At 36.5% G+C, this 144,179-nt stretch overlaps 1 long non-coding RNA gene across 1 annotated transcript; it reads left to right on the plus strand.

Moving 5' to 3' along the window:
* Nucleotides 1-1,085: 1,085 nt before the first annotated feature.
* LOC134136483 (uncharacterized) lies at nt 1,086-90,367 on the plus strand. Its single transcript, XR_009957509.1, has 3 exons — nt 1,086-1,236; nt 86,790-86,970; nt 87,890-90,367. It is a non-coding gene; the product is annotated as an uncharacterized LOC134136483 (long non-coding RNA).
* Nucleotides 90,368-144,179: the final 53,812 nt, after the last annotated feature.

Below are 144,179 nucleotides of genomic sequence, written 5' to 3' on the forward strand. Positions count from 1 at the left end.
ATATATACATATAAAAATAAACATATACATATAAAATATATACTTTAATATAATATATATACTTTTATATACTATATACACTTTTGTGTGTGTGTGTGTATATTTCCAAGTGTAATGACAACCCTGGACTAGGTGAATCCATCTTGAGGACCATGAAAGTGTGGATAGTCATGGGAACTCAGTTGTGCATTCACTCACAGATCGTCTTTCTAGAATGGGCTGAAGCTGATGACTAAACTTGTATGTAGAAAATGGCAGCAGCTGGCTACCAAATGGAGGGCATCATGGCTGAGATTTTTCAAAAGTGGCTAGGAAGCTGGAGCTGCTAATTGGGAAACATGAACACATGATTTTCAGAGTCTAACTGTTCTATACTTTATGCAAATGATACTTGAAAAAGTGTGATATTGAGCTCTAAATAAAAAAAAACAAGGATAATAAGTCTTTTTTGAAAATACTGACTTGATAATTTAAAACCTTAGTATTATCAGCTGGTTCAGGCCTTTGGATTAAATTACTTCTTTTTGCCTTTTCATACGGGTGTATAGCTGATAATCCTCTGCTCTAAACACATGCTGCCTTCAATATAATGAATGCACAGAAAAACAATAACAAAAGAAAAGAAAAAGTTGGTGAAGATTGCTTCAAATAAAGATCTGGAGGGCACACATACAACAACAGCATGTGGGTATCTGGTGGTGCAATAATATGCTCTGGCAGGACTGACTTAATGGCTCGCTATTGCCAAAATGGGAAATCCTATTCCCTCCACTCCCCTTCTTCCTCTCTCCCTTGTGGCTTTGGTTGTGTGATCTTGCCCTGGTCTTCCTTTAGGTGCATAATGAGCCAATTCAATTAACAAATCTGTTAGAAATTTGTTTTATTTTATTTTGTTTTGTTTTGTTTTGTTTTTTTACTGAGTTCCTGACATGAATTGGTTCATGTAGGTCAGACGATTGCCAGATCTAGCACAAGGACAGGATGTGAGTCACTTGAGTGAAGTGAAGCTATAGGAATGTGGACTGAGGGAGAGAGGACAGAGAAGAAAAAAAGGAGAGCTAGTCTCTTCTGAAATTAGAGAGCGGTAGGGTAGTCATACAATATCCACTCTTTCTATAAAGAAGAAGCATCTTAATTTTATATTTAATTTACAAAGCTGGTTGGAAAACAATCTGTTGAATGAATGCATATGGAGAAGTTTATAGAGTATCTGAAACAAGGAACAGAAGATACAAGGTAAAGGAACAACTACTATGTAAAATGTTTGAGGGAAATGATTCTTGTTTTTATTTCCTGTCTATATCTAAAAAATGATTTTTTAAAAGAAGAATAAATAAATATTTAGAAAAATTCAGAAGTATTTCTAAAGATTTTTTGTGTGACCTGAGACAAAGTTCCTTGGCCTTGATTCCAGAATGTACCTGTTGACTGAAAAGAACATAGTAGATATTTTCTGAATTAAAATCCATATACCATAATATAGATCAATGAAAAATAATAACTCTTTTCTCTCACTCTTTTTCTGTTTTATCTACTTATATGATACATTGTCTGGCAGGGACTGAATATAGATTTTGCTATGTGTGACTATGTGGTGTTACCTTTTATCCATAGATGTATACTGTATTATTTCCAGTATATTTATTTCTGACTCTATATATAAAGAGCATTTTAGATAATTTTGGGCCAGCTATCAAGGCCTGAATAATTTTTGAGAGCCCATTCAGAATCTCATCATTCAATTATATCTTTCTACTGAAAACTATTTAATATAGGCATCCATCTACTTATGTTGTTGATGTTGTATTAGAATGAGAAGCAATAGTAAGAAAGGTAATGCAAAATCCAAATGTATTATATCTAGATAATTGTGTTTACGAATGAAACATACAGACTCGTAAAAGAATGAAATCAGTGTTTTGTTTTTGATAAGTTTTTCTTTCTCTAAACCAGCTGGTTAGAAGTAGTGATAATTATGATACTTAATTAAATCACTCTTCTCTTATATCAGTTTTCTTTTACTTTTCCAAAAGTTTTTTCCAAATGAGTGTTTGGATATTAATCCAATAGGATTATGGTTGTCATAGTTGTTTTCTTTGCCCATTGTATTACTTCCACATCATAGACACTTCTAGTTTTTTAAAATTCTCCTAGTGTCCCATGGTTCGTGAAAATTGAAAGCATCAGTGGGCTGGATTCTACCAGCTCTTCTAGTACTTGTAGTTCATGTTATTCAGACAATAATATGAAATTTTTCTGGGGTTAATCATAGAGTATTTCATTGTCTTCATCTGATACATATACAGTATTCTACTTCTCATCAATTACAGAGGATTAATATTTCTTGAACACTTACACCTTTTCTCTACTATCATTAGCATTTTACCATCTGTGACTGGTTATGAGCTTATATCATTGACAGAATTATGTTTTCATCCCTAATATACTTTACTGCCTTTGCTCTATAGCTATGTACTTTTCCCTAAATGGATTTGTACTGTGTCAAATAATATATACAGACATTACAGACCCTCCTTCAGCCACCAAGTCCTAACTGTATGACTGCTACTGCTTTTACAGCTACAAAGAAATATATTACTAGTTTCATACTATTTAATTTAATAATAATAATAATTTAATTTGGCTTTGTTTGTAGTGACTAGAGTAGTTTTAGAAACCGATATGAGTGTCTAGAAATATTTTATATTCTATATTTATATCGTAAATCTGACATTCATACTATACATATTCCAGACTGAATCTGTAAGGATTCTGTCAGTACAATTACAAAGATCTGCTTCCAAGTTTACTAACAGTTTGTCTGTGAATTCACAAGCTCATAGGCAGTTCAGACCTCCTTTCCAAATTAAAATACTCTTATGAGTTGAAATAGTTAAAGTGTAATTTTAGAGATACTTGTCTTTCTTTTTTTTAAGTTTGCTCAGTTGAACACATGGCTTATTTATCATCTCTTGAAATCTTAAGTAAAACTGCAATATGTCTAGCCTAGGAAATGTACAACGTCTTGCTCCTGTAAACCAATTCCTAACTTTTCCACTTGAGACTGAGATTTCCCTATCTCTTGAACTCTCCTGAACATTATCAAGTTTTTATTGGCCTAACTTCAAACTTTGGGCCACATCTCTTGTAGTTTCTCACACGATAGCCTTCATTATTATTCAGAATAGACCATAAGCAGAGCTGCGGTAAATGGGAAGGACACCAGGTGTTCCTCTGGGGACCCAGAAGACGAGGAGGGTGACCAGCACGGGCTGTGCCTTTGCTGATGGGCGCAATCCCCCAGGGCCTGAACACGGCAGGTGGTGCAGCAGGGCCGGGGTCCATCCAAGGAGCCTCATCAGGAGCAGGAGGGCCACAGGCATGGCTGGAGACAAGCCACAGCTTCCATGTGACGAGGCCAGGAGACCATCAACCTACAGCTGGGTCCAGGTCTGCCCAGGAGCCAGGGCTGCAGCTGGGCAGAGCTACAGCCAGGTCTGCAGGGTGAGCAGCAGCATGGAGGGGGCCTGGCCCTGGCTGGAGGATGGGAGAAGAGGAAGAATGTGTGCAGAGGGGAGTGTGACACAGATGACATGCTCTTTTTTTTCCAACTAAATCAGATGTTCAAGTAAAAGATATTAAAATCTTTCTATAAACAGCCTCCATTCTATCCTTTGGCCATCTAAGCTACAGCAATGCTAATAGTGCACACACGCTTGTGAGTAATATTACTAGTATTTTTAATTTTTTTTAATAAGTGCAGCAGATACTCATAAGAGAGTTTCCAGAGAGAGAGAATGCACTGATTCTGCTTTGAGCAAGTTACAATCTATGGTTTGTGATAGACTTTGTCTTTCAGTTTAATATCCTGCTCATACAATGTAATCAGATCACTGGCAAGATTAATATGGGAAAAGATAAATTTCTCAAGCCAGTCCTCATAGACAAAGTGTGATTGCATTCCATATGACACATACCAAGTTCAGGACAGCTAGGAAAGCCAATGTTTGTGTTCCAGCTGTATGAGAAAGTTGGTTTTGGACATGGTAGCTAAGTGTGTGAAATCCCTTATTATTTAACTAGATTAAGTACCAAACAAAACAACATTTACTGTATGAGTGAAATAGCAACTTCCAGAGAACTTGTGAAGGATTTCAACTTCAGTAGGCTCAAGGGCTTTGGCACGTATAAAGACGCACTATATAAATTTGATTTATATGGGCTTTTTGGTAAGTGATCTCAAATGAAAAAAAAAAAGAAAAAACAATCAGAGCCTTTTTCACAGATGCGTTCCTGTTCCTTAGAGGAAAGGGCTCTTGACAATTTTTGTCACTGTTCTTTTTCCTGGTATGCAAAAGCAATGCTTCTGTAAAAAGTTATTGTTTTCAGGCTATGAAAATAAGAACTTGAAGTAAAGTAGTAACTTTTTTTTTTATCATATAAATCTGTGAGTTTTTTGAAAGTCTACCAGGTTAATGAAAACTGACTGCATCATCTGTTGCTTCAATATATAATAGAGCAGCTCTAATCAAATCAGGCTGAAAGAAAAAAATACAAGCAGTTTATTTATAAATTCTTTTCAGCCTGCATATTTTAAATTTTATCTATTTTTTTTTTCAATACATGCTTTAGTCTGTGTGAGGGGGTATATCTCAATTATATGTATGTAAGTACTTGTAGATGTGTTTATATGCATACAAATATATATATATATGTATAGGTACATGTGTTGGTATAAGTGCATGTTGTTACATGTATAACACTCCCAGAAACACATGTAGGAAAAGCCAGACGTATTTTTGTCTTTATTAAATACTATAGATTATAAGAAATGAGATAGACTCTATATGGGCTGATTTCTGATATTTTTATTCATTTTAAACAACTGCTCAACTTCAGTGGGAGTATTTGAAGAACAGATCTGAGAATTAACTGGACTCCTTGTGTGCTGGTGCAGGGACTGTAACATTTGGTAGGATGTAACTTCAAGTTACTCTTCATAATGCTGATATCAACTGCTCATTTCAAAGCAACTATTCAGTTAATATATCACCAGCCACGGTTGTAGTGAACACTAATTATGTTTCTGTTTAGGAAATGGAAAGTGTGTCTACAGTTCAACTGATAAATACACTTATAAGAGGCATTTTTTTTTCCAAAAAACGGAACTCTAAAAGCTAGGAAAAGTAAATATCTAAGTGAAATATCCTTGTCACCCTCTTCTTCAAATTAAACCTTTCTAATTGTGCCTTCTGTCCAGTTAGAACTGACCATAGATAAAGGCCTACAGTGAATCACTGTAAAATATAAATATGTTAAAGATGAATATATTACTCTCTTGTGTGCATGTAAAGTCTTTAATCATACAATCAGTTGGAGTTTTGTATTTTTTTTCCCCCAAGGACAATGTCATATAATTTTTGCAATCTATAAAGAAAGTTCTGTCTTCTTTATAGCATGTAATTAATAAAATAATGTCTTCTAGTCCGTATCCCAGTTAAGGCAATTGTTCAATTAAGACAAAAAAAAAAAAAAAAAAAAAAAAAAAAAAAAAAAAATCGAGCAGACAGAAATACTAGAAGTCTGCTGTATTAGCTAATAACTAATCACATAATCACAGAATAGCTGGGGTTGGAAGGGATTTCTGGAGATAATCTAGTCCAAACCCCCGTTCAGGTAGGAGCATGTACAATTGAGTTTTGAATATCTACAAGGATAGAAACTCCACAATATCTCTGGGCCTGTTTCCATGTTCAACCACCCTCACACTAAAGAAGTATTTTCTTATGTTGAAATGGAATTTCCTTTGTTTCAGTTTGTGCCCATTGCCTCTCATCCTGTCACTGGGCATCACTGAGAAGAGTCTGGCTCCATCTTCTTTACACCCTCCTGGCATGCATTTACTCATTGATCAGATCCCCCATGAGCATTCTCTTTTCCAAGCTGAACAGGCCCAGCTCTCGCAGTCTCTCCTCATAAGACAGATGCTCTGGTCCCTTAATTATCTTTGTGATTATTTGCTGGACTCACTCCAGTAAATCCATATCTTTCTTGTACTGAGGTCCCAGCATTGGAGCCAGTAGTCCAGATGTAATGAGTAGAGGGGAAGGATCACCTTCCTTAATCCTGCCTAATACAGCCTCAGTTAGTGTTGGTCTTCTTTGCCATGAGGGTGCATTGATAGCTCATGGCCAACTTGTCCACCAGCATCCCCAGGTGATGTCTGCAAAGTTGTTCTCCAGTTGATTAGCCACCAGCCTGTACTGGGGCATGGCTTATTCCTCTCCAGGTGCAGGACTCTGCATTTCCATGAGGTTCCTCTCTGCCTATTTCTCCAGTCAAGGTCTGTCCGAATGGCAGCACTGTCCTCTGGCTTATCAGCTGTAGGATGAGAGTTCTTGTTAAACAAACTGGATTAACTAAAATTTAGAAAGACAAATTGACATATAGACTCCTGTAGTAGTAGGATAATCAAAGAATCAGCAACAGCGTAGTGGCAAGGTTAAATAATTTTTTTAGGCAAGTATCTTTCAACAGTTAGTACAAGAGTGAAAGTATAGAGCCTGATGTATTTACTCAATATGCACCTAAATGAGTTAAAGGAATGTAAAACTACCATTACTATTATTTCCATGTCTGCAAGTGACACTAAAAAATTTGGGCCAGAATATAATATAGATTGAAAGGCTCAAACCAGGAGAAATTAAAATAAACCAATATGTAATGGGTGAGCTAGCATTTATGCAAATTATAAAATAAACAGAATATATGTAATAGTGTACATTATAGAAGACAGAAGAGAAAAATGAGCCATAACATGTCCAGTACAAATTATGCATCTTATGGAAAAGTAAAATATTGAGATATGCCAAGATGACAAAAAAGTCATTTGCACTTTCAGTAAAGGAGTTGGAAAATTGGCATAAATTTTTCACCAAGCCTGAAGGTGAGAATAAATATTTCTTAAACACCTTCAATGGAACTTAAGAAACTCAGATCAGAAAAATTATCAAAACATTCTCCCCATATCTAACCTACATAAAAGCCTTAGCTGCTTATGTTTTCTGGCATAAACTCCTTCAAACGTGTGCAGTTGCATTACTGTACATGACCGGGAGTGCTGCAGCTGGCACTCCTGCTTCTGTTTTGAACCTGGGGTTGCATTTGATATGAATGTCTGTTCTACATCTCCATTCACTGAACACCGCCTTTAGACAGTATCTAAAATTACATTGGGTCCAATTGAAAGCACAGAGGCCTCAGTAATACGATATTTGCCTAGAAAATGGGAAACTTCTCCTCTACATATATCTCAGAAGAAAGAGCTTCAAACAAGTAACTTTCACATTCAAGGAGAACGCCTGTAAGACCCAGGCAGACAACTTTTTAGCTAAGTGCTGAAAAGCAAATGCCACCATTTCCCACTTCTGAAGGAGCTAGAACTTTGCACCACATAGAATGAAAAAAGGCATCCCTGTAGGTGCCTAAATTCAATGAATATCTTGTTGCTTAAGTTGTAGCTTCCAAAAGAAACTAATTATAATTAATAAGAGGCGCAGATTTCTCCCTACAGCTTCTCCACTCCAGGTTTAGGCAGACAACCATTTGAATCATAAATACACTAAGTTTTTAGACCTACTGAGGACTACAGTTGATACAGAAGAGACAATATCTATATGAGGGTAGTTCACGTAATTAGCTAGGATATGGAACACCTGCACTTTAGATTCCCTCTGCATTACCTGGTGCAGATTTGAACTTGCATATTCTAAAGCCCAGGAGAGGCTATGCTCCACTCTGAAGCCGAAGCTGATTTTGTGTTCAGGTGGGAGTTCAAGAGTCTCATTAGGACAGAAAGAGACCAAGCAAATATGGATTGGAAAGGAACAGAACCATTTCTTAGTCTCCTAGACTTGGTTCTCTGGGGCTTCCTGTGACTGCTCTTCTTCCTCCATAACTCTGGCATTCTTGGTATGCAGCAGTTTTATTCAGAGGATTAAAGCATTTCCCCATTCCCTCCTTTCACTGAATTTCCCAGTTAGGCTACATGAATAGGTAACATCACTGAGAAGAACAAGGAAAAGTTAAGTTTTCAGGTAGAAAGAGTAGTCCTTGGGGCTTGGGCCCAACTCCCTTATTTTTTTTTTTTCCCAGTAACTGTCTAATGTTCAGTGCTTAAATATTGTCCAAGGAAAAGCACTGAAGAACTCTCACCACTTAATCAAATGCCACGACACCTAAGATATGCAGACATGTGCAGACAGACTGGCGCTTGTTCTGCTCATACTCTGAGCTGATCAGAACTAAAAACTATTTAGCCATGCTGAGTTGATACTGTGCCAAAACTAATAAGCCATGGGCTTACTGGGTCAGGCATGGTGCCACAGTAAATCAGGTATGTGGCTTCTGGGTCAGAATTCCTTCATGTATAGCCAATCTCAGTGCTAACACAGAGGACCTTGAGTGTGTTTCTTTATGTGCATGGAGATAGGTCCAGGAATATCGCCCCTTTTTGGACCCTTTATTTTTGTCTGGGCTCAATAATCTTCATACACAATGGCCCAATGCCAAAAGCAGAAATGCAAGGTACTTCTCTCCAAGATACTATAGGGACATGTTGTACTGCAGTCTCCCAGTGGTAGAAAAGGCCTGGACCCCAGTCCTTTCACTCCCTGGTGGGTCTCCATTTCTGCTTCTTATGCATCTTGTGCTGGCATCATTAGCCTCTGAAGACAAAACAGCAAGAAAGCTGTCTGTTCTCAGACACAGACTTAAGCATCTAAGTGCAGGAATGAGTTTCTAGCCTAAAAGCCAGATTTGTAAATGTATCTATCAAGATAAGCATTTAAGTCCACAAAGGATAGGAACTTTAGACATTTGTTATTGTTTAATTCTGGTTGGTTTAGGCGTCTATGCTGTGGTTGCTACTTGCTTTAAATCCCATTAACAAACCAGCTGCCTAAGTCAGCAACATGAATCTATTCAGGAAACCAGGTGCATAACAGATTTATGCTTCGTCTTTTGTTTCAAAACAATATAAGCCTATCTAAATCCTTGCTGATTTAGGTTGGATTCCGACACTCCTTCTCAGTCTCAGATTTTCACTCCTACACCAACAACTTATCCACAGCTGAAGTGAGCCAGTCTATGGAGCCAGAACAACAGATATCTTTTACACAGAGCTGATTTTTCATAATGCTATAGCACCCTGAAAATGGTTTGACTGTGTTAGGTACGCTCCAGTGTCAGGAAAGATCAGAAAAGAGACTAGGTGTGGCTATATTCAAGAGGCAAAGTGGTATCACAACAGCCACTTAGACTGGCTTTAGCTATTTTGGTGTGATAAAGGTATATTCCTATACCTAATTTCAGGCACATAAATTAAAGGCCTAAATCATGAAATCAGTCCCTTCAGACTATCATCAATGTAGGGGACAGACACTTTCACATAAATATTCAGAAGAGGAGCTGGATATATAAGGTCTGAGCTGCCTTTTGGGGGAAAAAAAAATCTCTTCATTAAGACAAGGAACCCATAACTCCTGATGTAACTACCTAGGTTGGATGCTTAGCATTGGAGATAGCAAGCATTTGTGTAGTCTCACTGAATGTCAGTGTCTAAAAGAGGGTCATATTTAAGGCCACAGTCCACAGTGAGAATATGGAGGACAACTGAGAAGAGCTCAACCAAGAAGGAAGAGGAAATGAAGCAGCTTAGAAAGAGACCATTCAGATTGATTTCTCATACCAGTAGATAGAATCTCCATGTGGTTCATCCATCTTATTTTCTTTCTTGGTCTTGAAGGACAAAAATGAGTCTGAAAACAAAATTCTTCCCCTGGTGAGAAGGGAATCTGAACAATGATCCACTCTACCAAGCATACCTATCAGCTGGTTGGAGTTTGCAATGATGAGTGTCTCTGCAGCCAAAGTGCATTTACGCACCTGCATTTTGAATTTGACACTGATGGGCCATGCAAAGGGGGAATGTATATGTACAAGATTGCTGCTTGGCCAATCTTCACTATTTTCTTGATTGACTGATTGGCTGACTCACTACTGTGATTTGCCTCTTATTACTTAAAATATTCTCTGCAGCATGATTGTCAGTGAGAGGGGGATTATTTTTTAGCAAAAGCAGTCATTTGCAGCAATCAGGGAAAGAAAAGCAGCCATAGTAAACAGAGCTAGGAGATATGACCTTAAATATCTTATTAGTACTCACAAAGTCCTGGAACAGAATACCCACAGCACAAGGTAGAGAGTAGGGCCAGGTCTTCCAGATTTTGAAAGGACAACTGAAAGGAAATGTTTTTCCTCTATATTTTCAGCTCAGATTTAACTGAAAAAATAAATGCTGCTTACAAGACTCTTTCTACTGGTGCATAGTTACAAGTAGATGATCTAGCCTCAAAAATGTATTTTAATTAGGCCCTTTATCTAATATGAGAATATGAGAAGTTTATGTAACCCTATAACCACCATGACTGCTATGGTTACAGGTTACATAATATAGCAGGGATTCATCCCTGGTTCAGCAGACCTTGTGCCCCCACAGTTAAAGTTTCCTACTGCCCAAAACAGAGATATTTCATTCACACTGTCTATCAAGAGTGGCTTCTGGCCTCTTACAACCTACAAACTGTACTTAGGTACTGACTGCGAAAGTACTCATTGACATGAGTCAAAACTATGCCATGTATCATATTTTGTTAACTAGTGTAGCATAACCTTTCAGATAAGGAACTTACATCCACTTTGTTGGATATTGCTCTGCAGCAGTGTCTCTTTTTGTTTAGTCAAGGGATGAAATCTGCTGGCAGACAGAGATGGAGCAGACTCAGCCTTGCCAATGCCCTGTAAACTATGGCAGTTTGGATTTACACTGAGACATGTATCAGCTTAACCACCACCCCACCCCACTTCAAGAGAATATGTGGGAATCAACTTAGAGATGATGAAGAAGTTTTATAGTTTGAGAAAGCAGGAAGCCAGTGTGGGCACTTATTTCTACTCTTCTTTTGTTAACTGCTTACTTTGAGGAGAAAAAAGTAAGGCAGGAGGTTTTATAGTAATGAAGGGAAGGTATCCTCCATTTTCTTCTCTTTGTCACACCTTATAAATGTGAAGACTAGTCAGGATTTGTGATCATCCACCTTAAGGATAATACCGTTATGAACCAACAGCTTTGATTACTTGCATGAAGCTGCTGGGATGCCAGTATCTTTTGTCGCTCAGGGAATTTTCTGAGCAAAATTTCAGTAAACGCTTAGAGAAACTATTCTGAATTGTAGAATGCCAAATATCAAATACCCCTCAGTCTTTGTAAAGAGATTGCAGGTTTGAGTGCTAGTGAGACCATTAGAGATAGAGGACATTCTCCCTTTCTCAGTAATAAACCACCTTTCCAGTTAGATAACCCAAACAACATACCAAAATAATCTGAGAAAGCTTGTAAGGTAAAGCTCCTCCAAGCCACACCGTGTGGCTGCGTAGACCCTTGTTAAGCACCAGTTTCAACACTGATGATTTTACATCCAGTTACTGCCATTTCTTTGCCCTTTATGTGCCTTCTTCTGGTCTTATCTTTTCAAGCCCTGTTGTTACTTTCAGGTATCCTTTAATTTTGGTTTAATTCCCATCTGACAATGGATTTTTCTGTTTGCCTTTTCCTTTCTTCCACTTGAGCAATGGTTTCACACACTTCAGTACCTTTCAGTTTCCTTCCCAGAATATTCTCTTTAATAAAGTCTATGTAATTTCTTTTTGTTCTTTTCTTTCCTCTTCTGTTGTTAGATACTTTCTGCTTCATTTGTGTTTATTACTTTGTCTACCCTTTCTCCTTCCCCAGATGAACTCACAGAAAGTATGTCAAAGACAGGACGCTGTCACCATATTCCTCTACTAGTTCGAGATATTTATCTGGATTGGAAAAACTTCTCTAAGGAGTGTTGAAAACTGGGGTCTATAAAAGTATAAGAAAACAAGTTTTGTTATTCTGATGTTTTAGCTTTAACTATTTCTAGCACTGAATGCAGCTTTTCATGCAATAATGGTTGACAACATTTTACCTCAAAATATTCTTTTTCTTCCCTCATTTTGAGTAAAGACTTCTCTTATTTTGCAAGGAGACAGGGTCTATAGAAAATTTTCATGGAAATTTTCACATTTTCACAAATGAAAAAGAAAAGATTTGTTTGGAAGTTGGCAAACAGGAATTTATATAAACTTGTGCAATTAAGTTATTTTGTTATATTTTATTTATCTGAATGAAACAAGTAGTTTTAAAAGTCTATATGATGTAGACACTTAAATCAACGGTAATTGCAAAAGGGCAAAAGGCAAAACTTTGACAATATTTCTTTTCAGGAAACTTTTAATCTTTTTTTTGTCCACTTGTTTTTGCTCCCTTAGAATAAAGAAAGCCCATAAGAGATGATGCCAAGGTGGATATATATATAATTTTCAAAGGCCTGGGACAGAATCTCAAAGAATGGTTAAATAGAATCCTGCAGGAAAGGGTTAGTTCAGCCAATTTATTTCTTTCTGAAAAGGATTCAGATCTGTCTTGTGTTGTTACAAATTGGTTACTGAGCAGAGTGGTGAAAATTGCAAAGGGAGCAGCTTTAAATGTTTTTATAATGCAAGTTTAACACGACATCTTTGTGCAGTTTGAGATTACACCTAGAACATTTGAATCTCAAAATTAGGAGCTGCTATTGCTGCTGCTTCAGCAAAAACACAGTTCAAGAATTATATGCCTCTCCAAATCTCCAAGTCCTGTGTGTGGTAAATTACTGGTAACCATGAGTTTGTATCCAGAAAACATGTCACTGGATTAAGTAGACACCAAGACTGGTGGCCTTCAGAAGGGCTCATCAGCTCTGAGTCAGTTTCTTGCTATGAGGTAAGATATGGAGAGGATGAGTTTGTACCAACTCAGAGTTCAGGCAAAAAAAACTAGTATCTCCTCTGTGTATGTGTTGTGCAGGCTTGCATCTGGCTACAGACCTGTGCTCAGGGCTTAGGCTGTCAAAAGCGAATAGAGTCCCTAAACAAAAATGGAGATTACAAAAGAAAAAATATAGGAATGAAACACACATGCATGAGAAACCTAGAGCAAGGGGCACCTGGCTCCATTATTTGGTTTTCAAGGAAAATGGAGACAGATGACATCATTGCTCTTGGTCGTAAATTGTACTTGTATATTCAGAAAAAAAATTCTTGAGCCTTCTTTCAGACAGTATATTTCTCACATTGAACCGAGAAAGCTTGAACTAAGAATCTGATTCTGTTCTGTTGATATTTTGCCATAGATATTTATTGATTCAAAACTTGGATGTAAACTAACAGAGTTTAGCTCACTAGCACTGCAGTCCTGCCCAAAGGAGGCTTGTAAGACTAGGGAAACTGTGGAACAGTTTCATTCAAGTAATGGCAATGATTCCTAATACGATTCAAGTGTATTGTTTCCTAAGTCTGCTTAGATAGGTCTAACAAGAGGGACTGCTTAAAAACACTTTTTTAAAATATTTCATAGATAAAACCATATAAAGAATGCTATGACAGTGATAATGTAAGGGGGAAAAAAGATGAAAAAATGCACTCAGATTAAGGGAACTCCTTGAAACTAAATATTTTACTACGAAGCAGAATATTGTTGTAGTAACAGACTTGGGGCAAGAGGCAATTTAGGGTCAAGTGATCTGATTTCAGTTTGAACACTAATAATTACCATGTGATTTGCCCAGCTTTTACCTGAAAACACATGCATAAATAATGAGTTATGGAAGCCAAATCCTGCAATCCTACTGACTTAAGATACTTAGAGCTATACTGCCATTGATTTCAGTGAAAGTTTGTCTGAGGGAAGAGGGGCAGGGAAAGGCAAAAACAATATTAAAGAGCAAAGGTTTAATCTTTTCTGCTTTGGCACAGTAAGGACTAAATAGAGATACCTCTGCTCTCTAGCCCCTCTGCTTTCTTTCCTTCTTATGCTCATAATTTCAATATCGTGACAAGCCCTGTGTAAACAGACTATTTTAACCCATGTGGCAACAACAGGCTGTTATTCCAGCTTGTCTTAAAATCCACCGGTTTCCTTTTCAGTTAAGCTTTCTTTAATTTAGGAAATGAGTCACATCCAGATCTTCATTAAATCTTCCTTAGAAGAGCTAGGATTAACCCACTGAAGCTTTTTAAAGAACACCAGGCTGAGGTAAGGTAGCAGCTTTGGGACTTCTTGGAGAACAGGTCTGTCCATTGAGTCCAAGCAGCAAGTGGATATTGCTTAACCAGGGCTGGTCTTCAAACTGTGATGAACCACAGCCTTTCGCTGCAGTTTTCCTTCCTCAGTGACACAGCTGTGTCCCAGCTTGTCCTTCTCTGCAATTTACAGGAGCCAGGAGCTGTTCAAAGCTGTGGTGCCAGCTTCTTTTGAGCTGCAATCTATTTTAACTCAAAAATTTCTCGTAGGTACAAAGGTTTTCTTCCCAGGCCTAAAGTTTCTGCTGCCGTGGCAAACCACTTCAGCCAGCGCCTGTTGGGGGACCTACTCAGGAGGGCCAAGAGCCATCCCACGCAGCACCTCGCAGGGGTGTTGTCTCTGATCCTTGTGCAGACTGAGCTGCTCCTGCAGACCGAGCAGAAGGCTCACGCCGTTGGATCCTGCCCCCCGTGCCTCCGTCGGCAGCACTGAGGCGTGCTCTCCTGCCTGCTCCAGCTACAGCAGGCGCTGTCCATGGCGAGAGACAGGATCCCTCCCTAGGCTTTTAACCATAGTCGTAGCGAATGTCTCCATACTTAACTGAAATTTCCTGTCCTACGATTCTTAGATCACCTCTAACTCCTTCTTTTAAAAAATGTGATCATATCACTATCCTCCTTCCAGTCCTCAGTAAATATTGCTTTATTTATTGTTTTCACTGGCTGCTTTGATTTTTAATTTCTTTGTTGCTCTGGGTGGATGACTGCCTTTGAGGTCTAGTGATTTACTGCTATTTTGCTTCCTGTGCTAGGCTAACAATTCTTACATACATACTTCTATCTTTGCTAGTACTTCTCCTTAATTACTCAGGAAAAATAAGTTCTGAACAGGAATTTCCTTATCATTAATAGTAAGGGCTGATACAAAGAATTCGTTTAGTCTCTTCAGAGTTTATCTTATTTAATTTCCCTTTTAGCTACCTGGTGATGAAATAGATTGTCGTACTTACATCTGACTTCAGGCTGCAGTACTTAATGAGTGTCAGGGTATTATAACATCTTTAGCTGTTTCTTTTTCACATTTCCTCTTTGTCCCCACTTCCATCACTGGGTGAGGATTGTTCTTTTGTACTGCTTAATATGTGCAATGTCAAAAGAGGATTTCTGAAGATGAAAATTAAACCTCTATTCCACTGTAATCAATAAAAATGATTTCACCTTTAACAAAAACTATTTTTTTCAGGCAACAAAAGCTTATGTTTACAAGTCTAGCTACCAAGGACAATTTAGAGAGGGAAAGGAAGGAAGGAATGACAGCTAGAAGGTCCATGGATTAAAAAGTCCTAATTTCTAGAAATGAACCAGAGAGCTAGCTTTCCTAAAATCAGTAGATGTTGAATGCATAACACCCAAAAATATTGTTCCAGAAATATTTTGTAGTTAATTTGCTTTAAGAACTATCCCTTTCCTACAGATTCAGCAGGTGAAATTTACCCAGTAGATCTCTGGTGCAAACACACCACTCAAGACTTTCCACCACTTTATGCACAGATCTGTTTTTCAGGACAGCTTTAGTATGGCTGTGATCTGGACGGGGAGATTTTATGGACAGACAACAGCTGCAAAAAACACATGACAGAGTAGGTGCCAAACCCAAATATTGGTGGGGTTACACGCCACTATCCTCCCTTCCCATCCTATTTCCTTCTCCTGCATTTCTCCAGGAAAGATGGGCAGGATGCAGTCAGTTTATCAAATGTAAGTTTTGATGTGTTTGGTAAATCCAAGTTTGAGTTGCCATGGAAAAAGTTCTGACAATTTTTATTTACCTTAGCTGGCAAAGCTTATTTAATTTAAGAATCACTGTTTTCTTTGTGAAGAAATAGTTCATTAAAACATAGTTTTTTATTTATAAAAATTGAACTTCAATTGCCTCTCAGTGTAAAATACAAAAGTAAGACTACTGCTTCAATAGGCACAGATCAAAATCAGACTGAATCATCACTGTATGAAAAGTGTAGAATTTTTCATTGCCTTCTGAATGTGATTTCTGCTGTTGTGGTAAAATTTCAGAATTAGGGTGAAATTCTGGAATTATTTTCTCTTGGGATTTTTCCTAAAGAAATCAAATGTTAAGCAAGTTAATAGTACAAGAAGACCTTTTAGAAGCAACTGTGATTTACAGTTTGAAAAGGGCTACTTAGCTGAACTTTATTGTTACTTAATTCTCTGCATGCAAAGAGAATATCATAGCTGCTTTGTGTACTGCTGTAAGAAGATGCCATTGAATGCTAATGAAGAAAGAAAATGGGTTCAGTCATGACTACAAGAAAACTCTTGATATGCTTGTACAGTTTTTATCTACTTTTTTTCATTAAAAATGTATATTCTTTTCCATTAAATACACTCTAGTACATATAAATTACATACTGCTTTCATCAGTGTTGGCTGATATTTTTGCAAATGTGAAATTTGTTCAATATAAAACTGCTGCCTACAGATTCCTTTAATCCAGTAGATATTAACACTTGAAAGAATCTATCTGATCAAATTAATTTTTCAATTGTAGAGATTAATCGTGGAAAATATTAGTCCAATATACTCTCTTGATTATGTGGATCATTAATATCTTCTTTCAGAGAAGACACAGAAGATGCTTGAGTGAACAAATCTGTTTAGTTAGCCTACTAACAGCTAGCAAAATTACTCGGTAATGAAGAAATTAGTCAAGCCTGTAGTGTGAAGAACCACTTTTCAGATCATATGTTTTCAGGACAGTTTCCCAATTTTGTAGAAAGGACTGACAAATCTATCTGAAAAACTTCCTTGCAAGAAGGATCATTCCTGATGAATTCTTCTTCACTGCTTTAGCAGCTTTAGTTTCTGTTAAACTCTGTATGGGTCTAGACACCAATCCTGGCAACTTGACTGATACTGCTTGTAGAAGGGACTGCCACCAAACCTTGACTGGAATTTTGAATAGCTCACAAGTTGTCATATTGCTTGAAGCTTGAATTTTTCTTTCCTGCCGTGTTGAATAATTAATGATGATGTTTGAAAGGGCAAGACTGACACTGCAAAGCACATTATCACAAGCACATTTAGAAAAGACTTTCTCTGCTTTCATCTCAGAAAAAGCAGATGTCTTCTGTGGTTCTGAAGCTTTTGTTTTGCTTGTCTTTTTCAGCAATTTTTAAATCAACAGCATTTTGTGGGTTTTTTAAGAAAAAATCTAATAAAAACATTGATATTTAGTAGAAGTATATTGATTTTGCTGCCGAGGCGAACAATGTTGTTTGGTAATTAGAGCAGTAGGGTTTAAAGCTACAGTTGGCTTTCTAGTTTTTTGCTTTTTTTTTCTCTCCAACTTGCAGAAAATGATCTTGCAGTTGAGACTGGAAAAGGAAGCAGCACCACAAGCTCGACTCAAGTTAATACAAAATGTATTAAACAGAGAAATTTATTATCCTATGAGATAACAATATACAAGCTGGTAACAGTGGATCTTTTTCTATTAATTTATCTCTTTCTTTTACCGCTAAGAGTCCCTGTAAAGAAATTATCCTGACATTGAGTAGCTGATCCGCCACAGTGAGTAAGACAATTTGTTCTTTGAAGGGAGGATATTTTTCATCTGTGCCACCAGGGGAAGCAGGTGTAAGTATGCTTCATTATAACCAGAAATTCGTAAGCAATCTGAAAACAGAAAGATCAGACATAACCTGTCATTATGTATTATGAAATTAGAGCCATTTCAGCATTGCAGCCGTTGCAGGTGATCCAGGAGGTATGTGGGTTTGGCCACTAGAGTCCACGAAGTCTGAGGCAGGAAGCCAATTTCTCAGCAGAGCAGGCTTGAGGCGCCGGGGCCCGGCTCTCCCCAGCCCCTGGGACGGAAGGGAGCCCGTGGGAGGCTCCCGTCCCGGCTCCTGTACGAGCTGCGCTCAGCCCTGGCCTCCTGCAGCACAAGGGTGTCCCAAGTGCCTTCAAAGACTAAATTTAATGTAAATATTACAGCTAAAAGGTTGCACTGATTAGATATTTTGATCAATGCTGGTCAACTAATAAGATGTTTTATTGCATGTGGTCTGGTTAGATAGCTGATATTTGGCATTTTCCTGGACATTTTCCAGCAGCAGATGAGACTGATGCCAGACAGAGGTGTGCTTTGGGGTTTACTCTATATTGATAATGAACACAGAGCAGTTCTATTTTCCTAAATATAATCAAGAAAAAAACCTAGCAAGTATTATCTTTACTCAGAACATCCTAAGTACGGTCCGGCCAGTTTTCCAAAAAGAGCAACATTTCAGACAATCATTTCCCTGACTTTCAGAACATCTTTTACTGCTTGGTTGCCTCAGTTCAGCATTTAGTTTCTGACACACATTCGTACACATCGTGCACTAATCAGTGCAGCGATCCTGGGCGCGCAGCTTAGATGCTAGCTATCTCTATATGCAATACAGGCTGCAATTATAATGCCTCACAACCCAACCTAACTGTTGGTTGCTATACAGCCGTTTCACCTTGCTGTCCATGGCTGTGCGTCCTGACCTCTCCCCTGGGCTGGCTCCAGCGCCTGCCAGGCCCAGCTTTCAGCACTGTAAGTCAGCAGAAAACAAACCCGACAGTAAAGACGAGGTTTTTGTGCTGATGCAGCGTTCTGACCAGCTCAGCTGGCGCCGGCCCAGGGAGGGCTCAGGCGAGGAGGAGGATGACACCCCAGCAGGCAGCACCTAGATCAGCGTAGGCTGCCGCAGAGCCGTGCTCTCGGTGTCTGGAACAGCTGCTTCTCCATGGTGTCTCCAGCTATCTCATAAAATAGCTTTTTCCATTTAATGCAAATAACAAGTGGCTAGTGTGCCAGTCAGCTTTTGCAGCATCTATTATCACTTACCCAGAAACTGAAAACACATCCAAAAGGAGTCATTAGTTAGTAGAATTGTAACAGAATTCTGCTACTTCAACAATATTATCCACAACTGGAAATATAATGTGTTGCTTTTGCTAGAAGCCATGTTTTAAGAGCATCCGAGTGGAACAGCAGGAAAATAGAGCTCTAGACACAATGTAATACCAGAACATACGTAGTGGCCTAACATAAGGGAAATGGGTAGCATGGTGACTTCACTAGCTACTTTGTAGTGTTACCAGCTTTTGGAAAATGGATATGGGCTTTCTAACATCGCCAGCAGTGCCTTCAATATTTAGCAGAATCAGTGGGAATTTCTGAAGGACATCTTTGTCAGGTGAGAGGTGAGATACCTTTGCCATTCATGGGAGGAGCAGAGACCCCTAAAAGTGGTGTAGCAAAGGTCCCAGGTTAATAGTGAGGCAGGATCTTCCCTGTGGCAGGATATAGTCTAGAGCGGGATGCAGCTAGGGAGGTCTAGGGCTACTCACCGGGTGGTGAAGAACAGTAGGCAGAGGTCTGGAAACTGTGGGGAAGAGATCTGTGAGGGTGATGGTGTATCCTGTGAAAGGTTCTTAAGGGGAGGGTGAGAAACTGTGCATGCAGTGGAAGACTGGGGACATCTCCCATCTGTAGATCCGTAGGGGGGATTCTGTATCTTCCCTCTGTCCCTTTCCTGGAGATAAATAGATTATGCATCATTTCAACTACAGAAACCTGACCCCCTCCTGCTTGTTTTTTTTTTTTTTTTGTTGTTTTTTTTTGTTGTTTTTTTTGTTTTTTTTTAAAGGGTAATTTGGGAATCCTTTAAAGTAAGCAATTAGAGCTATCATATGTTTTCCTCTCTTTTTCAACTCTCTACCATAGAGAAATTCATACTTGTTCCTTGTAGATTTACTTCACTTAAAATAAAAGTCACAAAGACTGAAAATGTATATTTTGCTCTTACTGCATGGAAAACGTATCAGCTGGAAATTAATAGCTTATCTACAAAATCACCTTTACATTTGCTCTGAAGGAAAGACTAAATGAAGCTTTATGAATATTTTTACTAAATCCAGGCAGATCCTAAGCCTTTCACCATTTAGTGTTTTTAATGCCTGGCTCAGACTCTTATGGCTACATTGGGGTTTAAACATCTCAGGTTTTGGAAGGATCAACAGCTGTAAAATGTTTGGCCCAGCCCTCATGAACTTCTCTGGATTGTATTTAATTGCATCAACTCTCTCCCAGAAATTGCAGCATTCTTTCATTATTTCCTGAAATTTAGTAATTGTGGTTGCACTGCTTGTATTCTAAGGTACATAGCAATAACTAGGCTGAAGATGTCGGATGAGTCAAATGTTTTTCCAAACTATTCTTCATCATTCATTGAAAAACAGTATGGTTGAAAAACAGTATATATTTTGTTTTAGGTATAAAAGTGTAAGCGTTTTTTTTTTTTCCTTTGCTGTGTGTTGAACAGTCATTGTGATTTAGAGCCTTTTCTCCTGTTTTTTTCTGGAAGAGTTTGTAAAGTACCTCTGGGTTTCTGGTTTTAGTTTCTTTTCTAATTTACTTTGTTTTGTCATTTTCTTTCCTCTTGTGATTTGAATACAATATTATATAGCTTTTCAGTATGGGTTTCATAGTTCCTCCTAACAACAAGAGAGACATTTCCTCCATTGTGTTTTCTTCCAAATACATTTGAGCTGTTTCTTTTGTATAATGTTCTTGCAGAAGCAGGTTATTAAGCCTCCATTGGGAGGAATGTAGAGGATGAGTCTCTCATCCTTTGTTCATGAATTTAAACATGTGATCTTTCATCACATTATTACCTACTCTTCAGTAAAGTGTAATATTTAATGATATTTGGGGCCAAAAACCAGTCCCTTTACTTTTTTTTTTCTTTTTTTCCCTAACAGTTATATGGGCATGATAATAAAAAATATTTCTACTTGTTTTTTTCTCCTTTATACTTGTTTTCACCTATATTATTCCCAGTTTACATCAAAGAAAGTGTGGAATGCATTTAATAGTTGTTGATGGCTGCCAGGCTCACATTTTAGCTCCAAGAAAAATTATGTAAAGACTTCAGTTCATCACAGTGTGTGACATGAGAATTCCTTTAGTTGCTCAGGACAGTATTATAATGTAGGGCCTTAACTGCACTCTATAGGTTATTGGTAAATCTTATACTTTAGAGAGTTCTAGTATATGGCGTGGCACTATTTCCAGTAATACAGTTAAGCCATATTGTCCAAGGATAGACGGAAGATGAGCCAAAAAAAGATATTGTCAGACCACAATAAAAACCTATGATACATATAGTTATAACCACTGTTAATGATTCTATAGATTAACTTATAGGACAAAGAGGACAGGCCAGCTGAGCCAAGTAAAGATGAAATGTTCCTCTTTTCCTTAGCATGTGAATACATAACCATAATGAGCTACTATTATTAATGCGTGCAGTCAGTCTGGACTAGTCAGATGCAGTTAAACCAGATTTTAAGGGATATATTTGATGTCATCCATTTGGTGGCATTTGTTTAACTAGATCCCTCAGAAAGGCTAGAAAACCTGCTATCTTTTCCATAATGAAAGTAGAAAATCAGAGAGGAAGAAGAAATGAAAACACTAAGTAACAGCAGAAAATGCCTATGATTAAAAGAAAACTAAAAATACAGAAAATAGTGCTTTCTCCACCCCTAACACATGGTAGGATGATGAAAGCAACAGACGAAAGGGATTGGTACTAATGAAGTCCCAGCACTGCAGAAATAGATAAGGAAGCAGTACTGCTAAACAGCTGAGCTGTGAGTTTGGATGTTTCCCTAAGGAACTTCAGATGTTGTGCTAAGAATACTCCTAAAATAATTCTGAAAGCCCAGAAGATACTTCAGGTTTCCAGTAAATCTTGACCATGCCAGCAAAGTTAATAGCCAAGCAAGCACTTTTTTTTCCAGAAAAGTTGGTTAGTTCTGCAGCTGTTGTGGAGAAAATGGACATACTACTGAAACTTCATGAGTGCCTGGAGATGAAGAAAGAACTAATAAAAACTTTAAAAAATGGAGAAGCATCTAAGAAGTCTAAGAAGTTAGATCATCTAGTAGGCATATAATAAATAAATTAACATTCCACCCTCACCCTAGCAAATATCATCCCTATCTATAACTCTTGTGGGTTGTAAAAGAGTAGTGGAAAAGCTAATTCATTATCTGTTTTCAGGATTAAAGACTGTTTGTGGTTAAAAAGGGCTATGGTGGAACACCACAAAGGTTAAGAAGGGGGAAAAAATCTCTTCTTCTGTTCTTTTAGTAGTAAAGAATGAGCCTCTCCTGTTTCCATATTTGAATCTCATTCATAAGGATGCGTAGCAATGGTGTCACTATGAATGCTCTAGAAGAAGAAATAGAGATTGTTGAAAATCAGAGGTGACATTACTATCCATCATCATCCTGACAATATTTGTATAAGGAGAAATAATTAGGGCCAGACTCTGCCTTCCTTTGTCACTACTGAGCAGCCATCCTCATCATGAATGTGAATCATAAGTTTTATGTCATCAATATTTAAAAGATTTTTGAAACAATAAAGTGCTACTCATAATGTCAGTTCTCTTGCAGCTAGCTTGCAGAGGGCTTGATTGAGACTTGATCCTACACCAGCTAAGTCAATGCCTTTCATTAAAAGCATGGACCTATATCCTGATTTGTAACATTCAAAACACTATGATTTATTCTTAGAGATGTATTAAGTAAATTTGATGAGAATTGCATGTAAACTTACCCCAAATTTGGCCAATGAGCTGGAAAGTACAAGCCAACAAGAGATGAGGAAAAATGTTCTTTGTTTTTTCCTCCCCTAGGAATTTGAGAAAAAAATCTACTGCAAATTGAAAAGTTTTTATCAGTGGACTTTTCTTAGTTATTTGTATATATTTATTTTATATGGGCTAGAACAGTCTCTTCTGTATTTTATATTAAAAAAAGATTTTATATGCCTGTCTATTCTAAAGCCAAAAAATGAAAAGTCCCTTATCCTTCTACTCTGTTGCCTCCTCCTTGTATTTTTAACAAGAAATATACTGAAGGAAGAAAAAGTAAAGCATATAGAGAGACAGATGGAAGAGTAAAATAATGCTTGGATTGCTGTCCATAAAAGTGTTGTGGTTGGCTCCTGTCCTGTCCCTGAGGAAATCCTAATGCTGGGATAGGCTCCTGTTGCCCAACAGATTACATCAGTGCGATATGTTCTGTGATGAACTGTGGCTTCTCAGTGTCTCGCAGAGTCTGTCAGCCGTGCTTCTGAGGACACTCTTGAACTTTGGACTTGAAAAGCTGCTTCAGCCAAAATCAGTTATAATACTCTAGGACAGTAATACACTTAATTGAGGAAGGATCCTTTTCTAATAATTACTTTGAAAATACTACATAAAAATCATTGGTCTTATTTCTTTTAATGCTGATCGTAACGTGCCTTGAGTTTTTGCAGTTTTCAGTCTCCGTTTTCAGCAAGCATGAGCTGTAAGGAGTTTGGCTTTTCTCTGGACTGCTCTTTCTGGGATAACTGTGACGAATCCTGTTTGAATCTTTCCTAAACTTCTGTTAAATTGGCAATTAAAAGAAAACATTAAACTTCATTTACTTCCACGGAGTTTCAGATGGCATATATTTATTATGTGATATATATATCATATATCATATCATATATTATCATTGTGATTGAATCATATATTGCAAGAATTACCAGGCTGTAAAGAAAATACCCCAAATTTCAAATTTTGCTGGATGAGCTGGAGAGCTAAAATTCCCTACGTATGTATCTTAGATTACTCACGACTGAAAGCAAACAAAACAATTCCATGCCCTGCTAGTATATTTCTATGACATAGATAATTTCTCTACAGTTTACAAATTTTGAAATTCCAAAGCCTGAAATTATGTAGGAATCTTAGTTTCTCAATTCTGAATTATGCATAGCTTACATGTTCAGAAATTGGAAGGCAAATTAAACATTTATGTTTACATTTTAAATTATATGACTTGTAAGCCACTTGATGAGTTTTAGAAAAGTTTGAAAATTTGTTCATTTTTCAGTTGTTCTTTTTCCAGTCCAGCAAAGAATCCAGTAAAGAATGCAGTTGGTAAGAAAAATCAAAGAGTACCTAAAATCCAGTCTGCCATATTTTGAGAATTATAACTATCATACCTGTAAAGCATTCCATAAACTGGCTAATTCTTGGCAAGCTATGAAAAACTTGTAAACTTTAGAATGTAACTGTTGTCAAAGCTTCTTTTCTTTAGATGCCACAGTAACACTCATGGCCCAGTATTTCAAAAATTATAATTTTATAAATCAATAAATGAATATACTTCCTGAATGAGATTTGGAAAAAAACAAAACCAAAAATTAAAAAAAAAAAAAAAACCCAAAACAAAAAGGAAACCAAAAAACTTCCATGTTTCCCTATTTTAAGTTCACAAATTAAAGAAGGATCCAGAGAGCTTTTGGTCTGGGTTCAGTGAATTCTCAAAAAATGAACCCACTGCTAGACATTCCTCCCATTAATGAACAAAAAAAACTTATCCAGTAACAAAAGTCAAAAAAAATCCCCTTAAACCTGACTAGGTCCACTACTGATTAACACAATGAACAAGATTTGAGTTCTACCTGCCTTTTCATTAATGAGGCTATGGTCTTGTGAAAGGAGGAAGTCTTTGAGATTCTCCTCATAACCCGATAATAAAAACTATTTGTCTAGACAGACCATAATTACATCATTAAAGTCAATAGCTTCTCCTATGCAGCCTCCTTACCATAAAGTTTTGCCCAATATTTAAATCTGAATTTAATCATTTAATTTGAATCTTCTTTGTCATAGATCTCTACTCATCATGTTCCTTTTTGTCGTATACTGTAGACAGGGAGAGCAGATTTCCTTTTCTTTACAACAGCCTTTTAGATCTTTGAAAACTGGAATCTTTTTCCTTGCCCACATTTCTCTAAGCTAAATTGTTGCACAGTTTTTAAGTTTTCCTCATGTTTTCTAGATTGAGAATATTCTTGTTGTTTCTCTTACTTGTGTGGCTCTCAAAACTGAAGGAATACCCTGGGGACTTACAAATGCAGAGAAAAAAACATAATACTCAATGTATTTGGTAATCTGAACTCCTGCTTATGTGTCCCAGGGACACATAATACATATTACATAATGCCATGTATTTTATTGTATTTGCATTTTTCACAACATCAAGACATTGCTGACTCACATTACAAATGCAATAAGATATAAAAGCACAGGCAGAATGGCTTTGTCCCTTATGTGTTCCTGATATTGTATTATTTTGGTAACTCTTGCCTAAGTGCTGCTACATTCATTGAAGTGTATCCTTTTTTTCAGACCATACTTCTACTTGTCAAGATCATTTTGATCTCATTCTTATCTTCCAATGTGCTCGCTGCTCTTCCTGTCATCTGCAAATTCAATAAGAATACACTCTCCTCCATCAACTAGATTAGTAATGAATATTTTGGACAGCACCAGACCTTGGCTAGATCCTTACAGAACCCCAGGCAGGATATTCCTTTATTTTCTAACTAAATTCTTAGTAGCTACTCTAAGTATGGCTTTTCAGCCAGTTATAGTAGGGTTAATCTATACTGTGTTTCTTTTGTTTCTGAAAATGTCATATCTGTAGCTTTCGTTCAGTCAAGCAGCATGACATCTACCACTTCTTTTCAGTCCATGAGATCAGAGAAGGATATTAAATTGGTTTGAAGCAATTTATTTGTGACAAATCCATCTTGTTTGATTGCTTGGATACAAGTGAGTAGCTCCTGCTAATCTAGTCAACCTTAAATTTTACCCTGAGAACAAGAAGATAATGAAATACTCATCCCTGCTGGAGACAAAGATGGGTCATCAAGACAAAAACTGAATTTGTTATATTTCAAACTATACATACATATATATTTATTTTACCTCCTAAATACCCTATTGAACTTTTCACTTCTATTTCAAGTACTGCAGATGGAGTTAATTTCCATTGCAAATGGAATTAATTCAAACACATCCTTCTTATCCTAGTTCTTTTGAAAAACACAAAACTTTCTCCTTAGCAAACTGGCAAAAAAAAGATATGGGAAAATTTAGTGTCCTGTAATGAATTAAGAAGTTTGAACTCATGCAATGTATTTACATTAATGCAGGCCAAATGGGAAGATGATGTACAGTATGTTCATTTTCATACAATGTTAATGTTGGAGGTGTCAGTTCAGCTCAGCTGCTTTTGCAGATATGATTCACAGCCACTGTGATGATGTTGTGTACTTTTACCTTAGTTAGTTCCATATTCTTCTACTAGGAGTATTAATATAAATTTAAAAGTATAATAATAACAGAGAGAGATTTTAAAGTCAAGATTATTGCTATTGCAAGTCATCTTAGCCATGTAAAAATAATAAAACACTGGGAACTATTGCTGTTAATTCAGATAAGATTATGCAATTCTAGATCATTTTTTCACTTCAGAAAAGAGCCAAGTAAAACAGATTACACATTTTAATGAGGTGGATATGATCTGACACAGCTGAGATTGACAAAATATATGTGTACTAGAGAGAGAGAGAGAGAGAAAGAAGAAAAAAGTCACTTTATCTGCTATAGCTGAATAAACCTAATATTAATTCCAAAGCAAATTAAGAGGCTAAAAAAGAGAAATAATTTAACCAAATAAGAGATTTATCATAAACACATTGGATTATCAATCATCATCCACTTTTATTAGTTTCTTTCCACTAGTTTTGAAAACCAGCATGTATTTTAAAATACAGCATATAGCCTACTAAAAATTTGTCAAATGGCTACAACAGAAACTAACATGCTATTGTCCAATTAAAACAATCCTATTTTGTTGGGATGAAGATATTGTTTTGGTTGAATTTTTAGAAATAAAATTCAGGTAACTTTCTCAATTGTCTATATTTCAAAGGACAACTCCAACTCTTTTTCATTAACAGCAGGCAATGAAAGGAAGTAGTTAAGTGAAAGGGTCAGAATGTGGAAGGATGGTGCAGATCAAGAAGAATAATAAGTAAACACTGGTTATCTTGGGATTAGGAGAATATAACTAATAGTGAGAAAAAATTACATTATCCTCTGCTAATGTAAAGTCTATTCTCTTCTGTTGCTGTTTATTTAGTAAGCACTTTGAAAGAGTGACTTGTCCTGTTCTCTGTCTGATGTGTTTTATACTACACTCATCTCAGTATTTTGCATAATACTCATCAGCACAACCACCAAAAGCTTATCTCAAGTAAATTAGGTCTGCAAAGTCACATATAAAAATCATATTGTAATAGAAAATCACTGCTACTATAACAACCACAATTATCAGAGTTCATTGTGTGTTTACTTTTTCACTTGTACAGTCTTCCTTGCCAATTCGTTTTGGTCCTAACAGTGTTTAAGGACAGAGATACTCCACTGAAATTCTTCACTCATGTTTAAGTAACCTTAAGTGAGAAAATGCTTACATGGAGTAAAGGAGAAAAGAGGGAGAAAGACATTGAGGAAATGGAGAGGGAAAAGATTAACAGCTGAATAGAACATGTAAGATTTGTGATAATGTTAACTTACAAAATATTAACTGTATGAATAGCCTTTTTGCATAAAATACCCCCAGAAAAGGTTGTAGAAGAATCCCTGAGAGGGCAGGGGTAGGAAAAGAGAAAGCATATTACAGTAGTAAATCACAATTAGCATGTAAGGAGTGTATCTGATTATGATATAGAGGATTATGGTATATCAAGAAATATCTCACAGCCTCCATATAAATTAGAGAATTCAGAGTTGCGTAGGGAAGAAATGGGTAAGTGATTGTACCTTGTGCTTGTACGGCTGAAACTACTCCTGCGCGTCAGCAGTGCCGCAGGAGAAAGCTACTCGCTGCAGGGCAGAGGGACCTTCTTGTCCAGTTGAACCCATTTGTCACAAAGACACGTCTCCACTGTCACCTCCCGGTTGCTGTTTGCTGATAAATACCAGCTCTTGCTTTCAAATACCCCTAGCACAAGACGATGCCAAAAACAGTTTGGGGGCATTACATATCAACAGTCTGCGAAGGGAAAAAGAGATAATTTCAGAAAAAAATCATGGTGACTTATTCAGCATTAGAAAATGACCTTTTGATGAAGCTTTTCCTAGAATTAGGTTATTTAGAGGGCTCATCTAGCAAATGCCAAGTAAACATCCTAAAAAGGCATATTCAGAACAAAATGATGTTATATTTACTCTGAACTTTATTTAAGCAGTTTAGCCATTAATGAAACAGAGAAAAAAAGGTCTAGCATCATAACTAATTCCAAATACAATGCATTTAAAACTGGATAAATGCAGTTCATTGTAAAGACTTATTTAAAATTCATAAATTACATCAGAAACAGTTTAATAACATAGACAGATATTTTAGTTGTTTAATGGGGTGAAAAGGAGAGACTAGAGCTTTCCCTAACCTTTTGTAGGAAGTCTGTCACACACCAAAGGACAGTGACTCAGCAGACTCAACCACTCTGCATGAGAAACTCTCTACCTCCAGGCATTCCCCTTCCATGCAAACAGGAAAACAAATATCATACCTCTCAGAAAACACTTTTATCCAGAATGTAAGGATGCTCCCACCATCAGGAAGGTATAACATGCAGGAAAGAGATAGAACATTTGCAGCTGACACCCAGGAACAGAACACTTTATCCATTCAAGGCCCCGTAGCCCAAATGGACATGCCAAGCCTCCACTGTGGATGTGCAGGGCAAAGGACTTGGGATAGCTGCAGGACAATACACGTTTTCCCACCTTGATATACAAATGGTTACGTTTACCATTCAAGCAGCCCAAGTAGTTCCAGATTTTATGGGCTCCTTTTCTCCATTTTTAATTCCTGTCTCATTTTACTATCTCTCTTGTTTATTTTTCTTACCTCTTTTCCTCCTTTACACTTGCTTTCAGTGCTTGGTCATTTATTTCTTCCTCACTTTTCTGCCCACACTTATCAAAGAAGTTAATGTCAAAGAAGAAAAGTTAGATGAATTCTTTGAAATAGTAGTCTCTGCAGAGAAGCTGAGAAAATGTCCTTGTTTAATGCTAAAGAAAGTAGGAGATCTGTCTCAAAACAAAATGAAAGATGAAATTCACTGTTTATAAATGTAAATAGTACACAATGGAAAAATAAACCTCGTGATACTGAAAAAATGATGTTCAGATGAGCTATTATCACTCCAGCTATAGTCTAAGATATCTTGAATTTGGGGAGAAATAAATTTGTCTGTTGCTCATGCTCAAAACCAATGCTCAGCAGCCATCAAAAGTGCAAAAAAGAATGCTAGAAATTGAGAAACAAACAAATAATAAAATAGGAAACATGTCTATAGCAGCAGCTAAATGCACAGTGCCACAGTGTCTTGAATTGTATGTGCAGCTGCAAATTCCATGTGAAGAAGAACTGGGCAAGGTGGAGGTGATAAGAAGCACAGATTAGCTTCTGCAAGGAGAAATTAAAAGCTTGTGAGTCTTCAGCCTGGAAAAATGACAAGTAGTTTGATAGGCATGGTAGGTGGGTGCTCAGTATGAGTCACATGGAAAAGGTGAATAGGGAAAGACACTTCACTGTTTCTTACAATAGATGAGGAAACATAAATGAAGGGATCAAGTTCAGAAAGTACTGTCACAAACAACAGGTAGCACAATGCCTAATTACCGTGAAATTTAATGCTGCATGACATAGTCAATGGTAGATGGCTGGGTAGGTGCAAAAACTGTTAAATTCACAAAAGTAATGTCTGTCAGCTTCTGACACAGGAACACAGCGAACCACCATAGGAAAGGAGTGAACCACTTATTATGTCAATTATGAAGCCAGGGATGGAGAGGGCACAGGAAAGGAGACATACATGTCAAATATGATTGAATCCTTTCCTCTCTCTGGCTACTGTCAGCAGCAAATGTTAGTAGAGATGTCCCTTTGGCCTTGCTCACACCTCTTCTTATGCAGTAGGATATATTCCTTTTTTCCTTTCTATCTTTTTTCCCTCTCCTTTTTTTTTCTGTCAGTGAGCCTGCTTCACAACTTGTTGGAGGTAAGCACAGCTAGTCTTGTTATGCAGCAAGGTTTTGATATATTAAAAAGTATTTTATGCCTATAAAAAGTAGATAACATTTTACTCCTAAAGGTTAAATTTTGCCAGACAAACTTAGTTGCTTTTTAAAATAGAATTACAAAATCAGTAGATGATATAAAAGTACTTTATGTGAAATACTTTAGTAAAGCACTTGATGTAGTGAATAAGGAAATCTTACCTGGAAAATTAAGTCAAATCACTTTTGATACATAGAAACATTGTTATATTGATTGAAAATTGTGTAGAAGATCATAAACAAAGCTCACTGATAAAGAGGAAAGTATTGAGTTAGGAGGCAATGCCTCATCTTAGATTCTGTCTTCCTTAGTGTCTCTGTTAATGATCTGGAAAAAGAGAATAAACAGCGTTCTGGTGACATCCAAGCAGTGGAAGAAAATTAGAAGTACCAGTAAGGACATAGAGAGAAACCAGAAAGTACAGCCAGAAAACAATGAGCAAAGATATTTTAGAAGCAGGCTACCTGGGGTATGTGGGATGATCACAGAAATTAGATTGCAAAGGGGTTGCAGAGAGATAAATATTAACCACTAAAAATTGTCTACTAATTACCCAAGGAGAGACTAGGGAATTGCGCTTTATCAGCTCCTCCGGAGTTTCAACAGAAGATGGTGTTTGGCTCTGCTTAGATTTTCCAGCAGCCTGAAAGAGCACCCATGTTTGTGCGGGGCTGGGGGGAGCCAAGGAAGACAGTGAGGAATGCTAGATAGAAATGTTATGATCAGGTTCCTCTTCACTGAGGATATGGGTGCTTGTGACAAACGAAATACCATGCTGGTGAGGATTTTTTGTACAAAACAGTGAGACACAATCATGAACGTATGCAGTACTACAAGGTATCATAGCTATTAGTAATAGTCGTAGAAACGGCCAGAACTAGAGAGCTGTCTGACAAATGCCCCTTGAGTCGAAGGCTTCTAGCTACTCATAGAGACTTGTCATGCGTGAGATTGGACAAGATTTGTACCTTTTGATCTTCATATGAACGGAAAGAGCACTATTCTGATATGCATGGACTATCCTAGTGGGAGCTGTACTTTATGCACACGTGAAGAACTCTATAGGCAGGGGAGAGGTTAAGACAAACCTTGAGAAAGAAGAAGACAATCTCTTACAAGCCTAGAACTATTACAGACTCAACATGTCAGTGATCCTGGATTTATTACACTCTGGAGAAGTTTTCTTAAGTGTATAACATATTATTACCTTTACAAGACTTTTTTATTATTTTATTTTATTATTTTTTTTTTCTTCAGAGAGACTTATAATAAAGCGAGAAAGGACATTCACTTTGGTAGGATAATGTGTTGTGTAAGTATTTAAATAGTTCTAATATAAGTTAGAAGTTGCCTCATCTTCAGCTTTGCTTCCTGTCCTTCCCTCCAATGCCGTTTTCCTTCTCTCTCTTTTTTCTTTCCCTCTCTCTTTCTTTATTCTACTCTTTTTGTGCTTGTAAATATGTAATATTTGTTCATTTCCTACCTTATTCTCAAATTTATCAAAGAAAATAATTCCCTCCCCCCACCCAAAAAAAAAAAAAAAAAAAAAAAAGGAGAGGATATCTGATAGCCAATGGATTGTTCTTTTGTTCTTTTAACCTGACAAAGTTGGGAACTACTGCCTGTGGCCATTTGGCATTTGCCTTTGACTCCTTGCCTTCCAGGAGACACCTACTAATCTCGTCAGCTGGAAATCACTAATGGTTACAGATACTCTCCCTTCGTGATATCTCTCTAGACATTAAATGTTATTTCATCTCTTTGGAATAGTCTATGTAATATACCCTGAGCAGCCCGGTGATTCAAGTGGTATGATTAAAACCAGAATTTATTAATAGAGAGATTAAATAAGATTCAAATAAGGGACAATTTGAATAATATATCATGTACAGTACTTAGACAAATTTAATCCAGAGAAAAAACTAGACATGTTACATCAGCATGCAATTTTATACTCCCTTTCATCTCTTTGACCCTTTTCTTTAGCCGGTCATTCAGAGAAATGTTCTTCTTGCTTTCAAGTAGCTTGCATACCATTTGCCTCTGCTCTGTCTCAAGTCTTGTAAAACCTTTGAGATAGCAAGCTCATCTTTAAACACCAGCTACTGTCCTATTCAAACAGGGCCTGAGTGTTATCCAGAGTATATTATGCCTCTTCCATTGTTTATTCTTAGCCTGACAGTCTCTGCTCCAAATAGACAGTTTTATTCCCTTTTGTCTTGTCTCACCTTCACATTTTAACACCATGAGCAACAATTCCTCTCTCTAACACCATCTGCCCTTAGTGCTGGCCCTAATGACCATGATTTTGCATGTTAATTGTCTTGGCAGGAGGTTACCACATTTTGCATGTTAATTGTCTTGGCTTAGTATGCTTTTAAGGATACAGAGTTTTTATAATTACTATAATTTATTCTTAGCTTTAATTCTAGTCTGTCACATATGACTCATGGACTGATTAACTCTTCTGTCACATTTCTTCCTTTCCTGTCAGAGAGAGACACAGATAAGGAAAGATATTAAAAGGCGTAAGTTGGGAAGCAGAGGAGATTTCATACACTCTGACCTCCTGGAAGGAGGAGAGATCCATGAAATTAAACTGGCCAGCTCATCACCTGTGCTGCTGTTGCTATTAGACCAGCTGATAAATGTTATGTATTGTAAATCCTCATGGTGTTTGGTAGCACTGATGACATTTGAGTATGGAATGACATTTTCCCTTAGAATTCTTAAGCTACATAGATAACTTTACTGGAATATTAGTTCACTCAAAACATTGTTTCCAATACAGAAACTAATATCAAAATGTAGTATTTCTTTTCAGTGATCTTGCTGATTAAGTAATATGATCATTTTTTTCTGTATTTTTTTTTCCAAATAGTAAAAATAATCCACTGTAAAAGCAAGGTCTTATAAATTAGAAGCTTAGGGATAGAAAAATGTCAGGTAAATTTCCACAGTTAACGAAAACTGAAATTTTATAAGAATTTGAGGCTTTTGTGATTTTAACAACACAGAAGGTTAAAAGGAATATACTGATGAGATTCACAGTAGCTAAGTACGTACTTTAGAAAAGTAATATAGGAAAGAAAGGCAAGAGGAAGAGCATTAGCATACATTTTTTTCTAGAAAGTTGACTGTAGAGAAATCGACATTTAGAGGGCATTTCTCTCTCTCGTTGTTTGAAAGATGAAAGAGTCAAGATCTAATGACTACTTCCTCATCAAAGAACACCACGCTTCAGCTTCCACCAAGTCTTCAAGAACTCCTATATTCTTATTAGATGCAGGAACATCTAGGCTTACTTAAATCTTATAAGTTAACACATTAAAGATTTTATAATTTACAAAATACATTTGCAGTGATTTTCATTGAGAATATCAGGAAAATACATGAATCAGTTTTAAAAATCAATAGCCTTAAGTGAATAAACTTTGTAAATTCTACATATATTATACCATTTACACAATTTTCACCCTGTTGAAATATTTCTCACAGGTATAATACCAATAAATAAATAAATAAAGCAATTATGTTAAATATATGATAGAGAGTCAAATAGGTATATTTATGTGCATGCATGTGGCAAAACATAACTGTTTTACTATACTTCACATTTAATGTTTTTTTTTAAATTCTTTACAAATATATATACATGGCAAATACTTATACAGCACCTTCTAGACTTACTGTCACAGCAGTCAAATGGAACAGATGTTTCTTGGTGTTTCAGGTGCCTTTGAAAAATAGCCAAAATGAAGGGAATGCAGAGGGAAGAGCATCTGCAGATTCTGTCATGGCTGAAAAAAAGAATTATAACAGATAGTTTTAAAAAGAAGAACAATCTATACTCACTGGCATAAAATATATAAGATTTAATAAACATCAGGACAGTCACGGTTGTATATCAAAAGAAGGAGACAAAGAAAAAGCAGATTAACCACTTTTTCTGAGAATGGCATTTACTACAAAACAGGTTGTGAAAAGCATTGTTCATTCATCTACTGAATTTATACTGCTCCTAGGTGCTGGAACAGTAATTTTTAAATCATCTGATAAAGATCCCAAAGGAGATTTGATTTCAAACTTGTTCCTCACAGATAATTGCTACTATAGAGTTGAACTCCCTCAGTCCTACATCAGAAAAAAGAAATAGAAATGGACTCAGTGGAAACTCGGGACAGGAAACACACAAATACTTTTGGTCTGATTCTACTCCCACTGACGCTGTGAACAAAACTTTCATTGATTTTTAAAGGAAGTGGGGTTTGGCCCTTAGTGTATAGTTCTCTTACAAAAAAATGATTCACTTAAAATTCCTCAGGAGGAGTGTTTCTTGCCTGAAAATCACCCCTTTGAGCTAATTCAGCACAGGGCGTAAGCACCATTTAAGCCAAGCCATCAAAGCTGATTAAGCTTGGCTTTGTATAGAAACACATTTCATTTCTTTGTGTATTATGAAACATCTCTTCTGATTTCAGTGATGTGAATCTAGATTCTGATTTATTTATGCACACAGTAACTTCAGTTACTTCATTTGTTTTCTCTAGAGCTGAATTTGTGTGAATACGATCACAGACTGGGCACGTATGTAGTCACCTGACAGTCTGCTGGAGTTTGGAGACCCAGAGAGAAGTTCCTTTTACCTTGTGCATGATGAATTGGATAGAAAGGTTCTAAGAATTAGAATCTAGATGCAAAAATAATAATGAGCACGATGAGATTTGACTAGATATTACTAAACATGTAACTTTAAGAAGATGCCATGTGTTTTAACATAAATGAGAGTGGTATCTGGCCCGTAGACTGCCTGAACTACTGACTACGTAAGATGCTTGACATAACTCAGAGTACCGCATGAAATGGATGACAAAAAATATGCTTTTATTTACAACGGACTACTCATATTGGATACGTTGTCCTATATTATGACGTGTAATACTAATATGGAATAATTCCCTGTCAAGAAAATAGGTCAAATATTTATGTGGATAGAATTTGTCCTTGTCTGAATCCCAGAGCTGCCTCCCCTTACAAAATGGCATCTGTTCTAAAGAAATAACTGAATTTATCAATGACTGGTTTTGTTTTTGTCACTCTATTTAAAGATAAACATCTCTCTTTCTCTTTGCCTCTCTATTCAGTCCTTTTACAAACCTTTTCCATTCTGTTGCTCTATCTTTTTTCCGTCTTCCACTTTCTATTTTCTATTCTTTTTCCTCTATTACATATTTTCCTCTACTGCTTTATCGCTTCTTTGTTTTCATTCTGTCTCATTTGTCCTGTTTTATTGTTTTGAAAATGCCCATTAATAAATATTAACAAGCACAGCGGAGCAGAACAGATACATCAATTATTAAAGTAATTTCTTGATGAGGCCCTCAGTTCTACAGAATTTTCCATAGCGTAGTTAATTAAGAACCCATAACCGCCAGAAATTTTCTTCCATTCTTTTGATTACCTTCTGAAAGCAATCCAAAATGCTCAGAGGGTAATGGTACCTATAGGAGCAATAGAGACAGCAGGATTTTAGATGGCAATTTCATTGTTTTTGCTTGCTGGATTGTTAGTTTGGCATGGAATTTGTTGCTGTTATTCTTGTTTTATTCTTTCCAGTGACTGTTGTTTCACTTTGTGTTCTTCTCTGAGTAGTTAAAACTAGAGCAAATGCTTCAACCAAGAGACCAGTTCAAAAGTAGCTAAGAGGGACAGTTACTGAAGTTTATGTAACAAAAGATAGCAGCCTGGAGGAGGAGATTTGGAATGGACAACAACTCAGTTTTAAATTGAAGATAGATAGCTACAAAACACAAATTAAAAGAGCAAGATGGAGAGAAATGGAAAAGACAAAGATTTCCCTGAAGCGCTAGTGTGTCTGTTCATGTAATGGATTACATTTGCCTAATGGCTTGGCTTGAGATTTTTTTGTTCAGTTTTAGACACTACACCATTAATCAGTCTCTTAATATCACTCGATCCAAGCTCCAGATGGTCTTTCACCTTTCATTGCACACATTTCTTTATTTGAGAGGACTATGCCTCAAGTTCTCTATTAGTAATTAATTTAAATCTAAAATGATGGAGGAAGGGAGGAAGAAAGCTCAAGGATGAAGCATGCTAGTATGCCTTTTAGAGTGACATAAGCTTTCATCTTTCAAACTGCAGCCTTTAATTCTATTTTTTTGGGGGGGAGCACCACCTTTGCAAATATATTTTAGTCTAGATTGTGACAATGAAAGTTTAGTCTGCAGTGCACATCCTAGGGCTGTGTAAAACTTCTTAAGTTAGATCCAAGTGAGCTGGTATATCCACACGGCTGATTGGAAGCAAGATAGCAGTCCTTATTCAGCTACATCGCTTCCTGATCAATACATCTGATGCTTCTATTACAATATGCGGTGCTGCACTGCACAGTTCTGACAGATCCTGAGATCCTGGAAATCTGAGTTCAGATTGGTTAAAAATCTAAGCCTCTGCTGCAACGACAAATTTGCAAGGATGGTGTTACCTAGTGAGCATTGGATAATCATTGCAATGCATGAAGTGAAAGGGGTAGAAAACAGAAGTGACAAAGGGAGGAGTAAACACAGAGGTATGGGCACATCTGAGTTTCTGCACATTGCATGTGGCTACTGGTCCTTTGCAACTTGGAAACCACCTAACCACATTAGAGTGTTTCTGCGCTGAGGCCTTATGTCCTGCCCCTCAGAGGAGGATAAATGAGAAGATGGCAATCAGACTGAGGACCAAAGGTAAAACATGCAGTTCTGACTATATAGCATCCCACTGGGGCTGACAGTGTTACTCCTAAACTTTAGCAGGCTGATGGGCTGTTAAGGCTCAGAATGGACCTGGAATTAATAGAAGGTATTTGTTTCCAGGACAGTTAGTCTGCCAGATTTAATCAGCCCTAGATTTGCTATTAAGAAAACAGTGTATTTTCTCAATACTGAGAAAATTAAGCTTTCTTTTTCATTTTTTGGCTCTATCTCCAGACGGACAAGTGACTATCTTTTTAATCAAGCACCTTGTAAGCCTTGTCTCTGGGCTTTGTTTTTCAGTGGGAGAGAGGAAAAAAATTGTTTCTTTCTGTAGCTACTTTCCTTAGGCCTGAACCTTAGAAAGATTTCCTAGGGATCCTCTGATGTCTCATTTGAGCTACAAAACACATATCCATTGTCCAGGGTACCAGATAATGTCTGAAGTGCTTACTTACACACGAGTAATAGATATAAAGATGGGGAAATAACACAGAGCCTCAGAATACAAAGAAAAGCAGAAAATATGGATAAATCTACTTGAAGACTGTTAACTATTAACTTTCTGGGAGGAGTGGCTGATATGCCAGAGGGCTGGTTGTTCAGAAAGACCTGGACAGGCTGGAGAGCTGGGCGGACAGGAACCTCCTGAGGTTCAACAAGGGCAAGTGTAGGGTCCTGCACCTAGGGAGAAATAACCCTAGGCACCAGTACAAGCTGGGGGCTGACCTGCTGGAGAGCAGCTCTGCAGAGAAGGACCTGGGAGTGCTGGTGGATGACAAATTGACCACGAGCCAGCAATGTGCCCTTGTGGCTAAGAAAGCCAATGGTCTCCTGGGGTGCACTGGGAAGACTACTGCAACAGGTGGAGGGAGGTGATCCTGCCCCTCTACTCAGCCCTGGGGAGTACCTCCAGTACTGTGTCCAGTTCTGGGCTCCCCAGTCCAAGAGAGACATGGAACTACTGGAGAGAGTGCAGTGTATGGCTACAAAGATGATCAGAGGGCTGGAGCACCTGCCCTATGAGGAACGGCTGCGACAGCTGGGCCTCTTCAGCCTGGGGAAGAGAAGACTGAGGGGGGAATCTGATCAATGTGTACAAGTACCTGAAGGGAGGGTGTCAAGAGGGTGGGGCTGGACTCTTTTCAGTGGTGCCATGTGACAGGACAAGATGCAACAGGCACAAAATGAAACACAGAAAATTCTGCCTGAATATGAGGAAGAACTTCCCTGTGAGAGTGACAGAGCACTGGAACAGGTTGCCCAGAGAGGTTGTGGAGTCTCCTTCTCTGGAGATCTTCAAGGCCTGCCTGGATGCCACTCTGTCTACTATGTTCTAGGTGACCCTGCTTGAGCAGGGAGGTTGTACTAGATGATCTCCAGAGGTCCCTTCCAACCTCAACCATTCCGTGATTCTGTGATTCTGTGAATTATTGTTATGGTAATCTGAAGCAAGAAACACAAACCATTCTGGTGCATTTTAATGGAGCTTAACTACACATGAAGCCTCAACTTCCAGGTAGTCAGGTTTGAATGAATTACTTCATTTGCTGTATTTAAAAATATTAGAAGGAGATCACAATAAGTGTGAGGTGTGCACTTCAAAATTTAACTTCTTCTGCCTAGTTGATATTTATACTGTGATATCTAATTCATGAGAATTGAAAAGGTTAGAGAAGCTGAAGCTTTTAAAAGTGGGGTGATAGAAGCACCATAAAGGACAGTTTGATTACTACATTGGTTTTCAACATAAGGGAGAGCTAAGTTCCCAGGCATTTTTTTCATATTCCATAAGAGACCTAAAAATACCTCTGGCTGCTCAAATATATTTAACAGCTTGGCCGTTAATTATTTTCTGCTCCTGAACTGGATGATTGAACTACTAAGAAAATAGGAATAAATGCCAAAGTGATCACAATTCTAGTATCAGTCTTTATGCAGAATTAATGAGTTTTCTGTATTTATTTGTATTTTCACAAACATCTCTTCCCCTCCAACCATTTCTCCAGTGCCCCATTACAACATTGGTAATGAGGTCCACAACTGAATGCAGTCCTTCTGGTAATAAAGTGTTAGAAAAGCATTTGTATCATTATTCAGCTAGGTCTATTATTTACTGAGATTTGATATTTACATTAGTATTGAGAATAATATAAAGAACAGCCAGCATGGGCTGAGAAATTGAAAAGAACAATTGAAAGAGGATGACCATTAATAAAGTATGTTTTAACTGCTAAGCAGAAAGAAACATAAGAAAAGAAAGATTCCAAGTCATTTTTATCTTTGAGGAGCAAATTGAACCTTGCAGTCAGTTCCACTAAGACCTAAAAGCTTTTAAATTCAAAAGAAAGATCTATATAAAATTTAAATAAGCATATGTAAATTTAAAATTAAAAATAATCTCAAAATGACTAGGTAAAATAGAATAGAAGCACTAAGTGCTTTATGAACAACTCTTTCTCTTCCTACTGAACACTGTTTTGGTGAACGATCCTTTCATCCTCATCATGCACACGTTTGCCCACATGTGCACTTCTGTGAGCTCCCTGATCCCTAGGAAGGGACCCCTCACCCCTGAGCCCAGGCTGTATCTGCTTCCTGACCACCTAGAGCAGTCTAGCAGCATCCAGCTGTTTTCTTGCAGAAATTTCAATCTTTATTTCACAGTCTGTCATATAGTATTCTGGAATTCTGTGATTCTGTGGTAGCTTCTGTCCTCAGAGTCAATTCGGTTGTCCCCAGGAGCAATCTCCTTGCCTTGCGTACGGATCAACCTGGAACCTTTTTACAAGAAGAAGGCAACATAATGACTTTTAAAAGGCAAGACCTCTGAATGATCGGATGCCAGACACTATTGCCATCACCTCCAAAGCACACTATGTTCTTTTTCTTCCTTTTTTTTTTTTTTTTTTTTTTGCTTCCTCTTTTCATATCTACACATGAATATCTACCAATGCTGTTCCATCTCATAGGCTGGATGCTACCTAGCACAGTTGTTTCAGATTTTTGTTTGTTCATATTTTAAATTCATGCACTTATTTTGTTTCCCATTTTCAACATTCTTTAGCACTGAGAAATATGGAGTCTTTTTAATCTATACTCTGACCACTGCCAGTCCTGGAGTAACAAATTGTGGAACGGCAGCTATAATCTAAAATTAATGTATAGAGTGGATTTAAGTCTTTCAATCATCTTCATTATTTCCATGTTTTCATCACGCAAAGATATTTAAATAATATTCAAATATGAATATTCTGAAATCCACCATTTCATGTGGACATTTATTATCATTTTTTTCTCCTGTTCTAATATTAAGTTGTATTGCATTTGTTGAGTTCATACTCAAAATATGTTACAGAGCTTCCCAGAAATGCTTTTTTAATAAGTATGAATTCTGGCCTCAGTCCTGCAAGCCTTATTATAACCTTTATTCCCTGCTAGAATAAGCAGAATTAGTCAACTTTCTTAAAATCTCTTACCTTGAAAGTTCATCTAACAAATATACCAATTTCTTTGATTTACATGAGACATTTGTCTCATATCATTAGTTCTTGAACATTACTTTGTTACACTAGTATTTTTATGATCTAATCTTATTTTTTCCTTTCCATTTTTGAATAAGACTTGTGAAAAGATCCCTGTGTCTGAAATGCACTTGAACAACTCACCAAATTCATGGAGCTCATCAAACTTTCAAAAAATCAATGAAAACACTTTTGTTTTAAAGACCATTAAAGCACTTAAGTTCAGAAAGGTAATTTTCACTAATTTCAATCTTTATAAAACATATTAACTGATGATATTTCGGAATTGTTTGAACAGTAGTTCTGCCTATACCTTCTACTATTGATTGTACTTGCTATTGGGCTGTGTCACTCCTGGACCTAGACAGCAATGGTGAGCTTTAACACCAACTGTGAGTACACTGATTGCCAGACAGGCTATGAGCAGCATTATTTGCATTCTGTGAAGGCCACTGCCATTATAAAATGTCCTTGTGTAAATAAATATATGTTCAAAAAGATAGGAAATTGTGTAACTTCAACAATTCTTGAAAAGGAAAAAGTAATTACATGCTTTAAAATAAAAAGACCAAGGGGAATGTCTGTTCTTAGACTTCACTAAAAGATGGCTGGAGGAAAGGCAGGGAATGATTTTGATAAAATCAGCAAAGCTTCGCTAATTGTCTAATTCCAGCCATGAAAATCATAGAAATTTGTGGAAACTGACAAGTCTCCACAAACACCAGATGGCAGGTGAAACAGCAGATCATGCTCAAAAGAGGGTGAATTTGAAGATGTTTGGAAGAGCCTAACTTGCCTTTTGTTACAAAGCATGATGAGTTTGTAATTAAGAGCTCACTGATTAAATTTCGCTTGCATTTTCTATCGATGTATGTTACCAAGTATACACTAGAAAATAACATGCACATATTTAAACTCCATTTTCTTCAGTTATGTCACTCGTATCAACAAGTGTGACCATCCACCTCATTCCCATTTTTCCAGCATGTCCAAAATACTTTCCTGCAGCCTCACCAGCCCGCATATTTTTTCTTAGTTCCTGCCTCCCATACTTCTCCAACAGCACACTTTGGCTTGATTTTTGCAATCAATTACATTACTATGGTAAGTTTGCTATATTAATGTTCATAAAGCTACTAGTAAGGCTCAAATTTGTGTATTTTTTCAGATTTTGTGTATTGTAAATAATATAGAAGTTGCCTTGTATAAATATTCTGATATGTAACACAAAATATTAACAAAGCAAGATATAATAAATAATATTACTTTAGGATACAGTAAAGATCTAACAAAATAAAATAAAACAAATCCTGAAGTTAAAATTAAAAATATGCAGCTGAACTGAAACCTTAGATTCTTTCTGAATACTCTCCCTTTCCTATAGTGCTGGTTTATGGTAATGAGATTTATTTCACAGCTGACATTAGGAGCCTGGAGTTACTAGAGTTACTGCTAGACAGTAGTAACTCCATATAGCAGAAAGTTGATTGCTGTTACTCATGTGTCTGTGTTTGCTCCATCTCCATCTTCCCAGATGCTTTGATCTGGGGCATCTGCTCCAGCTTTGTTACAACAATACATTTAAAAATTAGAGCTGGGCACTCTGCTATAAAGATGACTTATTTCAGTGTGAAGGTTTCCTCCATTTGGCTGACTTTAGCTGAGGTTTAGATTTAAAGAACCTAAACTATGGGGCTTTTTCCCCTCTAGGTGGTCAAATATCCCAGTGACAGTCTTATAACGCTTACAGATCTAATCCTCAAAGAGTAAAAGTAACAAGCAAAGATAAAATGCCAGTATTTACTGGCACAGTGCCTCAGCTTTGGGAAGAAGAATCACCTTATCCTTTTCTTCTCCTCCAAAGCTGTTAAAGATACACATTGATCCTCTAAGATGCATGCCAGGTCACTAACAACTTCACAGCACCAACCTCTTTTGCAAAGCTCTTGGGGACAGTCACCTCAGGGGAGGAAAGGGCCGCGGAGGAAGAGGTCTTAACACAGGCTGACTCCTGCATCAATGAGCGCCCTCGGCGATCTTCGTAGCAAGAAACACAGCCATTGTGTTATCAAATGATAACTAATCGCAGTTCACCTGACTTTTGTGTAGAAAGTTAATTAACACAATAAATTAATTAACGATGTGTCTGGCAGGTACCTTTCAGTGTCTCCACGCAATCTACAGCGATGCTAGTTCACTGTTAAATTGTTTAAGGAACTGAAACACCTAGTCTGATCCTCAGACAACTGAATCTGAAGCCTTGGCTGCAAAAGAAAATTATTTCTTCTTATCGTATAAAACTTTCAAAAAATTTCAAGGCAACCTTGAAAAAAGTTAGACTTTGTTAAAGATAACTCTGAAATAAAAGAGTCTACTTGTTAATAATTAGTTTTACCTGCATGTTAATAATTAGTTTTACCTGCACTACTAGGAGGGTATGCTAGAAGCAGGGGATTTTTTTTTTCCTGCATTATCCTGCTATACAAGTGTGAGTATAATTTCAATTTCACAGGTGTGTTTAGAGGATAATTCTTCTGATTTCATTTTAATTGCAGCAAAGAAATCAGTAATAAATGAAACTCAGGTTCATATACAGCTACAGGTTTTTTGAACTGACAGCTAATTTTTAAAATCTTCTGCTTGGCAGTAAATTTAGTAACAACTGGCAAACCTGAATGAGCTATTCAGGTGGTGTTAGTGTTTCAACTGGCCTTTAGTTTCCAGTCTTAGAGGGTCCTGGATCTCCTGTGGGTCCTAAAGCATAAATATAATCCCTGTGCAGGCATCTCAGGTACCACTTTCAATCACTCTGAGGAAGAGTTTAGGTAGGTGATTTTGTTTACATAACTGTATTGAAATAGCTGTGTTAAAGAATACTTCAGTCACCTGAAGGTAAATGTCAAATGACATAAGATAGATTTTTAGTAGGTGTAAATGGATGTACTTGTATATTCCCTCTAAAAAACATTTCTCTCCTGCAGCTAATCTTCCTTTAATTTCAATCTGTCCTATGAGATGCTATTTGTATCTAATAGCAAAACACCCAGTTCAACTAGAAAGCAACCCTGTGAAGTATGCTGAACAGCTGATCTTACAAGATCATCCTCAAAAAAAAAAAAAAAAAGTTAATCAAATATTAAAGTCAAATATCTCTTACTTCAGTGATCTGTTCAGTGTGTGCAACTTCACAAAATTATACTGGTAAAGAAATGGTAGAAGATCACAAACTTCAATGGCTAGAGTCAGCTAAGAACTTAAACTTTTCCATACTACTTTTCAGCTATTCTGAGCTGGAATCTACTGGAAAAATCTCAAGGAAAAACAAGAAAAGTCCCTTGAGATTTCTGTCACTTTCTTATTTTTTGCCTGGCTAGTTACAGCTAGACATTTTTTTGCAGAATGAAATGGCTCACTTCAGTTTTTTCTATACTCCTGCATAAATTATAGCCAGGAAGTGAAAAGACCAAATAAAACAAAACTCATTAAAAGCAAATAAAACATATACTAACGGAAAGAGAAAATTTCATGTCAATAATATAAATGAATACTTTGAATGCTGCTCAGTATATTTAATCTCTTCACAGGAGTCCCAGCCACCAACTTAAGACTTACCAACATCTTTACATGCACCGGGTTTTGTTATGTTTATTTGTTAGAGTTGATTCTTTTCTCATTTTATCTCAACACAATTTCACTGATTTTCATAAAAATAGCCAGATAGACACAAGTGAAGTGAGAACATAAGAAGCAAGTATTATGCTTTCTTCAGAAGAATTTTAGAGAAAGAATGCTATTGAACGTAGTCTGAATATTGAGGATTTCCCTTGTAAATGGTCTCATTCCAGATTAAACTAAGGCAGTAAATTATAGTAATCGGGGTCAATTTGTGATTATGTTAGTGTTGCAGTTGCTAAGCTTTGAAAAATCATAGATGAGATCATTCCAAATTTGTAAGATTTCTTAAAGAATAGAGATTAAGGAAAACGACTATGATGAGTTATTTTTTAAGTTCTGAGGTCCCTTAAAACCTTACCATTCTATGATTCTATGATTCTTGATTTCAAAGTTTTCTGGTCATGTTTTCAGGTTTCTGTCTTAAGCCTGAGGGATATAGATATATTTCTTAAAACAGAGGTGAAAAAGGACAATATTGGGATATCTGTGAGAAAATCATGAAAACTTGTGTCACAGTTGGGTTCTTCAACTAGAAAATACTTTCTTAAATTTATAACATTTTCATGGGTAGCTCATTAACTCTGCTCCAGCTTCTGGGTTGGTAGATGGTCCCTGTACAGTGGATCTAGCACAAAACCCCTGGTCAGGGGGTCTAAAGGGTTTCACGGGAGATGAAGGAGAGGGAGGATCAGAGGCTCCCCTGCTAGGCACATCGTTCATCGTTGTTGCCTCTCTGCTCTCTCTTTCTCTTGCACAACGGCGGGGATCTGCATTAGCAAGAGAAGACCAGACTACCGCAGCTCTGGGGAGCAGCTGTGGAGCCTTGAGGCTTGTTCACGTGTCCTCCTCTAAACGCAGCTGCGCAGGCAGAAAATACTGCTTTGTTCCAGGCTGCCTCCAGCTGCTTGCGCTGCCTTTTTGCCAGCTGAGCTGCTTGTGCAAACGCTCACTGGTTGCTTGCAGTACCCAAAAAAGAGGCCAACGAAGACCAACAATTCATATATCCCTGCTTCACTTGAACTGAAGCTTGGCAGGGAATGTCCAGAGGAGCTGCTGACTTGCAGTGGTGGTAACCTTCGCGTACAGGGACAGTGACAAGGAGCTGGCAGGAGAGTGAGAACAGAAACTTCTGCAGGCAGAGTAAAAGAGTCTGTCAATGGGCCTCACTCAGCAGGGATTTCTCCACCTCTTTGAAGTTTGCTTCACCACCCAGTCTCAGAGCTTGTCTGAGTTACCCCATCTATGTCTTGTGATTCACCACTGGTAAATTCATGCTGAAATAAATGATATTTTCAAATGATTTCAATTAAAGGTTAGCCAAACAAGTATCTAAGTCTGTGCTTGCGTATGCTATTACAGCAATAGCACGATCTGATGATATCTTTCATCCTATGGAATTTTTCTCCTGCTTCCACAGAAATATTGAGAAGAAGCTTTAATTTGTTCTTTCCAAAAGAAATAGTGTAAGTATTGAATGTTTAAATACTTCACCAACATGAGCTTCTTAACTTCCATGAGACTGCATATAGAAAGTGAAATCTGTTCTTTCAATTTTATATCAGAATATAATAGGAAGAATTCATTTTATTAAACGAAATACTTGGAATAAAAGAACTACATTCATTCAAAATCTGAAATAATCCACTTAGCACTAACAATTTATTAAAAGTGGGATGGGTTTGAAAACAGTTAATATTCTTCAGACTCCTCTGTGAATTCAGTTTCATAATGCTTGTTCCCTTTAATTTGAATCGAGTTCACCAGTAGAGAAGCCTTGCCATTCACCAATAGCAATTAATAGTATACATTGCCCTTTCCCCTCAAAAAACAATAATCTATCACATTTCTGTTTAGGAAGGTATAACGGATTTTTTCTGATTATTGTATGAGACAGTTGCCTCCAACTAATTTGTATAGACGTTGGATTCTCTCAGAGGACCAATGCACAGACAATCAATAATTGACTTTGTCAGGTGGCTAGCAGCCAGAACCAATTATGCTGCAATGCAGACATAGTCAGCCTCATATAAATAAAAAGAAAAAGTTGCTGTAATAATCGAAAGCTGAAAAAGTAAATACAAGAATTCCTTATTAACATGATAAATAACCGATTCCCAGTTCAATTGGCTTTCACCTTCAGCAGTTTTTTTTTTGTTGATTGCAAAGAGTCAATATTTTGAAGTAAGATCAACAAGACTGAAATGCCTACATTCTGTCTGATCTGGTTTTCTGTAACACTGTTTTTGTCATTAATTCCTTCCCTCCCCCCAGCTTTTCCTTACCCTTCATTACCATTGCATGCATCATCAGTGACACAGGCATTGTCTCAGATGTTGAGGTTAAAATTCCCTACAACTGGCAAAACAAAATTAATTACCTTTGGCTACACGGTCTAACCCGAGTAGTGTCACTAATTGCTACAGACCAAACAACAGAGATCAACAGGGCTCATTGCAGATTCTCTGTTGCAGTTAAAATCATTCAGGTACCAGAGGCATAATCTTCCGTGCCCAACTCATATGGCATGACTGTCATCTGAGTTGTCATGGGGGTTGCACTAAAGACACAAGACATTAAAAGTATGAGTATCAACAGGTCAAGTGGAAAAAAAAAAAAGAAAAAAAAAGAGAGAAAATGCTATCCTAGTTAGTTTAGTAATTTTGGTACTGGCTGCTGAGATCTTGCTCACATTCGCAACAGCAGCTGTATTCCTGAGGATCAGGTACAATGTTAGGTATGTGATTCTTATGCAGTTGATGCGTGGCCTCATTAATCAGATATATAACACGACTAATACAGCTGGACCCTGGAGGATCATATCAGCAGAGAGCTCTCCTCCACTGCAGCAGCACACCTCTGTGTGTGTGTGTGTGTGTGTGTGTGCACGTGTGTGTGTGTCAGGGGGGTACTTTCTAGCACAAATCCCAGGAGCCACAACCATGCCGTAGCTGCTATCCATGCACAAGTTTTCTCTTGCTGGAGAATGCAGAGCTGCTGTGATCCCGCTCCTTACCGACACCCACTGCTGGATTGAGTTCCTCTGCTTATATCTTCTGTCCATTGACCTGTCATTTGATATTCAAGCCTTATAATTTATTATCACTGTGCTTACAAGTTATAAACGTTCAAATCCTTTCTTCCCACAGCTTGTCATCCTTAGAAGTGAAATGTATCACTCAGAGGCTAAACACAAAAGCATAATTTGAGCCTTAGCCAGGCTGTATAAGCCAAGTTTCTTCTTTGGCTGACACAGCTGGACAATAAGAGGTTACTTTGCTCCCTGGGCTTCATGGGCACTCTTCCTTTTTAAACACAGCAGGCTTTTCATAGCATCCACTTCAAACTTGCAAGCTTTTCAACTCCAGTGTATTCCACAGGGAAGAAAAAGCAGCATTATTTCACAGCGCTCCTTGAACAGAAGGTGTAAGTACCTGAAGTTTAGGGAACTCATCCACACATGAAGCATAAAAGATCACAATGCGCGATCAGTGAAGTCCAGAGGAAAAAAAAAATCGCAATCACTTTCATCCACTCAGCCCTATCATATCTGCCCCCTCCACTTTCCTCTCTGCTTTGTCATTTCCATTCCTAAAGAGAACTAGGACTTAACTTTGTCATATAACATTTCCCATGGTACACAGTTAATCATATTTTCAAATCCCTTACTATTTCTTAAAGGCAGCAGGCCAGATTCTCGGTGGTGTAAACTGACCTTGTAAAATCAAAGTATGTTTACTACTGCACTCAAGAGATTGGCTAATTTGTTCTCAGTTTTGGAATCATCATTTCTGACAGAAAGAATTATAAATTCTTTGACAATGATAGCTTTGCGGGAGCCACGAGTGGTGACTTGAAGATCCAGTGGTGACCAGGATTTTAAAAATTAGTTTCTGAAACTTATTTTTTGGATGATTTTCCAGTGTCATGGATGATAACTAGATAACTATCCTGTATTTTATCTCTATTTTTTTTCCTCCACTGCTCCACTCTTAATTTCCTGCTATTAACTTCTAACAATCCTCCAGCCATTCCAGTTTCCTGATGAGCATAAATTCATCATAATCTATGCATTTATTTCACTTCGTTTCTCTTTAGAAGTGATTTATTAATGAGTGTAGTCTTTTCTAGATGTAGGCTGATTAATATTAACCTTGTCATCTGCTACATTATTATGTAGTCAAATGACAGCAAGAGTCATTCTGACTTTTTATTTTGAATGTGTGTATTACTTCATATATTTTTCTCCCTTTACACTTTTCCCATATGTTAAAAATCAAACAAACCCATAATAACTAACAAAAATATGAAACAAAGGATCTCTGTTGATGATGCAAATATCAAAAAAAATTAGTAGGGAAACCTGGCGATTTTTTTACTGTACAAAAAAGAACAAAATTATAGAAGTACAGATTTAGGTATGCTAGGGAGGTTATGTCTTTAAGATAACCAATAACAGAATGTCTCAATGGGTCATGATGAAAAATTAAACAGAAAAGGTCACATTCTGAGAAATTTTGAGCATTTAAATTCACAATGTTGAACTCGTCACTCAATGCAATGTTAATCATGGCTGTACTTGTTTGGCATTGGTATATTCTTCCACAAAATATGAGATATGTGTGCAAACAGAGAAAGTATTAATATCCAGCACTTTGGTGTAGATAATACTTCATCCTTGGTGTATCTTTCTCCAAAGCCTTTCACTAGACCTCAGAAATCACAGGGTGACAAAGCTGAACATTGGCAAGAGTATTACCTTTTTCAGGACTGAGCAAAGCTGATATACCATTTCAGCTCTCATGAGCAGACACAGCTCTGCTCTAATGGGATGGCAATTCTGGCTATATTGCTGTGTGCAAATACAGTGGTATCCCATTTCATGGTGATCTTGTCTACGTGCTCGAAGGAGTGGAAACGTTTCTCTGATCCCTGAGGAGCAGTGGGCAGCAGCCCTTTGCAGTGTTTCATGCATTATATTGCTCCTTCTCTGTAAATCTTACAGCATTAATACAGCCAAAAATAGGGACAAAAGTAAAAAAAAAACAAATGAAAAATGGACAAATTTATCATATCCTGTACACAAATGAGTGACTCATTTGACGTAAGTTTGTTTTCATCCTCCTTTGTGAATTAAAGTCGTGAAAGACTAAGGAAGACACAATGTTTTGTGTAGACTTCAGGAAGCACATTCTCAAGCCAGAGAGTCAAATATCAACTTAACAATGGCTCTGTGTGCATCCTCATGAACAAAAGGAATTACTCCAAAATCAAGCAGAATAAATTCTTAAATGACTGTGAAAATACCACTGCATATTCCAGGCTAAGAGTACAGCATACAACAACATGTTCTAATAACCATACAAATTCGCAAACTATTTACATATTCTTGAGAGCTATTTACTGTACACTGGTGCACACTCATAACGCACTCTTGTAATAGATCCATTCTAAAATGATCTTCTAATAGACATAGACCTATTTCGTATTATGCAGAATGTATTATGGTTATGTGTTGAAAACTAAGAGATCATCCCGAAAGAAGGTGAAATGATGTTCTGCAGTTTGTTCTTTTGGGAAAATTCAAAAAAAAAAAAAAAAAAAAAAAAAAACCCTTAAGGAATCCATGAAACTATTTCACTATTTCTACATAGAAGTAGACTACAGACAAGGTATGTTCACAATACCTCTGTGAAATTTTTCTGTTATTTACTTTCTTAGCTACTTCATTATCACATTAAAAATTTAAGTCCTTTCACATACAAATTGTAATGAAATAAAAAATATTTTCTAGTAACCTGGCACACTGACATTAAACCTTTGCAATTCTACTACAAGAAATGACTCAAAATCTTTTCTGGTGTAGTAACATGGCTATATTTTAGAACAGAAAAATGGCTGGATTAGACAATTCAATTCCAGTACTGCTAATAATCTGACCGATACGAAAGTTAAAGGAGAGCGTGCTCTCGCTGTGTAGGTTATGGCCAAAGTGACTTCAGCAGGACAGGTTCAAGATCCTGGTTTCAATTTTCCCTGTATAGTTAAGATATGTAATTCATAGATAGTAGATTAATCAGAAGTTCTTCTATGCTTACTACAGAAGTTAACCACATAGCCAAGAAGAAGAGATAAATAGTACATGGCACTCATTGAGTTAAGCGCAATGGAAGAGAGGCGCTAGTCTCTGCTTTTATGGCTTGCAGTCACAAAAGTATATTTCTAATTCGTAGGTATATTAGTTGTAAGAAAATTAGATTTCTTATTTCAAGATAATGGTTTAGCTATATAATGTACTCCACTTTTAAGTAGCTCTGGTTCCAGTCCATCAATTCCTCCCATCCTATTAATATTTAAATCCAATAACTGTTTTAATACTATTGATTCTTGAACTTTCCATATTTTAAATTGACTCCCTTGTGTAGATTTAAATTACACATTTTCTCCTCCCTATTTTCATTCCAGCCTATTACTTCTATGGGATCATATGAGAAAGGAAGTAGAAGCATCTGATAAAGCACAGAGATGTCTGTCAGTGGGATTCCTTTTGAGTGCATGAATGAAATATGAAATAATTTCCCACATTATTTTTATGCATTACTATCACTATAAAATATCAATTTCATGTAACTTCCCTAATAGATGAAATTTGATTCCAGTGTTTTAAGTATTTGAAAAAGAAGCTGAGAAAGAACAAAGAAAGAGCCCTGTGAGAAGACTGATAGAATACAGAGCCTAGTGTGTCAAATATTTATCTTTAAAGCCCACCAGCATGCTTAAAAAATATATAATTCAGGAGCAATGTTATTGCCCATACAGATTTCATGTTTCTTAGGTTTATTCTGAGTTCTTAAATCACTGAGATCTACTTACTTTTCTCCAACTATATAAAATTAGATTTAAGAACATGGAAAACAGATCGTATTAAATAAATACTGGTAAAGTTTTTATCTCACACTTAAACTAAACCCTTCTGAAGATGCAAAAGAAAGCTTTTAATTTTTTTTTCTTCTCTATATATTTTTCATTTCACACATTTAGTAACCCAAGTGGGCCACCTCACATGATTTTTTGTTGTGAAAGAGCTGTAATTTTAAAATAAAATATTTTTCTTTGATTTTCATATACCAGTGGCCCAAGTAACCATTAATCAGCTAGATTAACAGATATAAACAGATACTAACAAATGACAAATTTGTTTACATAGCTTGCACAAAATAATATGTCAAAGGTTCTTTTTTTTGCCTTCCAATCAAAAGGACAAACTTTTTGCATACTATACACAAAATATAACTGCTATTAAAATTGCAAGGTCAAACACATAGAAGCTGGTGACTGCAACCTTACTTTTCCTCACTTATGCAATTACTTTATGCTATAGGCTTTAATTCTATGCTTGCACATTCTATTTTGTCGATAGACTCAGTGCACAATTATGGACTGTGCTATAACTACATAGGCAATCACCATCCCTCTGCTTCATGGCTGTTTATTAATATCACATCCGAAGGAATTCTTATCTTTCATCTTAAATTAAAATTCTGCATGCACAGATTTTCATTAAAAGTGTGAAAAAGGAATCACATATGCCAGCAAACCCCTTAGTGCTAACTCCAATCAAGAGTCCCCTTGCAAAACTCCTGCTAAGGCAAACGAGGATCTGTATGATGCCCAGCACTTTGTGGCCGTATGTAGAAAGCTTTCCTGCCTGTGCTTACAAAGTTGTTGCCACTGTCCAGTTGTGGCCAGTTGTTCTGCCTCAGGGACAGAAAGAAAATAGCCCAAATACAGTTCACGAGAGCTCAGACATCATCTGGCTCGCTCAGGGAAAAGGCCCCGAAAGGACTGTGGAAGTCAGTCCACTGAAATGATCTGACCTAACGACTATGATGTATAGTAAAAACTAGGTCTCCACAAGGGCAAAAGCAGTGTATGTCCCTCTACAAACAGGGAAGAGTTAATGTCCCTACTAATGTGCTGTTAGGCCTTCAAGAAGGTCAAAGGCAGCAAGCTGACCTGAATCTGAAAGCCGCATACGTGTAAGTTTTCAAACTCTCTCAACTGCCGCATGAAGGAGTCAAGTTGCTTTTTTCTGCAGTGGCCCAGTCACTTTCATCCTAATTGGAGGCAGTATGAGCGTTTGGTAAATTAAGAAGGCCTGCGCTGTTTAGACAGACTGCTCCAAGCACTTCAGCCAGACTGTGCTGAATTAGTTTTGGCTGGCTGTGGTTCTAAAAGAACATTCAGAGACAGAATCATTTTTATTTAGCTCCAAGCTACAATGTGTAATTTATGCTTTTAATCTCAAATTTTAAAATGTGGCAGAAGAGGTGGGGGAAAGCTGAAGCAAAGAGTAGAGAAGGGGGGGCAATTACTTATGAAAAAAATCTAAATCAAGGATACCAATCTGGCATATATCACAACATATTATTTACATTCTGAAGAAATGGATGTAAAATGTCAATTTTTCCTCCAGTTTAAGTGCAAGAGATAGCTCAGCTCAGATTCTGTTTCAGCTTCTCATTTTGCTGCTGAAAGATGAGCAAAAGGAGTATTTTTGCAAAACAACACACATCCAGCTATTAAAAGCACATAAGTGACTTTCCATCAGACTTTTATTTTCAGAAGTGACAGGCACTGGTTTGAAATTCTGCCCTCTTTGAAGTCAAATACAAAACTGGAAGTTCCACACAAAGTGGAAGAGCCTCAGAAGGGACCAAGCCTCACCTTGGGGTGCTGCAGAGCCCTAGGGGAAGAGATGCAAAGCTGCTTTCCACACAAGCGGGGCATATCGTCTGATCTCTCATGTTTGAGAGGAAGTCACTGTAGCATCAATAGGGATTAAAGAGGAATCCTACGCTGTATAATTACTTTGTATCCAGTGGGCAGCTGCTCAAGCAAAGACACGGTCTCTGCAGGGTTTATTTCATTTTTCTGAACGGTGAATGAGAAGTGAGTGAAATCATCTACTGTAATAATCCCCTAAATATGCATTATTACAGGTCCGTTGGGAGGCCTGCATGTACTCAGCACACTCCATGGATATTCGACGTTACTTCTCTGGCGTTCTGAATCCCAATTGATTGTAGGACTACAGAAGAAGACTATCCCTTAGCTCATAATTTTACACTTTTTAAATATTGAAATTATTTAATTAGTCCTCCCCATAAAACCGTCAGAGTGCATAGGATTTACGGCTGAGAAGACTGAAGAACAGAAATGAGAAAAATAATGCTTCAAAACCTTATAACAGTGCTGGGATGAGCATAGGAATTCCCATATTTCAGCGTTAACTTGATCCATTAGACCTTACCATATCCTGCCTTCTGTTCATGAATATTTCTTTACTCTCCTTTATGAGGAATTACAAGTATAAATCTTCTATGCACTGATGAGAGAAAAGGCTTTCTTTCATCTTAGTGAACACACATCTGGTACCTCCTATTCAAACAGATTGATTCTTACTTTAAAGACTCATTATTTTGCATTATATGAGAAAGTGTTTTGTGCCCTGAGGTACATTTTTGTGTCCTAGAGCATACAACAATTAGTATAAAAGTATACAATATTAATAATGGTAAATTTCAAAATTTTCTCATTTATTGGTTATCTCTTAAAAAATCAGAATTAGTTATTTTTATAGTAGAGATATATTTTTATATATATATATATATAAATAATAGTTCATATCCTTTTTGGCTAACAATATCTGACGGTCCCATTGCCAAATCAACATCAGTTGCGGTTAGTCTACATCCTGACTATTTTTAATACAGTAGTAAATAGTTATAAACTCCACAGAGTCAGATATGTGGAACAATATTTCATCCTGAAAGTCGTTTTCCAAACGCTTAGATCTTTTTCTCTCAGTAGTTCTCATTCATATATTTTTATTTTCTTTATAATGTTTCTGAAAGCTATCCTGCATTCCTTGGCCATTTTATTGGCTCTTAGCTGGGCAAGAAATATAAGGGCTGCTCCATAAGAAGCCTACTTCAAAGTATAAACTTCCCATCAACTTCTGTTGGCCTGAGATCAGACATTATGACCATGTTTTCAAGCTGAACACAGACAAGCTGAAGCCTGTGTTTCTGCTGCATTCCCTGATGTCAGTTGGGTGCCCAGACAAAATAGCTTGCAAGATTCTTAGTGCTCAAGTTTGGTTCACTGGCCACAATCTAACAAGATGCTCAGACACGGTTTAATGCATTTAAAATGCTTTGGTGGCTGCGCATGCGCTTACAATTGGCCATGTGGTTATGTGCCCTCCTCGAACAAAGCCTAACTTTAGTCAGGTGATGACTGTCTTATACCTCTACAGTCCAGTTTTCTTTGAGTCTTCAATGAAAAAAAAAAAAAAAAAAAAAAAGCTCCCTCAAAGAGAGATTTAGAGCCCCTAGAGCCCCTCAAAGAGAGATTTAGAGCATTTAGAGCGTATGGGCTAGGGTCCTAATTTATGTAACCCAGCTTCTGAAGAAGTATACCCCTGTTCCTCTGTGGAGTGTACATAGGAAGCCCTTGTGGACTAGCACACCAAAACTGATATCCAAGTACTTATCTTTTGCCAGTGTTCAGCATCCTGCAATATCCCTGTTTCAGCAATCTATCTGCAAAGCTGTGTGGGAGGGCAGAGCAAGAAACAGCTTCATAAGCATTCTGAATGTTATAGTTATATGTGACTGTCTCCATTTGTAGCTCTATTAGATAATTTTTAGAGATCATGTGGCACATGCCTAGTGTGTGTGTGGCCTTCATAATTCTTGCAAACTTCTGTTCCTTTTTTGCCCACAGACAGAAAAATAGTTAATTCTTTTCCAAAGTGATGTGTTCTTAATATAGCTGTCATTACTTTAAATGATTTCATAGTAATATTGCATTGTGTGGCAGGAAGCAAAAAACAGGCCAGAAAAGAACACGGGATCAAAAGCAGATGAATGAAAGCTTCAGTGCTGCTTCTCTAAAGATGGAACAAAGGTTTATTTTCTGAACAAGTTAAACCAGTATCTCTATTAAGTTTACTATGAATTCTGATAAAACAATGTAAAGCACTAAAAACAAAACAAACAAACAAAAAAAACATAAACACTGAAAAAAAAAATCTGCTCTACCTCTTTGTGCACCTATACTTAAATCACTGCCTAGGGGAAGGAAATAGAATATAGGAGAGGTTCCAGACTGCCTCACTGAGAACCTGGGGTTTGTGTCCTCTGTGCAGGTATAGCACTTGTCTGCATAGCTGGGCTGCTTAGGTCCTGAAATCCTGTTTTGGTGGGGGCTGGGAAGCAGTTCCATGATGTATTTTCTTAGGGAATAGAAGCTGTTGTAAGCAAGTTCCTTCTGCACTCCCTGCTGCTCGTTTCCAAGCCTTTTACCGCAACTCACTGCTCTCTTGCTTGCACCAATGCAACTGTTTATGTTGTGTTGTGCCGTGAGCCAAATGAGCGAAATGACCTGACTTAGAAAATAACCTCCAAAAATACTCAGTTTAACTCAAGATATTTCACTGATCTGACTTACAGTATATCATGCAGATAGCAATCTGAAATGCAGAGGTGGAAGGCACAGCCTCCTCAGTGACAAGAAAGACATGGACAGGAACCACTCAAACCAGATTCACTGCTGAGGGGAGCATATTACAGAGCTACAATCTCGGTGCAAAGGACATTCAGTAACGCTCAAGTCTCTACGAAAGCTAACATCAAGTTCCCTAATTATTCCCTCTTATGGCAGTACTGTAAATTTGGGGCTAAAGAAATAGTGCCCTAACTGGGGCTATCAACAGTAGACATATAATCATTAGATTATTCACATATGATTAACACTGTGCATTTATTTCCTTTCAGAAATTCCCTTCTCTTTCTCTGAACCTTAAAACACTAAGAATAAAAAAAGCATATCTGAAGACATCCATCAATATAAAATGAGTTTTTTTGTGTTTTGGGCAGTATAGTCAAATTTTTGAGGGGGCTTGCTGAAAGCGACAACAGTAAGAAAAATGCTGTGAGGCCATATAAGTTCATCGTTCCCATTTTTAATCTTTCCTAATGTAATGTCATATTTAGCCTTGAAAATACAGACATAGTTGGGAGACTAATAGCTAAAGTGTTATTGGTACAGTAACTGTTTCTTATAATACGTAATTTATGAAGTTTGCAACAAAATTAAGTGCTGGTTCCAATAAGCAAGAACATTTCTACCCTAAATGAATGTTAGATGAACTGTATAGTAGAAATAGGAATGCTACAACACAAGGCTGAAGGAACTTTGCAGATACATTTGCATTATGAGATGTGTCAAACAGATAAGCTTGTGAAGGAAAGTGATAACAGAGATAAATCTGCAAAAAAACATATTCATCAGATTTTTTTTCACAAAAGCCTAACATGTTTTATTTGTATTTTCCCGACATAAAAAAAAAATGAAAAATATGGTAGCAATGCTTAGAGATGATGGTAAAGGACAGACAGTGGGTTCAGGAGTGAATCTGGACAAGGCAGTTATTGAATGAAATTGGGGTGTAATTAGAGAGAGCAGTAATTTAATAAAGTAAAAGTTGCTTCTGAGAAGAAGTGTCAGAGAGCACAGTTATGCTGGAGACCAGCCCTCAGATGACCAAAGTATACTCTGTATACAGAGTAAACTCTGTATAATGGCTGGGAACAGACTTGTTCCATAGGTCTATCCTGGTAGTGAACTCTCTCTCTCTCTCTTTTTTTTTCCTCCCATTTTGGTAATTTTTTCCCAGTTTGATATGTAATAACTGTCATAAGATAACCTATATACACACACATATAAAATATTTTTTCATCCACTCTCTCACCCGGTGAGAGGAGATATTCTAAGATGAGCTGGCCGGTATTGGGGGCCTCTGTTCCCTAAGGAAGGGAAGTTTCACGTGTATCAGCGAGCAGGCGTCCTTGCCAGGCTCTGCCGCTCAAAGTCTGCTGGGGACTCACAAACGTTGGCCTTGGATATCTTCCTCGAGGGCAAGGGTTCGCTGCAGGGCTGCCCGTATCAGCTCCAGTCAATGGAGAGGGTGTTTCCCTGGCGGCTGTGAGCGAGTCCGTCTTTGAGAAGTACGAAGTGCTGAGGAGACAGCTGCCAGCACACGCGGTGGTTTCAGATCCTGCCCCTCTCCTCCTCCTCCAGAACAGCAGATCTGGCTAAATATTAGAAGAGAGATGTGTAAGTGTCATAACCAAAGTTTAACTTACTCTTTCACAGAATTTTTTAATGTCTTGGGAGAGAGTGTTTGTTTTCTTGTTTTAAAATTATCCTCTATATAACTACTAACAGTATAATTGATTTAGTCATGCAGTCATCTCTTCTTTGGAGCACACAAGCATTTCCTAAATACATTAGCTTTTCTCTTTCATTCTTTCTTCCTTTCTTTTTTTATTTCCAGTTCTATGCAGTATGCATGTGCATTATAGGCTGCATCTTGCTCTCTTTTGAGCTTAAAGAATAGTATACCCATCCTTAAATCTGTTTACTGCTTGCTGGTAGTTTTCATCTTTACTATCCACCAAAATGATGACTGTGAAAAACTTCCAATCTACTAAGTGTTTTTCATCAGTCATTGTTATAAAGTTAATAGATTGCGCACATATCCCAGCCAATAAGTTGTGTACATCTGGAAGTTTCATAGACTGGATTTTGTTTTCTTCAAACTTAAAAAAAATATTTATTTCTCTAGCAGTTAGGAGAGAGGCTTAGGGAAGAACATTTTTTTCCTAATTACTGTGGAACAAGCATGCAGTAGAATGGTGCTACAGTGTGTATGTCTCATAAGGGCATAGGGATAACAAATTTATTATGGTGTTGGTGTTGTGTTTAAAAAGATGCAGTGTCCAGGGTAAACTTCACTTCACACTTTGAGATTGGCTGGAATCTGCTCATAAATATAGAATATTATTGCCATATGCACATGAAATATGAGATGTAGGTATTATATCTGCCGATCCTGTGGATTTGCATAAGATTGCAAATCTCTCCTCTGGATGCATAAGTGTTGAGAAAAGAAGAACAGATGGCCTACCCTAATTTGGATCCCCTACTTGGACTTCATCCTAACTCAAACCTCTGCTCAAATTAACCACAGTTCTTCTCTGGGAATTTTCTATGATTCAGTTCAGGAACACTTCTTCTCTGTTTGCTTTTCAAAATGTGTCTGTTGTGTGGCTGATAGGACACCTGAACATACTCTCAGGGAAAAGGTGTGTTTATACTTCTTACTGAATAGCTTTTTTAGCTGATTTCACCTTTTCTATTTAAAAGCTCTCTGCAAACAGATTATGAAAGTCTCTATTGCACTTTTTACATTATTGTAGCAGTTCTTTTTAAGACCATTTCCATGGCTACTGATTATGCTACACCAGTTTCTGCCTTGTCAGAATCTGTCACTATCCATATACCCAGCACTCTGAACATCAAAATGATTTGCAACCAATTTACTGAAAAGCTCAAAATGTCTTCAGAAGTAATATTTGCCACTGGAAAAATGCCATTTTTGTGAGAGGCAGCTTCATATTTATCAGGCTTTGTATATAATAGATTGTACATATGACTACAATAGCTCACCATCTTAAAATTGGGTGTGAGCATCCTAGAAAGGAGTACAGCATCCTAGGAAGGAATACAGGACTAAAGCCTTGCTGAAATCTGCATTAATTGAAACATATAGGTGCTATATTTTTTTCTCAGTTCAATGGGGCCGCAGACAGATAACTGGAGTAGTACACTCCTATTGAAACACAGGTGTGTAGACTGTGTGATGTTACACAGTTGCTTTCCATAGTTGTTCTGTAGTGTTCTGGCATCAGTATATAATTATAGATTCAGCTACTAAAATAACTCTACTATTTCCTTAGTAACTGGCGCTATTTTTCCTACTTAAGCCTACAAAAGTCAATAGTTATGTGTAATGGCATACATTTAATCTGTATTGGCAGCCATAAGAATTCAAGATGGAAGGAGCCACTACGAATAAAGAAAGAATAAAAGCAAGAAGAGGCAAAGTTATAAGATGTTTTTTAATCATATTTTTTTTTTTATTCAAGCCACCTATGGAGAATTCCTGAGCGGGAGGTTACGGTCTATCTTTTCTCCCATGCCTTTTCCTGCTTTTGACACCCTGCAGAAGATGAGCTGTTTGATGTAGTGATAAAATTGCAGAAGTTATTACAGACAAAACATTCCAGTGCTATTTTAAAGTCTCCAGATGTGAGAAGGTTACCACTGACTTGGTGAGGTGCCGAATGTTTGCTAAACTTGCTTTTGTAGAAGCCATATTTCTCAACTGAATTAGTGTAGCTTCAACTTCCAATCACTAAACTTTTCTGTTATGGGCTATAGCACCATATTATCAAATTTCAGACCCTACTGCAGATACATTTGGACTATGACTAAATTGTCACATCATTTTTTACTTAGTAATTACATAAGTGGAGCTCCTGGATTTTCCTGTTTTAAGGCCTTTATTTCACTGCTTTAAAAATTCCCATGTTTGGACTCTCTCTACTGTAAAACATTCTTCTTGAAATGCAGACACCAGAACAGGACACAGCAGTCCCCAAGCCATCACATCAATGCCAAACACAGTGTCCATACAAGCTGATTCCCACTACCTCATATTCAGGTCTACACATGTCCAAAGAATTCACTATCCTTATAAAAAAAGACTGTTACACTGATAACTCCTATTAATCCAAATCCCACTTCTAATCCCTGCATTTATTTAAAAATCAATGTCTTAGTTTTCTGCTATGTCACAGCTTCAGTTACTGTGACAAGATATTTCTTAAAATATTTAGTATTACAGCCCCAGTCCCTTTTGATGATTTTGGTACCATCCATTTAACACAGATATGCCCCTTATATTTGTTTCTAAACAGACTGTATATCTCAGAGTAGGAATGGATTTATTATCTGACTCTAGGGCATGAAGCAGGATTGGATTCTCTTGTATCCTCCTCCCTTTTCTACCTTTCCCTGCAGGACATGTCCCACACATCCTACAGCCCAAAACATTTCTGAGGAATACTAACAGGATTCCACATATTCCATTAAAAATACTAATGACTATTTCATGTAGCTTAAAAAAAAATTAAAATAAACTCTATACTGTATGTCATATTGATTTTATGTAATTAATTACTTTAATCAAAATATTGACCTGTACTAAATTAGAATAAATTGGATCTGCCCCATCAACGCTATCACTTAACAAATGCAATTACAGTCACCTCCAGAAATGGCATTAGGTTAATCTGGCAAGACCTTGATTTCTCTACTATAGGTTTTTATTATACTGCACTGAAAAGTCACTCACAGCCATCTTCAAAGACTGACCACTACTCAAGTCATTCTTTCCACTTGTTTTGCATGCTTTACCTTTGTTTGGTACGCAGCAGCTTCCCAACCCTCTTGAGCTTCACCAGCAATTTGAGACAATGTCTGTTCTCTCAAAACCCAGAACCAGAATATCAGCAACTAATAATGTATAGGTATTCAAGCATTGTAGGTCTTTTTAACACCTTACTTACTGGAATGGAAAGTGCATCATCATCGTTTGCCAAAAAACACACTTTATCTGTCCTTTTTCCTAATGTTATATTTATTACACATTCACTCAGCTTTGCTGATTCCTCTACATCAATAGTTTCTATTCTACCCTTTCTACTAAGTAATACACAAACAACAGTTTATAGGTCCTTTTTGTATTGTACTTAAAAAGTCATTCATGTTGCCTTTAGTGGACATATATCTTCTTTTGTATTTTGGCTTCCCTTCTCAGTTTACTATAGTTTGTGGTCAGTTTTGCTTCCTCTCTTTTCCACATTCCCCTTTGGAAATTAAAACCCCCTGACAACTTTTTTTTTTTTTTTTTTTTTTTTTAATTCATCATTGTAGTCTCTTTTCTTAAATGTATGATTATGGTTTTGGTGCAGCTGGTAAAATGTTCCCTCAGTGTTCAAAAATATCGTTCACATTCACATTTTTTAAATTTTTATTTTTCCCAGCTGTTTTATCATATAACTATTTAAAGCTTTTAAAGATTAAAAAAAAAAAAAAAAAAGAAGGTGGGTACCCAGGAGAATGTATATGTAACTTGATGTAACAGTGCTCTATTCATACAAAATCATGTAATCATAAATAACAATAAGTTCTGTGATCATTTTTTTCCTTGTGTTTTATAATGAGTCTAATGCAGAGTTATTCTCAGACTTAAAGTATGAAACAGTCATTTGTAATTTTTCGTATTTTAACAGTGAGAGAATGAGAGCTTTAACATATACTACTCAAATTAACAAACAAACAAACAAACTCTGTTGTGCTTTTTCCCCATTGCTGGGGGTATGGAACAGCCCATACATACACCCATTCTCACCCTTTAAGCGAGGGCTACACACAAGTCGCCTGTTTGGAGTACTTCTCTGGCCAATGTTAACGTCTTTACTGTGCCAGGGAATTGTCTGGGAAAATGCTAGCTGATGCAGCCAAAAAACATGTAAGGGATTGTTCAAACGGCTTAGCAGTATAAAAAATGAAGTGCCAATGTTCAGAAATATTCCCCAGCATTGCTTAATTTACTAGTACAGACATAGCTGGACAGTACCATCTTTAATGTAATTGCACCACCATCCTCCTCAAATATTTTGGAACAAGTATTTTCATGGTTTTAGTCTTCAGAAAATTTCAGGGATATCAGTTTGTAAAAATTGCTTATTGGTTAATTTATAACTTTGGGTCTTTCTTGTTATTACTCAGGCTCTTTACATTAGCATAGAGATAGTACAGGATTTCTTCTTTTCACTTCCTGTGCTGCTCTGATTCATTTTCAACTTAATATCTTGATTTCATGTTAAAAAAATAAAATCTCCTTTCCAGTCTCTCCGCTTGTGGATGAGGAGAGTATTAAACTGTCAGTCTGGCTCGGAAGACTAGTTTTCCTCTGACTGAGATGGAGACCTTCCAGACTGTACAGCTGTTTCTTGAAAGTGGTCCGTTGCTCCAAAATCCCAAACTTTGTATTTACTCAGCAATTCACTTCCAGCATTTTCTTTGTCCTATTTTCTGTTATTCTGAAGACAGGAAGAATGTTTGCAATTGACTGCACACCCCTTCTCCTTCATAATCCTTCAGAATTATTCGATACCCAGAAAGTCAATGGACCCTTTCTGCTGTCTATCTTATCTTTGAATATATCTTTTTTCCATTTATCTTGCACAGAACTGTATCTTCTTTAGGCAATTTAGACAATCATGTGTAAAAGTCTTGTGGATGAGAATACATCTTCATTTAGCCATCTGGCTTTTGACAAATAGCTTTTGAGGTTTTCCTTTAGAAACTTTATGACTATTTAAGTATTTATATCTCATTTTTATTCCAGAATTAATGATCCTTTAGGATGACAAAAGCTTTAAAAAAGAAATTATGTCTCTACAATCAGAGTATGTTATCTGGTATCTTTTTACAACACACGTTTTTGAGACTTCTGTGTACATCACCATCAAATATATGGATTTCTGAATTTTAGGCGACTATAAGGAATTATACATTATTGAACAAAAAGTTCTTCCTCTCTCCATACCTACTATCAACAGTGTGTCACCTTTTCAATAATATTTTAAACTGCCTAGCATTTATACATTCTAGCATTCTCCATAGATCTTCATTAGCATATTAGGTCATTTGGGGGACTCTATCCCATACCAAAGCTGCTGTCTGATCCTTTCTAGAGCAAGGAGACTGGTAAATAAAGGAAAACAAGAGAAAATCTTTAAAGAAAAATCATTCTCAGTCTTCTGACATTAAGCAAATCCACCTCAAGTCTCTTAGGGAATGTCTGAGTTGAGTTTCAGAGTAACTGTGCAGCCATGGCATTGAACTCAACATGGGCTGCAAAAATACTTTTAAGAAGCTGGGTAAATACTCATGTTGTTAATCCATACTGAGCTTATTTATACCTCTGCCAGTAGTACCATAGATAGCTAGTTTAAACAGAAAATGGATGAAGCAGTGGAAGCAAAGCTCCCAGGGACTCAGAGCCCCATGGGCACATCAGGCCTGTCTCCAATTGCAGTACTACAAGCATAAATAAAATGAAATTTTGTGGAACTTCATGCCACACCCAATCAAATCTCTGTAAAAGCTTTTCTGATTAGGAGACATATTCATGAGAAAAACATAATTAAGAGGAAAAGTAGCAGGGGGGACTATTGCTGCCTGGCATATGATATATCCCTTGGGGGCATCAAGAGCATTAGCAAAAGAATTTGGGAGCTTTTAGCTAAACATAACAATGTTTTCCACTAGCTATCTACATACAATTATATTAGCAGTAAAATTAATGTCTATTTCTTTCTATTGTTCTTTTAAAATATATCCAGCATATAATACATAATTATTTTACTTGTATTTAAACAGGAGTTTTATATAACTGACATAACTGGATACAATATCCATATATTTTAATTCTATATTACAATAATCTAATTAAAATATCCAAAGCCATACAAAACATAGCAATATCAACAAAAATAGAATAGCAATGAGAGTTCTCACAAGCAAATGAATAGGATTAAAAAAAAAAAAAAAGAAAGAAAAGAAAAGAATATATAGCAGGAAGAATTCCATTGAAACTGTAAGAAATAAAAGGATAGGCCACACCATATATATCTGGCAACCACAACTCATCAGCGAAAGTCAACTTCCACTCAAAAATACCATATGAGAACTAATAGCCAAGGATGCTATTTATTGCAAAAGACTGGTAGCTCAGATATCACAACCTCACGTTCCCTGAATGAGACGTTGACTTCTTGGTGGTAACTGTAACTCTCAATCTTCTTAATGGCAAGAACTAATCCAGACTTGAAGAAGACAGTTTTGCTCCAGCTGAGTAACCCAGGATTCCTACAGGATTTTTGCTCTCCTTTCCTTCCCCCTGACCCCGTAGCAGGACACTCAGTAGAGACTCTGCCTTGTCATACTCTGCCAAAATTCTCTCTCTTAATTCAGTTATTCTTCTGTTGGGAAAAAGAAGGGGGGAAGGGAAAAGATGCAGTCACAGATTGCTGCCCTGATGTGACCAGCCGCAGAATGATCAATTAAAGAGGTTTCCTTTTCAATTTTAGAGGCTTTTATGTTCTACTAAGGGATTTTCCTGTCTCCTACATTTATTACACTGAAAGCTCTCTAAATATCAGCATTTCCACAGGGAAACACCAACATAATGTTCATCCATTTCTCCCGATCAGAAAATCTTATGGTATTTTTCATCATCTGTCTCTAGTACGCTCTTCAAACAAATACTAGAGATCATCAGTCTCTTCACTAGATGTAGCAAAGCCTTCTTGATATAAAAACTTAAGAAGACAAAAAAGGACAGCCTAAACTGGGTAAAAAAAAAATAGCTGAAAAAATTAACTTTTCAATGTATGACTAAAAGGTAAGAGAAAAACCTCACAGATAAACTGTTCATTAAGGCATATGAATGAGCCTACCATTAAAACTGATGAAATTGTTTAACCTTTTTCCCCCCCAATACGGTTGCACTTATCTATGTGTATTGTTTCAAGGTCTGTCATTAGCTCTTCAGTTAATCTACCTCCTTGACATCTGATAGACTAACTTGGCAAACTTAGTTCTTAATGACAGGGTGATCAGCTGGAAGAGACCACGAACCGGTTAAAGATCACACAGTAGTGAATCAGGAAAGATTGGAAAGACCTATTCAGATATCTAAAACTTTTAGTACCCTATTAAAAGGTAAAATTTATATCACTCAAGTGAAAAGGTTGCTCTTCCTATCACATTGCATGAGTTCTTCATAGCTTGCCACATAATAGCTTTCCATATAGATGCTGTTAGGCAGACATTTAGAGATCTGTTTAGGGCTCACCTCATTTAGTTTTTCTCAGTATCAGCACATGGGACAGTTTACAGTAGAATAAATTTATATTTTCATATCATGAACTTTTTATGTGGTTGTGTCTCTGAGTACCACTTCCAAATGTCAGGTTTACAAAAGATATAAAAATATACAAAGTTAGAGACTAGCATTTTTCTCTACAGACCCTTTATTTAACTAACAACCTCTATAGCTTGAGCTCACTCACCCTCAAAAAGAACATTTAATTGCTTGTGAAAAGTAAAACAGAAACAAGCAATTCAAAAAAAATTAAATCTTTTAACTTTGTAATCTTTTGTAGGGAGAGGTAGGGCAGAGGTGTTGAAGAGCAGGCAGAAGGTAGACTGACAGGATTATGGTTCCCCGTTTCTCAGCATTGGCTTTGATTAGAGCTGTTGGGTTGTGGTATTTTAATTTCATTCCCTGGAGGAGGTACCTAAACAACCTTCAACCAAAAAGTGATTTCTCTTTGTTCCTTGAGTTTCAGAGGAGTAAACCCAAACACCAGCACAGGAAGGGAGGCAATAATGCCTCCAGTATTCCCTGTTACATGGTACCTAGGGTTCTGGGGCTGTACACTGGGCTTGCAGAGCTCGCCTGCCCAACAGTTCAGATAGAGCCGAGGAGAGATAAATGGCACACAGGTTTTAAGCCAACTCTGCAAAGAAAAAAACTCATAAGAAAAAAACAAAAGTGTGATTTTTGCTCCCATTTTTCATTAGGAATCATCTTAAGCAACACTAAGATATCATTGCAAGGCAGTTGAAAAAGAAAGCTGATGGAAGCAGTTTAAAAAAAAAAGTGCAAATTTTACATTGAAAATGAGAAAAAGAAATAGCATAATTATTGATGAAACAAATAGGAAACAAATGGCTTTATTTTCAGAATGAGTGTTTGGAGAATTTTTCCTCCTTAGCTCATCATGTGGAAGACATTGTCCTTTCACAAGGACTATGTCTAAAAAACAAAGAAACCCCTTCCCCTAACATCTAGTAAAAAAACACACACACACACACACAAAAGAAAAAAAATGAATACCCACACAAGTAATCATCATAATTCCTTACAATTAGGAGGTTTGAGTATGTGGAGGTGTGCTCTAGAAACAACATTTTACTTATCTCTTTTGTCATATAAATGTCATCCGTATATTTGAGCTCTCAGGAGCATGGTGATTTCCAAAATAACTCTAATAACGGTATAAAAGTGAACAATTTTGTTTGTACTTGCAGTGGAAGACAAGCAGTTTAGAAGGTTTATCCTGCTTCATAAAGATGAGTCAAACATTCTGAGAGAGGATATAAAAAATTAATTGCATTTCCACAAGGTACGAACTATGTCCCTAGGTGTCTTTAAAGCCAGGTGGAGGCTCTTTCCAAAACCCACTACCAGATCCCACTCAGCTCCTTCCCATCTCAGCAGGGCATAGGAGATCAGCCAGACAAAAGCTCTCTACAAGCTCATTTTTCAAGGTTTTGGGTTATTTTATAGACTCTCTTGGTCTTGGTTCTTGTTTCATCTAATCTTTACACTCAGAATTGCCTGTTTGAGCTGTGATTTGTAGCGATCAAACTTACCTTGCCCTTTATATAGCTGCCTCACCTCAGCCTCACTTCACAGTAATCAGGATTCTCTGACGTGTCAGCATTTCACAATTAATCAGCTCTTTTGGGAATTAACCTGGGAACTTTATTTGACCTGGCTTCAAGGGTAGTGAAACAGGCAGACGCCAACCCTGGAACAAAGTTAGAGGACTACAAAAAAACAGATCAACAGCACAATATATTTATTACTGATGAACCAGAATATTTTTCTTTTAAAACAGGCAAATAGGAAGGAATTTGTAATTGAATTGTCTTATTTTAGGGTTATTTAGCAAATTAATGGAGAAGATATCAAAACAGATTTTTCCCTCTTCTGCTACAAAGCACAGCTAAAGTTATGTGGGGCTGGAATGGTATTTATAAAGACCCATCAGTGGCATGTTAATTTTCAGTTTTTACATGGTTTCAGCTCATGAACTCTACAAGGCTTGAGCAGGACAGGTACATATTCAGCAATGGCTAAGGTAGACAATTCAGCCAGTGGTGCTAATTTTCAAGAAATCTTTCCATCACGTCTGTTGACAGAAGTCTGTCATAAGAAAAGGCAGGAGTATTTTTGCTATTGGAATTTTGTCACAGCACCGGTGAGTCATCGGGTGGTTGATAATGCAACCTCTTTCTGCGGAACAGATATGGACCCAAAGCTTTTGGAATTGACATTAAAAGCTAACTGAGATCATGCAAGATTGGCCCTTTCCTCTCTGATAATCATACTCTTTCTTCTTGTTCCCTCATACACATATAATAATTAGCAGCATAAAATCATTTGTCTTAAGCCAGGCAACTTTCCCTTGGCTTTGGCCCTTTCAGAACATTCATATGCTCAAATAAGTCTGCACTTTAGGTTTTTATTAGAATTAAAATTAAAACTCACTTTTCTTCTTCCTGCTCTCATGTTAAAGATATTTCTACAAAAGAGGGTAGAAGGCTGCACAGCTCAGTAGGCTAAAACCCATTTTGTTCCCTGTGAGTGAAAAATAAGACTAATCACCTTTTTCCCCTGGAGAAAAAACAAATGTGAGCAGCAAGCCCATTGAAACAACTGATTATTCAGTTTCTTGAGTTAAAGCACACATGGCTTATCTACAAAGCTATCAAAAAGAACTTTTTTATTAAGACTCTAAGAGGACAGGGCATTATTTAATGTCTGGAAATACAAGCAGCTATTTTTCTCTTTTGTGTGCACTACAAAAACAAACAAAAAAGACAGTTATATCTGAGAAAATCTTCACACTTACTAGAATTTTAAACTTAACGAAAATCTTAGTTTGGAATATATTTCACTGTCAATTTTTTCAACTCTGAGTACCTAATGTTAGGTTTCCATAAGCCTGTTTAGACAATTAAATTTACATGGGCTGACTGCCAGGAGCTACTGAGGATTCATAAACACTAGTGAATTTAGTGGAAGTTGTAAGTGATGACTGTCCTTGAGAGTTATCAGCTACGATATAGGATTTAGTAACTCAAGGTCAGTGTACCTGGTCTAAAAGAAACAGGGTTTCATCTCAGCTCTAGCCATCTACACTCACAGTAAGCTCAGTGTTGGAGCATGGTTAGACAGCACTCAGGGAAAATAAACATGGCAGAAGCCAGCCCTTGAGAGGCCAGACTGATGCTTCAGTCCAAGGAGAAGATGTTGTTATAAACCATATACAGAGGTTTCTTTTTGCAGGCAGAACTCCTGTTGCTGCCAAGACAGCTGCACGCATGATCCGAAGCAAAATATTTCCTTCTGTTCTCCACCTAATATGACATTTTAGCTGAAAGCAGAAGCAAGACTTACAGCTAGAACTAGAGTTTTGTAGAGACTTGCAGATAAATCACTGAAGGAAACAGATGAACTAAACATTTTTGCACAACTGTTCAGTTTAATTTGCCAGGTTTCATGTATTATGTGACTTTTTAAATGTTACTTTCAATACATTCCTGCTATCTAAAGGTTCACAGCTATTTTTGTCCATGTACTGCATTTTTAAAGGAAAATTTTCAAGGTGTCCATTAACCTTACATGATCTCAGATTGCTTATTAACTGTGAACAAGTGTAAATAATGAATAATAAAGCTTTACTGCAAAAAAAGTTGAGCTGCTTATGGATTGTAATATATTTGAGCAAACAGCCAGGTGAACTTCATTAACAAATGACCCGTATAACGAATGGCACACAGAATTTTAAAACTTTTGAGTTTTAAAGAGCTCTCCAGGAGATTTTCCATAAAGAAATGGCATACAAACTACTGACAATTTTAGTAATCTCTCCTCCTCTATTTAATGATTCTCATTATAAGAAAATACACAGAGCCAGGTCAGTATTCAATATTGCTTCAATCCATCAGGCTATTTGGCTAAAGTTCTCTTTTATAGCTTTTCAAAGAAAATATTAAAAGCTAAAGAGGGTCTTTACAAAAAGAGATTTGTTTAAAGTATATCCAAATATGACTTCCCAGGAAGCAAGAAGAGGAACAGTATTTTCAATGAGTCACGTTAATTACAGAAACCAGGAAGGTTTTGGCCACCAACATTAAAGAAAGGGAGATATAAAAAGAAAAGAGAAATATGTGTTTCAGAAGCAAATATAGTGTTTCAAAATGAGTAATTATTTCACCATGTTACTGATGTTTTTGAGTTGGAAACTGTAGTAGGCATCAGCTTACTAGGATGTGAACAACTGTAAAAGAACAAAGACGAAATCAATGCCATCACAGAAAACACTAGGCTGAACAACAGCTGGCTCTAAATAACCTTGACTCAGACAGAAACCATCAATTTGAAATAAAAAATCTAAAAAACACGCTGGACAAACATGGTAAGCTTAGAAGCAGTTCTGTCGGACAGGGTTATGTATCAGGATATGGTTACATTGCTGTGTTTAGGCTTTTTCCATAGCTGAAAATTCTCATTATAAAGGTAAGCTCCCAAGGCACCCCTATGACACGAGTTCTTTAAGGACTATGGTAAAGTCTTCATTCTATTTACTCTGTCACACTTATCTGCAGCAGCTCTATACGACTTCGGCCACCAGCACAAAATAAGAAAACCAGCATGCTGTAGCCTTTTAGCATCCTTCTTGATCTTGTTTCATTGGGCAAATATTGGCACTCTTAGGGAAAAGGGAGTGAAAAAGACTGTAGATACGCCAATGCTGTTTGCCCCAAGTGCCTGATTCATACCAGGAGCTTCCCAGCCACAGACTCAGGCAAATCTGTTTTCAGTATAAATATCCAAAAGGCTCAGACCATGCATCAGCAATATCTGTGGATAGGATGAAATTATGTTTCATCCATAAAATAACAAATCATTAATTTCTGAATGCAAAATGCAACCATCATGGTTGTGTGACACGATCTGGCACTGACTCTGGACCAGCAGAACATCAGGGCAGGACCTCCTCATCACTAGGTGCATAGTGTGAAATACACACCTTGTCACTTCCTCTCACACATGTCTCATCCTACTCATTCATTCTTCCATCATTGCTTGACAACAAACAACTCTTTTTCCAGGAGAAAAAAAGAGAAGGAAAATTGGAGATCTGTACAGTGGTCAATGTAATGCAAACCAGACTCTTTCCTCACACTTCCAGAACTGATGCTTCTAGCCCTCTTATCAATCCTGTTTCTCATCCCCTAACTGAGAAATGTAAACACAGACTTGTTCTGGTCTGGCTTTTTCCCTTAAAAGTCAGGCAACTAAAAACAGATTTCTCAGATTTCTGCTTTTGATGCTGTGGAGAAAGATGTCTGGAGTCCAGAATCAGCTCCTTCAGTGGATTACCAGAAAAAGGAAGCAAATATAATAGGGTGCTTTAGGTTGCTAGTTGCCTTTTGCCACCTGGAAGAGTCCTGGATATTATTCACACCCTGAAAGGATATGACAGCTTGAGAGAAGCTGGTAATATGTCAATGAACATACGCATGCTCTCACTGCTGGGTGCTGATCATGGCTTAGATGGTGGTTTGGACTTGACTGCTATGCCGAAGGTATAGTATCTTCAGCTGCATGGATACGCCAGATGCTTTTCCATTGCCTTTTCCATAGACATCCTTAAGTTGAGAGGCCTCTTTTTAACTATTGTCTTCCCAGTGAGGACCACTCATCCTGAGATATTATCAGAAAACATATTAAGTGTCTTTGTGTAAACTCAGCTTGTTGAGACACTTTGCCCTCTCCTCTCAGACAAACATATGACAGTTACCAAAGCTTCTGTCATCTTTAGACTAATTCACTGTGTGTTGCTGACAAGGAAGAAAGGAGATTCCACTTCACTATGGAGATTCCTGTTTGAACGATGTATGAACCAGCTTCTTCAATGAGTCAATTTCTGAGATTACTTTACTCCTACACTCCTAAGTCTTCACTGATTCTCTTTTACTTCCACAGCAGATTCAAGACCTTGGTGCTAATTTCAAAATTCTTTGATAAATCAAAGTCTAGTTATAGCTGCAGAATTTCTATCTATGAGTCAAGACTTTTGGAGACCTTGAAACTAAGAAAGCAAAAGACACATTTCAGGAAAAATTGAAATAATTTTTTTCTGGATGAAGTAGTTCAAATATTGAAAAAATTAGAGAAGAAAGGATTTATTGAAATAGAGTACCACTTTCTTTTAAGAAGATATGAGACTATATTATTCTTTCTTGTAATTAATTTGTGAATAATGCTTTTGGCAGGCAGAAACACCTGGAACTGGGAAATATAATTCATTGATAAGTTTGTTGACTGCAGACAAATGTTAATGACTGAATGCTTATGACTCTATTTAAATTTTAGCTAACTTGTGATTGATTTCAGCATGACAAGAACTCCATGCAGCAATTAGAGTAACAGCTTAAACTTGGAACCATCTGATGCACAGGAATTGACGAATTTACGCATTTTTGATGGACTCCTACTGTTTATTAAACTTTAAAGACACTTCCTTCTTATTTTTACTTCTTTAGTAATTATTGCCTTCCTAGCCCTGTGCAGCTCTTCATAAGAACAGGCCTCTCATTTGATTGTTTTTAATATATGATAATCCAAAAGTCTATAAATGCAAGTAGGTAGTGTTAATACTCCCAGCAGAGCTGAAATTTTAAACCTATATCTGGATCTTTTCAGTTTTGCTTCTTTACAGAAAAGTCATTACTGTCTCTAGTTCTGTTGTGAAGTCTTGCCAGTGACATTGCTGTGCATAGCTTGACTTTTTAGAAATTCAATCCTTTTATAATAGATGTCAATGTAAAGATTCAGCGTAGCTGTAAAACTGAAAGTGAAATCCTAGTGGAGCTATTGTAAATATTTTTAAAGAAATATAAGGTAATTCAGAACACGTTTCAGCATGTTTTAAAGTGTAAAATTCCATTATAAGTGGACCACAAACTATCATATATAAATGTCAACAGTATTTTTATTTAAAAATGAATAATTTAAAACATGTTATTGTTCTTAATTTAGAGGATTTTACATTATGAAAATGGGGTAAGGGAGGGAAAACAGCACTTTTTTAATTGTTTCCTGTGCAGGATATGCTACTAAATTGTAGCATATAATTAAAAAATTTTTACTGATATAAAAACTGTACTTTAAAACGTAATTCACAGTGGAAGGCACTATGGAAAAGTTGCTGCTTCTTTCTGAATGTTCCATATAAAATCAAATTGTAATCCGTGAATGATGAAGCATTTGAGGCAAGTTGGGCTGAGTTCAATACTAATGGCATGATGTGAACTTGTAGTAGAGACAGGTTGAGATGAGTATCTTCGTTCAGTCCCTTTGTTTTAATCCAAAACTTCAATTTATAAGATTCATCTAGTCAAGAAATCATAAAAAAAATACAGAGTGAATGATTATACACAACATACCTGAATATAACAGAGTATAAACTATATTTTACTTTAAGAGATTATAGCATAAATAAAAATCATCACTTTGGGACTATTTCTATAGGAAAAGACTTCCAATATTTTCAAAACTGGTGAATAAAAAATGAGCTGATCTTAACATTCAATGATCTTTGAATTAGTTTTCAAATGACAAGAAACATGCAATTTCTTTGTTTTACTGTGCTGGAAATTTTTATTATTGTTAAGTTTAATATAGCTTGTTGTTGTGGAACTTAATGTATTTTAAGCTGAAGCCTGCCTAATTAGAAATTGCATGCTCAGTTTATGAAAAAGGATACTACTTTGTCCAGGAAGTTTGATATCCTGTATCCTCTGACTATCAAGTTTTAACAATAGTATCAGTTTACATGGAAGGTTAAAAAAAATACCAGCATCTATTTGCATCCAGGTACCAGAATACATGAAGAAATGTAGCCCTTTTCTGTTATTTGGCTTCTCTCAGCTTGAGAAACAAGCTCTTCAACATGGTGGAGAAGGATATTTTCATTAGCTCAGTCAGTAATGTTTTTGTCAAGAAAAAGATTAGTTTAGTTTGGTGCTATTTGCATAATGAGATCCCTTTATAGAATTACACAGAGTTTTCAGTCATTTTCAGCTGTTGTCAGTAAAGCAGGATAGTAGTAAAATGCCACTGGAAGTTAATGCTTTTGAATAAATCCAGTATCCCAATTTCCTTTTCCTTCCTTAAAATGTGCCTTCCCTTATGAGTCTGAGATGCATCCATTTATGAGTAATTTACCTGAAAAAGTCATATGCCATGTTTTCTATCATCTCTTGCACAAATAACATGCAGAAAACTCTATTCAGGACTAAGCCAGGTATAGCTGCCCCATTAGGACCATATTAACTGTGATACCATGTTAAGTGTGTCCTTTCTGAGGACACACTGCTGAGGCTAATTCCTGTAGGTGTCCTTCATTTTTTGGTAGCTAATCACTATGGAAAGAAATGCCTTATTTATATGTCAGGAGTATTAAAAAATACAGCCATTCTGAGAGGAAAGTCAGAGAGTAAGGTGCATGACAGGAAAATGAAAAATCACAAGTAAATAAAAATAATGGATAAATCGAAACAAAAAGATTAATGTAGAGGAAACAAAATGGTTGAAAAAAGTTTCCTCTTCACCTTCTTTATCATTGAAAATATTAGCTACCAGCCAGGCTGATGAAGTGAGTTATGCAGAAGACAGATAGCAGTTCTAGCTCTATCTTCAATGCATACTGACTGCAGTGAGGCGGACTTCATAGCAGCTCTGCTGGCCTTTCTTCATTTGATGTAAACAGGGATTTGTAGTATCAGAAAAGTGTAGCTGAATCGCCCAAAGCCATATGACGGCTCAGTGTGTTTGTCTTGTAGCAGGCTCCCTTATTTCTGAATCCTTGAAGGAATTTATGTAGAAGAATGCAAAAATAATAACCAAGACAACCGAATTTATAAACTTAGTGATGCAATAAATACTAGAAATGAACAGGAGAGAAAAGTCATTTTGAAAGATTAGAACATTTCATTTAGATGTGAAGTAAAAACAACCTGTTTTCTTATGTGTTGCTAGTAAGCCTAATAACCTGGAAATAGAGCCTAAGTATATCCCATGAATAGGGCTTTTTATAGTTTCCAAATATAATGCCATTTTAGAGATTCCTCAGTTACTTTCAGTAGGCATCTCAGTATGAGACGCATTAAATCACTATAAAACCTACTAAAAATAAAATAGAAATCCTCCTATAATAAACTTCTACAATATGCTATTCATCTATGTCTTTACTGAATCTAGAAAAAGAAACACAAGAAATCATGAATATGCACTATGTGCTCTGAACACATCAGTGTGCAGCCAAGCACAGGCAGACATCCAAGGTTCTTATTACCGTGCCCGCTTGCCTTGAATGATTTTGGACACTGTGAGAAGTCCACTCCCATAAACGGACATAGGCTACATTCATGCAGTGGAATTAAACACCTCTTTAGCCATCTAAAAGCAACATTTAGACACTAACAGCATTCACAAATTTCTCTTGCCCAGGGCAAGCAACTGAGCTGTTTCCATGCCAGACACTAGGAATGTGTGCAACTGTCCAAGAGTGGACATTGAGGAGCTGTTCAGTACTTACATGGTGCCTAAGCCCTCCTGGGATCCACCTAAGTTCATACTCTTGAATTGGCTTGCAGAGAAACCCACATCTCTGCTACTCAGGGTTTCCCTAATCAAAATAGCTATTTTCTTCTCCTGTGGTAAATATAGCCTGAAGGAAAAACAAGGAGAGGGGGTAGATGTGAATTTGATGAATATTAGGAATAAGGGATTTAATGCAGCCAGTGACTGAAATCTGACAAAAGCCCTCTAAGTACAGTAATCCTTTGTAAAAGCTTGTATTATCTTAAGGGGATAGAAGGAGAAGCTTAAGGATATTTTTATTTTATTTTACTGAGACTTTTACACATAATTTGAATGTAATTAGTGATATTGAAGTGTATAAATATAAATCATCATATTTTAATTTTGATTTGTTTTGCTATTACTGTAAAATAAAAATTTCAAGATCGTCCTGCACAAAAATTAAGACTCCATGAATAAGGTATCTAAAAGACCGCATTCTCCTTTCCCAGTATGAAAAAAAGATACAATGTGCCCCTTCACTACTTGTGATTGACAGGTGAACATCTGGTGTGAAAGCCCAATGTACCACAGGCACAACTTGCAGCTTACTGCTCTTTTTATTGAAGATGTGGATCACAGCAACAGCTGCAGTCTTCAGAAAAAGTTGTTACAAATAAGTTAGTGCAGTGAAGAGTTAGGAGAAGTTTTTTATCCTCAAAACAATAAAAATCCTGAAAAAAGAAAAAGATTTAAATATTAAGAAAATGGCATAATAACGATAGAGCCTTTTTTTCTAATCCAATTGCTTTAAAATCTCTGGAAGAATAGAAATCAATAAAGGTGATTAATGAGTGGCAACAAACTCACCCTACTGCAATAATATTTTTTCATGTGATTCAGCTTGGGTCCCAGCCACTTTGAAGGTGTAAATCAGTTTTCTAAACCACTTCATAAGATATTGTACCAATATTTTGTATGTCTTGGGATTACCAACTGATAAAGACTGTCTTAGAGAAAGTTTCTTGACATATGATATCCTTTACCATACTGAAAGTTTTTAAGCTGAGGTTAAATATTTTTCTAAAAGCTACACAAAAGCTTCTAAAAGATTCAGAGCTTGATGCAATTGCTTGCGATAAACAGTTGGCCTAACTAGATGTTCCAAATGGTCCCTTCTATGAATTTATGATTTACATATACCATTCCCTAGTGTTGTTATAAAAAAAGAATAAGGAGGAAGTCATTCTGAACTGGCATTATACTTAGGGGCTGGGGAGTAAAATATAAATTTTGGACATATGGGAAAGTGAGGAGAAATACAGAGAGCGAAGACATTAAAATCCAGACTTGTAAGTTGTAGGTCAAGTCTCAGCTTTTTCAGTTCAGCTTTTGTTGCTTGTCAGTATAATGGGGAATTTTTTTTTTTAAATGATGGATTTAAACCCTTTTTATTTTTTCTCTTTTTTCTTTTTCTAAACTCATGAAAAAACATAGAAATTTAACTCCTTCTTTCTCCCTCCCTTCAAAAAGTTTTTTTTTTTTCCCAATATCATCTTGTTGGCTTTATTTGTATATGAAAAAGCATGACTGCAAATGTAGGGGAAATAACAGCATTTGAAGACTTTCTTTCCTGGTTTGTAGAGGCAGCCAAGCACTTCATTCTCATATTATATTAAATGCAACCTTATTGTTATTATTTAATTTTTTAACACTAAAAAAGGAGAATAATTTGGAATATATTTGTTCACTTGCCTTTTGAGGTTTGTAAAGTTAAAATTAAATTAAAATATACTATCTATTCAATACAAACAATACATAACCTCATCTGAAAAATTCCTTGAAGGAGTAGTATGTAAATATTTTAGTGAATGCATTTCAATTTTAGGTAATAATACAAGGGGGGGTATATTTTCTTCTATACCTGTTGATTCAAGATAAAACTGCTAAAAATGATTGTTATAAACCTTTAAAGTTACAGTATAAATAATATCTGTAGTAAGCTGCACATGTCACCTTGAATGGCCTCAGATGGATTTCTTCAAGTCCTTCTGCACTGATCACTCATCTATTTAGAAATCAGACAACTGATGAAAATATATTGGTTTAAATCCTGAACATCAACTTTAGCGAAAATGCAAAAATTCTTACCAAAGTTGTCAACAAAGTAGTTCATGAATGCTTCAACTCAAGTGGCAAATATGTACTAAATAAAAATTTCTTATTGTTATGCAGTACTCTACTTAGTAGCATCTTAGTCTGGAAAGTGCATTTCACACACTAATCCTACTCTCTTTGGTGTCACAGATTTGAGTTGGAAGCCTAGAGAAAAATACTCATGACTCCTCATGTCATTAAGCTTAAAATATTTGAAAAATACTTTTTCTTCTATTTCTTCTTTCTACTTTATTTTAACTACTATACTGGATTCAGTGAAGCCATTTTGGTTTGCAGTTTAATAGAGGTCTACAATTAGATAAGGAGCAACAATTTTTTAACTACTTACCAGAAATCTAACAGTTCAATATCATCCTGAGTGATCTCTGGACACGTGGAGGATTCTTAGTATCTTTTGCTGGGAGCAAAAGGCTTTGAACTGGCAAATACACAAGTGCTTGATTGTTTCAGTCAAAGCAACAGCAAAATCAGAAATCAGGAGGGAGAAAATAAACCTGCAAGAGAATCAATTATTGCTTTCCAGGTCTCAGAATTTCACGTGTTCAACATGTGCCTCTCGTATACCCCAGTACTCACTTGGTCAGAGCAGACACGATTCACCAGCTATGATGGGGAGCTGCGCCTTTGTGCGCACGCAGACAAATATTCTTCCTATCCATAGAAACAGGTGAGAGTCAAGTGGTAGAAGAGGAGATAGATACTAACAGCTCATAGAAGAAATTCACTTTGCGCAAGCCAGTTATCTTGTGACTACTGACACTTTGGCACAAGATGCAAGTTTTGAGAATATCAAAAGTGAAATATTGAGAATTGAGAGATAAAGAGAATTGAGAATGCCAAACATTAGCTCCTGAGATTCTTTCTCAACATTTCATTTCTTTCAAGTATTTCACCAAACTGGAACAAAAAGCATTTTCGTTTAAATGTAATATCTAAATTGGTAGGAGAGTAGACTTGAACTTTTGTCTCAGATTTCAGATGAGTGTTCCAAATACAAGGTTGTAAGTTACCCTTTGGTATAGTACCCATGAAATTTCACATTTACTATTCACTGAGACAGAAAGCAGCGAGAAGAAATCATTTGCTAGTCTGGCAATTACAATGCTCACCTAGGCAATTGAACATCTGATACTCATTTCTTCTCCGGTCAATGTTTAATTACTTATGTAAAGTGATTTAAAAACAACTGGAAGGAAATGAGACTTCTTTTTTTCTGAATTAGCTTGTAGATTGGTTCTTGGGGCTCTTACCTTGGAGATGACTGGTCTTTCTTCAGGCAGAAGAAGGAATCACATCCTGAATGTTCCTCATTTTTGTTATTTCTTACAAAGAACACTGACAGAAAACGTTCAACTATTGAACAAAAGAAATGAAAAACATTTCTACAGAGGATACTGCAGTAAAGATGTTGTAAAAGATGTTTTAAATTCCTCAGTTGTGTAGAACAGAGAAAGCAAAGCAAGAAGAAAGCAACTGAGTGTGGAATTAAAGATATTTTTGATACAAAATTAAATTAATATTCAGTTTAGTTTTTAATAAAAGTAATGATGCTATGAGGAAAAGACAAGATAGCTCAGGAGCATAAGACTGTGAGAATAATTCTATTTTGTATAACTCAGAAATCCAAAGAGATCTGGGAGAAACAATATGGGAGGGGAGAGAACAGCAGGGGAATTCTCCATCCTAGAGCTATGAAAAGACAGACAGAAGAAAACTACTTTCCAGTAGCAAAACTACTTCAGCAAGTTTAAAAAGTAAGGAGGCTCCGCATTATCAGTGAATTCCAAAAGCAGTATATATGGTCATTTAGGCATCTACAGGCCAATAAAAGTGCTCTCAGTAGCATGTAGAGTCTTAGAGTAAATTGTTGAAAAAAAAAGTAATTAGGAATATCAAGTGAATGATAAATGTGATATAAAACAATATTAGTTTACTGAAAGTCAGACCAACCTAATACTTTTCTCTTGCGACTGATTTTCTAGAAAAAATAAATGATATAATTAATTTTATTAAATATCAACAAAGCATTTGATCTTATGCTTCCAGAAAGAACCCAATATTTAAGAAAAACTTAGATGAGAAGTAGAAATATAAGAAGCTAGATAAGGAGAAAATTCTAATGAACAGTACAGAAAAGGAAGGTCTTAGATGCAGGATGGTTAACCAGAAAAGTTTCTGTATATTGTTTATTTTATTAATAACTTTGAAATAATGAATATTATTAATACTATTTTATTCTTTACTAAGAATAAAATATTGCTGTAATTTACTAACATCTTTAAATGAGAAAGCTTCATACTGATGAACACGATAGGATATTGTACCAAAACTTTTTCTTGAAAGAAAAAGGTTCTCAAGAACATAACCAAAAATTGGCCACAAGAAGTTAAATTTATTTTTCTATACTTGGGAACTTATCAGCTGGAAACAAATATGAGGAGACGGAGCAGGCTGTACTAAGTGATTGTACAACGAGCATGCCTTACCAGCGAGATCTGAGACTGTAACAAGGTCTGGGGAGCAGCCTTATGAGAGTAAAAGCAGTTGGATTTCTTAATCTAGAAATACAAAAGCAGAAAAGGAAAATGATTGTTTTCTGTATGTGGATCAGAGGCCTAAAACCAAAGGCAGTCAGCCCTTTAAACTAAGATCAAATATTAGCACAAGAAGAAACGGATATGTACTGGTGATACATTAAGAAAGGAAATTAGAGGCAATTAATCATCCCAGAAATAAAGTATTGTAACTATTTTTAAGATGTAGATGGCTAAATACAGTAAAGTAGCTGCCTGCAATAACAGATTCCTCTGTCAGTGTCACAGGTCGATGCAGTCAATGATACAGGAGGTCTCTTTCAGTCCTGAGTTTCTGAGGGTTGATTGTTTTCAGCATGTCTGAACTAGTTTTTAAAGCTATTAAAAATATAAGGCATTCAGATCTTTGAACTTAATCAGATTTTCCAAGCACACGCTGAAATAGAATTCTCATCTTGGAACATTTTATTTTACCTTTATTAATTTTTCAGCAGATATTAATGTGTATACATTGTCATTTTCATACAATTAATGTTCTGAAGTACTCTATCAGCTGTGTATTATAAATCATGTAAATTACTTGAATGTGGTAAAAAGGTTTGACTGGTAATCATAGGATGCAAGCTGCAATTTGATTCAAAAAAACAGCAAAAGATTATTTTGAGGAGAAGCAGACAAGAGATAATGTACCAAATGTATCTAAAAGTTATCAAATTACTATAGATTTTTGTAGTCCTAGATAGTATCGATATCTATATTTATCTACAGCTGTGTATATATATCAGTTATGTATCTGTCTCTCTGAAAATAGATAGTTGTTCCTCTATAGCTTTCATGATAACTCAACAAGAGGGCTGACACATATGGCATTTGTAAAATAAGTTTATTTTACTTCATATGATTTTGCTTTTCCTTAGACATCCTGCAACTCATGTATTCTTCCTTTTCAACCACTAAAGAGAATTTAATAATTCTACCTTTTAAATAAAGAACTATTATTGTTCAAAAGCCAAAGAATTGCTTTGGCAGCCGTAAAGCAGGAAGAAGCATGGATGAAGCTCATCTGAGAATTTTGCTATGGAAATCTAGATCATTCCTAAATTTCATTTTGTGAAATATGCAGGATGAAAAGATGCACTAAAACTTGTGTGGAATGTGATTAATGATTAATTCTGCTAGGTTTAAAATATACGTACTCAAGAACCATAGATCTGCCGAGTATACCCAGCATTGCTCTTTCTACCACACAATAACGAAGGACAGTTTACTAGAAGTATTCACAGCATCTCCTAGAAACTTTTTTTATGTGTAATAAACATCTATTGAAACACAGATTTTCATAGGTATGAGAACTGATTTGAAAAATTAACTCATAGATATTTCATATCTGAAAATAGTCACAGAAGATGCCTATGTGATGACCCTTCATTTATAAAGCCAATAGGTTAATATTAGACCAGGATATTCCTTTAAAAACTATGAGAGAAAAAAGAATAATAAGGAATAATAAAAAAGATAATTGCTTGCAGCCTCTAAATATTTCACCAAGACACAGCAGATTGCCAGAATAATGGATCATAAATCAAGACTTCTTTCTTTATACACAATATTTTCATATGCAGAATACCTGAGACGCATAAAATGAATGAAACATGTGATCTGAAGCTCCAGATGAGAATAGTTCCATTGCAAAATGTCCCTTGCAGACTCATACCTAAGAAATTCACATTCATAGAAAAATTGTTACACATGAGCAATCTCCTACTGTAACTGAATGAATAAGTTTGTTTCAGCTCTGCCTTTTGCTGCCAGAAAGTTTGCTGTTGGTTTGTTCCTGCTGTTTGCCTAAACAGAATCCTGAAGGAAGGTCACACCTGCGACAACAGAAACTTGTCAAAGCAGATCATATGTAAGACAGACTTGGCAATGCTTCTTAAAATGATTTGGCTCCACAGATACGTGCATGATTGTGCAAAGGCAATATAGCACTTTTGAACGTACCTCAAATCTTCTCTTCAGCAGTGCTTTACCAAGTCATGCAGAAGGTCACCTGCCATGCTGTTCCTTCATAGCTCCTTTCAGTGACTTTCTGGACAATGTTCTCAGAATCTTCCAAGATGGTCACAGTATCTTTGTTTGCAGATATCTGAATTCATGATACTGAAGAATTCTAAAACTGCATAACAGATATAGCCATGAGATTTGTCTTTGTTACATCAAAGCCTCAAAATGTTCTGTTTTTTTCATTATGGTGAGTCATAAGCTCAAGATTGTTCCTGTTGCTCACTTTTTTGAAATCCATCATTCTTAACTACTTCATTATTCACCTTTTTTATGTTGGATGCTTTCATCTAATTTTCATTCACTGTTATTCCACTGCCACTGAAACACATTTCTTGTATATGATTCCACTGTAAATTCCACTGTGATTTATACGTTATAAAACTTTTCTTGTGAGTTTCAAGAAATGGCTTTCTTATAATTATTTAAATGATTCTCATTCTTGTTTTATTTTATTTTTTCAGATCTTTATAAACATGCTCATAGTCTTCCCTAGTGGATGATCGTCTCTGGATGAATCTATCACACACGATACTTTGTTGTTGAAGCACCTATCATAAAACCTATTCTTCCTATTCTTACTTGTTCTTTAAACTACCAATTAATTATTTTAAATTTTATTCAAGGCATTCTGCTCTGTCCTCATGATCCTGACAATAATCTATAATCTCTTGGATTATCAAGAAGTCTTAATTTCTTAAATTTAACTCAGAGAAAAATTGTTCTGCAGAAAAAGGTCTAGAGTCTTTGATCTCAGTGCAGTACAATTTTTATGTACTAATGGGAGTTGTTCTACATCTATTATCATGGATATAATGATGGGAGACAGTGGATAAGGATAGTAGCAAGAGGGAAGTTTTTGTACTGAATATGCATAAACAGGTATTGGTGGTGCTTATTAGAATGTAAAATGATGAAAAATGGCTTAAATCTCAAAAGCTAATTATGCAGTATCTCATTTTGGGGAACTATATGTATGCCCTCTGATGAAAGATAAGATTATTTGCATTATTAAAGAACTGTTCTGAAGTAATAATTGCTTTTAGAGCAACTTTCACATAAACTACAAAGTAGTTGATCACTAACTTTGTAGAAGCTGCTAAATTACAAATAAAAAGTGGGAAGAAGAAAATGAAGAGGCAGATGGTGTGGTTATTACTTGAAAAAAAAAATCCTGCTCCTAGTAAGAGCATCTAATCTAAAAACAAAAATCAAAAATCCTACCAGAGCCAGTAAACAGTAAACTAAGGCAAAGAACTGTAGGAGTTATGGCACTCAGCATTCCCAAAATATGTGTCCTACATATGGTAAAGTCTGCAGATCTGCAACACAGACGGAGATTCTGCAAAACTGTGCAAAGCAAATAGAGTGCATGTAGTCACAAAAGTTTAATTTAAAGCTGCAATTACAGCAGTAGATGAGCAACCTGTAGAGCTATGCCCAGTATCAATGCTGAAGATAAAAAGAGAAACTCTCTTACAAGGAAACTTCACTTAGAAATCTATTTTTTCAATTCAAAAATGTCTACCATAAACATCAGGTATAAATCCAAGAGGAAAAAAAAATAACAATCAAAAAACCAAAAATCCAGAAAAGCAACTATCAACATTTAGCTTAATTTATCTTTAGAATAGTCAGCTTATATTGAGATGATGAAAGATGATTATTTGGAACTGGAAAAAGTCCTAGGCAGTATACTATAGAGGAAAGTAATTGTGTTGAATAAGGGAGAAATGTATGATCTAATACATATTTCCATCTTTATTTTCCACTTTTAACCTCTGTGATTTTGTGCCTCAAAGATAATGGAAACTTTCTCTTTTTCTTATTTTCTTTTTAGTACAGTTGGAGTAAAAACATCTGTAAATTATGTTATTTTTATTAGAAGAGAATGAGAAGCCAATTCTATTTTCCTCTTTCTATCCTGCTAATAGTGGGCTCTGTTGTGGTTATTAGTTTGCAAGCTCAGGACATGGCCACTGTCTCAAAGACTAAGGCAACTGGGAACAAGGCGTAAGTTTTGGTAAGACTGTGGCTTCTGCTTTCCTCCTTGTATACAGGGCAAGGGTGTAAAGGAGACTCCAAAGCCACAGTTGTAGCGCTTGGAGAATACACTGAAGCCAAGAACTAAGAACAGAATTATTCTAGACAGATTGAGACAGGTCTAAAATGTCAAACTCTGTGGAAATTTTAAAAGGTTCTGCCCACAGGGCATACTATGCAGGCTGCTATAATTACAGTTTCACCTCAAACTATGCCAAGGACAAGGTAAAAGTCTTAGTCACTGCTCCCTGCAATCCCTACAGACAGCACGTGCTCTGCAGACCTCAGAATATTCGTTCCTTGGAGGAATCTCACCTTCACTGCTTTTCTCCCACTTTTCTTTATCTTCTCGTTTAAACTAGAGAATAGGGCTGTGGTTTACTGCCTAGATAGCTGGTGTCAAGTACAGTAGGATCCAGACCTCTGGGAAATTTTTACCTTTAAATGTAATTTTAACTTCAGAATTGAAGTGAAAATTGTCAAAACTGGAATATTATTATTTATGAAATACTGAAAAGAATTAGGAAAGCAGAGGGTTTTTTGCCCTAGAATTTCACTTGAAATTTGAGAATTTTCTGTGAGAGTTAAAAGATGTATATCTTACATATCCCTGCTGCATGGCAGACTTAATAAGATTCTTTACATGGTATTCACGACACCGCTGTTAACAAGATTGTTAAAGGAACCATTATATTGTTAAGTAAAGCTACCTAAAATACTGCAAAAATTTCAGTGACAAATCTTCTCACTGTTTTTTTTTTTTTTTTTTTTTTTTAATCTTCATTGCAGAAGGAAAAAATATAACAATATAACAGATTTTATTCTTACTTAGCAGGTGTCTAAAAATGTACTCAGTGGAAACTTCCATAGTCCATTAGAGCATTTTTAGCTGATGATATGCTTTTAAACAATTCGAAGAATACCTCAAATTCTGCTTGAAATTTGTGAAAATATAAACATTTGTTCTTATTCTAACTTCCTATTTTCAAACGTGTTTTACTATTATTATTATTTACTATTTATTACTTTTATTTACTATTTATTGCTATTTATTTATATCTCTACTTTTATCCAGAGGTAATATTGTACTCCAGTGGTGCAAACTTGGACTCTTAGAAAGAGAATCTTATTTTCCCAATCTGTTAGCATCTACAAAGGTCTAATAGTACCATAGTAGCACAAATGCTGCTTCCATCTATAAAGCTGCTATCAAACCTCCTCATTGATTAGAAATACCCTAAAGGGTTGGATTAAAAACTTGCAAAGCTACAGAGAAGCCTTCTAGGAAAGTAAAGTTGGTATCAGCTATGTGTGGAGAGGAAGAAATGGAACAGACTGACTTGGCACCTCAGAGTTAGTGATAGTAAGTGCAAAGGTAAAAGGAATGGATATCTCACGAACCAAAAAAAATGACACAACCATTTACTGGCTGATCCACAGTACAAAACACTTCTGTGGCTATCTGACCAGCATCACTATCAGAATACACAAAGTGGAGTTCCCACCATGCTGGTACCTAGGTGAGAGAAAACAAAGCCTATTTTTCATTCCTCATTAAAACAATCAGTAAAAAACAAATAACTAAATAAAATAGAAAGGTGCCTTGGAAAATAGCTCTTCAATCATTCTCCTTTCCTTCTGGACCCATGAGTCTTGCCTCATGGTCTGTACAGTGACAGAGTTGCAGTCCCAAGGAAGGAAAAAAAAAAAAAAAAAAAAAAATCTCTGCAGAACTGTTAAGCCAAGATATTAAAAGATATGGACCTGAACCCTCATAGGCTTAGGAAAGAACAGAACCTGGTTTTCCAACCTTGTGAGTGAGTGCTTGTTTACAAAAAAAGGCCTCTGATGCCACAGTTTTCCTCTGTGATTTCAAATAAAAGTAGTTATCAGACCACATGGTATGTAAAATCCATAGCAATTAAGTGTGTCTGTTCAGAGAATATCTATTATACTGGGTGTCTACAGTCTCCACCTAATTATTGGGTCCAAGTGAGATTCTGATGGGACAAAAGCATCGAGGGATATGTGCACAAAAGCAAAATCTACATAGCCAGAAATCTTTAAATTAAGATAACCAATTAGACCCTGTTAGTTCTGACTGCAGCTGAGCAGGGAATCTAATAATTATATGTATACATGTATATATGTACATATGTATACATATATTTAGGCTTTTCACTACTGCCTGTGATCATAGAATCACAGAATCATAGAATCAGTAAGGTTGGAAGGGACCTCTGGAGACCATCTAGTCCAACCTCCCTGCTCAGATCCTTTTTTGGTCCCAGCCCTAATTGTAGGCTTTCAGCAGGGGATCTTTCTGGAACAACATGGAAAAAACACTTCAGTATATGTTGCAGTGCCATATGCCAGACGTGCCAGACTGTGATATGATCTGGCAATTTTCAGTAGACTAAATTTATTGAAAAAACATGGAAAAGGGTATATATAAGATATAAGAAAAAGTTATAAATAGGATATACGTAAGGTATATGTGTACCCTAGAGGGTATAACTAGGTTTCATCTCACTTAGCTTGATCTAGAATTACGTGACTAAATCTGACTCCTCCAGGCTCGCTGTGTAGCCAATGGAGAATAGTGAACATATCCGGAAGGTCGATCATCCTTCCCATCTTAGACACATACTTTAGAAGATGAATCATCCTCTGTAAGTACCCTTTTCTTGCCTGTGACTTTAAGTGTGTTACCAACTCAGACTTAAACAGTTAAAATGTAATCATCTGAACTTGGGCAGAATAATCAAATCTTACACGTCAACCTCACGAAGGGAGCGGAACAGCAAAAAAAGGGCACTTGCTAATTGCTAAAAATCTCCCAGATGGTCCCAGGCCAGTTCAGAAAACACTCAGTCTTAGCCAGTAGAACTTATTTTCAAATAGTTCTCACATCTGTAGTTTCAATTACATGCATATTGTTCTTTGTGGGATGCAATTTTGTTTTACTGCCAACAGTAACAGAAAAGCTATTTCAGCTGTGTCTGTGGAACGGCAGTGTCATCAGAAATCTAGTGACCTGTTAAGTACAGGTATTTGCGCAGAGGTGCCCTCCCCTCCACATGCACTTTTTCTTCCTGAAGCCCTTTTGTGATTGTGAAGCTTATGTGAAACATTAAATGCAGCAGTGCTTTTCTCTCATGTTTCATTTTTGACATATGTCTTTTATCATTTAAAGAGGTACATGATAATCCATTTTTTGTAGCCTTTTCTTAGTTCCCTAGCACCTTCCACTACAGAAATGTCTGTGATACTCACTGTATCCAGAAAATGGCAACAAAAGAGGAAATGGAGAACCTTAATGGATATTGTTTCCAAGGAAACAAAGCATCGGAGAATAGAAGAAAGCCAAGAGGGATGTAATTTCTTTTCCCCAAGAAAACAAGGTAATGAAGAGAATGGAGAAGCTAATGAATAAATGACCTAAGTAAATAACCAGTCAGTTAAAAGATTATTCCATTTAAATTCTTCAAGTTCTGTCACAAATCTAGGTTTGCCTCATATACCACTACTACTTAACTTCATTTTTTTTCTTTTTCTTCCATTGTGCTTCATATTGTGAAATGCCATTCACTGCTTAAGATCTCATGCTGATCAATATATGATTTTTGCTCAAGACATTATCTGATTTTTTTTCCCAGAAATTAAAACCTTACTGAATATAGGAAGGTGTTACAGTATATTTGTTTAACTGAAAAAAAGCAAACTTTATTGCATATTGCAGCCTTCAATCATCCCTATGTCAAATATCTATTATCTACCTATATCTGTTTTCAACCTAGATAAACAGGTTCATGCCTTGATCATGAGGATTTTGATGTTTTATTATCAGATATACATCATATTATGCTATTGTATTACCTAGAAATTCAGAGTTTAAAAATTTCAGTGATCAAGCTTTCAGTTTTTGGATCAACAAACAGATATAGCATCAGAGATTTGGGCTGGCTTGAGATATAGTCAGCACAGTGGTTTACCAGTAGTCTAAAAGAAGGGATAAGAGACTAAAATGAGCAGTAGAATCAAGCTGGTAGTGAAAGAGATGGGAAAATGACCCAGTTAACAGGAAAAAATCAAACAGGATATGGTGGAAACTCCTGAGTGAAGGAGGCATGACTGGGCTACTCTCAGTTTTAATGTGTCATTTGCAAATTCTTCAACCGAAGAGAAATCTGGTGTAACTGACTTGAGAAACAGATTGGATTTGATCTTTACAGCTATAATTGAATTTTTCCAGAAAAAAGTGATGTATTTTTTCCAGCCACCTGATTTTTTTTTTTTTTTTTTTTTTAATTTCAATCACAGCATAAAAGCAACCAAACTGGATCGTTTGGAGGAACTTAAGTCAGAAGCAGGCCAACCCTATAGAAATGGACCTAGCAAAGACTACAGCAGACACTCAGTTTGGGAGAAGAGACCACCCCTTAAGAGATTTATTTAATGCCTTCATTTGTTACGTGGCTAAGGGAATTAGTGTGTGATAGAGTGCTGCTGGCAAGTTCTGAACTGCAGGGAAGATGGCTGAAGAAAGATTTCAAAGCTGTATGATGATACTGGCATGACAAATGGAGCTTGATTGCCTCAGAAAGGAACTGCTGTGGAAGAGAAAAAGGGGATGGAGACTCTCTGGGATCCTGCATCAATGGTATCACTTGAAAAACTGAAGAATCTTGCCATCAAGAGGCAAGGAACTTTGAATGCCTCCAAGATATCCCCACGTTAACATTTTAAACGTGCACTTTTGAAGTAAATCCAATTTTACCCACAGCTACTGCACTTGAATTCACATTTCTGTGTTGGATTACACAAAAAGTAGAATGCTCTTATTTGAAACTAAAAAGCAAAAGGTGTGTTCCCATGCAGCCACTAATGGGTATTCTGTCTGTAAGAGCAAACTAGACTTAGTTCAAAATATGTGCCATGCCTCAACATGTGTACTGTAGATATCAAGTCCTTAGCACAAACTCTTTCACTATAAAAATGTGCTCCTCTTGAGCTTCATAGCTTCAGAAATCATGCGAATATTTACTTTACAAGGAAGACTGAGACTGAGTTATTTTTCTTGGTGGCTGTTTCATTTCTTCATACTTCCTTGAGTTTGAGATGGCCTGCACACTTGATCTTAAAAGACATCAATGTATGTCTATAAAGCACTTGAAAACAAAATAGTGTTACAATTCCTCATAAATTTTATACATAAATTACTTTAATTGCCACTGGAATGCAAAAAGAACTTTAAACTGTATTGCCAGTTTTTTTTTTTAAACTAAATTCATATTACTTCATATTTTCAATTCTGGTATTTAATTTGGCTCTATGGGGTATTCCCCAAGACATACTGGATGCACAAAATACAAAGTATTTATAATTTAATGCTGTGCAGAATTATTGGTTTTATTTTCATTCATCAAGAAATATGCAGTCCCACATGGATTCCACCCATGATCAATATGGTAACATAGCACACACAAGTAAAGAAATATTCACAGAAAAGAAGATGAGGTTTCTTATAAATCAAGGGGTACAAACTTTGATAGTATTTTAACTTTTGCAACAGATTGTCCAAAAATTAACAGCATAAGGCAACATTCTCCCTCCTTTTCTAATTACTGTTGAGGAAGATGGTATGTTTCTAGCTAATTGCCCAGTTATACACTGCATATTACAATAAAGCATACAAGATAGCAAGCTGACATTTATTCATGAGGGCTGTGTAACAAAAGCTGCCAATTGCTTTTCTTTGCCTAAGTCATTTTAGAATAATAGGAGATATATCATTGTGCCAGTCCTGAATTCATGGAAATTATAAGGTATATCCCCCAAAATCACTGTCTTTATACTCTGGAAAATATTTAATATACCTTTCTATTGTAAACACCAAGTTAACATCATATTCTAGGTAATGTTTACCCACACACATTTTAAAAAATATTGAAACTGATAAGGGAAAGAAAGATGAAGTGATATACATCTTGGGAAAATACAGAACAAGAGATATAATATTTATTTCAGAATCTGCTAAAAACCTTTTTAATGTTAAAGTTTAGAAAACAAAACTCTATGATCTTAGTTTCTGGCATAATATATCGTGTTTTAAAAGTATCCATTTAGCTATGACTCTTACATCTCAACATATGGATTTCAGTCGATAAAGTTATCTTAACTCAATATAAGACTTTGAGAAAGTATGTTAAATTTTTCAGAAATCATTTGGAAACTGTTATTGAGGGGTTGAACACTGAATGATTGAAGACCAATGGAAAGATGAATGTAGGTTGTTTTATAAAGAATATGGGATATTAAGAGTTTCAAAAGAGTGAGTGTGCATGCTCCAGAAGTTTTATATTAGGAAATGGTCAAATATTCTATCTTCAAATGGAATGTTTTTTCAATTTCTCAAAATATATGGGATTTATTATGTCTATTTGTACCATAAGCATAAAGATGAAGATAATATTTTCTTTGTATAAGTAGACTGTGAGGACTATGAGGATTTGGAAAATAAAATGATTATGTTAAAGGTGACATTCAAACAGAAATGTAAGTACATTTTTATAATGATTTGCATGAGTTTATATCCATAAAACAAAGATATATTCAAATTTATTAAAGCCCAAAATGAGCATCTTTTAAAATAATACACTAAACTGCTGAGGACATTAGAAATATGTATTTTAGGGAAAAAGAAGAATTACTAAAGAAAATGGGGTTCCTCTGAGATGTAATATGAAGTTCTTTTCTTCATCCTACTTTTCTTTTTCTTTTGCAGTTACTTTTTTTTTTTTTTCCATCCAAATTATCTTTATTTCGACAATGTTATGTCCTCTTTTCTCATAATACGGAAAGACTTTCTCTTCAAATAATCTCTGCTACCAGGTCAGGTACCTGAATAAAATATCCATAAAATATCCACATCTTCTTATCATCATCACCCATTCTGCTCATGGATATTCACTTTTGATTACCTCTCAAGTTCTTAGGTAGAAGTAATTGGAAAGTCAGTTAAAAAAAAAAATCTTAAATGTTCTCAGTGAATTTCCAAGATAGTTTCAAGTTGTTTAGAGTAGTACTACACCATCTACTTTGCTATTTTTTCCGTATTTAAATAAGAATACAGAATCTCTCTTCACATATTTGATAGGCCTAGTCATACACTTTGGGATTACTCCAGTAATGGAGTTTTTTGATTTAGTTCTCTGGTAATGAAAAACTTCTTAATGTAAATTTTTTCATACCACTCATTTCCAAATACTGCCTTAGTGGACTGGATAGTGTGCAAACTCACATTTGTAAAGGGTTTGTTCAGACTCAAAGATGCAATAGGTGAATTTATGAAGAAACTGGGGGATAAAATAGTCATAGATGCTCACCTAATGGAGGAACAGTCCCAGCCTGCATTGTAGAGTATATTGCTTGCCCAGTGCTCTCCTGGTAGCATCCGAGAAACCACTGAGAGTGCCGTGAGCAGCGCTGAGTGTCGTTGGCTCTTTCGTGGAAAGAAATGTGTGATGAGCAGTGTTTGGTGTTTTAACTTTTTTTTTTTTTTCATTGTAAATTTTTGTTGCTGTGTGGGGTAAAGTGAGATGAAAAGAGCACTGGAGAAGCAGAACTGGTTCTTGTTGCCAATGAGAATTCATTCTGTAGTTTGGGGCTGTCGTATTCTGCATTGAGTGGATTTCATGATAACATTGGAGCGGAGAGAGTAATTTTATACAAATAAGAGTTTATTCATATTTTACTTGCTTAAATTTAGATAACTGATTAAATGATTTCGTGAATAAAAAGACTTTCTTGAATTGATAGTTTAAAATATGTGTACAAATCTCATAATAAAAAGCAGAAGAAATAGACTGGCAACTTCTGATGGATATATTAGAAGTAGTGTTTTAATGGTTAAATCAGCTGCTAAAATAAGTAAAATTTTAAGTCAAAATGAATGGAATTATTTGAAAACCATGCATTGCTATACAGCATATTCTGCTCTGAGAATAGACTCAGATTCAGTGGAAAATCCCGAAATCTTTTTTAAGAGGTTGCAATGCTGACAAACAAATATACAAGAATAAAACATAGTCAAATAAACAATATATCAAGTCAGACAATATATTCATGGAACTATTTAAATTGGAAGAATTTCAAATTAAGGCTTTGTAAGGCCTAGAAAAACAACACATTGTGACAACTGGACTTCATCTCCCCCTTCCACGGTTCGCTGGCAAGCCTCAGCTGTCCAGCTTCATGAGCTTTTGTAGAAAGAGGGACTCAGCCATTTGGAGAGTTTAAATGGAAACCAACATTTCACTTTCAATACCTTGCTTCATCCAAGTATTGACAAAAAGATTAAATTTATAGGATGGTTAATTTCTAGAAAAAAATCTTGGCCTATTGCGCCATACATGAATGAACATTTACTGAAAGCAGAAGCAGCTTGTTCACAGCTCAGCTCCACATGAAGCACAGCTGAAGTTTACTGGAGCCACAAAAGTTTACTGGTGTTTCTGATATAAAGCAGTTTAATTTCTGTGAATAATATGATGAGATTCACAGTATGTGCAGAAGTTCAAGCAGTGTCATGCGCAATAACCAACTCCAGTTGTCTACATTCAGACAGAAATAAAGCAAATAGAAACAAATGTAATTTACACATTGGCCATTAATAGTGAAGATTTTCTGCTTTTTAAAATAATTTAAAATCGTCTTAAAATCTTCTGTTAAAGTGCAACAAAATGAATAGAATGACTTTCAAATACTAGACTGATGATAGTTTTGTGTTTACTTTACCTCTCCTTTGGATATCCTTGTTGATCTAGTTTTTTTCCCCCTCAAACACTTATCATGGACACTTGCTGATTGTTGGAAAGTGTTGTTCTAGATTGCATTGCAGTTGAACGTTTGATGCAGATAAAATTATAATAATAAAGAAGTGTGAAAGTCCTCTTCACAATATATCATTTTTCAGTTGATTTGAGGTATGTCCGGTTAGGGTATCTCATTGATTTCAGCATCATTAGAAATATATCATGATTCAGATAAATTAGCCAACCACCATGCAACTATCTTCTGCTTCTCTGAACTTATCCTATATTATGCAACGGTCCTTGCAATTCATGTTATACCATCTTTCTCCATTTTAACATAAGATATTGTAAGATATCGTAAACAATTAATGAATCTTTTTCAGTTATAGATAGATTTGTCTTGTCTTATTAGCCTTCTTTTTCAAAAGAAAACTAATTTTTTAGACTATTCATCTTGGCTAATTTATGTTGCTATCTGATGCAATATTGACACCTGTGTGATTGACAGAGTATCTAATTAACTGCTGTTCTGAGATAACTGTCTGTGATGCCTTTGATACAGTTTATTGGGTTAGTGCTTTTTAGGCCGCTGATGTGATGATTGCTAAGCTTGAAGCAACTGGAGCAGAAATTTAGTAAAAGTTCAATACCGAGCTGAGCAATTTAAAGCCAGATTGTACTGTAAGCTAAAAGAGTGTAAGCTCTCCTTGTGCGCGACTCAGCCTGCCTGCTTGGAAGTGGAATCCCATCAAGAAAAGCCCTTGAGGCTGTGTCAACAACGGAGATCCACTGTGGCCTGGCCGATTATTTAGAGGTCATTATTTTGGAAGGATTTTTCAACAGAACTCACACTGTCTCTTTGAGATATAGATAATAAATTACTATTGGATGTTTTAAAGCAAAATACCTCTTTAATATTAAAACCTGGTAGTGTTTAATTTTAACTGTCAGTTATGTGACTGTATAGAAATTGGGACCAAGAGAAATATTCAACACAGCAGTTTAGAATGCAATAAAGTGAAATGCACAGGGCTTCGCTTTCCTTCGGGTCAGCCAGAACTGACCCACCGAAGGTTTTGAAAACAGGATACCAAGCCCTGCTCTTCAGAAGACTCAAAAAAAAAAAAAAAAAAAAAAAAAAAAAAAAAAAAACTCTGGCAATTCTGCAGTATTCTGTGGGAATATGAAATTAGAAATGGTAAAAAGAAGACAGCATAACATAGTAATTAGTGATGTGGCAATGTGGGATGGTTTTGCCTTTCCGGAATTGGACAATGAGTAAATTTCCTGTTGAAAGAGAAATTAGTGGCATTCTATGTTTTTTCTCTATAGCTTTTTTTTTAAACCTTTTCTCAGGGTAAACAGACTTATTTCTTTTTTTACCTTGACAAAAGTTGCAACAAAACCCAGCCAAACTGGCCACAGAGAGTCCCACAGGGAATAACATTCACTGGAGAGCCCAGGCAAGTCAGGAGTGAAAAGTTTTATCAGCAACTTTGATCTCTGTCTTTTGCTCAGCAACTTCATGCTCCTCCGGTGTCTTACCATCGAGAAACCCTACACCTTGATCCATAAAGACATCCCGATTCTCAAAACTTACCAGCCATTTCAAACAGGGTAAAGAGGTTAATGTTCTGTTCAGCTGTTCCACAACATAAAGATTTTTTTTTTTTTCAGATAAGTACCGCTATAACCATTGACTACACTGCAGGCTTCTTTGGCGTACTCCATTCAGAAAATGTAGCATAATTAATCGACACAATATTTTTAATAACCATCTGTTAAACGCCATCTGTAACTGACCCTTCAGTGTCTTCTGGGCAATGATTTCTATGGCTAACCCTTTCCAGGAAGAGTTCATAATGGGTTCTCATGTGAACAAAAAAATATGCACAAAAGGATTTTATTGCTCTTTGATAAAATACTTTTGAAACTGCAATAATGTTAAAGAAATTGCATCTTCCTCAAAATAATTGTCATTCATGAATCGATCACAGTTATAGTCCTTTCTCTAAAATAAGTTTTAAATGGTCAAGAAGTCTTGTAACAGATTATGTTTAATGAATACAACATGAGTTTGGAAGGCAAGCAGTGAATTAAAATGAACATAACTACTAATGCTTCATGCCACTTTCATAAAATAGGCCGATTTCAGTGGTAGTTTCTGCAGCATCTCCCCAAACAGCCTCTCTTAACATGCAGAGTATCACAATTGATTTACAAATATGCATTATTTCCATTTAAAATAAATAAAAAAAAAAAAAACTGTGATTGAGGCTGTGCACATAGTAATTCATGGCTGAATTTAAGGATAGTGCAAGGTATATGTTTGTGCTTTAGTTATACGAAGGTCTCTCGGGATGTGGTGCTGATACACCTCTAGTACATATATTGTCTCTGAATGAAATGCCTATTTCAAATCAGTCCACATGTTAACAGTTCAGATGTTAATAAAATATTCTCAGAGAGACTTAGATAAATTGAGGAAGCTGTAATGCTATTATAAAGAAACATATGGGAAAATTTGTCATGCCTTGAAAACAAAATATTAAATATTACTACACTGAGTAAAAAATATTGAGTGAACTCAGATTTCTTACTACTTCCTAGCCACAATCTTTTTAAAGCAAAAGCAAACAAGCTGCCAAATTTTATCTAATCCATTTTTTCCTTTCAGAAGTGCTAATTTGTCTGAGACATAATGAGATCTTAATTTTATTAGAATAATGAATTTTGGGGGAAGGGAAATTTATTAGAAATACATGCAAAACCATTTTTTCTTCTTCTAGTATAAAAACAGCTAACAAGCAGTCACTGCAGTTTCAAATGTTAGAATAAAGGCTCCCCCAGTGAAAAGAGCATGCTGAGTTTGTAAGTTATCAAGTAAAATGACTGTATATTCATGAACCATTTAAATAAGTATTGCACTGTAAAGCACTGCTTGTGGCTAATTGGATATAAATGGAAAGCTGGTAGAATGGTGGATGCATTGTTTTGAAAATGTTAACACTTTTAATATGATTGAAAAAATATTATTATGCTAATGCACCAAACTCTAAAACAGCTTTGAATGTTTCTTTTGTCATGCATTCAAATGGGAATTATACTCTTCAAATCTGCGTCCACATGAGGAGAATGTAAAAATAGCACATTCTTATTTGTAAATAGTTCATTATTCATTTAAAATTCAGTGTATGAGTCTTTGAAATACTTTTCATAGTCAGCTGTGCTTTATAATTTTATCTAAATATGTTTTTATTACAGTGATAATTGTCTTTAAGTGAAGTAAAGCTTCAGGGCTGAACAGCCTGTCCTCAAAAACCTGCTCTTTTCTTCTCCAGAATAAAAATTATAAAATTAGAGTAAGTTGAAGTTCAAGACTACTACTCAGAATATTTGGTCCACAAATTTGAACAGTCCATATTTTGAAGGCAGTGCAGAAGACAAAACCTGCTTGGCAAGGTAAATACTTGCATATATACTCCTGAGCTTCAAGATTTGAATAAGCAGTAAAGAAGCATCTCAGTGAGACTGAAAGTGTTGGTGCTGATTTATAAAAATCTACATTATTTAGAATAATTGACCTCGTTTTCGCATTCTCTAAGCCAGGTATGTCATAACTGAAATCAGCACAGGCTCTCTGTAAGAAGGTGTTTAGGAAGAATTTACCTATGAAGGCCTCCCAGCGTTATAATGAATCCCGTCCTTGATCAGAAATAAATTCCATCTTAAAATGCAAGGATTACTTGTGATTCTTATCACCTTGGGGAAGTGGAAGCAAGGAAATTAGGCAACTGGATGTTTGGGGTTTTGTGATTTGAGGAAAGACAAACTCCTTCCTTCTATTCCTTCTTCCCCTCCTTCTTCTCTCTTCCTCGTCTCTGAAATCTGGAGGTAACTCTTCCCAATACCAATAATAATGCAAAGTCCTGTCTTTGGACATGAAAATTCTCAACTTGGAAATCAAAAACTAAGCAAAGAAGATTTATAGCAAACAAGGGCTTTGTGCTAATAAACAAAAAGCTTACATACTTACATTACAAATATAGAATGCATATAGATACATAACATATATAACATACACACACACACACATACACACATATACATATACATATACATATATATATGTATGTATGTATGTATAAATATATAAATTAGTTGTTTATATGCTCCAGGAAACTTTCGGTTTCCTTGGAAGAAGAGAAGTCAGCACATATTTTTTTTCACATGAGATGTACAGTTCCAGTTCTAATAGGCCTATTTCACTGAGTCTAACTTACACTGCTAAATAATAACATTGTAGTGGTGTCTGAAAATTACTGTTATTTTTAAATAAATTAGGTTCATGTAGGCTTGAAACCATTTTCTAAATGCAAAAATCAAAATCAAAGCAAATGCTAAAATAGCTGTGCCTGGATCTCCTGGATCTAAGCAATTTATAGATTTTTCATTCAGTAAGCTTCAGAAAAAAGGCAGTAAAACATGGCAAAAGACATCAGATACCCCAACACACAGCACAGTAGCTTCATGGGTGTGTAGGTGAATAATAGATTGTCTAATGCATCCAGAAGTGATACATTAACTACATTTTGGTGATCCACAAGAAAAAAACATTCATTATGTAAGCCTTCCATTTTATTTATGGAGCTAATTGCTGCTTAACTGCTTACTTTCAATAGATTTGTTACATGATAGATACGTGAAGTCAACTGCAACTAAAATGTTTTATTTTTATATTAATAATGTTAATAAAACTGAAAGTTTATTCAGGGCAATTTCTTTAAGTGAACATATATTAAAGAGAAGATAAAAGGTATTAGAAAGATATGAAAAATTGATTAGATAATTGGTAACAGAAAACTGCTATCCATTATATCCATGCTGGTGCAGAAAATAAAGAAAGGTAGAAACTAAAAAAATAAACAAACTGAAAGTTCAGATGTTGCACAAATAAAGCAATGCCCATAACAGTTCTTTTGTCCAGTTAATGTGGTGTTCTGGTCTTCCTCTATTGCTGAAAACCTACTTGCGCTGCAAAGGCTTTAGAATGTTTTTGGCTCAAATTCTTTCACCAATGCATAGGTTTTAAAGCCAGAAGGGACCACCATCATCATGCAGAATAAATCTATGATGACAAAGGCTGAAGAATGTTGCCTAGTAGTTGCTGCATGAAACCACCCATACCAACCCAACAGTATTTATTTCCAAAAGCAAATCATTTTTAAATATCATAACAGAGTTCTGCCCTTGAAATAGATATGCTCAGCACACATAGTGACTTTTTCCCTGTTATGTAACAAGCATAACAAGATCTCTGTTATGTAGTCTTTTTTTACTGTTGGATAAGGCTACCAGTGTCATAGAAAGGAAATGAATATTAAAAACATTTGTTTAACTCAAGTGGAAGTTCTTAGTCTCCTGGAATAGTAGAACTAGTGTTTGCTCTATACAGCATCCTATAAGAGAACCCGATGCACCTCATCATGATTTGCCTCCTGACTTCATCAAATAAATTTACTTTCTTCCTGCATGTTATTTTCTGTAAGATTAATGTATGTGGGTTGGAAACCTTTTGAAGTGATGCATCTTAAGACAGGACACCAATGTGATCCTTTTATTGTCACAGCATATGACCCCCTGCTGCTAGATAAACAGCAAGGTATCAAAAATAAATTTTGAGGTGAATCTGAGGTGTCGATCCTATGACAAGGCTTCATTACAACACCTATTTTATGTTGGACTAAATGATTGACATTGGTGAGATTTTCAGATTTAATGCAAACAAAGAAATGACAGTCCTGGCAGCATTATTTCCTTTCTGCTCTCTGGTTGGCTTAAGGATCAAATTAATTAGATGCTTTGAGCTACCAGAAAGCAACTTTATCATCAGAAATGTTTTGGCAGCTGAAAAGCTAGTAATAAGATAATGGAATATTAATAAGATTTCTAATATGTAACAATGGATTAGCTTGCTAATGGGAAAAGTGAGTCTGGAAAATCTTCCTTTTGTAAAATCCAGTAAGATAAATATAGATAGACAATTAAAGAAACCCCATTTCCAAGTTGTGCAGGGTGATACAGCATAAGCTGTGCCTTAGCTATATAGTATATGCAGCCAGTTACTACTAAAGCACTGATATAATATATCCACAGATCTAAATCCTTAACTATTTATAGTCTAGGAACTTCCAGGATATTTATCCCATAAGGATTTGACAAGAATTAACAAGAAAAGAACTTTTTTTCATAGAAATAATGACTCGAAGTTTTTCCCAATTGCAGATTTTAGAGTTCTGAAATACACCATCATTCCTTCTCTTCCTCTCTATCTCCTCTGCATTTTCTTCCTAGTTTTGATATCTTTGACACCAAAATAGACACATTTTTAGAGGGAAAGAATTAACTGAAGGATGCTCCCATATAGCATGTGAGTTGAATCTAATACCAAGTATGCCGCCTAATTCTGCTATAACATTCCACATACATACACACTGGCGAATATCTGTTGAACAGCCATATTTACTTAGACAGAAATTCCAGAGATATGAGTGCAGATTTTCAGAGGGCCCCTGCAGAATTTATGATAACTGTCACAGAATGACTCAGTACAGCTGCACATGTGGGCTCTTGATTAGATAGTCACCTTCAAATCTCTTTGCATTTCCATTGTCTAGGACCTGATTACAGTACAGTTTCATACATATGAAATAATTTTCAGCTATACTTTGGCAGCTTTAAATCGCTGTAGAGTTGCAGTTTAAAATACAGTTGGAAGATGTTTGCAGTTTTACTGGCCAAATTTAGAATGACTATCAAACAATCAGTGCACACTGTTGCTGGGATTATATGAACAGTGTTGAAGACAGGAAGCAGAAAGGGCCAATTCCAAGTATAGTCCTGGAAGAGAAGAATAACTTTCCTTGCTAACATCCATTGTGCTAAATTCAGGGACAATTATTCTGAGTGCATATTGTGTCATTTCTTTTGGAAAAAACATCATCCATATAATAGAAGTGATGAAGCAAAGAAGCAAGAAACTGGTTGCATCCTTCATAGGGGAACAATGGGAACAATTAATGTTTTTGAATGGTAGCTTTGAATTTTACTTTTTTCTTTTTTTGTCTTCCTGGCTTGTCCCTTTTACAATCAAACTGTCATCTTTCATTAATTCAGAGTGCTGAGATAGGATGAATTATTAGATATCTATGTCAATACTTTCTTGATTACTGGCCTTTCTTGGTTACCAGCTTTAACACAAAAATTGACAATGGACCATACAATATTAAAGGTCTAGAACTGCTGTTATGATGTTTGCATTGCTGGTTAAACATTCTGAGAGCCAGTTTTGAACTCTCCACATTGCCCTACCCTTAGCAAAAACACTGGTATTATTTGTTCTTCATTCACATCACTGTTTTCTTTGCAATGATGTTAAAATCCAACAACTAGCTTTCAAACAAAAGAAGCTGTGCATGATATACTGCCTACTATGTCCCCAAAATAATTGTCAAAATTAGGAGTTACTCTTTAATTCCTTATATCCAAAACCTAATTTTTTATATCTAATAACATAAAATACTTTCGTTGGACTTATACTGTTGACTTTCTGACTGTAAGAAAAAAGTTCTACTTGTTAGCCTATAAATAAGGCTCATAAAAGTTGTTTGTATATTTTACTGAGGATGAAGCACCAGAGTCCACAAAGGTTTATTAGGTTTTTGTCACACTCATGTGACATTACTCATAAAACAACTGTACAGATGGCTTTTGGGTGACATTTGGAGGTTAGGACACTATGAGAAAAAAAAGAGAAGATACTTTTTTCCTTATGAAAGAGTCACACATTTCGTGATTAACTAGTCTGTAAGCAGGCATCCATGCATTTAATTATTGTGCATACTTCCTTTTTTAAATAATCTTTTTTGTCCTGACATTTCTCCTCTCTGCAAATTCTTTCCTTGTGGCTTCAGTTCAGGCTGATTACCTTCAGAACCTCTGCTATGAAGGTTTAATAAATGCCTGATGGAGAAAAAAAAAATACTCTACCTGAGAATATTTTCCCTGCCAGGAGTTCAGACAATGTCTATGTGCATCTTTACCACATAATCCCTTGCATGTACTGTGGACCACTGAAAAATGCTGAAGTGTTAGTGGAATGGTGCTGAGATGTATCACCACTAAAGGGAACATACTGATTGCTGCCACAAGATTTCTGTGACCTTGACATTAGAAAATGAATTAAGTACATTGTGGCATGTCCGAATGTTCAGAAACAGCAGTAAGTAGTAAGACAATCTAGAAGGAGTAAGATGTGACCTACGAACCTTTTGCCCAATGCCTCCTTTTGAATGAAAAGGAGAAAAGGATCAGCAAAGGATTGATTTCATTCCCATCTGCCACAGCCTACCAGCCACCTCCAAGGCGCACATCACAGCACATGTACAGCCAGTTCAAGCAACACTTCCTCCGCAGCAGTGAGAAACCTGCAGTCAAGCTCTCGCACGAGATGCTACGTTCTGCAAAGCGCATGAGGCTTGCGAAGAAGTCGCAAGGAAGAAATTGCAAGAGGAAGGCAGGTGCTCTGAGCTAACTAAACCACACAAAGGAAATCGCCTCATGCAATACATGACTGAAAGGAAACAAATTATGTTTCTCTCTTTCAACATTTTTCCTGTAGTGAATGGAAAGAACTCCAACTACAGATGACAGCTAGACAGACTGACAGTCAGCTTATATATTTCAGTCACACACACTCATGCTATAACTTGTGTATAATTTGGAATACTTAAGAGCTGTGCCAGATGACTGTGGTTTGTACAGATAAGACTGGTAAGAAGAAAAATAGTACTTTGAAAACTTAAATCCTATCAAAATTTCTTGTAACAACATAGCTTTTTCTGTTCTTCTCTACCCATCCAGGATTTGTTTTGTGGTTTCTACGAACTGTGATTTCTTTTGTTTAACTTCTTTTTGAAGTTAAATAGTTTTGGAGGCTTCGATATACACTTTTTCTTAAGATTCTCTCTTGATGGCCTGACCTTTCCCCAATAGATTTGATTACCTCCTTTTTCTTCTTCTTGAAAATCAGTCAGCCTATGACATGTCCTTTTCATGTTTCCCTTGAGGCCCCAAGTGTTTGAGGCAAAAATTTAACTCTTTATATGTAAGTGTACTCCTATTTAAATTTATATAGCTCTCCTAATTTGAATACAGCTATTCAGACATACACTGAATGTGAAAGGGGAATCAAATGTGTTATCATATTCTGAAACTTTTAAACTCTTTTTTCTACCTCATTCTGTATACAAGTCACATCGTTTCCTGTGATTTAAGCTCATAATCAAAGATGTAACAGCTATCGATATCTGATTCTTAACAAAGGGCACATCAAAATCTTGCTACACTTTTTAAATCTAAACATTTTTTTCCTAAAGTTCCATCAAGCTTTTTATCTTTTCAATCTTTTTTATCTTTATAATTATTGTCCGTTCCTTCTAGCTGACAATCTTGACCTACATCATCTGCAAAACCTTCTAAATCACAGAAGTCACAGCTACTAAAATATTTCTGGAATATCGAAAATATATATAACCCCAACCTAAGATCCTTTTCCCACAACATACTAATTTAATCTATTAATTCATCTTTGCTTGTTTGTTTATTCCTAGTCTCTCATCTCATCATTTTCCTGCTTTTTTAACAGTCCATGCTCACAAATCCCTTTTGTTCGCAGATTAAACCTATTCACCATAACTGTACATAGATGGTAAACATAATTATTTCCCTGTAATGTGATGTATTTACTTTATGCTTCCAAAGCAAAAAAGAAAAATGTGTGCACATATTCCAGTAGAGAAAATGAAATGGTAATTCACTTTTAATAGATCCCATGGACTTTTGTTTCCAAAATTAATAGGACCCCCTACCCATGGAAATGCTGGTTCAAAATCCCTTTAAGTCATTTCAGCATGTTTGTTTGTTATAAAGCAATAATTCACTCGGGTATATTCACTTATCATGAATATTAAAAAGGTAAAGCAGCACCACACTGCAGAAAACAGTCCCCATACGATCTCACACTGGAGTAAATCAAAGGAATGGCTGCAGTGTAAAACAAGAATGAGAACTAGTCCACTAAAAGGACACCAAAGCCTGTGTTGAATTTAATTTGTATTTAGCTTGAGGTGATGTATTCAATTAAAAAACAAAAACCTTACCTTTTTCTTTATTTGTTTGTTTTACTATTAACATATAATGAGTTTGCCTCTCAACTCAAAGATTCAGTTTGCAGATAGAGAGCTCTTAGACAAACATTTTCCATTAGGTGCATTGAGATATTCTTTCACAAATTATGGACTCAAATATTTCAAAGTGAACTAGTTGGGAGACAGTAGAATACTAAATAAAGTATTCACTTTATTCACTATTGGAGCAAATATTAAAGAGTTCAGCTAAATTATTCCACTCGATTACTAATCTGCTTAATGTCTAACTTGCTCTTTTGCAAAGCATCATATTTATGGATCTATCACACCCAGCTGCCAGCTTTCAGAGCAAACTGCCTATTCTTTTTAGGGTGATTTTTAATCTAATTTTTGTAACTGAGGCTAAGGAACTGAATATTTTTTTCAGCTTTTGAGCGGAATGGAAGAAGACTTCATATTTACCTTAAACAAATTATGACTTTAAAGAGGTATTACAATGACTATCACTTCTTCATGAACATTTGAATGAATTATATTTATTATTTCTGCACATTCTAGAGAATATTGAATATATAAATTCCCAGCTATCTAGATTTCAAACTGCACGTGAACATTCTTCTTATTTGGGAAGATTATCTTATCTATTGATAATAAGAAAAGCATACAGATTCCATAGACTGTAAAATGATTAATTGAGCCAATCATTTTTATTCACTTTTGTAAAATAAACTCTAGAATGATGTTTTCATCTAAATATTTTCTGTTAAATGGAAAAATCTCTTTTCTTAATTTAGGCAGAAGTTCCCCAAAAGCTTGCTTGAATGAGCTATAAAAGCAAGCGCAGATAAATACTGAGAGAGGAGAACTCAGTTCCGCCACTGGAGGCCTAGTCAGTTCAAGGCAAGACTTTGTGAGATTTGTCTGGCTGCATCCAGAGAAAAGCGTAACTCAGTTATGACCCAAAAGCTGAATGATCATAGCGAGAAGGTCCTGAGCCAGACTGAACTGTACACTCCACAATCTTTTGTCTTTCTGAAACAATAGAGCCTTAAAGCTGTCAACAGATATAATACATAAATTTGTTATAATTCTCCTTTTCTCTTTTTTCTCTTAATGGTAGCGTCAACAGCTGAGTCATTCAGAATAGAGTATATTTTCATGGGAGTAAGACAGGCAATTTCTGGCCATTTAATGTTCAGAATATCTTCTCAGGTTGGTTTATTTCAGAGTGTGATTCCTCCTCCTACTATAGAATTAATAGTTTCTTACTCCATGACTAGACTAAGTTAAATAAATGCATTGAGTGGGCATATATCACATGCTACTGTATGTGTTTAGTATGCATTGGCAGTCTAGACTGAAAGTGGCATATGTTTGACAAGTAGTAAGAAAGACACAGAAATTGAGGCTTGCAACTTGATCTTATTTTATAGAATCTTCATAATGCTCTGGACTGCTAAATATATTGCCATGGCTTTGGGATTATTGCAATATATCATGCAGAGATTCTCCATAATAATATCATTTTACCATAATGTATCATGTTAAAAATCCCAACGCAGCATTTTCAGGATATACTAATGACCCATCAAAGTATATCGAGGTTTTATCATATTTTGTTACATTTAAAATGGAAGATCCTCCATACTGATTGGAAAGAAACTGCTCAGAAGTACTCTGAAATATTTTAGGGAAACCAATTACTTTTGTTAGTTAATAATTAAAAGGAAATAAATTAGGATTTAAACCTGTCACAGCAGTTAATGAAGCCTGCATGGTAAAACCCCACACACAGGCTGAGGTTTTATAGAATGCCCTATCCAGCTCCCTTTACATTGTAGTGTTTAGGACCCAAATTCCTTCAGGTATTTTAAAAAATCTGAGACATATTAGAACTCCTAAGTTCTCAGAGAGGAGGTCTACGGGATTCTTAATCTTCAAATATTAAGAACAGTATTTTAAAATAGGTCAATAAAGAAAGCAGAGAGGGAACAAAACCATACCGCTTACAAATAAGACAGAACTCAAGGAGCAGCTCAGTAAGAGTATAGGGTCATTTGTATTGGATGTTGCATGTATGATTTTGTATCCATGGGCAGTCTGAAAATGCATGTAGTTTATGATCTTCCTAGGTGAAGTGCTATTTCTTGAATTCTGTGCAAGTAGCTATAACAATTCTCTAAAAAAATAACCTTACTGTTTCTTATTTTATTATCTTTAAAAAAGAAGGAGAGGTAAGGAGTCTTTTGATATTTTTGAGCGGTCTCACTTCCAAGGAAAAATTTTATAATTTTACTTCATGTACTTCTATATTCACTTCAGTTTTACCCAGGTTCATATCACAATAGCAGAAAAGAGTTTAAAAAATGACCAGAAGGATCCAGCGGATCCAGAGAGCCCTCAAAAAAATATGTTAGATGCAAATAAATAATTAAAGTGAAATAAGAGAACTCAGAAAACTGAGTCCTACAGAAAAAGAAATTTTTTTCATTACTATTTATAGTGTAGAACCTCTCCTTAGCAGAGCCTTTTTCTACAGGTAACAAATATGAAGACTTGTCCTAAGCAGGAGTGTAAAGAGGAATGGTTTTAAAATGAACCAATAAAATGAGTAATTATAACAACTTACATAAATAAATATCATATGGTCAGGATATAAAATTGCCAAAGTATTATTTGTATTGTATATTCATCTAGTTTGTAATAATAAGAATAATAATCTTACATATATAGGCATTCTACTACGGACTTGGGGGCCATGGATACATATATATGTACATATATATACAGTGTGCATGTAATATACCCATCATCTGTATTAGCCAAATTGATCTACATTGTAATAAAGAGTAATAATATTGGTAAAAACAAAAATAAATCTGATCAAGTAGGGAACAATAATTATTATTATATATTGGAGGAAAAAAAAAGAAAAAACAGTCATACAACTATGAGAATTCTTCAAAGGAACCAGTGAGTCTGACGAAGACTGTTCCAGTTAAATAGCACACTTGGATTTCCAAAAATGTCGATAAGTAACTGACTGTGGATTTTTGCTGATTAAAATCTATTTTAGTGTCTGACCACTAAGACACAGAACAGCAGACCTATTCAGTTCTGAAGCACAAACATTCACACTCTATAAACGGCAAATATATTATCATTACTATGGCTTGATGTAGTTATGACTGCCTTCAAAATGTACGCATGGCATTACAAATCCAGACTCTAAATTGTGAACGTATGTATTTCTTCATGAATAGTCCAACAGCACAATTCTGTGAAGGGAACGTTCTTTTTTTGGTTAAGAAATTCAATTCATTACAAAATGTATCTTTTCTATCTGAAGTACTTAACTCCAGGAGTGCAGCATTTTATTTGAATTACTTTCATCTAATTCAAAAAGCAAGATAAATGTATAATTACTTATTTATATATTACTATATAGTCGCTTCCAGAGAGTTCAGAGCAGTGTAGTTTGGAACATGAAGACATGTGCATGCCTGCCCTGCCATGTAGTTATCTGGGCAGAGAGGGGCCTGAAGCTGAGCTCAGTAACAACATTCAGCTGTAATTGCCCACTAAGACTTTAGCACATTTTTGAAGAAGAACAAACTGGGGCAAGGAATAAATTCTCTTTGCTAGTGCTGATTGGATCACCGATAGGCAGTGCATGGAGCACTTTTGAATGCAACAGAAAAACAACTTGCAAATATGCAGCAGAAATTAAATGGTTAACTAAATACAGACAAAAGACGACAAAAGCTGTTAAAAAGTGGTTTTATTTAAAAGATGAATTTTAAATATTAAAACTATATAGCATTTAGGATTAGCCTTCTCTAAAAGCTTTTGTATCTTTCAGCATACTTCAGCACATTTGGAAGTTGCTGTTCTGAAAAATGGCCAGGAATAAGACAGCAGAAAGCATTGTAAAGCAGGTTTGAGGTTCACTGGAATAATTATTTGGTCAAAAAGCACTTACCAGTTGTGCCTGCAGACACAGTCCAAGAAAACTGGATCCAGATGCATTGATTTCACTGAAAATCAGTCATTTATTTCTGCTCATGAGCAGGACGACGTACCCAACCATTAACAGTGTTAGATATAAATGGAACACTATAACATAATCTGTGTTTCTTTATGCGTAACAAACAATAACCATAAATTTCTGTATTATTTGTGTATTTTATCTTTATCCCAAAATGCCAATTATTTCTGGGATCAGCCAGTTTCAGTGCTCTCATTCATCTAGAGAAATTAGGAGAAAGCCCTAATAATTGCCTAACAATTTACACATTTTATCATCATTAAGAAACACTTGCTACAGCAAGGAACCCTAATGGTTCTAACTAGCTCTCACGGGGAGCATCAAAGCCAGTTTAAACATGGCAGATCACACAAGGAAAGGCAGACCAAGAGTCCAGGGGGGCTAGGAGAGTATAATTTGCTTCATTTCAAGTAAGAAGGAAATCCAGATAATATTATATGTACATTTAGTGGGCCATATGGGTATCATTCGCTATGTCACATAAAAGCCATGTAGCCATGGTTGAAACATTGTTGAATTAAAGGCAAAAGTCCTTCTCAGAGAGAAGATGTGATGGCCTAGGCTCGATTTCATACTAATGTGGAAACGTGGACCTGTCTCAGAATAACGGCAGAGTGGAACAAGCTCCTGTTTACTGTCTATGTATGGCTCAGCAGGGCAATCTCTACAAGCCAATGTGGGGACATTTGCTTGCAAAGAAATATGAGTTTGTATAGGAATAAATGTTCACATACTGAAGGTTTTAAATATCCTTTCCATATCCCCCACCTCAAATTGAAATGCCTCTTTCCAGCTGCTAAATGAAAGCATTGATGGTCAGTCTCTCAGGTCCCTGAAGCCAAATGCAGGTGTACAGAAAGCTGTGGGGCTGTACATGGCCAATGTACACAGAGCAGCATCCTTGGGTCTGCTCTGGGAACAGGTTAACAGCATTTTCCCTTGAGGTATGCAATGGTGAGACAACTCTCCCTGGAGACTGCTGTCTCAGAAGATGTAAAGGATCACAGAATCACAGAATCATAGAATCGGTAAGGTTGGAAGGGACCTCTGGAGATCATCTAGTCCAACCCCCCTGCTCAGCAGGGTCACCTAGAGCATGGCAGACAGGGTTGCATCCAGGCAGGCCTTGAACATCTCCAGAGAAGGAGACTCCACAACCTCTCTGGGCAACCTGTGCCAGTGCTCTGTCACTCTCACAGGGAAGAAATTCCCCCTCATGTTCAGGCAGAACTTCCTGTGCTTCAGTTTCTGCCCATTGCCTCTTGTCCTGTCACACGAGGCAACTGAAAAGAGTTTGGCCTCGTCCTCGAGGATACAGCAATTCAGCTGCCACATTGCTGCAGGTAGAGCAATGGTTTTCTGGGCAGCCAGTGTCCCTTGAAACATGGCTCCTGCTAGAGTCTGTCCCAGGCTGAGCAAGTATGAATGAAAGGTATAAGCACTGCAGCCACAAAAAAGATTTTAAAATAATGTGGTATGGCATCTAAGGTTCTTGTGCCCTGCTCTTCCAAGGGAGACATACCAAGGAGTCATGATAAACACAGTTATCTATGCATGCACTAACCTAAATCTTAAGATAGGGATCCATAAAAGCCAGTATATTAAGAGAGAAGATTCTTCAGTCCGTTAGTAGGAAATGCCAAAGAAAAAACTGACACATCTCCTTCTCCCTGGAAGGAAATATTTTATTATTGGCTGGAGGGGGACACTTCTCTCTGTATGTGTTTGTCTACAAAGAAGTTTCTCCTGGAGCTCAGCAGTTAAGAGAAATTTAAGCCATCCCCTCATAAACTGATGCAGGAAGAGGAGGCAGTGTTATTATGGTTAACACCCATTCCCAGACAAGCCACCTCTAGTTGCCTGCTAGGGCTGAGGAGGACACAGGAGGACATAAACCCACAGCTATCACTTCCAGATGAATGCTTTGATCACAGAATAGTCTCACACAGCATTCTCTTACTTGCTGTTATTGAAATTATCTCACTTCTCAGGAAATATTAAATATTCATTAAGTCAGAGGGAAAATATGAAAAAAAGAAAGAGACGTGTATCTGGGAAGATGAGGCCTGTACTCCAGTCCACATTTCTGTGAATATTTCCACACTGTATGCCAAACGAAATGGAAAAATGGAAAGTGCTTACACCTTCAGATGCCCCCATACCTTTGATACTCCCCTAGAAGGTGAGTGTGATTCAAGCTCTCTTAGGCAGAGAAAATAAATTAAAATTGGACCCCGTATCTCTAAGGTTACTGCTTTAACTGAAAAGCATTTGCTTAGATACGGTGATTCATTTTATTTATCTTTCCAGCATTTTGTGTCATATCCAGGAAGGCTATATGGATAGTACCTTTGGAGGGAATAGAAAATTGGAAACTAGAACAGATGAAAGTGTGAACAAGCTAAATTTGACCTTCAGTGATTCTATACCTACATACGTGCATACACACACATGTATATAATTATGTGTAATGACATGGATAGCTTCAGCATAGCTGATGCATCATTTCAAAAAGAATTAATAAGAAGACTACTTCTCTTCTAAATCTACGTATTAAATATAAACCAGAGTGAGGCTTCTCTTTTCTTGAACGATGACTTAGTGGAAAAAAAAAAGACAAGATTTTGGTTGAAGGTTATCAAGAGCTGCACACACAGGTTTGCTGGATAGTTTTGGTTTATAATGTCCAGATGATTTCTATTTAAAATAATTTAGCAGTTATCCTAAAGAGACATCAAAGAAAACTTAACAGAGTAGCATTTGTAGTAGCAGCAAACTGTAAAATAAGGCACTGAACAAATACTTTTCGTGTACAATGTCAGAACAAATTAAGGGAATGAATGCATGTATCCACTGGAATGTATTACATAACTAAGAGGTCAGCTCCACACAGCTAAAAATGTCCAGAGCCCAGATTTGTGATTATATTTCTTATACTTGTTTATTCATATTGTACTGTTTATTGTTCTTTACAGTGTTTGTTTCACAAGTAAATGCATTACCTAGTCATGTGAGAGCTCTAGCTGTCAGCCATGACTGAATAAGGTGGATTATCTATGGCTAAAATTTTTAGTCTGACTTCTATTCTCCATGATGCTTTGCAACCCTAATTCCTCCTTTTTCAGTTGTTTGCATATAGAAACATTCATGTACACTCACACAAATAATCACATAAAAATTCTGTGTATTCCTCCCATTATCCCATTCTGTCACAAAAAATATTCAGCCTAGAGGAGTGTCTTGAAACTTAGAATAATAAGCAAGAATAGTAAATAACTAGTAAAATATCCTGCAGCAAAAGACTCATATGTCTTAGATTAGGCAATATTTAAATATTCTGCCTACACAACAAAACCAATTATAATGTCCTAGCAGGGATAAAGATCGCACTGGCAAAATAAGTAACTTAATCCAATTACAGAAATAAGCTTTATTTTTATGTCTGTATTATAGCATAAAGATCAGCATCACTCTCCATGCACAAACTTCATTAGTGACAAGGCAAACACCTACCATCTCTCACCAGCACTACTTCTCAAAGAAAACGTATGAAATTTCTAGCAAGATTTAGCCTCGAGCTATTCAAAACATAGTTCTGCTTGCCATTCTCCTTTACTCCCAAGATAGAAAAGTAATTTGCTGTGGATAAAAGGTAACAGCTCAGCTGCTCTCTCCTAAGATCCTGGAAGTGAAACTCCCTGCTTTCAAACCAGATCCCAGGGAGCAGGTAGGGGAATATTCATTCTCGTGAGTTAAGCTCCTAACTTAGCCATCTAGTTTAAGTAATAGTAAGGGGATTAAAGCTTTTCCAGAGAGCAATTCATAACTTAAATGGAAGCTCTGAATTACTCCTCCCCAACCTCTTTGCATTAATGATAGAGCAAGTCACAGGGAAGTGAGTGCCCACCGTGCTAGGTGTGAATGTTTATTTGATCTTATTAAAGTGAAGATGAACCCCAGGAAAGAAAGAGTGTCCTCACCTCCCACCCTGGCCCTCCACGGGTGAGTAACACGGTCTCAGTATCACAGGTCAGTTCTCTCTCCGCGGGACAAGGTTCGACGTTAGACCTTGATCCCACGACCACTTTGCTGCTCAGCGTGCCTTCGTCGCGCCAGCAGCCTTATCGAATTCATGGAGGCTACTCACACTTTTAAAATTCAGCGTGTGTGTTACTGGGATTACTGACTAATAATGCATTTAAGTCCCTGGAGAAAGGCATGTGTTCAGAGGAAATTAAAGCGACATGTAAACCTGAGAAACGGTTGATTCTGAGCATTGTTTTTAGGCTGCAATGCATTTTGAACATTCTGGCATTTAAAGTTAGGCGAAAGAAGGAGGGTTTACAGAACTGGCAACTGGGCAACGCTTTTTTCCCCGTTATAGTGATGAAACAACAAACCTGGAACCTACCGCCAGGCCCTGAGGGCACCCCCAGCCCTGCCAGTCCCCGTTCCCCACCCCCTCCCCCGCCCCGGAGCTCCGCCAGCCCACCGCAGCCCGGGGCCGTGGGTCGCTGCCACAGGACGCTGCCGCGGAGCCAGCTCCGGCCCCGCCGCGGCCCGGGACCCCCGGGCACGGACCGCGGCCCCGGCGTCTCAGGCAGGTCGCATTCTGCTGAAGCGATCGGGACCCAGGTGCGCACGGGGTAAGGGATGCGCCCGCTGCCCGGGCAGCCCCGGCCCCGACCCGGGCTTCGCGGGCGGCCCCTGTAGGTGTCGGCCCGGCCCCGCGGAGAGCGGCCGCCGGGGCTGCGGGAGCACGGCGGCATGGCCACAGCAGGAAACGAAGGAGCGGGATTTGAATAAGTCATGAGATATACTTACCTTGTGAGATTTTAATTATACCTTTCTCGGGTCTTTATTTAAACTTCCAGTGTAGCCGAGCAAGAGGGGAAGCTGGTATTTCCTACCGTGGTGTACGATGGACAGACTTCTGGAAAATGTGCTTCCTATTCTGGCTGTCAAAATGACTTTGGGTTTTTGGTTAATATTTTACAAATATTATATAGGTGTATGCTACTTAAAGAGTTAAAATGCAGACTTCTGAGATTTTTAGAAAACAAGTTTCTTTTCATAATTATCCTGATTTCTTTTTATCTAACATTATAGTGAGTGAAATGGAAAAGAAAAAAAAAAAAAAAGACAATATTTAAAGGTGATTTTCAAGGTTATTCTTCTTAACAGATTAATACAATTTGTATAAATTCCTGAGTGATTAATTCAACACTAGTTCTGACTGTGAAATTAACAATTTTTATATATTTTGAAGCAAGATTATAGATTAATAACTTTACTGTTCATAATTGTTGGATCCCACAGTTGAATTGACTTCCTGCAGTGACCTCTAACACGACGTTAACTGTTCCCCTCGCTGAGGAAATGCAGAATCTACCCCATGTTCTCTGGTTACATTTTCCAACCAACACAAACCATTCTAATGCCATACAACTGAAGACAGTTAATGAAGAATTATTATTTCATCATTAATGAGGACTTTTTGATGAAAAACTACAATAGCGTTTATGCAAAAATCATACCCTGTTATTCGGTAGGTCAGAATCAAATAAAACATCATGTTACAGATAGGGCTAAGACCTTGTAAATAAGGCTTGTAGAGCTTTGGGACGTATTTCCTGGGGAAGCTCTGTGTTTCACTGGAGGTCTTTTTCAGAACATTATCCAAACTTCTGTCAAGAATGACATATGTATTCTTGATCCTGCCTTAAGACAGGAGATTGGACCACATGATATCCTGATGTCCCTTCCAGCCATATTTTTTCTATGATTCTCTATTATTGTGCCTGTAACTGGTAATTTATTGCTCCAGATTCCTTTGTTCTAGTTTTGCCATCTTAAACTTATTCAGATCTGAAAGAGGGGGATGAAATTTCCCCCTCTAACCCAGTCCAGCTTGCTCAAGGTTAGTTCAATAACTTGAATTTTTATTTATTTCCTTGCCAACAGATTCAGCAGAAACAGATTTCTCACTGGAGACACAGAAAACTTGGGGAATTACAAAGTTTAGTAATTTCTGCATACCCCTTTGAATCAGCACTTCCTGCTCCTTTCACCTGTCTCTTATTTTTTCTCTTCCCTTTTCTCAGTTCTAGAAAACACACAACTAACTAGCCACCTTCAAGGATAACACTAGCCTTTTGTACAGGTAAGGCTTCTTATTTTGCTGCCTCTGAGACTAGCTTATGCTAAGTGGGTTCTTTATTCCTCTGTACTTTGTGCTGCGATCCTTAGTGAATCCTTTAGGACAGCATGGCTTGGACAGTAAGGAATCATAGTCCAAACTTCTTTTTCCTGAGAAATAACTGGAGTAAATTAAAAGAAAAGGAGTGCAATTAAGTAAGGGGATGGAGCATTTCAAAGTGGAAAATATTAACCAACAGTATAGACCGAGACATTGAAAGTCCATTAATTGAGCCAGCTGACCAAAAAGGATAAAACTGGTGCATAGAGCATGACTTAAGAAGCTGGAATTCTTTGATGGGTATCTGACAGGTTTCTCCCTCAAGTCCTTCAAGGATTCAAGACCTACCTGTTTCCTAGCTGCCTGCAGCAATGGTGGCCAGCATTCAATCCCCCTCATCAAGAGAATAATGACCCGTATGGCAGAGAGCACTAACCAAAGCAACCAGATCTTTCTATCCATTTTTGCTCATGATCTAGCTTCCAAAGGCTGCAGTGGTATCTCCTGCTTAGGTACGACAGGCTGTCTAAATTGTGCTTCCACTCTCCATTTCTAAAGGCACAAGCGAGCCACACATAAGACCAGCTGTATTTAGAGCAGCCCTGAAGTTTAAGGAGGGTATGAGCTTTCATCTGTTTAAAAGCATATTCCTGATTAAAGGTTTAAGTCTCTTTTACAGGTCTACTCACTTGTATGAAATACATTTCTCTCAAAACCAGTATTTTCTGAAACAGCTGCAGCTTGACAGCTAGCTAAATGAAAGAACTAAGAGAATGAAGACAAGTGGCTTATGAAAATGGAACAGCAACATTCATACACACACAGACTTGAAAAAGAAATTCCAACAAAAGAGTTTGGTCATTTGCTTTGTCTTTTGGTTTCTAATCAAAGGTCATTCTGCTCTTGGACCTAACTCTGAGAACAGAATGGTTTGGGTCCCCTGAACATCACTGGTGTTGTGTGACAGGGTCATAGCTATGCTGACTTCTCTTGCCCCCGTATAGCTAGAGGCTGTGACCACCCCTGCAAGTAAGATGTGGATATGTGGTATTTTTCCCAGGCTGTGTACTTGCTGACGACCTAACTCACTATTGTTCCTGACTCTTTAAAACAGAAAATAAAAGAAATTTGGAGTTGGTCGCCTCCCTTTTTGTCCTCTTGCAGTTGTCTGCTCCCTGTTTTTGTCAGTTAAGCAGTCCAGCTGAAAGCTTTTGCAATACTAATCACTACCCACACATTACCCAAAGAACAACATTCCTGTTCCCACCCCTTCCCTGAAATAACAGGCTGAGGAAAAATATTGCAGACAACCAGGCAATTTCTTTTTTTTCTTCCTTTTCTTGTAAGAATAGGCTTTCTTGTGAGATTTCCATCATTTTGTGGTTTTGGCTGGCTCAGGGAGATCACGTGCCTGTCTCATGATTTTAAGTCCAACGCAAGACACAGCTAAAAATCCAAGAAGAAAATAGAAAAAGTAACTTTTTTTCCCCCATGGTTCAGATACAACTTTAAATGGTTTAACCACATTTTAACATTTTTAGAATCAATTTGTAATTCATAAAATTATAGAATCAGTAAGGTTGGAAGGGACATCTGGGGATCATCTAGTACAACCTCCCTGCTCAAGCAGGGTCACCTAGAGCATGGTAGACAGGGTTGCATCCGGGCAGGCCTTGAACATCTCCAGATAAGGAGACTCCACAACCTCTCTGGGCAACCTGGTCCAGTGCTCTGTCACTCTCACAATGAAGAAATTCCCCCTCATGTTCAGGCAGAACTTCCTGTGGTTCAGTTTCTGCCCATTGCCTCTTGTCCTGTCACATGGCACCACTGAAAAGAGTTTGTCCCCATCCCCTTGACACCCTCCCTTCAGGTACTTGTACACATTGATCAGATCCCTCCTCAGTCTTCTCTTCCCCAGGCTGAAGAGGCCCAGCTCTCGCAGCCGTTCCTCAGAGGGCAGGTGCTCCAGCCCTCTGATCATCTTCATAGCCCTACGCTGGACTCTCTCCAGTAGCTCCATGTCTCTGTTGTACTGGGGAGCCCAGAACTGGACACAGTACTCGAGGTGAGGCCTCCCCAGGGCTGAGTAGAGGGGCAGGATCACCTCCCTCCACCTGCTGGCAACACTCTTCCCAATGCACTCCAGCAGACCATTGGCCTTCTTGGCCACAAGGGCACATTGCTGGCTCATGGTCAGTTTGTCATCCACCAGCACTCCCAGGTCCTTCTCTGTAGAGCTGCTCTCCAGCAGGTCAGCCCCCAGCTTGTACTGGTGCCGAGGGTTATTTTCCCCTAGGTGCAGGACCCTGTAATTCATTGAATTATAACTTGTTGATAGGAAAATTAAAAGAAGGTGATAGATGATTTAGATGAAGGTGATACATAATTTCAAATAGTTACCAATATATCTGTATAAACACTTCATTCCAATGGAACCATTAAAGCAGTATATTTATTATATACATACATATATCTTACATTTATTATTATTTTTCATTTTCCATATAAATTAGCAAAACTCCCCTAGTCAGTTCAGAGCCTTCATTTCCATCCTTCGTAGATCTGTGTCCGAGCTCTCACCTAATGCATGATACTTGTTCACCCTGATCAAAGGATTTCTGTTCAAAGTCTCCACCGCAGAGATTGTCCTGTACCCAGGCTCTCACATATCAGGAGAAGGGACTTATACGCATCAGCTTACCCCATCTGCTCATGGAGGGGTATCAGAAGCGGAGCTCTCCTTAATGATTTATGGTCAGATCATACTCTTTATAAAGTGAATTAATTTTGAAGCTGACTCTGGTATTCAAGTAACTTGCTAAAATAACAAGATCCTTGGATCTCTAGAAATTTTCTGATTAAGGTCAATTGTTAGGGTTAGCTGTGTGTAACAGAGAGAAAACTATTATTTTAACTGTTATACTGAAGTTGCACAACAGTTTTAAGTTCCAGCTTGGAGTTCTCATTTATCATCATCAAAGAACATTATAATTACTGTGACTAGGAGTGTCCTCAGTATTTTTGGCAACATGTAAGCAAGAGACGGGAAAATTTCTTCCCACTCAAACCTTACAAATGATTCGGTATTCTACAATATTTAGAGGGTAGTAAACAACAAAACACAGAAAAAGCATAGCCTCATCTTTTACAGGCAACTATTTTTCTTTTTGAGTAATTACTTTTAAAACAACTCCTTGCATATGTGCTTCTGTGAAACTTCTGCAAAGTTGTAAGTAAATGAATATATAATGGCTTTATTGTATAAGCTACTGTTTAAAGAATTAAAAAAATGACTTTCAAAGAGGCTTCCAAGCTCATTTGTCAAGAAAAAAAAACTATAATTATATAAAAAAAATAATGCTCCCCACTATTTATTTTGTTTGAACATATAACCTGTGTTTGCTAGGCATTCATCGTGGGAGGTCAAGCAAGATAACTTAAATAGATTTATTTTTAAAGCTGTAATAAGTAAGTCTGCAATTTCCCTGATGATGCCATATTCCTGTAAAAAGGTATAATTTCACCATTTCAGAATCATGAGAGTTTAACTTTGTTCCGATAACGTTAAACAATTCAAACCATTATGATAAAGTATCATATTTAAACCCTGAGTGAAAAGATTTTGGAACTAAAATGCTGATCTAATATGTTTCTTGCTAAACTATTGGTCAGTTTCCTAATATTTGTTTAAGCTCACACTTTCCAGTTTACTCTTGCACTTACTCCAGTAGCACAATATGCACTTCCAGTTAAGTAGTTAAGTCTTGATTCAAATACTGTAGGTGGCACTGCAGAGCATATAAAAAACTTATTTTTTTTTTCCTAACTGAAACCACTCCTTTATTGTTCACATTACTACACCTTATGGAATGGGCATAAATAGAAATCTCTTCTCCCTTCTGAAATTTCATGACCTTTTCAATGATCATTTCAGAATGTCATTACTCAGGTCAAATCTTGTGAAATGTGCCATAAAATATAAATGATTAAAGGCTTTGTAAGATCAAAGATACTTTTTTCTTCTTTATCACTTCTGTGGGTCACTGTGTCTCTCCCAGCTATACATCTCTCCCTACTCGGTCTTTGCATGTTTCTCAACACTATTCAAAATTAACATAGGTTATAATGAAGATTTTTTTTTCCTTAAAGAATGATCAGAGCTTTGGGACTTCAGATGAGCTACATCCAGATTTAGGTGAAAAAGAGTCACTCTATACAGTCATTTTCCATTAACAGCCAAGACAATTACACTGAGAGAGGAATACTTTCTTAACACAGTAGTTGCTAAAAGCATAATTTACATGATAATGCAGCTCAGAACTAACTATGAGTGCTTTTGCTTCTCTGAAGTATTAGATATGCATAGTGTATCAGGTCTTCTTGGAAAGCTTGGCTGGTGCTGAAGGACAGGTACTAGATTCATCCAGGCAACTGATGCAAAGACAGGACCAGGATTTCATCAGTAGTGGTTTAAGCTTTTCTATTTTTACTTTGTGCTGAACTAGCTGGGCAGCACACACAGATACTCAGATTTTGAGGAATATTAACGCGTCCCTTTCTAAAATCTTTGCTATACAGCTGGGCATCTCTTACCAATTGCAGCTGTATGAGAACTGGCTAGACTTAGACTGCTGTACTGAACTCCTTTGCTTTTCTCTTAGTAATTTGCAGTCGCTAATTATACGGACACAACAAACAAAAGGCTTGGGCCTGAGGTGAGGTATTAACATACCATTTTATAATGGGATATCCAAAACAGACAGCCAATGGTGATATTATAGACCTTTGGAAGACTACAGTGAAGGAATGAATGAGGTGTTACACCTTCTATAGAAGACAGCATCGAGTCTACTTTGGAAAAATACTGTTCAGTCAATATTATGTTATAAATAGACACCATTCAAAACCAGCACCTAGGCTTAATTTATTTAGCTTATCAGAGGGAACTTACAAGGCAGTCTTAATCATGTTTTATAAGTACTCATAGAAGGATAAGATATCTGATAGTAGAAAGTTTTTTGATCTGAAAGACAAAAGGATAATGAACTCCAACAGCAAAGGAAGCAAAGACTAGGCAAATTAAAACTAGTTAGTAAATGACAATTATAAAAAGAAACATGACTAGGATAATTAACCACTGAAACAGCCCGATATTGGAGCTGATACTTTATAAGCCAAAGAGTTTACGATTAGATGCTTTTTAATAAGAGATATGTTACCATCCAACAACAAGATTCATAAGTTGATGTGGGAATTTTGAAGTAAAATATCATTCCCTATATTATGAAGACAGGCTGGCTAGATGACCACACAGGTCCTCTACTGGCAAGAAAATGTATTTAACTTTTCCAGTACTGATAATAAACCTATAAGTGTTTTAGTTTGGGGGTTTATTTAAGTAACTTTGAATTCAAGACAATGTAAGAGTATGGTTTTAAAATGTAACTGTGGCAGAAGACTGGTTATAATATATGGTTGAACAATCACTTTTCCATTTCTCATCCTCCCTTTAATGAAGCATTTCACATATTTTACTGGAAAGAAGATTGCAGATGGTGCCAAGGAGAAAAAAAATCTTTGTGATAAGAAATCAGATGATTCAAAATATTTCTGCACAATTCTTTTATGCAGAGTCAAGAGGAGAAAATCTACTTCCAAAATGTTGATCTTATCCTTCCACCTGCAAAGTCCTATTCAGCCATTTTTTTTCATCATTCAGCTGTTGTCTAAGTATTAGCCCATCAGAAAGGAAAGAGTTTGGACAGTCAAAGATTTCTAGTCAGCATGGTGTGTCATGCCATGTGCTATATCATCAAATAACTGGCTGTTCAGCATTTTGAGGAAAGTATAAAGCAGTCTGGGGAAGTAAGGACTGTCATACCTGTTTCTGTAGAAATGAGATGATCAGATTGTCCTTACTATATTAGTCGTTCCTGCAATTATGGTTCTCTGGCCTCAGCACTGTAAATTGAAAAATCAGTACTTTATGATTAAGCCCCAGGATAAAGGGAGTGCCAGAATTTTATATCCTTTTCATATTCTCCCACAAAACATACACAAAATCACAGGCTTATTTGTCCTCAAGCAGTTTTCATTTCACAAATCAGCTGATTTCCGGTCTCATATATATATTTAACTTCAAGTGTAAAAAAAGACATTGTAAAATAATGAGAATTCATTAGAGAACATGAGTGAATTAGTCTCCTGTAGCACAGTCCAAAACACAGTACTAAATGCTGTGCTATATTTTACAGAATTTCACAGTAATTCCTCATTTTGTTCCTCTTAATCTAATCCTAAAACTTCTTTTCACAAAGAACAGGGGAAACAAACAGCCATTTCCAAATTACATGATAAACAGTCACAGGCAGTGATCCATCTTCTGTGAGGCTACATGTGAAAGTACTTGTTCCAAGGAAATGAGAAACACGGGAAAGTGTGCCTTTCGATGCAATTCAGTAAGCAAGTTCTGTGGAATTGTCTTTCTTTGGCAATTTGATGTCAGAAAGAACCCAATCATGAAACAGTTACTGCATCTGCACTACATAGATTTCAACAGCATGGTTAGAGGGAAAAAAAAGAAAGGTCAATTTTTAATGAGTAACAATTCAAGACTACTTTCAAAGTTATCATGTCAACCCATGAAAAATCAGTAATTTCTACGTATAGTAGGGGTAATATTATTTTTTTCTCAGTTTATACCTGTTTACAACCTTCCTTGCACCAAAGTATTTTTATAGTGTTAGAGAAAGTTAAATCAGTTTACTGTCTTCTCCTATATTTAAATGTTTAGATATTGGGGAAGAAAACTACCTTTTAGATATAAAAACAGTTGTTGATATTTTATAAGTATTTTTTTCACTAAAAAGGATGAGAAAAAAAATTCTGTTTTGATCTTATGTATAAACAGCATTTAGCATCAAAATCCTACTAAGGTGGCAGACCCCTGTGTCATTTCTTGAGGGTCAAAATCTAAGGAAACAGATATTGCTCCCACGAATGAATAAGGATCTAAGGATTTAAATAAGGATTTAAAATGCTAGACTACTGAAAAAAACATTTCAGACCAATGCTATATGAGTTAAGATATCCTCCCTTCTTTCTGTTCTGTATATCAGAATGTACAGTGACTGACATTCATTTATTGTTTCACAGTACTTCCTAGGGACAAAGTATCCATGTCCTGCTGGCATTGTACAAGCAAAGAAAACTTTTTAATTTTCCTTTTCACCTTAGGCTCAAATTCATGACAAAAGAGGGCAAAGGAGAAAAGAGATAGGAGTGAATTAAAGGATGAGGAAAGAATAAAGAAAAAAACAGATTTTAGTGAAATATTATTTAGTAATTAATAAAATACTAAGGAGATATACAGGTAAAGACAGTAATTTAATGCAGCAGGAGAAATGAAGCTAACAGATAAAAAGAAGGGGGTAAAGAGAGAATCAAGAAGATGATTGTAACAGAAGCATTTGGAATGTGGACAACTTGGATGACAGTAAGAGCAAGAAAAGTAAAAATTGATGAGGTATGAAATAAGGAAGGACTTGAAGATCCTTACATTAAAGAAGAATCTGCAAGCTTATGTAGCTGAAGAAAGCAACTTTAGAAATAATCTAGATGTACAGGTCAAGAAAGCAGGCAAACATGAAGTCAAATGAGATGTCCAGAGTGCATGCCCAGGCAAAGGAGAAGACAGTGATGTAATCCATGGTGACAGAGACAAGGTGAAAGAGAGATCAGGTTATCTTTAGCTATGTTGATCTTAAACCAAACTGAAAATATTACCTCTATAACTTTGTAAAGTTGCCTACTAGTACCTGAGCAGAAATAGTTTGTACTTGCTTAGAAAACCCTTTGTACCTAACAACATACACAGAGTGGCACAGAATCCCACAGGCAAGGTGTTTGGGGCTCTTCACTGACCATTTCAGTCAGAAATGACATGAGTAATGCAAGTGTTTTAACCATCACAGCACTGGCTTGTCTAGAAATGTGAGCTTAACTTAGCTTTGTTTTCTCTGGAGTCCAAAATACTGTTCTTAAATGCAAGAGCAACAGACAGCATGTGGCAGACATTATAGAAAACAATAGCGTAGCACATTTCCCAAAATAAAACCACATGTAATAGCCATGTGTGAATTAAATCGGAATTACACTATTTTACATAAATGGGATTATTTCCCCCTCTTTTCCCATTGTTTTGTATTATAGCACTTTGCAAAACATTGCAATAAATTTTTACAGAGTAATTTTGGCATTAAAATTACTCTAACCTTTATTAAATGTTACAAAAGAAATGTCAAAAAAAAAAGATGTCATGATCAGTTCGTATAAACATTGGTTTAGTAAGGAAATCGTACCAAATCAAAGGACAGGCCATGGGGTACAGAAGCAAAGAGACAAAAGGCCCTGGAAGATTGATATGGACATAATTAAATTAAAAAAAAAAATGCAATCCCCTTAAAGACCTCCAGCAGATTTATACATAATTCCACACAATCAGTTATAAAATAAAGGTATTTCAATTCTCTTTGATCTTTCATCTGGGAAACTAGGTACTGAATCAAGGCAAAATAGCCTTTCCTGCTCGACTAGTAGTCCTGTAAGTCCTTCTCACAATGAAAATAAGGGTCTTTCATAAAACAGAAATATTGCAAAGTTGAACAGGCTCCTTTCATATAAGCAGATGCCACACAGAGTTCCAGGAAATTGTGAATGGTTGTATTTCTTCATACACAGAAAGACAACGTGTGTTTTATAGGTGACTTCTTTTAGAGTAAAAGAGAAAACAGAAACAAAGCAGAAAACCAGTACTCCATTGAACCTGCATCTCCGTAATAGCCTCCTTCTTCAGTTACCTCACCCCAAGATCGTTTCCTAAGGATAGACATAAAGTTTCCTTGCTCTTCAAAGGGAGGTGGTTTATTTTCAAAGCCAGGAAAAGCACAGAATCACCAACTATTTCCATATGAAGAGTTACCTACTCCATATGAATACACATATCTAATGCAAGCTGAAAGTGGAGGAAGTCGTTTCTGCTCCTGCTACTTAACAGAAAAATAGCACAGTATGGGAAAAGTGTAAGTAGCAGGCACAATCGCAGTAACACAGAGAGCTTTCTAGCCTACAGTAGTTTAGCATAGGTCCTCGTAGCTTGGCCAAAGAACACAACAGTTCTGGGGCTCGTGACGGAATCGCTGCTTACAGACCACAAGAATTTGGTTCAGATCTTTTAGTTGTGGTACTGTGCAGAGTGCTCGGACAGAGCTAAAGGAAGCATTTATAAAGTGGAAATGAAGAATATGCTCAAGCGGAACAGAATGTTTGGTGCTTTACAAGCTTGAGCCCAGGATATTATTAGCTGCCAAAGAGAAGCCTGCAATAGTTGACTCTGCTCTTGCTCCAGTGACAATTCCCACCTGCGTCATGAATAAAAGAACATTCCTCAAAATTGATGCCAGAATGCTTCTACTGTATAACCAAAACATCCTGGCAGACTCCTCGCTGAATGCACTACGTTTTCCAAAACATCGGCACTAGGTCAGATGATTACCTGTTCAGTTGACAGAACTTTTTCAGCCAGGGAGTGTACAGATGTTTAATTTAGAATCCACATATTTGAACTTCCTGGCCCAGGTTAAACAGCTTTGCCCACTATGCAGTTAAGGCTATAAAGGTAACCAAGAACATTCTGAAAAATGAAGCACTGTGTAAATCAGCTTATAGTACAGGCAACAATTATTTTGTACATTTTTGCCTCCTGCAGTTCACTAGATATTTGTATATTATTTAAATTCTTTTTTTTGTCCATGAATTCACTAGCTTCCTCTATAAAGAATCTTGTGTTGATGTCACAATCTTGTATATGTGATAATTATTTTTAGGCTGATGATTGCTTTCTCATTACAAAATTTTCTCAATTCAAAATAAATGATTAGCAACCTCTTACAAAAGTGTTTCAAGTGCCATAGCTTAGCTTTTTCAAAGACGGTTGAAATCTCAGGCAATCATTTGAAACCTGCATTATATTTCCACATTGTATCTTTGACTGGCATTTTTAGCTTCTTAAAAGGAGTCAACATAGTCATGCTATGCAAGGGACTATCTTATTAGCTAGAAAGACAGTATTTATTGAATTCTCTGTATTTATAGAGTCCCAAAGGACAAAGATACAGTGGAGGAAACATTCTAGAGAGAGGGAAGGTCATTGTCAGTATTGGATAGATATTGGATATATACACATGATTCAGCTGCTATGGATTTTTTTCTTCCCTGTCACACTCTCTGTATATTATATAACTTGATCTACGGAAAGGCATAGAAAATGTTTGTCCATAACTTTGCTATTAACTCGTTGTGTGACTTTGGTCTGATTATTTTCTTGTTTCTGTGTTAAGCCTCTCTTCACTTTGGTTTCCTTGAGAATCTATGTTTAAACAGGACATGTTACTCATAGATTTAGGCTTTCTCATTACAGTAGGACCATCTTACTGTTACTGTCTCTGCAGCTGAAAAAAATAAGCTTTTAAATATTTCTGTAATGCAGTTCATTTAGGGTGATTTAAATACATATTCTGTTTCATGTGCTTTCTACAACAGTGGTAGCATGAAAGCTCAACAGCTGAAGCAGATGAAGTATCTATATACTTGACTGAGCCATGGGTAAGCCAGAGAGACAGACCACCATTAGCCTTCTTTTAGTAGAAACTGTTAGTAATGAGTACAACTTCATTCCTAGCAGCTTTTACAACTAGGACCCTCAAGCAGAGAAACATAGTTTTCAGGTCCTGTACCTGTTTTCTTATTTATAGATAAAAGAATCATAGAATCGAATGGTAAGGTTGGAAGGGACCTGTGGAGATCATCTAGTCCAACCCTCAGCATAGCCCATATGGCTGAATCCACCACCTTGGCATTAGCAGCACTGCGCTCTAACCAACTGAGCTAAACCTGCCCCCAAATAGACAGTACTTGAAAAACTGGCTTTGGTCAGCCTAGTGGATAGTAGAACTTCCTTCTCTGGCTTTACCATATCTGGCTGTTTCAGATATGGTAATGTGATTGGAAGGCGGCTGATTTTTGGATTTATTCTGTGAAAAAAAAGATTTTGACATTGTTAGGTGAGAAGCTTCGGAAGACTAAGCTTCTGAAGACCTTCACTTTAAAAATGATTTTGATTAAAGATAGGCTATCAGACTGAGAGGCCATATCTGCTTTGTTTGTCTGTTTTCAATTTATTATGCAGAAATTCTGTGTTCTTTTTGTAAGCCTAGCCAGCATTTGCCATATGCTGGTTGCTACTTTCTGGGGAAACTTTCTGGGCAACTTTTGTTGCTGCCAAACTCTGTGGTAGCAACCAAATGTGCATGTACAGCTGGGAAATGATTCTGAAATATAGTTGGGGACACAGAGCAAGTACACCTGCAGCAACCAACAACAAAGTATCTGGGATGATGGAAACCATCCTAGAGACTTTGACGAGATTTCCTAATTTGCAAAATGATGCTGGACATGACTGTAAGCCCAAAGGAAGCATTCTCTAGAAAAATGCACAGAGGAAATTTGTTTAATTCTCACAGTCAGAAAACCTAAACTTTCTCTAATTCAGGAGTTTCTTTTCTCTAGTAAAACCTAGAATGAGTGACTGTAAAACCTTTTAGTCTTTTCATGTTAAGGAAAAAGCTGTGGGAAGATTCACCTAAAGGTTGTGACATTCACTGTAATAAGCATAACTGCAGAAAAAAGTTGACGATTGTAGGTGCTTGGTAATTAGAAAAGGACTGATCTAGAGTTCTGTATAATTCACATGATAGAGAGGTTCATCTGTTTTTTTTAATTTAGACTGTTACATTGTTTTTTAACACTTCCCCTTAGAATTTCATGAAGAAAAAGAACGTGCATATGACCATTGCTTTTCAGTAAAATCACTCAAGCTTTTAGAATTATATAAAATAGATGATTTTTAAAAAAATTTTGACCTACATGATCTCATACCATTTCCTTCTGAGCAATCCCCCCAATGTTACTATCATAAACAAAATATTATTATTGTAATATAATTATTCTGAACACCGCTGGCTTTTATACAAAAGAACCAGTCAAAACTGTTCTACAGTATAAGCTAAGAAAGATATTATTTTCTTTTTTCAATTGAGATAATGAAGACATGACACTAGCCACATCTTTCTCAAACTGTTTTTTTCAAATTAGTTCTTTAGGACTTTTTTCAATCCTAAGAAGTGAATCATGATTCCATGATTCTGCAAATCTTATACATATCAAAGAAAAGAAAGAGAAGGGAAAGGGAAAGGGAAAAAGGGAAGGGAAGGGAAGGGAAGGGAAGGGAAGGGAAGGGAAGGGAAGGGGCCTTCTGCATCTTGTCTTCTGTGGTAAGTATGTAACAAAGACAGTTGGCACATAGCTGAATACTTTCAGTATAATATTTTATTGTTAGGGCACCTTGCTGAAATTTTTTAGCTACATATGATATTTACTTAAAAGAGGCTTAAACAATTAATTCTGTCAGGGAAAGGTTTTGAGGTATTTTTCCTGGACAATTCAGAATGCCACATCAGCCAGCCTTTAAACATTTCCTGGCAGCACTTCTGATATGGAGTTACCAGACACAGTTAAGTCTCAGGCCAGTGCTCTTATGTATTCTCCCTGTATGTAATTAGTATTCTCCCTGCAAAAAAGATATTCAAACCTAGGAACAAATTTATGACCTTATATGAGCCTCCTTCATTATCTGAATATTATGGTCAAATATTAATGGAAATGCAGGGTGAAGAGGACAGCCAATGAGAAATACAAAGTTTTAAGGTTCTCCGTCTGTTAAAAAAGGTCAGTGTAGTAGGCTTGTGGCTAATAAGCTTTGATACCAGTTCCAGAGCTGTACCACACAGCTGTCCATGGGGTTTTACTGTTTTGGTAGACAGTCTAAATCTTCAGCTCTTGGGGAAAATGAGGTAACAAAAGATGCCTGGGATAATATCAACAGACTCCCTTGGAAACCAGCTGTACATCCAGAGCACTGAAGAACTGAGAAACTTTTGTCATCTCTTGCAGATGGAAAATTTACTAAGGAACCCCTTTCATAAGGTCTTAAGGTGCTTTGTAACTGTTTCCATGTGTGGCTTGAGGAAAATTGACCACTGCTGAGATAGGGGAGAATATCCTTTGTACAAGAGAGAGTCAGAATTATCCTTAAGAATTGAGATAACTGAGGAATTAAGGAATTATTATTGAGACAGAAAAGTTGAAAAATATATTAAAAAGTTGAAAACAGAAAAAAATAAAATTAATATGTGCTAACACACAGAGGAAGAGAATACCATCAATTGAGGCATGAACAGATTAGTTTCTTTAACAGTATGTGTGTGTGTGTAGTCTCTTCTATTACTAAAAACTCCATAACTTATATTTTTCCAATAAAAGACTTAGCAAAGAAGGGCTATAAGAAACTTTGCATAAAAATTTGCATGTTCCTACACCAGAGAAAAATTATTTGTCAATGAAGAAATATTTTTTTCTTCGGGTAGACCATAATCATTATATTTTAGGATATACCACTTGGACTGCTTAAAAAGCTTGTTTAAATACTGCAACTCAATTCCATTAGAAAACATTTTCTCAAGGTAAATGCTTTTCTTCTGATAAAGACTAAATGCTTGTTAAACTGATGCATGGTTAAATCTAGATATGACACATTTTAAAATGATTAATTATACTTTTTATCAGAATATGCCATGAAATTTTGAGCTGAGAATCTCTTTTATTCTAGATTGAATGTGTCTTATTAATAAGTGTCTGTGAAAAAAAAAAACTTATGTCCTAAACTAAGTGAGTCTAAATAATTTATTCAACATTCAAGTTTTTGCCCAGCAAAGAACATAAAAGTTTAAAATTTGTGAATGAAGGAATAGATCATAGGATGCAGTGAAGCATCTGAGCGGGTTTTTTCAGAACTGCTGTTATGTCAGATAGCACAGGGAACGGTGAGATCCTGACCTCAAGCTGTGTCAGTTTTCTGTGAAAGCGCTAGCAACCCAAAATGCACTGTGCATCTGTCCCACGGGCTTTGCACCAGATGGTACTGCAAAGAGTACTAGTTTTACTAATCCACATTGCAGCATGCATTTTGACAGGGCAGCCTGTCACTAGGTGATTGCAAGAATCCAGTAAAGCTATCTGAGCATACATGTGCCTTAAGAAAACAGAATTGTGGCAGCTAGGTGCTAATGCAAGTAGTAGTGATTTCAGCATAAGTGTGGACTTGTTGCTACAGGGAAAAACTATTTTCTGTTGCCAAATTGAGAACAAAAACCTGATTGTAAATCCTTGCACAATTTTTGCAATAGTTAAGCCAAAACGAAGATGACAAAATTTCCGAGGCTGAGACAGGGTATGCTTACAAGAATAGTCAATAGAAAAACATAATAAATCAGGATTAGAGCGTAGTCACACCTAGATGCACTTGGGTTAACAGAACAGAATTTTGCCAGGCCCTCTTTGACATTAGGGAAAGTTTTACTGTTGTAACACTGAGTCAGTTTTCCCCACATACTGTCTTATTCTTCAAAATAAGACAAAAAGGACTGAAAAAAAATCAAAAGCTCAAAAGTCTTCCACAGCCAATTTATGGGAAATTGAGATTGAAGGATGGCTATAACTAACCTTCCAAAGGTCTCTTTCTTAATATTCTCTTCTAATTTTCCCACCAAAATGCAACCCAGTTAAGTCTTGCTCATTGAACATGAGACTCACCTGACTGATGCTTACATCTCTTGGGACCACGACTCCTCCATGCGACCTGAGATAACTCCACCTCATGTGTGAAAGAAGATGACAGCGTTGAGGTGGCAGCACAATGCTCAGCACTTCTCTGCATTGTAGTGCCACAAGAGGAGTGAGCTTAAAGAACATTTGGTTAGAAGAAGACTAAGAAAAAGGGTTGTTGTGTTAGTCAGTTTTTGGCCCCAGAGGATCCAGGCGAGAGTTTGGGCTGCCCTCCACATTTCTTCTCTGGTGTAGCTGCAGGCCTCCCTCTCGCTTTCCATTTAGAGTGAACAGTACCTCGACAGAAAAGCCACCTCTGGTGTCTGACAGTGGCACCAGTGGGTGTTATGAGTATGTATTTTTAGATGCTTTTTTGCTATAGGAAAGTGGAATGAACACATTGTTTTGATAATTTGAAATCTTTGAGAAAGATAGGCAAATATGTACATATATATATATATATATATATAAAATACAAGCATATACACGTGTGTGTGTGTTTGTATGTGCAGACAGAGAGAATTTTGCACTTCTTCATCAATTCATTCTTTTTAAGATAATGTTTAGTTAGAGCCGTGGAAGAATTAAGATCCATATATCTCTGTTCCACAAAGCATAGTCCTTGCCGTCTTCTTCCCCAGTAACTGCTGTTCAGTACTCAGCAGTTCAAGTCAGTGGAGACATCACCTTCAAAATAAGAATATTATTTTGAAATATTCTTTGAATATTTCCTTGAAAATATCTACTTAACAATGAAAAAGGGAGGCAGACTCCCTGCAGCCAGTCTAGTAGCTTTTGGTTTGAAAAGGATCTAGATCTGCCTATATTCTATATTAGTTTATATATATTAAGTCTACACCCAATATTGGTAGAGCAAACTTCATCCAAAATTTAGTATGTAATGTGTTCTCATCTCATCCTCTAGTAAAGGATATCAAACATCCATATTAAATGTTCCCTGTGGATAAAGGGAGAAAGGTAGGAACATTTAGAAAGATTAACTTCAGTTTAGGGAGGCCTCCCTTTAAAATGAGGGATGAGGGAGTGACAAGGAAAGGAAGGGAGGAAGGGAGGGAGAGAGGGAGGAAGGGACCTTGCAGGCAGTGGTTCAGAACACCTTAAAACACCTTCTCTGGCTTGTCACCCTGTGAATCCCACCTATGTTGACTCTGAAAGGATTGAGGGCATAGGAACTGCACAAGACTGAAAATGTAGCCTTTGTGAGCCACTTCTGAGTGCTTCTGGGGAAAAGAAGAAACAATAAAAGGTAAAGAATTATTATAGAATCCATTCTTAGAAGGGTACCAGTAGTTAGTTACACACTTAGGAAAGGAGTTTTTATAGATGATATATGCATTCACTGCCTAGGTTTACAGATTTAGGGACTTGGTTGGAAAATCCAGGAATCTGAATGATGGTGAGCTGGAATGCATATATTACGTCATTAAAGTCACCAATTCAGAATTCATCCAAATGAGTTTCCTGCTAAAATAACACTGCCCTGAATTACAACTCACACTCATTGATATCTCTTGGTGGCACAACCTGGCATTTGCTGTCAAGTTAAAAAAAATGGCAACAAACAAACCCTGAACTATCAGAGATACTGTGCCCACAACTGTGGAGGATGTTATACCCAGGCTGGAGCTATTCCTGTTTCCCAGCAACTCATCCATCTCTTTCTCCCTGACGAGACATTTAACCTCTGTTTTTTTCACAATAGGTTCTAAAATAAGCAATTAGATGACACAGTGCTTTCCTCAGGTTGATGCATTATGTACTAAGATACAATTGACCTTAAAGGCATGAGAAATACCAGCAAACAGCAAATGTTCTTAAGCTCTTAAAATGCTGGAATAAACTCAGCTGCCAGAAAAGACGCCTTCAACCAGCTATTGTCTCAGTGAGTAGATAACTGTTCCTTCCCTCCCATACTGTGAACTAAAGTAGATGTTTTACATTTTAACTAAAGTTAAAACTGACCAATGTAAGATTTTTGTTGCTGACAGTCTTTGAGGTGAGAATGGAACTTCTGGTTTTCTACTGGAGGATTTTTAGACTGTATGCTTAAAGAGATATAAAGTAAAAGGATTGGTTTGTTTTTTCACCATTGCTGATATCTAGGTAACTGCTATGTGGACACCTGCAAAACAGAAATACCTGCTTGGGCAAGAAATAGTAGCTGAAGAGAAAAGTTTGGTTAGGTAACTGTCCACAGAAAGCACGTATTTCTGTAGTTTTCTTAACAACAGAAAACCAGTTTTGGAGAATATCATTTCAATTTCCATTCCAGGCAATATGTCTCATGCAGCACTAAATGGTATACAAAACTTCAAACTTTAATTTCCAGCCCCTCACTGCCTGCTCCCAGCCCCCCCTGAGCAGAGGGCAGGCAGCAGTTTGTTCTCTTCCTCTGAATCTTTGCTCTAGGGATGCAAGCAGAGAAGCTAAGTTTATTTCTGGTTTGTCGCTCTGAGCATGTATCTGTCTCTGAGACATTTCTGACCAATGTCAAGAGCTCTTCACTCTCCTCTCATCCCTCCCGTGTATTGTATCTTGAAAAGAAAGCATTAAAGCATGTGTTTTGCCTTCCTTCAAGTAATGGTGCACTTTTTCCCTTCCTCTTAGATTACTCAAGGCCTCTTTACATTTTACTGGGGGGATGTGGGGATTAGGAAGTGTAATCTTGTCAGAAACATCATGCTTGTGATTTATAATAACAAAGGATACTTTTCCTCTTATTTTGCCTCATTTTCTTTTCCTTTTATTTCATACAGACAAATATGGAAATAATTGAATTTGGCTGGAAAGCTGCTTCCTTCCAGGCCCCTAGAATATTATTTGGATGTTAATACATTTAACAACTTGGATTTTCTGGCATTTTTATAAATATTCTATTGTACATTTGTACTGTTGCACACATATAATTTATAGAAACCTCTCAGGATGCCTTTGTAGAAACTAGGCATAGGTCAAAGTAGAGACATAGCCATTATAAATGGAACTCCTGCTGGATCTCATTACTTTGGACATACCTTACATGTTATATTATGCTCATCCAAATGAAATAATATATAATTATTTTGGAGAGATCAGAGAATCTATTCCATACCATATCTGTTGTTTATAATGAAGTTTAAACCAGACGATTCAATGCAATGATGTATTGCATCCGGAAGAAATTAAGTTATCTTATGTGGAGTTATCAAGGCACACAAACTTTCTGATCTGATGTTATAAATTAGATTGTATTTGTCATGTGGTTTGTCACATCCCTGAGGAAATATACTTTATCCTCCAAAAAGCTGAAAGTGTCTGTGATCCAATCATTATCAACACTCATCATTTATATAAATATGAATATATTTCTTTTAAACAAGCAGATATATTTTACAAAACAGGAATTTGTCTGCAATGAATAGCTAAAAGAAGAGTAGGCTTCTTCACAAATCTGCTTCTATAGCCTATTGCTCTGATCACATGCCACTTACCAAAACTATGCTACAAGCCAAGAAACACATTGGGATTCTACACTTGTTTTATGTTTTCAGTTTAAAAAAAGAGAAACAGCCTATTTCTTCTTCATAGACCCAGAGGTATGGCAAAGAGGTGACAACCGCCAAAAGGAAGGGTACAGATGCTTAGTCAGTCAACTTGAATAACTACTTTAAATAAGACAGGTTCCTGGATTTGGAGTTTTATTTAAGTATAAATAATTTTCAATTATAAAATTAAGGAGCAGTAAGTATTAAGAGTTTAGAAAGTTGTTTTGTGAATGGGTGATTTCCTTCAAAATGAGAGGCCAATCAGAGATAAAATGTATGGATCTTTTTACAAAGAAGATTGTATATCAATGATCATACATGATTAGAATGTTTGCCAGATACTTATAAACTGTGCTACCTTTTTTATTTCAGGATAGAAAACAAAGGGGTTTTCAATCTGCATAGATTTTAGACATGCTATTTATCTTCATATCGTTAGTTATTAACATTGAGCTATTCTTAGATTTCATGCCTCCTTTAACTGCACTGACAGTCTAGCAGCATCTTGTTAAAGCAGTGGGAACGTTAAAACATATTCTATATTACTGCTAGTGTAAAATTACTTTTGACTTTTTGTGGGTGCAATAAACAACATTTGGGTTTTTTGGTCATTTCAAGCATTTAAGGTTTTAGAGGTGGGGAATATGAACAAAATTAAAACATTAAAAATTAGCATGAGTAGTGGTAAAACAGTAAAGTTCAAAACTATTGTACAAAAATGTGGTGACAGCATCTAACAGTGTGAAGATGGACTGGATGTGCATAGAACCAGCTTTTCTGGGCCAAAAATGAATAATTTTGCACCAGATCTGACTCTCATTTAGGCAGCACTTCCATTACTTCCAATGAAATAAACTTGGACATAACACCTGTTTTTGAGGTAATTATTTCCAGTTGTATTTACTTATAGGCTGCATTTAATTACAAACTCAGTTTGGAGAACTCAGAAGTCTAACTGTCTGATTTTCAGAACCCTGACAGATATCTACACGATATGAAATGAAAGTGCCACTTGTAAGCTGGAATTTTACATACAATGAGAGGATGGGTGGAGAAGCTTCTCATAACTAGGGCCTCTAGAGAAAGGGGAAAAACAAAACAAAGCACAGGGTCTCAAATAATTCCTTACTCAAGTAAAAGCTCCTCCTAGGAACAACCACCAACTGCCACTGCTGGTAGACTGAAGATTTACGATGGGACCAAGCTGATGTTAAGATTATGCTAAATTTAGTGTGGCAGAGCATTGCTCAAAATATAAACAAGGGAACCGTATATCCAGGAGTGTTCTCTCCACACACACTAAAAGCTTGTTTGTTATAAAGCTGGTACAAGTATTTTTATTGTCATAACTCTCATGCTGAACAATTACTCTGTTGAAAAAACATTCAAACAATAGCCTGGTTTATTTTAGGCCAACTGTTGGCACAGCTGCAAAAGGCAGAGATGATATTCACTCAAGAACACACTATTTCACTAAGGAAGCAGCCATCCTGTTGGGAGAATATTGCTCTTTTAGCCTCCTTCAGCTGAAGCTTACACTTGCTGGGAGGAAAGCTGGTTGGTGCAAGCACAATTCCCTTCTCAGCACTCCACTCCTGTGCTCTTGAAGTTGTGGCATTACCATATCACATGTGTGCTTACTTCAGAACATCCTGCTGCATCCTGATGCTTTCAACATACAAGACTGCTCCTGAGCAAGGAGCCAATTTCATACTGCTCATAGAGATAATAGAAGATTAAAGACAAATCCAGCTCTGCTTGTTGATAATGGGAATAATGCAACAAGAAGTCAAGAAGCCCCTGCTCAGACTGTGAGTCCACTCATATTCTTGATCGCCTGAATAGTGACTATGTTTTTCTGGGGAGGGGGACTTTAACAGTCATGTACATGAAACATGAAACAAATTCTCTGTGAATTGAAAAACAGGATTTTGGGTGAGGCTGGTTTCTAATGTTACTGGAAAGAACAAAATAGCTCTATTCCTTCTCATCTTCCTTAATGAGGTTCATATCTGTAATTTCCCAGCTCTGAGAGACTGTAGAAGGGAGGAATCAGCTCCCTCTGGAAAATCAGAGGTATGCGGGTTATCTGTCCCCTGCACCAACAGACTTGTGCACAGGCTTAATGTGCACTGAGGATCCAACTTCTCATTATGTTTGTGTAATTTGGTCTGATCTTACTGCACCAAAAGGGTCCTCACTTCACTGTGCTCCCTCCCTTCCCTTCTCTTCCCCAGGACTAATGACGTTCATTCCTAACCTCTCCCTGGCATCAGATCTTCTACCTGTGTGAATCTGGAAAGAGTTGGGTCAGCCCACCGGTTTGAGGGCAGGCTGATCATTGTGTCTTTGTGCATACAGTTATATTTAGTGGGTTTTTTTTCCCCCTTTAGATGGGTTAGGTGACCTGAATGTGTGACAAGGGGCAAAGTAAGACTTTTCATTAACATTAACCATCCCTTTCACTAACAACTCACAGCTGTGTTGGATGGAAGTGTAACATGAAACGCTGCACATGCTATGTTGCTCCTTTTGAGTTGGCTGTCATAAGCTGAGGAATAATCCTCAAAAAGTCAGAGTTAGAAGGCAGTTAAAAACTAAAAGATAAAACTGTGTGTGGTGAAATATTTTATGCTTAGAATAAAATATTTTATGCTTAGGGAATCACAGATGAGGCAGCAATTTGCAGATTCTAAAGAACCTTGCTTGGTTGTTGTGTGGAACCACACTTTAATTTAAATGGTACCAACCCCTTTTTCTTTACAATTGTTTTTTAAAAAAAAGAATGGTTTGGTTAATTGAAGTGCATTGTTGGAAATTCAGAAAATTATTATCCCCATTGCTTTTAATAATGTATTAAAATTGTTCTCAGGGTAAGTAAATGTTCAGAAAAAAAAATACACACTTACTTTTTTTTTTATTTATTTCTTCCAGTGAACAAAAGAAGAGAAACCTAAATAGGTCATGATGCAGGAAATAGAAGAAGGAGGGAGAAAAAGATTACCAAACAGAAATAATTAACAGCTGCAGTCTAGTCTATTAAGAAAAACAGAGTGGACTGGAGAGTTGGTCTGCAAGGACTGCAGGGATAACAGAGAGCAACGCAGTGAGATAGTTGTTGGTTCTCACTGCCCTTCTGAGCTTCTCACTCACTGATTTCACTTAAATAGCTGCTCTGTGATGTCTATTCTGTTGATGTTTGCCTTCTCTTGACTAATTGACTCCATTCATGTGTCCATTTCCCGAAACCTGGGGTAATTCCTCTGTGGAGCAATATCTTTTGCACTATCCTGTCCTTTAACAAGTGTAAAAGAAAAAGAGAATGTAATTGTGTAAAAAAAAAAAAAAAAAAAAAGGAAAAGAAAAAGAAAGAAGAAAAAGAAAGTTTAAGTTTGACTAAATACAGAGAAACCCTGTCCTGTGTTGTACTCTCCTTATTTTGATAAACTACACTAATAGGCCTGGAAAATAAAGTCTTCTTAACACTGCTAATCCTTGTGTATGTTAGAATTAAACCTATTGAAAATGGTGATGACATGCTGGTTTATAACCTGCATATTTGAGTGGAGAAGCAGATCCCAGAATTCACTATTTCATTACTGAAATTCATTACACTGTAAAGAGCTCCTGATTTTTTATAAAGCTTTGGAGCAAACGCATAAAGATTTAGAGTCAGGACTTTTATTCTGAGATTAGTAAGTTTTTAGAACATGTACATTGAAAGAATCATTATTTTGGTTGATTCTTGTTTGTGGAAAACTTTAAGACAGACTTCTGCTTAACATATGACTTGAATTCCTGACAGAGGGTTTGAGTGTTTTTTCTTTTTTTTTTTTTAATTTATTTTGGAAGTGATTATGTGAAAAATCTAGTTAACCTATTTTAACAGGTTTTGGCAAATGCTGCCCATTTAAGTGTCTTAATAAGATTATTTGGTTACTTTACTGGGCTGATGCAACTGCTGTCATCCAGGGTGCCACTGAGGTGGAACGAGAGCCTTGCTCCCCAGCCCTTTTCAGCATCCTCAGCTCTGTTGTGCGAAGAGCCAGTTTGGACTGAGCACTGACCACTTCTCAGCAAGCCTGGCTGCGAGGAGCCTTCAGGCCTCACCATCTTGAGCATACCAGCAGGGACCAGGAGTCCCCATGCAGTTTTTGGTGCATCACAGTGGGGCTTTTAAATGGGCAACAATCCCTTTGTGCTGCAAAAGCCCCACCATTTTGGTTTCCACCCTTGCAAATTAGGAATATCTGCATATTCAAGCCAGTACTGTTACTATAAAATGTGACATTAGACAGAAACAATGATGAATAATCATTTCTATTAAGCCAAATCTATCTTCTATTAACCCAAATGGCATTCACGGTCTGTTGCAGGTGCAACCAAACCAGTCCAAAACGTTTGTATTAGGTATTGCAGGCTATGTCTTGAATCTTGCAGAACACGTAGGTTTGGGAGGGGGTTTTGTGCAGTTGTTTTTTGCTTGTCCTTTTGCCCCTCACCTTTAACTTATATATTTTTCTATCTGCCTATTTTCATCTCCAGGTCATGCTGTCTCACTTTTTTTCAGTTTTCACTGTTTGAATTTTCCCTCTAACATGCCTTTGATCCTCACATTATGCACAGAGGTTTTGCAGGACTGATTTACACTACGAGAATAAGAACTAATACAGGCTGTTTTGAGGTAGTGCTGCTGTGTTTGTTACTTGTTTGGTTTCTTTTAAGAACATGTCAAACAATAAATCTAATAACAGTCCTTTCAATACCAACAAGACTTTTGAAAAAGTCTAACAATCTTCATCACAGAAGGGCATCTGGTCACTTTTAAACTGAACACTGACAACACTTGGCACTGGATTAAACACATCATTTGGTGTATTTTCTGTAGAATATTGCATTCATATTGCATTGAATGCAATAGAATACTGCATTGTATCTCACATAGATACAACTTTCATAAATAAAACAAAAGTTTCTGAGATAGTGCTGGGGAAGGGCAAAAGCGTGGTGCTAGTGCAAATAGTAAGGAGATTCGACTTTTACATGCAAGAGAGAGACAACAGTAGGATATTCCTATCATTATGTCTGTAGGACTGTATTTTGGCAACCACAATTTAGAGAAGAGAGTAAGCCTCTATGCAAATGTCAGTGACTGAGCTAATTACTGCATAAACAAAATGAAGGTTTCTTTATTTCTATTATCAAAACTGCCTAAGCCACATCCACATATTGACTTTTAGTTACACAAATTCCAAACGTCAGCCACTGTGGATTTCTTGATTCCTGGATTTATCTGTTGCTATAATTAATATTATCACTGATAAATAAACTAGTATATTATTAACACATTTCCTTTAAAAAGAAAGGATATTTCTTACCAAATTATAATTATTAGAAAGCAGCTTACATTTTGATTTAAGTTAGATAATATATTTTTCATAAAAGATGCCCTTGAAATAAAAATATACTTGATAAAAAATATATATATGTATACACACACACGCATACATACATACATTTGCCAACTTCATGAAATTTCTATTTAAGCTCTTTCAAAGCAATGGTAAAATGCTAAGAAATAATTCCCTAACAGTAAAATATATTTTGTAGTACCTTCACACTTTGCCATTCTCTTTTCCTTTCTCCTTTTATATATTCAAAGTTGACTTCCTCCTGAATGAAAACAAAATAATCCTGCTCAGTTAATCTTTTTTCGATTATTTAAAGTCTTTTATGATCCAATTTCAGGTACTACATTATTGTATAATCCCTTCAAGACAGCATGATTTAATTTATTAGTCACACACAAAATATATCACCACAAACTGTGGACAATAAAATTTTATCAAATAATGAAACCAGGTTAAATAACTATTCTCCAAGAAGAATGCAGTTGATTACCTGGAGAGGTCAAAATCAAAAATAAAAGTATATTCATACAAGAACCCCGTACTTCATTTCTCTTTTTAATTCAACATAATTTTTAAATGCTAGTGACAGTAAAGAATTGCTTTCAAATACCTGGGTTGTATTTTTGGAACAAAAGTTGACTGCAGACAGAATTTAAAGCCCCAGTACACACACTAAATGAGCCATTAATTCAGGATTAGGCCAACCATTCCTCTTGCTAACTTTATCCTGAATTTGGGGGTCTGGCTATGTATCCTTTCAGGTTTTGGGTAAACTGCAATATAAAAATGATGAAATCTATCCCAGAAAAAATAAATAAATAAAAGGAAAAAAAATCAATCATTTGGATGTCATTCTAAGAGAAGGAGAAAGGAGCTACCAGAGGGACCATGGCAGTGCCCAAATCTCCAGTCCAAGTGATTCTTGCTTCCTGCACTGGGATGATGAGGACAGCCAGGATAGTAACACAGTGAACCTGCACAGCGCCTGACTCCCACAGAGTTCCCCTCCAGAGGCAGGAATTCCATCAGACCTGGTAGCTGCTGCTTCCTTCAGATAGCACTGCAGGAGGAGGGAGAGGGGAGACGCAAGAGGGAAGGCTTCTCTGGAGTGCTAAGACTGTCCAATATCTGCTTTAAAGGTTTTTGTTCTCGTTTTTGAAAAAAGACACCCAGTAATTGTGTTGTGCCTTCATGGCGATAAGCACAGTGGGCAGAAGTTAGAGCTGAGAGATGAAGAAAATATGGAGGAATATGGAGGTGGGAAGAAAACAAAGACGAAGGAAAGGGGTTTCAGGACAGGTGAAGTCTGCCAAGATTCCTATGAATCACCTTTTTTAGCTCACCACAGGGAAAACTAGAGAGCTTGTGTTTAAAAATTTGGGTTTGCGAACTTACCAAAGACAGAAGAGGAAGTCAGCCTAAAAGAATGGACTCAGGACTGTGGAATTTGCAGGCTTTGGGTCCCACCTACTATCCCTATTCTCGTGCTCTGAACGGCAGCTTCTAGCAGGAGATGGCTATGTGTGGCAGGGCTTTTTTATCGGTGATTCTGCTGAGATTTTACCCTTGAGAGGAATGGCTGAACAGTTCAGGAAAGACCACAGACCCTTGGCACACAGCTCAATAATTCTGTCCTGCCGGAGTCGCAAAGGGTTTGATAAGAATTCACCAAACACGCAGGAGGGCTTTGTGCCAGGCTATAAATACACTCTAGAAACTTAAAACCATTCCAAATCCAGCCTTAATTTTTACAAGGATGGATAGCAGAACAGCCCTTATTATAACATTATTTTCCTCTTGTCCTGAAGTGCTTAAGACAGAATATTCATATTCTTTCCTCCTGAAAGCATTATATGCTGCAGAAGTAGGTGAGATTACTTTCCCCACATATGTTGCTACCTAAACTAAAATGCCTATGATTAATCACTACCACCTTTCTTCTGGTGTTAATTAAAAAAAATGAGAGGAAAGTGCAGAGAAAGGAATATTAATTTCAAGTAAAAAATATTAATTTCAAGTGGAGATGCTGTTAAGGAGAAAAGTGAAATAGTTCTTGGATCCATTAAATAACTGACATGTTAATCACCTAAATTCTAAAGGTAATTGCCAGATAAAATTAAAGTGCTACTAGCAGTCATTTTGAACAATTTCTATAAAAGAGAAAAAAAATAAAAAGGTGACGTGTCAGCAGCTAGGAAGAATGTCAGTTATGGTGTCAATCATGGAAAAGAAAAAAAGAGCTCAAAAAGATGAGGAATTCCAGAGAATTTACATGGATCCTGTCCAGGATAGAATACTGTAATGGTATTGGTATATAATTATTCAAATGGAAGATAACAAACAGAAATTTCAGTAGTAAAATGTAAAAAGTAAAAGGATGCCCTCAGAAATGCTCCAGAGATGATCAAATTTTTTGAAAACAATGACAGAAAGATCTAACTTTATTCTTGCATCATTCATTAATTCATTAGAAAAAAATATTAAGACTTTTCAGCAAACGCTGATCTCACAAAATATCTTTTAAATTTTTTTTTTTTTTTTTTTTTTTTTTTAACTCAGAGTGATTCCATACCATCTCACCCTCATATCTGCTTTTCCAGGCTAGGTTCATTTTTTGTTTTATTCTTTTCCTGTGTTCTCTGCCTGAACTCTTGCTCCCTTGACTCCTTGGCCTGCCCCCACCATACTGTAACTCCCAGTCACTCTCAAATCCTCCTTGTTCAAAGTCCTTTCTCCTTGAGATAGCTTTGCCAAAGGACACTCTCGAGTGTGATAATACTTATTAATAAGCCACTGCTATCTTTTTTTTTTTTTTTTTTTTTTCCAAAAAGACAAGGAGTGTCTCAAGGTCTTCTGGAAGGTTCTAGGTTTCACCCTGACATGTCCAAGTGAAATGTGAAAAGTTGCCTGTAAATCTAATCAGTGAGACCTTTTCTTTTTTTTTTCTTAAAGAATATGCATTTTTTAATAGTCTAGCCAAATAAAAGTAAGAGACCTTCTAATAGAGATTTAGAGTTATAAAACGAAGATAAATGGCTTAGAATTTAAAATTTAGATTAGACATCAGGAAGAGGTTTTTAACAGTGGACACCACTGTATAATAGAATAAATTGCTTAGAGAAGGGCCTCCAGCTCTCTCATTAATGACTTCCCTGAGCAGGTGAGATTAAGTGTGCTTGTGGGAACAGAGAAAAAGAAAACTATGATGTGTAAACAATAAGCTAGATAGAACATCTATTTCATTTTCAGCCTGAAGGTTGAAGGCTATAGTTCAGCCAAGCTCACTGAAGTCAGTGAAAGTTTTGCCAACATTTAAAAAGCAGAGAGACAAATTTCCTGTTTTCTGCACAGATTTTTCACCTTCTCTTTTTCCTCTTGCATTTCTTACTGCCAATATGAAATAATCAGTGTTTTGCTGAAATGTCATGCATGAAAGAAAGAACACAAAATCACATGAAGTTAATGGAAATAGGAGAAAGAAGATTTTCATCATCTCTGTTATAAATTATTCTATTCTTTGTTTAACTATTGTGGAAGTCATTTTTGCCACGTCTGTCCATGGCTCAGAGTTCACCACTAAGCTGAAACAGCACAACCCAGAATTTTTATTTTGACTTGTGCAGATGAGAAGATCACTTCACTTGCTTTATTTTTAAAATTTACCCTAATGGTTGCAAAGTAGCGCATGGAACTCCAGCCAACCATAAGAGAAGATTCTTCTAATATTTCTATTCATAGGCTCTGAAACGATTGTTGGGAGAGGGAAAATTATACACCCATTCAACAGTCTTCAGCTAACCTTTCTGTTTGTAATTCCACAGTCCTTGACAGTCACTGGTGCTTCTATTAGTTATTTTTTTATCTATCTTTTTAATGGCTAAGTAAACAAAACTGAATTCTATCAATTTCCTCCATCTCTTATCCCTGCACTCTGTTTTTCCGTGTATTAGATTAAAAGCTAATATAGGACAGCTAATGTATGCCTTTCCATGTGCTTATGAAGCGCTGTACAATCTGGCTGCAGTCCTGACAGAAGGTTTTTACTTGCTACTGCAATAACAACGCCAGGAAGGTGTTCAAAAGGTTTAGTATATAATTCTCAGGTTGGAAGATCAGTTTCAGTTCCAGAAACCTTAACTGGAAAACTGCAACTCTGCTTCTGAGGTCAGAGCTGGGCAGTTTCTTTATAGATATATCCAGGCATAAAAACTAAGATGATCTACATTTTCCTAGAAAATCTCTCAGCTCAACACATGTCTTTCCAGGAAATATCTGAACTGCTGGAAAACTTGTTCTGTTTTCCTTAGCCTAATTGTGTCAATTTGGAGCCCAGAATAAACATAACCTAGTCATAAACCATCCCATGACATCCACTTACACTGCACTCTTGATAATCAACTTGCAAATCCTCAGAGGAAAATGCAGAAAATGTTTCAAATCATTTTACAGATCACTAGCCAGAGCGATCCCTATTGGCTCTACATCTGAAAAAGCTCACACAGGCATATTGTTTCTTCCAAAGTCAATGTTAATATGCATACGCAGAAGAGGTGCCAAGCTTTTTGAACGAGAACAGTGTACAAAGAATTCACTGTTTCTAGTGAATCTATTCACATCTTCAGAGAAGTCCACAATCGTAACCGTGGAAAACAAATCAAGTAATCCCTGGTTTTCCTGAGACGATTCAGTTCCAAGAGACATATTAATGTGAGGAGTCCGCTGGCAGCATTTTAATCTCTAAACATGAAATTTGGAAATACAATTTTGATCAAAGGGCACTTTAAATATATAAGTTGACGTTTTTGTATTCCATTTATGTGAAATCAAGGATTTCTGCTCTCAGTGGTGTTGATAAAAATATTGCTCTTGAAGAAATATATAAATAGATAAGTGTCACTAGCTGCTAAATCTGTTATTTCAATGCAAGTATAATGGTGGTTGTACCCTAGAGGATAAAAGGTTATGTGAGTATGAAAGGTTATCCTTTCTTCACTTTACAGAACATACTGAACATTTTCAGAGAATGCTATCTACTGTCATTACAGGCAATCAACATCAGCTAACACTCTTCCATTTTCCAAATAGAATCTAATCTGTCCAGTCCTGCTGATATTATACAAGATTGAGAAATAAGAGGAGCAATATTTAAACAAGATTTTGCTCTTCATAGTTAATTCTCAGGGAAACTAGCCTCTCCACATTTTTGCCTTTGTACAACACATGCTATGACTGTTAACAGAAAACAGTAATGGTCTATTATCTCCTTAAAGTATTAACAAGTGGCAAAATAATAAATATAACAATGAATTATGTAAAAGCACAAGATCCAATGACCTGCTAAATACCATATAAATATAATAAAAGAATTACAAGTCCAGGTCACATAAAGGAATATTCAGTATATGAATATGATCTTCCTTTTCCACAGTAACTTAGGACAACACAATTATCTGAGGGATACTATAATATGGGAGCAAACTGCCTTTTCCATCCTTGATATGTCTGAGCTAAAAGTATTATTATTCATTCTTTCTTCCTATTGGCTCTTAAACTGTATCTTCAAATCTTCAAAAGCAGTTTTTGAACCTTAAACTCTTTAAACCCTATTTTATTTATTTATTTATTTATTGACTGGGATACTGCATACTTAGCATTATATCAAGTTATGGCATATACTTTTTTTTTTTTTTTTTTTTTTTTTGCTAGTGTTCAACTGTGTCTTGTACTTTCTCTTGTACCTTTCAGGAGAATATACAAGCATTTGATCTGAATACTCTTCCTGTATTTTTTTTTGTCTGTAACTGAAACATGATGATTTACTCAGAGGAGCTGTAAGAAACAGTCTAACAAATGATTTTCAGGGCTTTTCTTCTATGTCAGCAGTTTGCAAACAGTCTTTCAAATTTGATTAAAACGTTATTTCCCCACTGGCCTGAGGATAATAAAATGAAGAACATCTGTATTTAATATTTTTTCCCTTCAGAAAATCCTTCAGAGTGCATGTGGAAAAACAAGGACCTCTGCTAGTGACCAGGTACTCCAGACTCCTCTTACTACTGAAGTTTTTTAATAGAAACCTGTTATTGCATTGAAACTAACCAAAAAAGTTAGGGTTATTTTTGTATTTATAGGATGCTTAGCAAACATAAAAGTATAGCAGATTATGTTGCTGTTTTTTCTTTTCAAATTGCTTTACCACAACAGTACAATTGTTTGCTATTAAGAACCAAACTTGAACTATGTGTACCGTTTTCTATCTTGATAAGCATACTGCATGGGGAGAAACCCCACTGATTACACTGACCTTTTTCTCAAGTACAAAAGAAACAGCACTTCATAATACTTGGTCTTTGGGTCAATTCCTGTTAATCAAGAGAGATCTTTAAGCATCAGTTTATCATAGCTAACTCTATGATCAGGTTCATGAGCAAACCTAACCCATTGCTTAAACAAAGAATGAAGAAATTAGTCTACATATGACATTGCTTAGAGTGGACTTTCACTGATGCAGCTGTGTTCAGTTCTATCTATTAACACAAGAAAGTAGAGACCAAATTCATCCTCGCTATGATGCAACCTTAAAGAAGCAAGAGACGTTTCTGAGAATCACGGTGTGATGTCCCTCCCCAAGGATCCACCAGGCTCAGTGCTATCCAGTTCTGTAGCTCCTGGCAGGAAAGCTGGGCTACCTGATCACTATGACAGGTCCTGCAATGAGTGGCATATACTAAGTAGCGAAAGCCATGCTTGCATAATGTGATATCAAGATACAAGTCCCAAAACATCTGCCAGAGACTAAAGCAAAGTAATCTAGATTAATATTTTCTGACCATAGACATACAGAAGAAGAAATTATAATCATATCTTTTAAAAAATTCAAATTTATGTGGTGTTCATATTTAACCGCATCTCATCAATTTTTTTCAGCTCTTGTGATGTCATTTAGTACATCGTAACAAAATTTTCTGTCAGGCTTCACCCTCTGAAAACAATTTATAGAAGTATGACCACAGAAGATGTTCTCGAATATCTTCTGAACATCAAGGTGACCCTCTCTCCAACAATAATCATGTAAACTAGAGGATTAGGGCAATTTTTATTTAATAATTTCTGCAAACAAAAGATTGTGAATGCTGCTATTGTGCTTTGATTTTTTTTTTTTTTTTTAGTTAGCTAGCTAGTTAGTTTAAAACAGTAAGGAAGGAAGGCAGCTTTGCCATGGGACCAACTGAGGTCAATAGAAGATGTTGGGAAGACCCCATGATCTAAAAAACCTCCATGGTGCAACAAACAATCCATGAATTTTAGGAAAAGACACAACATATCTCTAATATAATGAATCTGAAAATGAACAGTTCCTTAGGGAATGGTATAGAAATTTATGCAGGAAAATACAGGTAAGATTTGTCATTATTATTTTTGATAGATAGGTATAATTTCAGATTATTAAATTAAAAAAAAAATGTTTTCAAAACCTCCATAGTGTCCAAGTATTTGATAAGTGTAAAATGTACTGGATGTCCTTGTGAGAACTAAAAGGTAAACCTAATGGAGATACTGCTGAGAATAGGTAAGAGCTAAAGTGTATGTGATCACTAAGGGAAA

This window comes from Rhea pennata, chromosome 2 (assembly GCF_028389875.1).
Source record: "Rhea pennata isolate bPtePen1 chromosome 2, bPtePen1.pri, whole genome shotgun sequence".
NCBI classification, from domain to species: Eukaryota; Metazoa; Chordata; class Aves; order Rheiformes; family Rheidae; genus Rhea; species Rhea pennata.